General features: G+C 45.0%; 8 protein-coding genes, 2 long non-coding RNA genes and 2 pseudogenes across 20 annotated transcripts in view; all 12 read left to right on the top strand.

Annotated features, from left to right (window-relative positions):
- The window catches only part of LOC123186846 (uncharacterized acetyltransferase At3g50280-like), a 15181-nt gene extending 5529 nt beyond the window's left edge, over window positions 1–9652 (top strand). Inside the window, exons 2-3 of the mRNA XM_044598528.1 lie at window positions 8820–9508; window positions 9606–9652. Of these exons, the coding sequence (XP_044454463.1) occupies window positions 8820–9508; window positions 9606–9652 (736 nt within the window). The remainder of the gene's footprint in view (window positions 1–8819; window positions 9509–9605) is intronic.
- A 5811-nt stretch (window positions 9653–15463) lies between these two features.
- LOC123186845 (dolabradiene monooxygenase-like) lies at window positions 15464–17109 on the top strand. Its single transcript, XM_044598527.1, has 2 exons — window positions 15464–16354; window positions 16441–17109. Exons 1-2 carry the CDS (start codon window positions 15464–15466, stop codon window positions 17107–17109), a joined length of 1560 nt encoding a protein of 519 aa, XP_044454462.1.
- A 13613-nt stretch (window positions 17110–30722) lies between these two features.
- On the top strand, window positions 30723–32397 carry LOC123184147 (noroxomaritidine synthase 1). The gene has a single exon (XM_044596319.1). It carries the CDS (start codon window positions 30889–30891, stop codon window positions 32290–32292), a length of 1404 nt encoding a protein of 467 aa, XP_044452254.1. The 5' UTR covers window positions 30723–30888; the 3' UTR covers window positions 32293–32397.
- A 2989-nt stretch (window positions 32398–35386) lies between these two features.
- Window positions 35387–39994, top strand: LOC123186844 (disease resistance protein RGA2-like). The gene has a single exon (XM_044598526.1). The coding sequence runs from the start codon at window positions 35597–35599 to the stop codon at window positions 39992–39994; it is 4398 nt and encodes a 1465-aa protein (XP_044454461.1). The 5' UTR covers window positions 35387–35596.
- Window positions 39995–40159: 165 nt separating this feature from the next.
- Window positions 40160–41936, top strand: LOC123184146 (uncharacterized). The gene is made up of 5 exons (XR_006492928.1): window positions 40160–40211; window positions 40351–40902; window positions 41005–41142; window positions 41214–41396; window positions 41509–41936. It is a non-coding gene; the product is annotated as an uncharacterized lncRNA (long non-coding RNA).
- Window positions 41937–49925: 7989 nt separating this feature from the next.
- LOC123186843 (protein ENHANCED PSEUDOMONAS SUSCEPTIBILITY 1-like) lies at window positions 49926–51238 on the top strand (annotated as a pseudogene).
- Window positions 51239–55561: 4323 nt separating this feature from the next.
- Window positions 55562–59471, top strand: LOC123186914 (uncharacterized). The gene is made up of 2 exons (XM_044598648.1): window positions 55562–56915; window positions 57001–59471. The coding sequence occupies exon 2, from the start codon at window positions 57008–57010 to the stop codon at window positions 58727–58729; it is 1722 nt and encodes a 573-aa protein (XP_044454583.1). The 5' UTR covers window positions 55562–56915; window positions 57001–57007; the 3' UTR covers window positions 58730–59471.
- Window positions 59472–69313: 9842 nt separating this feature from the next.
- Window positions 69314–75448, top strand: LOC123186909 (disease resistance protein RGA2). The gene is made up of 5 exons (XM_044598636.1): window positions 69314–69546; window positions 69866–74320; window positions 74415–74541; window positions 74712–74794; window positions 75064–75448. The coding sequence occupies exon 2, from the start codon at window positions 69881–69883 to the stop codon at window positions 74312–74314; it is 4434 nt and encodes a 1477-aa protein (XP_044454571.1). The 5' UTR covers window positions 69314–69546; window positions 69866–69880; the 3' UTR covers window positions 74315–74320; window positions 74415–74541; window positions 74712–74794; window positions 75064–75448.
- Window positions 75449–88548: 13100 nt separating this feature from the next.
- On the top strand, window positions 88549–91077 carry LOC123186913 (uncharacterized). The gene is made up of 4 exons (XR_006493737.1): window positions 88549–89531; window positions 89751–90179; window positions 90505–90671; window positions 90778–91077. It is a non-coding gene; the product is annotated as an uncharacterized lncRNA (long non-coding RNA).
- Window positions 91078–92442: 1365 nt separating this feature from the next.
- On the top strand, window positions 92443–95048 carry LOC123186842 (receptor-like kinase TMK4). Its single transcript, XM_044598524.1, has 2 exons — window positions 92443–93016; window positions 94933–95048. The coding sequence occupies exons 1-2, from the start codon at window positions 92443–92445 to the stop codon at window positions 95046–95048; spliced, it is 690 nt and encodes a 229-aa protein (XP_044454459.1).
- Window positions 95049–113192: 18144 nt separating this feature from the next.
- On the top strand, window positions 113193–120175 carry LOC123186912 (putative disease resistance protein RGA4; annotated as a pseudogene).
- Window positions 120176–138302: 18127 nt separating this feature from the next.
- LOC123186910 (putative disease resistance protein RGA3) overlaps window positions 138303–144179 on the top strand; it is a 7983-nt gene continuing 2106 nt past the window's right edge. For 6 of the 11 annotated variants that reach the window (XM_044598640.1, XM_044598643.1, XM_044598642.1 and 3 more), the window contains exons 1-6: window positions 138306–138490; window positions 138778–139003; window positions 139096–143349; window positions 143443–143528; window positions 143889–144027; window positions 144112–144179. The exon at window positions 144112–144179 is cut by the window's right edge. In XM_044598640.1, the coding sequence (XP_044454575.1) occupies window positions 139001–139003; window positions 139096–143349; window positions 143443–143493 (4308 nt within the window). In that variant the 5' untranslated portion in view covers window positions 138306–138490; window positions 138778–139000 and the 3' untranslated portion in view covers window positions 143494–143528; window positions 143889–144027; window positions 144112–144179. Of the gene's footprint in view, window positions 138491–138777; window positions 139004–139095; window positions 143350–143442; window positions 143529–143888; window positions 144028–144111 lie in introns of all 11 variants that reach the window. The other 5 variants (XM_044598644.1, XM_044598638.1, XM_044598647.1 and 2 more) reach the window with 4 other exon arrangements.

Below are 144179 nucleotides of genomic sequence, written 5' to 3'. Positions count from 1 at the left end.
GGACGGGCATTCTTGGTCTCAAGCACACTACACAGTTCTACAGAACTCTACCTTGGTGACCCCGTATGTCGATGAACACAAGAACAGTCTGCGCTCCAAACACCCAGAGCAGTGCAACGACTGGATTACATGTGAACACATTAGGACTTTCAGCAGTTGGTTGGAAGCACGTCTCAGAGGTGACAACACTGTTGTGATGAGTTGTACTTGTTGTCTAGGGGACCATCTATGACTGTATTGATTTACAAAGGATACGAGATAATGGGAATACATTTTACACGATTGACCAAGATCAAAAGAGCACCAACGAAAACAGCGGTGTCCGCTTTGATGCAACAACCGAGAAGGGAAATGACACATATTATGGTTACATAGTGGACATATGGGAACTTGACTACGGACAAGATTTTAAGGTCCCTTTGTTTAAGTACAAATGGGTCAATCTGTCAAGAGGCGGGGTACATGTAGACCCACAGTACGGAATGACAACAGTCGATCTGAAAAATCTTGGGTACACTAACGAACCGTTCGTCCTAACCAATGATGTGGCACAGGTTATCTATGTGAAGGACGTGTCTACCAGACCGAGAAAAAGAAAAGATAAGGAAACGAATACATCATACGATGAGCCAAAGCGCCACATAGTTCTTTCAGGAAAAAGGGACATCCTGGGAGTGGAGGGCAAGACAGACATGTTTGAAAATTATGAAAAGTTTCATGAAATTCCTCCCTTCAATGTCAAGGCTGACCCAGGCATCCTGATAAACAATGAAGATTATCCATGGTTACGACGCAATAAGCAAATGACACAAACGAAGAAAAAGTGAAGACTTTCTCCCACAACTATTATGATGATACCATGCCAAATTTGTAACACACGAGTATGCTATGCCCACTTTTTCAGAGTTCATTTGAAAACTATGAATTTAGGTCGAATTTTCTCTATAGGTGCATCTATGTTCATTTTTTTAGTAAAGTTAATCACAAACTTGTGATTCACACAAATTTGAAAGAATTCAAATTTTAACTATTCAAATTTGAAAACTAATGGCACTAACAGAAAGTTTATAATTTTTCTACAACTAATGGCACTAACAGAAAGTTTATAATTTTGCTGACCTAAAAGCAAAAAGAATTAAAAAATAAAGCAAGAAACAAAAGAAAATAAATAATATAGAAAACAAAACAAAAAAACTGGAAAAAAAAATAAAAATAGCAACAATAAGTATTTTGTTGTAAGTAGAAACAAAATAAAATAAATAAAGCAACAAAGAAAACAAAAAAACTAAAAATGTGTTTTCAAATTTGAAAACTAATGGCACTAACAGAAAGTTTATAATTTTTCTAAAACTAAAAGCAAAAAGAATTAAAAAATAAAGAAAAAAACAAAAGGAAATAAATAATGCAGAAAACAAAACAAAAAAACTGGAAAAAAATAGGGCTCGCCCCTGGCCCATGACCATTAGTCCCGGTTTGTGCCACAAACCGGGACTAAAGGGTTGGCCCTCGTTGCACCCGGAGTTTAGTCCCACCTCGCCAACCGAAGGGCGCCCACACCTGTTTATAAGCCCGTCCCTCTCTGCGTTGTTGAGCTCCTCTCAAAGTGAAAATAGATGCCCCTATACAGGAAATTGGACCTAAATTCATAATGAATTTCTCTGAAATTCATGGAAATTGATTATGAATTTAGGTTTAATTTTCTCTATAGTTGCATCTATGTTCACTAACAGAAAAGTTTATAATTTTTGTGACCTAAAAGAAAAAAGAAATCACTAAAAAACTATAAGTATTTAGTTCTAAGTAGAAATGAAAAAATAAATAGCAAAAAAGAAAAAAAATGCCTATAATATTTGTTATGACTAACTAAAATTACCAAATTGAGAATAATGATAAAACACAGTAATATTAAATAGCAGGAAAAAGATTGACTCAAAAATAAATTTTTATAGTAAAGTTATTCATAAACTAGTGATTCACACAAATTTTAAAAAATTCAAATTTAAACTATGTAAATTTTAAAACTAATGCCACTAACAGAAAGTTTATAATTTTTGTGACCTAAAATAAAAAATAAATCACTACAAAACTATAAGTATTTAGTTCTAAGTAGAAATGAAAAAATAAATAGCAAAAAAGAAAAAAATGCCACCTACTGGTCCACCACGGCCTGAATACAACTAGAAACCCAACCATGGGCCAGGATTCAGGCCCCCAGCAGGCCCAGTAGGCCCACAGGCATTGCAGTGACATATTAGGTCCGAAAGCCTGCAGTTGAGAGGAGCTCGAGAGGGTGGGCGCAGCAGCGCTTATAAACCACTTTCGAGCCCTCTCAACTAGCGAGGTGGGACTAAACTTTTGGGTGCGGGGCAGCACAAGGCCATTGGTCCCGGTTGGTGGGACGAACCGGGACCAAAGGGCGGCATTGGTCCTAGTTTGTGCCACGAACCGGGACCAATGCCCCCCTTTAGTCCCGGTTGGTGCCACCAACCGGGACCAAAGGACGCCGTGCCACCAACCGGGACCAAAGGACGCCGATTTCCGCCCTTTGGGCTGCTGAAAAGAGGCCTTTGGTCCCGGTTGGTGGCACCAACCGGGACTAAAGGGCGGCATTGGTCCCGGTTTGTGCCACGAACCGGGACCAAAGGCCTGGGTATATAAGTAGCACTTAGGAAAATTTGACGAACTCATCGCCAGTTGCCTCCCGGTCCGCCCGATGACGCCGAGCTCATCGACGCCGCCAGGCTGCCCAAATCGACGCCGTCCGCTGCCCCAACGCCGCCCGCCGCCCAGGCGCCGTCCGCACGCCGCCCCGACACCGTCCGCGCGCCCCCGTCGTCGCCCGCACCGCCCCCGCCGACGCCGTCATCGTCGCCCGCGCCCGTCGTCGCCATCGCCGTCGCCCGTGCTCGTCGTCGCCGTCGCTGCGGGGAAGCACCACGCCGGCTCCCGCGACTCATCCCCGAGGCCGTTCATCCTCCGCCGCACCGATTCCGGCCGGCGACCTCGACCGCTCCCCGCGCTGTGAGCCCCTGCCTCCTCCCATTTCCTTCTCATTGTTGTCCCCGCACGTCATCCGTAAGCGCGCGCCACCGCCAACCATCGTCGCCGTCGCCGTATGATGCTCTGTATATGCTCACTGTATGTATGTATGTATGTATGTTCAGTGTATAATGCTCTGTATATGCTGTATAATTCTCGTTTTTGCATTTTTTTTGTTACCAAGAAAAAGGTCTATTTTTGGTGATATGTATGTTCATATGCTCATTAATATTTAAAAAATGTTCATATGCAAAGAATTATTTTTGGATGAAATGAGATGAGATGAGACGATGTGTTTTGTGTTGGAGAAGAAAAGAGGAAGAAGGAAGAAGGAAGAAGAAGGAAAAGAGGGTCAAGGGGGGGGGGGTCGATATACCCCCTCCCCGATAACATTTTTTCCATGTATATATGCAAAAGTTACATTTTTAGAAAAGTTTTATATATCTACCTAGGAAAGGAAGAAGAAGAAAAAGAATGAGAGGAAAAAGGAAATAAGAAGAGGAAGAAAGGAGAAGAAGAGGAGAGGAAGAAGAGGAGAAATAAATAAGAAGAAGAAAAAAGAAGAAAAAGAAGAGGAGAAGAACAAAGGGATAGAGGAGAAGAAGAGAAAATAGAATATATTCTATTTTTTCTTCTTCTCCTCTATTCCTTTCTTCTTCTCCTCTCTTTTTCTTCTTTTTTTTCTTCGATCTTCTCCTCTATTCCTTTCTTCTTCTCCTCTATTCCCTCTCCCGATAACTTCAACACGAGCGGGGGTCGATATACCCCTCGGATAACTTCGACATGAGGGGCGGTCGATATATATACCCCCTCTCGACTGTGATAACTTATACCGCGGGAGCACCCCCTGACCCTCTCGGTCGACCAAAACTCTCGAGGACACCAAAACCCTAGAAAAAAACGATGTCGGTCTCCTACCCCCTCCCGTCGCGCCCCTACCCGACAAACTCTTTCGAGGCCACCCCAAACCCTTGAAGCGTTGATGAGGCCACCCCAAACCCTAGAGAAGCAGCGTCGAGGCCACTAATTAATATATATGATTCCTTACTATGATTAGCTAGCTAGTTCTACGTTTGCCACTAATATATCCATCTGACATGTTTGAATAATAATTGCCATGTTGTAAATATTTGTAGAAACTATGGACACCGCCCGAGACGAAGCAAAAGAAGCGTTGTTGAGGGACATAACCGCAGAAGGAAGTGATGCCGTCTCGTTGTTTCTCAACGACACCGATGGTCTGGAAGGAGAGGGTGAAGAAGCTGGCTCCGGTGACCTAATGCCGGTGCAAGAAGGAGACCGTGATGACGGCTCCGGTGACCGAACCGAGTCCGGCCAGGTATATATATTAGTTAAGCCTATGCTGACTAGCTAATTGATGCATTCATTGTTTTGGTATGTACACATATTAATTAAGTCTTTATTCTTTTTTTATAGCCCTCCGGATCAAGCACAACTGAGGTAAAGGGACGAGGCCCGAAGAAAAAGTTGAGCTCGGATGAAAGGTTTGAGATCATAGCAATCGCGCCCGACGGCCAACCGATTGAACCCATCCGAACAAAGAACGCATTTGTTGCTCAGTGCGGGGTTCTGGTTAGGGACAAGATCCCGATCAGCATCCAGCAATGGTTAAAGCCGGCTACAGAAGACCCTGAGGTGTCTTACGTCAATGATATGCAGAAAAATGATCTCTGGACTGAGCTGAAGTCAAATTTCACCCTACCACCAGAGGACGATCCGGAGAAGCCAGTTAAAGAGCAATTAATCAAGTCTTTTGCTCTTAAGAGGATGGCAGACCTATTCAGGAGGTGGAAGAAAGAGCTGAATGGGTTTGTCAATAAAAAAGAGACACCGGAATTCAAGGGCAGATATGAGAAGATCAGAGATCACTGGCCCGCATTTGTGGCCAACAAGACATCGGAAAAGAGTAAGAAGATGTCGGCGACAAACAAGAAAAATGCTGCGAAGAAGAAGCATCACCATCGCACGGGGTCAGGTGGCTACCTCGTAGCCCGGCCTAAGTGGGCCAAGGCTGAGAATGATCTGGTTGAAAAAGGGATCGAACCAGAGACAATGAACTGGCCAGACTGTTGCCGGACTTGGTTCTTCGGGGCTGGCGGAACCTTGGACCCTGTAACAGGGAAGTGCATTTGGACGGACGAGCAACTTGACATACCCTTGAAGAAGCTTCGGTACTATATCGCTGCAGCGCAGAAAGGGACGTTCCTTCCAGACAGAGAGAACGACGAGCTCACAAAGGCCCTCGGAAATCCTGAGCATCCTGGACGGACATGAGGCACGCCAAGCTCCATTCCGTGGAAGGCTGGGTTTCCGGACGCAGGCGGTTACAAAAGCCACGAGAGGAGGAAAAAAGTGCAGCAGACCGAACTGCATGCGCTGCACGCAAGGGTACAAGCGATAGAGGAACGAGAAGCAAATCGTAGCAAACGACTTGCCGAAGCTTCCCCTGAAGCTAGCCCGCCATCTCAGCAGAGAAGCAGTGTGGCTTCCACCGAGCTGCTTCAGCCGGAGCTTGTCTTGACGGCTCCTGCCAGCTATCCCGTGGATGCTATCACGGAGGCTCAAAATTGCCACCTTATGACGCAATGGATTAATATGAAGGTCAAGGCGGCTGTTGGCTCTGTTTTTCCTAATGAACCCGGCGCAACTTTTCACTGCTGGCCGATTCCAAAAGGATATGCTAAGGTGATGGTGGATGAAATAACGGAGGGATTTGAGGACCTCCCGCTTGACCACCGTACCGGAGAAGGGGAGACTCGGCTGGGTTCTTCTCTGAAGACTCCATGCCTATGGCGGAAGGAGCTCATCAACCTTCCGAACTGGACGCCTCCGCCTCCTCCTCCTCCTCCGGCGAGTCAGGGCACTTCGCCTCCTCCACCGCCTCCTCCTTCGGCGAGTGACGATTAGGACCCTCGGTCGGCTCCTTCTCCGGCGCGTGGCGGCACTCTGCCTCCTTCTCCGCCTGCGCTGGCGCGCCCGAGTAGCCAGCCTCCTCCTTCTCCGCCTCGTCAGCAAGGGCGGAAGAGACCCGCCGTCGCTCCGGCAGCTGCTCCGGCGCGTCGTAGTCCTTCTCCTCCGCCTCATAAGCAAGTAAAGAAGACAGCCGCTCCGTCTGTTCGGCCGGCGTCTAGCAGTACAGCTAGAGGTGGGAGGACATACAGATTCGGTCCTTCTCTGAAGAGTCCACAGAAGTTACCATACGAGAGGACCCCGTAGGAGAACGCGAAGATCGCGCGAACCAAAGTGGATGACTGGTTTCAAGGGTTGAAAGCAAAGAGACATCCACCTCCGGAGGAGAAGGTAGATCCGGTGAAAGTGAAGCGCACTCTGGCTGCCCTGGCAAAACCAACCAAGTCTCCGCCGAAAGGCAACTATGAGCACATTATTGCAAAGACATGGGCCGAAGCGGAGCGGTCGGGAAGTACAGTCAGTGATCAAAGGATGAAAGAACGACGACCAGCTGGGAAATAAATTGCCCAGCTCGGTGAACAAGCGAAGCAATCGTGCCCCCGCTCAAGGTGCCTAGCGACATCGTCGATCCGAGGATGGTGCCCGGTTATAGCAATCTTGACGATTACCTGCCCGACGATGTACATTATGATCCCATGGAGGTGCAGATACACAGATACGAGTATGGGAAGCCTCTCGTCAAAGATGAAAAATCTCTAATAACGATGATGCGAAGATTGCATGATTGGTACTTGAAAATCTGTAGAGAGTCTGGGGGAGGAGTACTTTGTATGCGAGAGTTAAACCGGAGCATGACCTCGTTGGAATTGAATTGTTGCCTATTCCATTTGAGGAGTTCTATCAGTTTTTCAATCAATTGGCCCTCGATAAAGCAACGGTCACCTGCTACTGTCTGTAAGTACTACTACTTCTGTCATTAAGTCTATCTATATAGTTCAGCTCTTTCATTGCATGTATTTATAATTATCCTCACTATATTATGCAGATTGAAGATCGCTGAATTGAAGAAAAGACAAATCGGTGATATTGGGTTCGTTAACACATATCTCACAGATGCAACTGAGGTTGAACATCGTCCCGAAGATACCGAGGCCAACTTGCTACGATCATTCAAAATAAATGAAAACAAAGATATAATACTCTTTCCTTACAACTTCAAGTGAGTGTTACTGTCTTGTGCATATTCGGTTTCCCTTATATATTAGTCCAGGTTATAGCAATGTAATTGATGAGTTATGCATGCGTGTGCAGGTACCACTATATTCTCCTAGAGATTAGGCTTGAGCAGGGAGTAGTAACTGTCTTGGACTCTAAACGAAAAGATCCCAAGGAGTATGCGGACATGACTGAAATCCTCAAGAAGTAAGTTAAATCGATCATTATACACCATATCAGCAACTTTGTTCATTTCCTGATATCAAGTAATTGTTTTCTTTGTCCGGCAGGGTTTGGAGAAAATTCACCAGAAAAGCTCCGGGACTGCCGAAGGAGCTGGAATTTAGACACCCGAAAGTAAGTACTATAGTAGCATGTTCCGTGCAGCTCCTAGAGTGATTCAAGCGCTAGTTTCATCAAAACCATTTGGCATTCTTGCTTATTAGTTTGATTGACCTCTATTTTCTTGTAAAGTGGTTGTGGCAGGAATAAGGGAATGATTTATGTGGATACTACGTCTGCGAGTCCATCCGCCACACGACCTGTGACCGGGGGGGGGGGGCTACTCTGCCGAACAATATGAACTGCGTAAATAACAATATTCACAATTTTATTTTATTACCATCATTTGTGTTGAGTTTCATTCATTCATATATATATATGTATTGACCCCCTTGTTTAAATTAGATGTTCCGGATGCGGGATGAACTCCTAGCACCAGATCGCATGTGAGCAATTCAAGAGGAATTGACGACATTATTTCTTGACCACGTGATCGCTGAAGACGGAGAATACTATGTGGACCATGCGTCCGTAATTTAGGAGATTATATTTGTAAGAGATAATTATTGTATATATGTAGCCGGTAGTGTCGGATAGATATACGAGAACTTGTTGTTTGACCAATCTCTCGGAGAAGGAGAGGTGGTCAATATCACTTCTCTCTGTATGCATATATGTTCATGACGATCTTCTCCTTCCTTCGTTTGCTTACTAGCTAGCTAGCATGTCTAGTCCTCTCTATATGTATGTAGTACGTAGTGTCGACCAAGCACGGACATAAGAGAGGACACTTCTCTCTATTAATTAGCTATCTAACACAATATATACCTAAATTAACCCCCCAAAACCCCCAACCCCCCCCCCCCCTTCAAAAAAAAAACAAAAACCCCAGCCACAGAAATGCTGACGCGTGGAGGCCTATTGGTCCCGGTTGGTGCCACCAACCGGGACCAAAGGCCCTCCTGCCTGGGCTCAGCGCGCAGGCCACGTGGAGGCCCATCTGTCCCGGTTCTGGTTAGAACCGGGACTAAAGGGTCAGGGCATTAGTAACGACCCTTTAGTCTCGGTTCTGGAAGCGGGACAAAAGGCCCTTATGAACCGGGACAATAGGCCTGTTTTCTACTAGTGTATTAATAGTCAATGTAACGGTCAAAATAAACGGAGTTGACTTTGCTGCCACATCAGCTCTGACGAGTGGGTCCTGCATGTCATAAACGTGTTTAAATCGTCTAAACTGACCATTTTACAAAAGTGATAGTTTTTAGTCACAAAATTAAAAAAATTGGTAGTTATCAGTAATTTTTTTGAAAATGGTAGTTCTAATGTGGTAGTTTTTTTGTCAAATACTTGGAATGCTCCATCCATTTCTCCCCGGAGAGCATAAAGAAGCTCAAGGCCAAAGCGAATGCCGAGATGGCCGGCACGGCCACGGCCACCATATCGTCCTTGCAGGCCCTGCTAGCGGTGTGTCGAGCCCGGGGGCTAGCGCCGGACCGGGAGACGAGGTTCCTCCTCCCCGTCGGATGCAGGACACGGGTGAAGGGCATTCCACAAGGTTACGTGGGCAACGCGATTGCAGGAGCAGCTGCTAGGCACCCAGTCGGCGAGATCCTGGGGAACGGCCGGCTGGGCTGGACGGCCTGGCTACTCAACCGTACCGTGGCTTCGGTCGACGAGGCGATGGTGAGAGACGAGCTCGTGTCTTGGTCGAAAAACCCCAGCTTAAGATACTCGCCTGACTTACGTGGAGATCCTGCCATTGTGATATTGAGCGGCTCGCCGCGGTTTGATGTGTATGGCAATGACTTTGGCTGGGGCAGGCCGCTGGGCGTCCGGACTGGCCCGGGAAACAAGCTGGACGGGTTGATCACGGTTTTTGAGGACGGCAGAGGGGCCGGGGGCATGGAACTGGAGGTCTGCCTCGCTCCTCATGTCCTCGCCAGGCTCGTCGCCAACCAAGAGCTGTTGAACCCATCGGTGTCAATGTCGTCACCGGAGAACTGGGGACTTCGTATTTTTGCTGGTGTTGTGCACCGGTGGGGTTTGTGCGTGTTAGAACTAATCTTGTTATTAGTGCATACGATTAGATATGTTTATATTATGCTTGTAGTTGAGCTGTGGTTATGTGTGCACGTCAGGTTGTGTTCACGTGCACAAGGCAATGCTAATTATGCATGGTAGTTAGATGCATGCGTTAAAGCTCCGCGAGTCTGACGGCCGAGTTGCGTGCAGATGGAGCAAGAATCGGACGCATAAGTTGTGGCATGCGCCAATTCAGCTAGAGGCCTGCAAAAACTTGGAAGCAACTCAAGCAGGGACGTGTGTGTGCTGTTAGTCAGTTGAGTAATAACCGGACCAAGCCAATGTGTGTGGCTGGCCATTGTGTGTGCATGCAGGACGAGACTTGCCTGCTCCCCCAACGTGCTCCCATCCGTGCTCCCGCATAGGTGGCATGATTTAATTGGAACAAGATAAGGCCCGACCCCACCCCCTTAAAATCAGGGGGGAAGATGATTAGATTAGAAAGAAAAAGGAGAAAAAGACAGCCGTAGGATGGAGTGGGAGCACGGATGGGAGCATGGCGAGGGAGCAGGCAAGCCGGATCCGTGCATGCATGGCAGAAGTGGTGCGTGTGTGTGCATGCAGCTAGGTAGTTAGTTAGTGGGTCAAAGTAGTGGCGTGAGTTTAGATGGCATGGGTGCTTGCCGTGTGTATAAATAGTCATTTCAGTCAATGAGTAAAGAGGCCGGGAGGCTGAGAAAAGATGTAGCACTTGTGATTGCCAAGGAAGTGCCTCACGGCAAAGCTGGCTGGTTTTCTTCCTTGGTACATGTGTGGGTGTGGGTGTTCCTGTGTGTTTGAGAGAAACAAAGAGTGAGTTTAGAGGTAGAAGAAGAAGCTGCGCCGCGAGAGGCGGTGCCAACAGTGCATCCATGCGTTGTAGGCTAAGCGGCGGCAATGACCACGCCGGTGACCTTTTATCTTCCAATCTCAGTTCCGTTGTGCTAGCATATACTCCAGTGCCGCGGCGAGGTTTGGGAAGTTTGTTTAGGAGTGGGTCGACATCTGCTGCTTCTTCGGTTTGTGCTGCCAGCGGCTTTTGTCGAGGAATGGTTCAACCGGATCCAGGTTTGAGGATGACGTCCGGCATCCCTGTGTTTCTTGTTCGACTACATCGGTTGAGGACGAAGGTGCCGGGGTCCGAGGGGCATGGAGAAGACCTCCGGCCGACGAGCCACAAGGTACTCGATCTTGCCACCACCGGCGAGTTGCATAATCGGCTCACAAAGCACTTGCTACAATGGTGCTCCCTCGGTCTTGGGTGCACTGGCGGCTTCAGTTTACAGAGGAAAACGATGGTGTTGCAGTTTGCTGGGATCTTCAAGGACTAATTTGTATTATTTCTTTCTCGAGGGTCCTTTTTGCAATGTTTCCGTGCGGTTCTGTAACTGTTTACCTATATAATGGATGCCTGACTACTGTCTCAAAAAAAAAGCACCGTCTTAGTTGTCACCTAAATAAATTTCTTTGCCTCACTCATACTAACAAATCAAACAACGACATATTTTGTTCTCAAAATTTCCACACATAATTTTTGACAGATACCAATCAAAAGGATGAAGACTAAAATGGTTTATCATTTGAATTCTTTCAAAATAAAAATCAAACAAAGATTACTATTTTTTCTCAGAATTTAGTCTCATTTGTACCCTCTATTTCTATAAGGAAATAAAATAATATAAATATTACAGCTTTCTGCTCTAAAAGTCTTAACCCCTTCAGGTCAAGGCCCACACCCATGGCATGGCCATTGACGAGGCCCGGCACCTCTCCCGCGCAGCACCAAGTGCCGAGAGGGCGGGCACTGCCGCAACAGACTTCCCACGTCCAGTCGCCCTCTTCACCGATGCCGGTACCTTTCCTCTACCACCACTCTCCTTTGTGTACCACTTCCCCGGAAATTAGGGTGGCAGCATCCCTAGTCTTCTATGGAGCGTGAAGAAAATTGGCGTCCTATACGTATTTATCTATCTTGACTTTAAAAGTTCTATTGATACGGACAGGCTACCTGTTCAATGTTGGTTTATATACAAAAACAATCCAACTTGCCCCAACAATAGATAGCTAACCTAACGCACCAAGGCGCTCGCTTAAAACCATATGTTAAATATTTATTTTGTTAGTTTTTTAGACAAAATTTATTAGTTTGGTGACGGCAAATCAAATGATGGCCGGCAGCAGTACGGGCCAAATTTAGTCTGTTAGCCCACTAATTTCCCCCACCTAGGTAGGTAGCTACAGACAACTTAAGTTAGTTCCCTCAAAATAAAATAGATGAATATAAAGCGTTCACTATGTTATTGTTGTGGCGGCTAACAAGCTACTAACAACTTTTCCTTGTTAACATGAACCAACCAATGTATAGATGAGACTGCAAGAAATAGCTAGACTACATGTATCATACTACCAACTCTTGGTACTGTTGTCTTAATTTATATTTTGTTGTGTTTGCTATAACTTAATATGATGCGCATTTGGTTAGAGGAAACCATATGTTAAATAAATGATGTCATTAGGTGATGGCATCTTGTGGAGTAGCATCCTAGTTGGATGCATTCGCAGCAAACCAAATGATGACCTGTGGAGTGAATATACCAGAGCATCCTAGTTGTTTTTCTTCCATAGCAGTCGCAAATTCTTCTCCCCTTTGGACAATGGTGGGAGGCCAGATAGTTCGACAGAGTAGGTCACTGCGAGTCACTGGACACCGGGTAGAATTTCCTCTTGCCTTATATACAGGTCACGTATTTGGCTTGGACACCGGTCAGCCGGCCAAAATCCAGCGACGCAAGAACGCAGCAATAGCATATCTCGCGTGTAGTGGCCCATCTGGATAGCGACGCACATAAAACGCACGCGCGCGTGCACGTAGAGGGAGGAACTCAAACCTGATCGTCGATTGATTGATCGATCGATATCCCCGTACCTTTGTACGTGTTGTGTGCATCATCTTTGCCCGGCTGCTCGCCAGCCTCCATCTCCCATCGAATGGCCGGCTCGCCGACTGGCAGATCATTGAAATATTACAATAAAATGGTCCTCTACATATCTCAATTTTATCTATTTTTTCAAAATTGTATAACTAGGAAATTCAAAATTAAGTGTATTACAACTGGGAATCGAATTGATGGTATTTGCCAATTTATTGTGATGATTCATGTATATTTGGATTTTTTTCTCGACCGGACACAATGACAAGACACAATGTCCAGTAAGTTTAACTTCACAAACATATCGTACAATTCTGTTAATATGCTTAGTTTGATTGGTTGCGGGGAGAAGCCATGCCTAGTTTATACTTTCTTTCAATCTTCATAAAGGCGTTTAACGATAAAAGTACTTCTCAAATGCAGGTTATCTACATATGTACCGGGACTCTTCGTTTATGATCCTCTCTACAACCCGTGGAGAATCGGGACCTATTTACGGGGGTGTGTACACGATTAGAGGAGACGGAGAGGGATACTTTTATCAAACATGGGTGGCAACATGATCTTAGGATTGGCCCGCCTCCACTTTAGGCGTTATACGGACTCTATCTTTGTATTCCGCCTTTTTATTTTTCGTTTGTGCGAGAGGACTTTGTTTGGCTGTGTGCATCTTAGTTATACACAGTCTGGGTGTAATGCTTAAACCTTTTAAGTAATGAAGCGCCCCTTTTCAAAAAAATAAAGGCCTTTAAACTTTCTTCTTGTAGCAAAATCATCAACTGCATATGTATAGATATTATTTTCATAACAAAGCTCTTAGTGAAAATTCTATAACAAGTTAATTCCGTCTTTCTTATAGCAAGTGCTTCGTCAATGATGATGAAGCGATTTTGCCAAGCACAAAGGGTCCTCGACTGGTTCTATACCCTCAGCCATGGAGGACCACCGTCGGTCCCCTTCCGATGAGGACGAGGATACACAAGATTTCCCTGACCACGAGGATGGGTTCGGTACCGAGGAGGATGATGAGGCATGGGAGACGGGGCATGGGGACGACTTGGCATATGGCACCTCAACGAGAGCGGAGAGGAAACACTCTGTCTGTGGACCGTCGGAGGCACCGAAGGAACCCACGCCCGCCGACCGCCGGCCTCTCCTCGAACCTAGTGGAGACAAGTAAAAGAAGATTTTACAAGTTATTTAGCATATTAATATTTGGACACTCACATATGTTTTTCCTTTTCATTGTGCACGCGTCTTACCGACGGTGGGCACAAGCGCCAGCTGAACCACCACATTGGATCTCTTTTGAAGAACACTTCCCTGGTTCAGTCTAGCTGAGCAAAGACAAGCCGGCGATGCCAGGCTTCAGCTGGGAGCACTACAAAGCCGCTTGGGGTGAGAATAATGTCAGCAAGGCCGACCACATCTAGGTTGATTTTTGGGAATGTACCTCTGTCACTGCATTGATCATTATCCCGATGCTCGGTAATTATTTAACTGCTCTATGCATTGTTGTAGAAGCACTTTAGGTTTGTATCGCGATCGCCACGTCCTCACATCCCAAGCTAAGTCAGATGCGGGCGCAAGGCACAAGCTCAAGTCCCTCCATAAGGAGTCACCCGACGACTCAATCATGTGAGATTGCATGGCTCTAGGTTTGTAGCTTTCATATATGCCATTGTCTTTACATTCTTGAGTCGCAACCTATTTGTGAAGGAACTCGCCATATTACATGCCGCGTTGGAGGCAACCGAGGCCGCACGGGCACAAGCCATGGACGAATAGGATGAACAGCTGCAGGCCAAAGTGGCGGCTAGAGAGAAGCTCGTGGACGCACAGAACAAAAAGAAGAAGGCCGAAGTGGTGGCCAGAGAGAAGCTCGAGGCCGGGTTCCAGGTTATTATTTTTCCCATATAGACAACAGTCCATATTAACCGATTGACCAACTCGGAGAAATGCTGATGTGTCAACCCTCGTCCTCCTCCTGTAGGCGTTTCGGGAAAGTGTTGCGAATATGCCACGTGGCCCTCCTCCTCCTCTAGGATTGTCGTGATGGAGTCGTATCTTCCGTTTTCGTGTGTTTGGGTGGACTATGTTGTATGCACTAGAGGTCGTGCGTTAAACACTCTTATGTATGTTGCAATTGTGAACTTTTGTTGCTATGAGTTTGCGTTTGTATGTGATGTGACTATGAGCTCAATGTCAAACTATATATATGTGCTGTGCTGTCAAATATATATGTGTGGTATGTGCTAGCTGTCAATATATATATATATATATATATATATATATATATATATATATATATATATATATATATATATATATATATATATATATATATATATATAGGAAAATGGGTTAGTATATAGGAAAATGATTGCCGAGTACCCTTCCAAAGGTTCTCGGCAAACCCGCGCCCGACATCATGGAGCCATGAATCACAAACGGCGGGCACCCTTTTACCGGGTACTACCTCTGTCTTGGTTTATTAGTCCCCATAGTATTTTATGCCAAATTTTGATCATAGATTTAACTAAGAAATAATAATGCATGTCATCAAAAATTATATCATTGGATTCGTATTTGAACATAGTTTTTAATGATATTACTTTCTGTTACATGCATCGGCATTTTACTAGTTAAATCTAAGATCAAAATTTAGCACAAAATACAAAAGAGACCACTAATTCAGGACGGAGGTGGTATCTAGCTAGGTTTTGGCTCTCGGTAGCCATCTGGTAAGCCGAGTTTTTCATGTTTACCGAGTCCCTTTGGCCTGACTCTCGATTACGCCCTGCCTCTGCCGTGTCCTAGTGATTACTGAGAGCCGTGCTCGGCTTACCTTGAACACGGCAAACGGACAGGAACTCGTCAGAAGGTCAGTCGTTCCTACTGGACTAGTTGAGTCAACAAGGGAGGGTGCAGATTCTTAATTTGACTGGCACCTTCTTTGGAGGCAATAAATATGCCACCATGCCCACACCACACTGCAGGCAACAATGGAGGAGTACTCATACCTGTACCTTGGCTTGGCTCTGGTGTCGCTGCTCGTCGTCGTGCTCGCCGGCCGCAGGCGCACGGCGAAACATGGCGTCCAAGGACTGCGGCCACCACCATCTCCGTGGGCGCTCCCAGTGATCGGCCACCTGCACCACCTCGTGGGCGCTCTACCGCACCATGCCATGCGCGGCCTGTCCCGGCGACACGGCTCGGTCATGCTGCTCCGGCTCGGCGAGGTGCCAACGCTAGTGATCACCTCCCGCGAGGCGGCAAGCGAGGTGATGAAGACCCACGATACGGTGTTCGCCTCTCGCCGGTTGAGACCCACCACAAGCGTGCTAACCAACGGCGGGCGGGAAATCATTTTTGCGCCGTACGGGGAGTACTGGCGGCAGCTCCGCAAAATCGCCGTCACGGAGCTCCTCACTGCGCGGCGCATACGATCTTTCCGGTGGATCCGTGAGGAGGAGGTCGCTGCCACTCTACACGATGTCGCCGAGGCGGCGGTGAAGGCGCGCCCGATGGAGATGCGCGCGCGGCTGTCCACGCTGGTGGCCGAGACCATGGTGCGTGCGGTGATGGGTGTCCGGTGCAAGGACATAGACGTGTTCCTCACTAGTCTGGAGCGCGCCGTGGAGCTGGCGGGGGGGTTCAACTTGGCCGACCTGTGGCCTTCGTCGCGTCTCGCCTGCGCGCTCACCAGCGCCGGGAAAGAGGCCAAGGAATGCAGAGACGCCGTCTTCGGGATCCTAGACGGCATCATCCAAAAGCACCTGGAGAGGACGGGTGACGGCCATACCGAGGATCTGCTGGATGTGCTGCTGAAAATTCAGAAGGAGGGGGATCTCAAGTTCCCGCTGGACATGGATGATATCAAATCCTTCGTCTTCGTAAGCACCTCTTAATCTTAACTAAGTAGGTAAATAATTTTTGCTTTGATCCTCTCAACCATGCAAGAGAAACTGGCCGCGTGCAGGGGCTCTTCGCCGCCGGCAGCGAGTCGGTTTTCACCACGCTGGAGTGGGTGTTCGCGGAGCTGACCAAGAACCCAAGGGTGATGCAGCGGACGACGGCTGAGGTGCGGCAAGCCTTCGAGGCCAGCGGAACGGCGGTCGAGGGAAGGCTCGGCGAGCTCCCGTACATGCACCTCGTCATCCGGGAGACGCTGCGGCTGCACCCAGCGGTGCCGCTGCTGATTCCACGAGAGAGCCGGGAGATGTGCCAGGTGCTAGGGTACGACGTGCCACAGGGCACACAGGTTCTGGTCAACGTCTGGGCGATGGGCCGCGACGAGCGATATTGGGACGCGCCCGAGGAGTTCCGGCCGGAGAGGTTCGAGTGCGAGGCGGCGAGGGACTTCAAGGGCCTCGACTTCGAGCTCCTGCCTTTTGGCGCCGGGCGGAGGATGTGCCCTGGCATGAACTTCGGCGTCGCCGTCCTGGAGCTCGCCCTAGCCAGTCTGCTGCTCCACTTCGACTGGGAGTGGGAGGAGCCCGGACTGTCCGATCCCACGCAGTTGGACATGACCGAGACGTTCGGGCTCACTGCCCGGCGGAAGGCCAACCTCCTGCTACGCCCAGTCCTCCGCGTGCCCGTGCCGGTTCCCGTTCCCGGCATGCCTTGTCCAGGGGCCGAGCTGCCTTAATTAATTAGAGGCATTGGGTGCAGCAGCTATCTACTCCCTCCGTTTCTAAATAACTCTTTATTTTTCTAGAGAGTAGTATGTTGTTTGACAAGCTAGGGACTACATGCATGCATGCATGGTCAAATAAATCCTGGTGTGTATCTTGCTAAATTTTCCTTTTCAGTGTACGTACGTACGTAGGTGTTCATTGCTCCCAGCTGTGAAATGAGAAGCTTAACAAGCTGACAATCCGTGAGAAATACAAGGGCAACGATCAGGTTCATGTTGCCAATGGACTAGGTACCAAGATTAGTCATGTTGGTCATGCACTTGTTCATAACCCTGTTAAAAGTTTACATCTAAACAAATGTTCTTCATGTTCCTAGCGCCTGCAAGAATCTTTTTTTCTTCTGTTTATCGCCTTGCCATTGACAATAATACTTTTCTTTAAATTTCATCCTCATTTTTTCTTGAGCAGGGATCAGGTCATGAAGAGGGTAATTCATAGATGCAAGTGCGTTGGGGGTCTTTACCCTCTCATATCTTCATTATCTTTGCCAATCAGGAAACTAGCTTTTGTCACCACCAAGCCCTTGCAAGCAGAATGGCATAGTCGCCTAGGTCATTCATTCTCTTCTATTTTCATGAATTAATTTATCCCATATCTACTAGTGTGTCAACAGTTCCCCTTCAACTAGTCTTTTCTTAGAGCAAGTATAATAGAGTTGAGTCAGCGGGCTATAAAAAATAAACTAGTATATTTTTGCTTAGTCGGAGAAAAGAGAAGAAGAGAGAGAAGGTAAGCGGGCTCTCGTAAAGAGTCAGCTCTAGCACGTGCTCCTAGGCACTTTGTGAGAATGAAAGGTGGGGCACATAATAAAAAAAAGTAGTACACTCTTTTGATCTACTATTATACATGTTGGCTATAAGATGGGCTATAGAAGACATGGCACTGGCTTATAGCCAGCAGCTGGCTATACTATTAACCATGCTCTTATGTTTGCGGACCAACTCTCACCTTTGTTGGGCAGCGTTCTTTCTATGCAAGCTTCACTGGTGACTATAGCAACTATACATGGATATATTTTTGGAAGAAACAATGTGATGTTTTTTAAGTCTATGAACTTTCAGAAACTTATTGAGCGCAAACTTGATAGAAAATCATCTCTGCGCGGACCGATTGGGGAGGGGCATATGAGAAATTAAATTCTCTCATCCAAACACACGGTATCTCTCACCATCTGTCCTGTCCTCTATCATGAGATAGGGCAATAACCACAAAGGTGTACGCTCTTGATCTGCTATGCACATCTTGCTGTCAGGTTGCTCTAAAGTCTAAACTAATAAGTTAATGCTACATTATTCTCAACTAAACCATGCCAACTTCTGAACACCAGGCTAGAGAGGTGTAGGTTGCTTACTACTAAATGAATCTGATGAGATCAAGAAAGATTAATTATACCATTAATTGATTATGAACATGCATGTAGCACAACTTCCAGTTACATGCATCAAATTAAGGTTATTTAGCTTATACCCAAAATTGTACCGCATAGCGGAATGTATCTCAGCTAATGATAGTGGGTGGAAAGTCTATAAGACCAAGATACACCTGCTAAGCTTGCATGAATGATATGGAGTTGAAAGCTCTGTAAGATATAAATCAGTTCATGCAAATTGAAGTTATATGTTTTGTGCCTCCTTATTTGTGTAGAAATTCCTGTTTTCTATCATCAAACTTGACGGGTGTGGCAACGCACGCCATCATCTAGTCTATATATTATAAGGTAGGTGCTATCTTATATGAAAACAGACATGATGTCTTCTTAAATTTAGGTACATATCGCATAGGTTTCCATATGCACATAGCCATTAGACAACCAACGGTCAACGGCCAAACTAAGATAGAGAAAACCAAAAACAAACCACCGCATTAACAACTTCACCTACATGTTGTCACCACTGACAAAAATGTCCACGAAAGGTGCCTTATCGTTGCCAGACCAAGGGGAAGACATTTAAAATAATCAGTTAGAAACGAGAGCACGCACAATTCTGAACTAAACAAAACAAAATACCATTTGTAACGTTGTTTGGTTGGTTTGACACCGGCGTGACAGTAAAGATTACCTCCGAAAAGGAGCAAAATTTGTGAGCATGTGTTTGGAAACAAAACACAATACCCTAAAAAAAGGTTTCCTTCAAAAAGGACGTCCTCTAACTCGTTCATGAATATATGAACTCGAGTCGGATTTGCTTTCGCACAGAAAACAGATCCGAAAATTGATGCACTAATCGGACGTTTCCTGGAGTTTGAACGGTCGGATCGAGCTGAAATTTTGAGGGGTGCTAGGAATTCCGCAGCCGGTGAACGGTTGGATCTTCCAAAGGATGTCCGAGCGGGACGCTGAACTCCTCGCCCTAAACTCGTCCAGATTCCCGTCCAGATTCAACAGGTCTCCGGTATATCGGAGATCACCGGAGATTCCTCCATCGGAATGCGACGAAATTTTACAGGGTTGTTCTAGACTCAATTCCTCACAATTCCATCAAAGCAATCGTCAAGGCGACGCTCGAGGAGGCGGGGATGGCGAAGATGAATCCGCTATTCAGAAAAAACTACACAGTCGCCCGAGGGTAAGGTTGACGTTGAGCCCCCAAGTTCCCTGGATGATTCCTTCATGACCTCGATTGAGATCGGAGTTTGATGATGAAGGCATTCGTATGATCTTGATGATCCGATGCAGAGCGTAATCCTCAGTCCAGCCGAGGTGACCAGTCGAGCCGGCAACGAAGATGTCGTCGTTGACGATGAGGTTTGGTCCCGACGTGTAGATCGCGTCAGGCAATCTGAATTCCCATCGAATCGCGGCAATCACACATCGGAGCTCTCAATGAAAGGGGCCAATGTTGGTGTCAAAACTGGAAGACCTCGGGGTAGGGGGTCCCGAGTTGTGGATCTTGGATCGAGGATAACAGGAACGAAGGAGACGATGTTTACTCAGGTTCGGACCCTCTTAATGGAGGTAAAAACCCTATGTCCTGCTCTTATTTATACTGATGAAGATGTATCGAGTACTGAGTTAATCTACCTTGAGATCATAATGTGTGGTCTAACTCTAGGACTAGTCAAATGATTTTGTGTTGATGTCATAATCATCTATCGACTAGCCTAGCCTTGGCTTATATAATGTATACAGGAGGCCTAGGATAACAAGAGTCCTAGTCAGCTACGTCGGTAAAGAGGAGTCCTTGTCTTGATCACCAAGTCTTGTGGAATCTTCCTCATATATGTCATGGGTTGCTCGAAGAAGCCCATTAGTGAACCTCCATGGGGGTCCTCGCCCCGATCCACCTGATCGGGAGACGACGTGGTGAGTACCCCTAGTCTAGGACACTGTCACTTGGTGTATTACACTGTCACTCTATCCTTATGGGCACCTCCGAGAGACTGAGCCGTCACATCATTTCGAGATTGACGAAGTCACCACAGACACCTTCGTAGTTGACGGGAGCGCCTCCTCTCGGTGAACGCACATCACTGGATGGCCTGAAATAAATCCGGGAAAATGCCACCAATGCCAAGTCTAGGATTTGAACCTTGGTGTGTTGGTTCCACACCATCTGAGCTCTCTCAGTTCACCCTGACCTGGTATCTTCACTCTGCACTGAACATTAGTATTTAAGCTAACTTGGTAGATCAAGGCCCAGTTCTTTTGAGCAGATTATGGAGAATCTTGGTCCTGAAAATCCCGAGCGAAAAGAACTCGATTGAACTTTCAAAATCTCAACCGGATTCTCTAGAATCCTAGTGCAATCTCAAAATCCCAAAATACCTGGCTTCTCCCACAATCTTAGGATTCTGGCAAGTCCCACCAAAGAAAACATTTCGAAGTATAGCTGTACCCCTATTGTATCACGTATTTACGGTCAAAATGCCACCCCGCAGTCCAGCCCCGGACCCCGAAAACAAGCGGACGCACCCGACCGCTCGCTCGTCTCCCAGTTCCTGCACCGCATCGGGGCAGCGGAACTTCAAGCCGCCCCCGCCCCCGTCGGCCAGCCCGCCCCGCCCCCGCCCCCGCCCCCGCTGGCCAGCCTCCCTTCCCGGTCCGCCACGCCCTCCTCGTCCGGCAGTTCGCCCCGCCCCGTCAGCTTCGCGGCAGTGGCTAGGGTTGCCGCGCCGCCGCCGGCCAGGCCAAGCCGTCTCCGCCCCCGCCGGCCAGCTTCCCTCCTCAGCTCCTCCTCGCCCCCCAGTCCGCCCCGTCCTCAAAGTTCGATGCCGACGCTCACGGTGAGCCCTCTTGTTTGCATCTCTCTGTTTCTTCATGCTTGAATTGATGCTAGCTGTTGTTGATAGATAAAATAGGTAGATGGATTGATGCTCGAATTTGTTAGATGGATGGATGGATTGATGCTTAATTTTTTTGATGCTTGCTGATGTCAATGCTAATGTGATAGTGTTGAATTATAATGTTAGATGGAGAAAGTAAAGGAACCCAAAGCAAATTGGGATAGTGCTGCTCAAACAAATTCTGTCTAAGGGTAGTACAGACATTTCAACACACAACAGTTTCTAAAATCTCAAACTACAATCTCTGAAAAGAACTCGACGACAGATTCTGGGAGAAGCAGATTATGGGAGAATTTTCCAGAATCCTGATTCTGTAGAATCTTGCCTGAAAAGAACTGGGCCCAAATAAACTTGGTAGCCAAATTATACTTGCAATAGTTTTCACCCTGCAGTGCACATTTCGATGCGAGCATGAATAGTCGGCCGCACTCTCCCTTTCTGCCCCCCCCCCCCCCCCCCCCCAGTCAAACTCTTAAGTAAGGCTGTTGTATTTTCGTTATGTTAAGTACTCCCTTCGTAAACTAATATAAGAGCGTTTAGATCACTACAGAGTAATAAAAAGGGATAGCCTGATTTAATATAAAAAACTCATTGTGTCACGCAATTTAGCTCGGAACGACATCTAGAACAACGGTTGTTTAGTGTCGTCGGCTGTAAAGTCTGTTATCTTGGCGAAAACTGCAACTCAGTCTTGGGAATCATTTGCATTCAAGCAGTGAACTCAATCTGAGTTATCATGTTATTGCTTAGTAAGCTAATGAACTAGACAAACTTCAAAGCAATCTATTATTGTACAGACTCCTTATTTTCCAGTTTTGAGCTATGAAAACATTTCTTATTTTTAATGTTTTAGCCGTAACAGTTTTCAGTGCTCAATCTTTCTGATCTCGTATTTTAAATAAACACGTAATGTCAGATGCTCACCTCAATTACCAATTTTCTCTTGTCAGTTTAGTAAACACTCTCAGATTGTGTTTTTGCTCGTCAACAATAGGCAATGCATCTTTACAATTCAGAAGGTCTCTAATTATTGATCACTACGTCGTTCTATCTTTATTCTGAGTTCTTAGATTACTTTATTTATTAATGTTCCCATCACTGTCAATTGCAAAGTAAGGCGATTAAAAGTTCTGATAAAGTCAACAGTCAATCAGGATGTCGATTAATGCTGGGAATTTACTTTGTGCCCCTAACTGTTTACATGCAAAACCTGTCTAACCAGTGATGGGAAAGTGCCCCGCTCTGATTGGTCTTTTACCTATCTCAGTCAGACATGCATGTAGCGTCGGTAGCTAATCTCAGTCATGATGTTGCTTCGTTTTGCAGATCAATCTCCTTGGAAGCAACCGATTGAGTTGGGGAAAGGTGTGGTTGACTGAGGCGGTCTTCTGCCGCTGCAATGGTGGCACGAGAATGGTCAAAATATTCCTTGTGACATCCTTGATACCAAATCCATTCCTCCCTGATGCCCATCATTCAATTTTTTTTAACTGATGCAGTGTAACAAATCCATCTTAAGCGCGCGCCGGTCGCTCAGGAATTGTTGCAATTTACCAAGGCACAAATCAAGTTGTTGATCCAGGAAATATTTCGAAGGTGGCATGTGCCTGCAGCATTGTGCAAGAGAAATACCAATGTCAGGTCTAAACATTCAGACCTGCTTCATTTTAATTTCATGGAGGGATGATGCTCTTTGTACTAACTAACAAGCAACTCATCTGTGCAGGTCATAACGGCAAACAAGTAAGATGCAGCCGACAACCTTTTATTACTAAAAACAAGTAAGATTATGCATGCCTGTCTACTCTGAGTAGAGGGACATTATGTATACCCGCTAATAGAATCGCTGGTCGAATTTCATAGGTGTGGCTCACTAAGAAGGTTTAGACGGCGCTGAACAATTTGGGGGCACCGAAAGGAAGACTGTACTCACGCTTCCCACACAAGGACTGCTACACACCTACTCGACGACTCCAGGAATCGGTGTACATAAAACAGTGTAGAACGTTAGTTCATGTGATGTGAGGTAACTAGTGTCGGAAATATGCTCTAGAGGCAATAACAAATTAGTTATTATTATATTTCCTTATTCATGACAATTGTTTATTATCCATGCTATAATTGTATTGATAGGAAACTCAGATACATGTGTGGATGCATAAACAACACCATGTCCCTAGTAAGCCTCTAGTTGACTAGCTCATTGATCAATAGATGGTTACAGTTTTCTGACCATGGACATTGGATATTGTTGATAACGGGATCACATCATTAGGAGAATGATGTGATGGACAAGACCCAATCCTAAGCCTAGCACAAAGATCGTGTAGTTCGTATGCTAAAGCTTTTCTAATGTCAAGTATCATTTCCTTAGACCATGAAATTGTGCAACTCCCGGATACCGTAGGAATGCTTTGGGTGTGCCAGACGTCACAACCTAACTGGGTGGCTATAAAGGTACACTATGGGTATCTCCGAAAGTGTCTGTTGGGTTGGCACGAATCGAGACTGGGATTTGTCACTCCGTGTGACGGAGAGGTATCTCTGGGCCCACTCGGTAGGACATCATCATATGCGCAATGTGACCAAGGAGTTGATCACGGGATGATGTGTTACGGAACGAGTACAGAGACTTGCCGGTAACGAGATTGAACAAGATATCGAGATACCGACGATCGAATCTCTGGCAAGTGCAATACCGCTAGACAAAGGAAATTGAATACGGGATTGATTGAATCCTCGACATCGTGGTTCATCCGATGAGATCATCGTGGAACATGTGGGAGCCAACATAGGTATCCAGATCCCGTTGTTCGTTATTGGCCGGAGAGGTGTCTTGGTCATGTCTACATGGTTCCCGAACCCGTAGGGTCTACACACTTAAGGTTCGGTGACGCTAGGGTTATAGGGAATAGATGTACGTGGTTACCGAAGGTTGTTCGGAGTCCCGGATGAGGTCCCGGACATGACGAGGAGCTCCGGAATGGTCCGGGGGTGAAGATCGGTATATTGGACGAAGGGTATTGGAGTCCGGAATTGTTCCGGGGGTACCAAGTGATGACCAGCATGTCCGAAAGGGGTTTCGGAGGCCCCGGCAAGCGTTGGGGTCCTTATGGGCCAAGGGGAGAGGGCACATCAGCCCATTAAGGGGCTGAGCGCCCCTCCCACCCCATCTCACGTAACCAGGAGAGGTGGGGGCGCCACCCCTAGGGCAGCCGCCCCTCCCGGCTTGGGGGGCAAGTTTCCTAGGGGGTGGGGGCGCCCAAACCCATCTAGGGTTTCCCCTGTGGCCGCCGCCCCTCCCCTAGGGAACCCTAGGGCGCCTCCCCCTCCTCCCTTCCCCCTATATATAGTGAGGGAGAGAGAGGGCAGCCACACCCAAGTTCTGGCGCAGCCCTCCCCCTCTCCCAAGTCCTCCTCCTCTCCCGCGGTGCTTGGCGAAGCCCTGCAGGATTGTCACGCTCCTCCTTCACCACCACGCCGTCGTGCTGCTGCTGGACGGAGTCTTCCCCAACCTCTCCTTCTCCCCTTGCTGGATCAAGGCGTGGGAGACGTCACCGAGCTGCATGTGTGTTGGACACGGAGGTGCCATCCGTTCGACACTAGGATCATCGGTGATTTGGATCACGGCGAGTACGACTCCATCAACCCCGTTCACTTGAACGCTTCCGCTTAGCGATCTATAAGGGTGTGTAGATGCACTCTCCTTCCCTCGTTGCTAGATTACTCCATAGATTGATCGTGGTGTTGCGTAGAAAATTTTGAATTTCTGCTACGATCCCCAACAACTAGGCCCCAGTGAAGTGCAACTCTGCAAGCTAGCTCCTTGTTCTTATCGACTTGAAACCATTATTTCAGAACTGGCTGCCAAGAAGGGTAATGAATTGAACTGTAACCAGTCCACAGAGGAACCGGAGCCCTGCTAAGAAAGAAGAAGCAAAAACACTGCCTAGTCCATAAGAAGCGTAGCTTGCAGCTTGGTGGTATATCTGAAGCCTGTCAGCCTTGTGATGTCACTTAGAAATTGCTACGATGAGCACATCATTCACATTCATACCATGTGTGTCGATGGTTAGTATTTCCGCCATTCAGTATTTGCTTAGTGCAAAATATTCTGACCTTGAGGAACCATGCCAATTACTTACACATCTCCCTCCTTGTCAGGAACGAGACTGCATCATCTTCTGAAGAAATCGACACTTGTCATGCTGTTAGCTGAAGAAATCGACACCCAGCGGTCGGTTGGCGCCAAACCGGGCGGGCTCATCGTCGAGAGCCCTGGAGGTCATCTTCCTGTACTTGGAGTAAACCCTAGCCGCCATGTCTTGGCTGTCCTTAATTCGCTATATTTCGCCGGCAATCGTCTTGTGAATTCACCTACTTGGTACCTGCCTGCTGGTGAAATAAATGGGCAGCTTGTGTTCTTGTCAGCACAAGAATGCTAGCAGCTCATCTCATCTGGCTTGCTTGAGGTCCTGGCCTTCAGTTGTGCAAACTGAAGTTTCTGTTTTGAATTATACAATCAAGGAGAAAAGACATTCTATATGTATATTATCATTGTCATCATGCATCATCCTTTATTTACGCCTCGACCTATAACGGAGCACCTTTCCTTCTAGTTAGACTGAACGTACTCTGTTATTTACACCTCGAGTTGTGCCACGAGATCCTTAACCAATTGCTCAACATCACAACCGAACCAATGTGTGTTGTGAACGTGTACCATTGCTCACTGTCGAGGAAAACAACATGTAGTCAGTGTGCATGTTCATGTTCATGTGGGTGTCAGTGTGGTTCATCATGAGCCGTGAAGGTCAATGTTGGCTTTCAGAGCGGCAAGCCGTGAAGCTCTGTCAGTGCACAGATGTGGAGGAGGCAAGGGCTTAGTGTCTTGGGTCTGAATTTGATGATTCAGTTGTCTGACGTATATGAGAGATTAACAAGCTTTGTCTACTTTATTGATTATATAAATGTGACAAGAAACTGAACAACCTGAATTTGTGACTTAGACAAAAAAAAACATATACCTACAACCAGAAATGATTGGCAGCCATACAAACTCAAATCCATGGAATAGACCTTCAAAAAAAAAATCCATGGAATGCGATGTGGATCTAAAGTCATACTCCATGAAAAAAAAAACACGTACCTATAGCGCTCAATACAGATGGAAAGCATCTTGCCAGAAAGAGCTGGCAGTCGTTGCCCTTGGGGAGAGAAACAGAGAAGATGGCGATGGGCCAAACATATACACCTTTTTTTTAGATAACCAAACTAAAACATGTGTATCTGGACCGTATATGAGGGAGTAGGCATGCCGCATGCCACAGGCCTGCCAGTCACCCGACGGTTTCCAGATCCCAAAGCATGTGAAGATGTGGGTTTCCTGACGTGCAAAAACCAGGCCCGACGAAGGCATTTTATCACAATTTCCTTATTAACAACCCACATACCCATTTAGTGATCCTGCCTTTTTCCTGGCGAAATTTGCCCTGGTTTTTATTTCGGAGAAATGTTATAGTATATAATAAAAAGTATTGAAATATTATTTGGAAATTAAAAAATTCATAAATTTTAAAATAACATTCACAAATTTACAAAAATGTATAAACTAACTAAAACATGTTCCATAAATAGAAGTATTTGCGGATTAAAAACATGTTCAAGAATTTTAAAACAAATCACAAACTTTAGAAAATGTTAGTGAAATTAAAAAATATTGCGAATTTGAAAAAGAGAAACTCAAGGCTCTTTGTCTGTATGGGCTTGGGCATCGACTTAGTTAGATCTCTTTTTTTCCCCGAATACGCAAAAGATTTGCACGCATTGATACAAGGAGGGTTTTAGGAAACTAGTAAGCATGCACGTGCATTACACACGTCTCTGCAGTGGCAATTTCAGGGAGATGACCCTAGAAGCAGTACCGGCTGAGTGCGCAAGGCATGTTGGAGCAGTGGACGTTTTGGAGGCGGCCCCAAGAGCTTTGCAACTTCGACGACATGGAACTCGTGTCATGTGGGTTACAACTATTGCAGGCATGTGGAATGCTGGTCTCTTCATCGCCGCGGGAGAGTGCCTCATGACTTCTTTCCGGCCGTGATGGAAGAGCCGCTTGTTCGGTGGAGCGAGTCCCCTGGCTAGTGTGTGTTTGTGTGGTTTGTGTGTATCGTGGCATTCGGCACACTGTCAAGAGTGAGCTTGGCCCTGTGTGTTTACGGTGTTTTGAAGTGGGCTTGGCCCTTTTGTTTTGGTTTTCACCTGATTTTTGCATGTAATACGTAGTATGTGGATTCTGCAAAGAGGAAATTCATCTCATTCATACTTCGTTAGTTTTGCAGACATGTAATTCATCTCATTCATATTTGGTTAGCTTTGCAGACATGTAACCAATTCATGCACAAATTCCGATGACAAGGAACACATGAAATTAATAAAATAAAGGCAAATCACCATATCACATATCATTTGAAAATTAGATTACCTAACTGAACTACAAGAACTGACCATAGTGGGACTTTTGTCAAAATGACACATCAGAGTCATCTGTAGGCACTAAAAACTGACGTAATTAAAGGGAAATTTTGGCATGGCCTTGGATAAACAAAAGGCGTATGACACTGATGAGGTTAGCAATAATATAGCTAAAATAGCCAAGCGAAAACTGAAACAGTGAGGCTAGGTGATCCTCCCGCATTCTACAACAAGATATACAATGGTGTCGGTACAAAATATAACTAGCATAGCCTTAAAAAACTGCCAATAACATATGCATGCTAAATCCAAGTTTATCAAGCTACACCACATAGCAAAATTCTTCCCTATTCAGCTAATTTGGTGTGGAAGTCGATTGTAATGAACATGGCATATTTTTTCTAGGCAAAAATGAGCATGCCATGTTAATTCAATTAATGCTATTTTCCTCTAAAATTTCAAGATAACTATTAAAATTTCTTTCTTTACAAAGGGGTTACAAATTCAAGCCAACATCTTCATGGAGAGCTCCTTTTTCTTTGAGTGGTTCATAGAGAGGTCCTAATTGGCGCTCTTTGCGCCAGTTAACGAGCTGGCGCTCACACGGTCGCTTGCATGGGCCGGCCCACCAGCACGCTCGCTCGCTCAAAAGTAAAAAACAAACGATTTCTACTGCCGAACATTGTTCGCTCGCTCAAAACAAAAAAATGATCGGTACTGCTTTTTATATGCATGAACGATTGCTGATTTACCCATAACTGGTGAACCGTTGATTTTCAGGAAAAAGCCAAAAAAATCCTGAAAAAATTGCAAGAAATACAAAAAAGTTCACGAATTCTAAAATGTTCATGCATTTGAAAAAACTCAAAAAAGTTCACGATTTCTAAAAAGTTCATGATTTAAAAAAAGGTTTCATGGATTTGAGAAAAAATCATCAGTCTTGAAAAGACAGTCTGGTGAAGTGGCAGGTCGGAAATGGTAATCCTGTGTTGTTTTGGAAAGACCAATGGATCAACGGAGTGAATTACCGAGATTGCACCGATCGTTTTTGCTATGGTTAGGACACAAGTGTTAACAAGACGTCTGTCAAGGATGGTTCAAATCTGAACGCTTGGGCGCTGGATATCGTGGGAGAGCTGTCTACTGATGGGCTGGTCCAATCCATTCACCTAACGCTGAAGACGAGTCAGTTTGGCAGTGGAATAGCAATGGGCAGTATTCGGCCGCCTCAGCTTATAAGATTCTTTATGAAGGAGCCGTCCGGTTCCATTGTTCTTCGGTGATCTGGCGATGTTGGGCACCTCTCACTTACAAGATCTTCATGTGGCTTGCATTACAATATCGGCTATGGAAGTTTGATCGGAGACTTAGACATGGCCCTCAAGATCAACGCTCGCTATGTTTCTTCTGTGACCATGAGGAAGACACGGTTCGCCACATATTGCTGCAGTGTGTCTTTTCTCGCCAAGTGTGGTTCCTCTACTTCAGGAAAGTGGGGATTGATATATCGATTTTGCCATCGGCGGACCGTTGGATGGAGGCGTGGTGGTCGGCTACTAACAAGTGCATCCCCAAAATAAATCACAAAGGGTTCGACTCCTTCACCATATTGATCTGTTGGAACCTTAGAAAGCAGCGAAACAGGATGTTGTTTTGATGTTTTCTAGATCATATATCCTAAATGAATGGGGCACTACTGATAAAATTCTACAAGTGGGCTATTGCAGGAGGGAGAGGAGCTCAGCACCTCGACGAGTAGTCTCCCGTGTTCAGTGTGGAGTGGAGTGGTGGATGTGCTAAGAAGCGCTATGTGGTACTAGCCATCGTTTGTAATTCTTGTAACTAACCTCTTCCTTATGTAAAGCTATGGTGCGCTCTTTGTGTACTCTCAAAAAAAGGAAACATTGTTCCATTGTATGGACTTGTAATATTGTCCCACTTGTAGAGAAATGAAATCAAACTGGCATGTGAATCGATCAGTTACAACACATGTAAATGGTGATTTAGGCATGCCAGCATATGTTACATATACTAAATGGGTGTGAACATGAAGGACCTCACACTTATTTAAGAGGTCGCAGTAGCTCTCCTATTTGAGTACGGTGTTGTGGAGGAGTCTATCTTATTTTGGAGGGTCTGCATCAGGATGCTTGCACACGTCTCCCATTACCAATATCAGAATCATGTCATCAGATCAGAATGGTAAGGCCAAAACGATAGAGGACCAATGAACCTTTTTTTTCTTCGATAAAACCAAGGAGCTAGTATATAAGAGAAACTTATCAAGTACTGCACTTAACATACTTATTGACGCCAAATCTGCCAACTGCCACCTGCTTTGTGCACAAACCATAGGCTTTGGACCAACTAGGCACCTATACATGTGGCCAACCCAATTAATGAAGTTGAGTTTTGTTGACACTAACATAGCATAGTAGTACTAGCTAGTAGTACAGAACCAATGGAGGAAAAGCTTACATGTGCACATCTCGTCGTTGCTAGTGTATTTATACAGTACCAATCAGTGGCGGAGCCAGAAATTTTTTATTAGGGGGGGCAAGGGATGTTGAGGCAGGTTAGAGAGAGGCCAAATCATATAAAGACATGCTTTTAGCAGCAAATAACCATGAATTCTGCACTGTTCATCAGTAAATTAACTACAAATCCTCGATGTTAGAGGGGGCCAGGGCCCTTGCTGGTCCCCCCCTGTCTCCGCCACTGGTACCAATTGAATGACATAGTATTACGGACGGAACTTGGCTATATATGAAGCCATAGGCATGCATGCCCATGGAAAGATACATCTAAGTAGTAGCATATCCCATACCTGTGATCACAACGTCAATCATGTTCTCGCAAGAGCTGCTCATCTCCACAACACTCGTTCTGCTTCTTCCCATATACTACTTGTGCCTGAGGGCTGGCTGTAGATCAAATAACCCAGCGGTGATCCCAACAACTGGCCAATACTGCACATGTTCCCTTCCTTCGTGGCCAACCTCCACAACTTGCAGGATTATTTCACCCTTGTCCTCGCTGGATCAGGTCACAACTTCAGGGCGCACGGCCCTCCTGGAACCGGAATGCAGTTCTTCGTCACATGCGACCCTGCCAACATCCGGCACATCTTCACGACCAACTACACCAACTTTCCCAAGGGTGCGGAGTTCGCCGCGATCTTCGACATCATGGGTGGCAGCATCTTCACCATCGACGGTGAGCCAGCCCGTCGACAGCGTGCGAAAATCAAGGGCGTACTCAGCAGCCAGCGGTTGCTTGCAAGGATGGAGGCTTGCTGCCGCGACAAGGTAGAGAACATCCTCCTCCCGTTGTTTGCGCACATGGCGAGCACCGACACTCCATTCAACATGCAAGAACTCATGTCAAGGTTTATGTTTGACATGGCTGCTACTCCTCTCTTCGATGTGGACCCTGGTCTCCTATCTTGGGACATGCCGCCCATGGACGCTGCCGTTGCCATGGACACGGTCATGGAGGTGGCCTTATTCCGAGTCATGATGCCAGCTTCTTGTTGGAGGTTGATCAGGTGGCTAAACATGGACCCTGAGAGGAAGCTCAAGGCAGCACACACGGTGCTATGTGCCTTCGTCATGGAGATGATGGATAGGAGGAAGGTCAACACATGTCGTGTTGGCAATGACGAGGAACAAGAAGGTATAGATATTTTTTCTTCCTTCCTCAACGACCCCGATTATGACGATGATGACTTGCTCCGTGCGATGATCATTAGCTACATGCTCGCTGCCAGGGACACAGTTGGAGCAACATTGACATGGATTTTCTACAACCTTGCCCAACACCCTAAAATTGTGTCAATCATCCGCAAAGAACTCTCACCCATTGCATCACGTAAAGTAGCGGCCGGTGTGGATTCCATGGTGATCTTCGAGCCGAATGAGACCAAATCTCTGGTCTATCTAAGAGCCGTCTTGTACGAGACTCTCAGGTTGTACCCAGCGGCGCCTCTTGAGCGCAAGGTAGTCGCCGCTGATGATATCATGCCGAGTGGCCATGAGGTGCACACCGGCGACACCATCTTTATTTCTCTCCATTCCATGGGGAGAATGCAGGGCATATGGGGTAAAGATTGCCTGAACTACAATCCAGATAGGTGGTTCTCGGAGGATGGCAACAAGCTAAGGTACATACCATCTCACAAGTTCTTGGCCTTCAACTCGGGCCCGAGGATGTGCCTCGGGAAGGACATCGCGGTTATGCAGATGAAGACAGTCATCGCCTCAACATTGTGGAACTTCGATGTGGAGGTGATGGAAGGGCAAAGCATCCAGCCTAAGCCGTCTTGTATACTGGAGATGAAAAATGGGCTTATGGTTAAGCTGAAAAAGCGAGAAATGTAACATTAGACTCTCATGTTATGTAAACGTACTTAGTGGCCACTACGAATGTTTTGTACTGCCCACAACCACATTATTGTCAATAATAAAGGCATCCATGAATCAAAATGTATCTTTCTTTTAGGAAAGACGACCAACGTGCTAGCAATGATTACTCCGTTGTGTGAAACATGGTGTAAAGGCATCATAATATTTTCCTCCACCGTAGCAGACTAGGTACATGTCCCATACATTTCTATGGAATATAAACATGGATTGTATAGTTGCTTTATTCTGTTAACATATGTGCCGAGAAAGATGTGCTGCAGTTTAGGACCGCTTCGATAGCATCCAATAGATGGTGTCCTCATGAGCGTGTATGTAATTAGCAAGCGTTTTTTTAGAAAAGGAGGATGACCCCGGCCTCTGCATTTGGGCGATGCATACAGCCATTTTATTAATTATTCTCACAAGACCTTACAAAGTAATACAATAGTAAGACTATACGATATATTTACGATATATATCTTTTTGCGGGCGTGCTGCAAAGTTAAGAAGGAGATGATGCGTGTCTGCTGTGAGTATAATCAGCTAATGGAATGGATGGTCAAAAGTTAGCAGGTGCGAGTAGCTGGAGAAGGTTTAGATGGTAAGTATTTTGCATTGATATTATTGCAAAGTATTTGCATATCTCGTTTGCTGTTGTTTTATTTGCCTGTCGACGTATCATGGAACAGATGGTATCTTGCCTGCTGTCGAAATAAATGGTCAGCGTGTTCTTACCTTGACGACGCCGTGCCCACTGCGCCGAAGATATCATTAAGGGAAGCTGCTTGACAAATGGCGCTCTGCTCATCTCCCCTGCTTTCCAACCATACATACCCTATGGATGCTTGCTTACTCGGAGCCGTATTATCTGCTGGAAGGTTGTCTGTCACTGTCTGTGTTGATTTATTTGATTACCAAAGGTCAGTGCTGTTTTCTGCGATTTCCCCAACTGTTTTTCTTCATATTATTTTTAGCATTCCTTCCAAGTGTTGTCGTTGCATCATAAAACAGAGCTTAATTTCGATGATGCAAAAAAGGCTGTCTGCAGATTCCACATTCTTTCTTTGCATTCAGAGAGATTTGTTACTATTTCATCTTATATGAGACGCATGAAAGTTATAGCTGCTCATATTTCTTTCTTTCTTTCTTTCCATTCAAACACCACATCCCCAATGTGCCACAACACTCCTAACACATGCAAAACACACACACATACACGCACAACGGCACAATGAACCCATGAACTGATCATGGGCCGGCTGTGCTCAAGGGTTGGTTGCTTTGCTGCCATTGATCCCAAGCTAAGCCCAGTACTAGCTGAGCCTCGTCTCCCTAATAACCAGGAGAGCAGCCAAAATGGTATTTCCAATTCAACGTACGCTCCTTAAAAATGTGGGTCACTCGCACACATCATGCTAATAACGAGTGAGCTAAATGGGCACGGGAATCCGGTTTTTGGGAACCTTCTAGAAGGCTCTGGTCGGTTTTTCTTCGTTTTTCATTTTGTTTCCTTTACCAGGTTTTTTTTTTATTTTCAGTCTTTATATGGAATTTAAGAAAAGAAAATTCAGAATATGTTTGAAACTTTAGGAAAAAATCCCACAATTTAAAAATTGTTCACATTTTTTCAAATAAGTATTTTTCTGTTAATCACAATGAAAACAAATTAAAAACCCCTAGGAACTACAACCAGAAAATGTCGCACCACAGTATTTCATATGAGTCGCTACCGTACCAAGTACTGCTGAATCCCACAACAATTCAAACGGGCCGTGTTTTGAATTTCCACAACATTTTGTCCTTTTTGGAATCATGTTCACTCTAAAGCACTCAGATTTTTTTTATAGAAAATCTAAATCACTCAGATGCTAGTGTTTTTTTTGGCGGTAAGTGCTGCATCTGGTGGACCCAGAGGCGAAGAAAACAGGAGACGGTTTCATTGGGCGTTCAGTTGTTTGGTGGGCTTAGTGAGCCTAGATAAAGAAAAGTAAATCTCAAAAAAAAAAAAGGAGAACACCGAACATGACCTCCTCTCGTCCTCCTCCTCGAGAGAGAGAGATCCCCACCCAAATCGCAGAGAATCGGCAAGTCGCCGCCGTCTTTCCACACGCTGGCGGCGCGGGCAGCAGGGAAGGGCTCGGCGAGGCGCCGGCACTAGCTGGACTGTTTATAAGTCCCGTACCGCTAATTTTCGTTTCAGTGATTTCAGCTGCTCCGTACTGCTCGCCTGCATTCACATGAGCTGATCGATCTTGTGCAGGCAGCAGGCTTTGGAAGCGTACTTGACACTTCTAGCTAGCCTTCTATCAATGTTTGGCAAAAGAAGGTAAACTCAACTTTTTAATCTGTATACCTTACCTTGTGCTACCTTGCATCTTTGCTGCTTTGAAATGATTCAGACAATCTTTGCTCCCATCATTGTACCTTGTTCAACTCTTTTCAGGGAGCAAGCACGGACATACCTAGTGCTTGGTATGAGGTGCCATCCCAAGCAAATTCTCTACTGCTCCTCCCAAAGACATCTCTTGGTCTGAATCACAAGCTGGTCGAGCCTGTTTCAGGGAGAAGATTCAACACATTTGATCAATTCACCTGGGGGGGTACATATACAGAGGGAACAGAGGGCACTAGGGCCACGATAGAAATCGTGGGCGGCCGTGTTCGAGAGGTGGAGGGACGTGTGTGCTGGAGGGAAAATTGCACACACGTACACTATACTAGCCTACTGACGAGACTTCGTACAATGCTCACACACACAAATACATGTAGGTTAACAGAGCCCACTGTTGCAGTTTCCAGAATCACAAGCTGACCGAGCTGCGGTTCTGAATGTTTTATACAAGTGCATTGACTGAATTGTATATGCTTTTCAGAGAACAAACGAGTTTCTGTCGGAACATTTCACTTTCAATTCCTTTTTGGCTTGCAAGAGAGGAGACTCAGACTCCATGTTTACCCAGCTTACAGGTTAGAGAGATTGTATATCAATATCAGTTCTCTCTCAACGGCTTTACCCACCGTTTTGCAACTAGCTAGGCCTCCACGGCAGGCAGGGGACGTCCATCACCGGCAGAGCAGCAACTCGTGCGCGCGTGAACGTCGTCAGTACCTACTAGGCTACTCCTCCTTTAATTTGCAGCTAGCCTATACAATCAGTACTACTATCATCCTCCTCCAGGATTGGTGACGGCAAACTAATGCATGCATATATCCACGGTTGATGGATCCCCTTTTGTTCCTGGATCGATGTAGGTTGTCCATCCCCTGCATCTGAGGGAGGATGTACGCGGCCCTCAGTGCGGCGCAATGGGTAGTCGGCAAGGCGCTAGCCCCCGTTGCGGACGGGGTGCTGGAGGCATGGGCGGCCACCAGGAACTTTGGTTTCAACATCGAGGCCCTCAGCATGGAACTGATGCTGGTGAAGGCCACGCTCGAACAAGCTGGACGCAAGGAGCTCGGCGGGCCGGCCATGGAGATGTTGCTGCAGAAGCTGCGTGACTCGGCGCAAAATGCTGAAGACTTGCTAGATGAGCTCGACTACTTCCGCATCCACGATGAGCTCCATGGCACCGATGATGCTGCCGGCGAGCACAACAAGGGTTGCTTCCACAACCTTGCCTTTAATGCTTGCCACACCGCCAAAGCTTTTGGCAAACTGGTCAACTGTGCTAAGCATCGGCAGAGGTCACACAGCGACTCCTCGGCCCCAGACGCCAACCAGGAGCTTAGCGGATGCATGCCCAAGCTTGGTAAACTCCTCCCTTGCTCATCTTCCCTGCATCCACATGTTCGTGATGGTGATCGTGGCAGTGATGACGACTGTGATAGTGATGATGATTGTGGCAATTTGCAAGAAACACCAAAGCTTGAGTTTAATAGGGTTTATTTCTCTCAAAGGATGAAGGACATTGTAGAGAAATTGCAACTTATGCGCAATGAGGTTAGCAAGATTCTGATACATTGTGGCCCTAGAACTGTCCCAGACATTGCCCTGAGTCGTCCTATCACCAAAAGTCGAATTGATGAGCCAAAACTGTATGGGAGGGACCATGTCATGAATAGCATCATACATGATATCACCAAGGGTCAATACTATGACAAGGGTCTAACTGTGTTGCCGGTAGTGGGTACAGGGGGAATGGGGAAGACAACTCTTATACAACACATATATCGCAGCCAGCAAGTGCAGAATCATTTTCCAGTCATGATTTGGATATGTGTATCGCTCAATTTCAATCTAGATAAGGTGCTAGAACAAATTAAAACATGTACACCTCGAGTTGAAATGGAAAAAGAGGCTATTACAACAGAAGATGTGATCGAACAAAGATTAAAATATAAAAGGTTCTTGCTTGTATTGGATGATATATGGCGGATTAGTAATGGTGATGATTGGAAAAAATTATTGTCGACGCTCAATCAATCAGAAGAAAGGGGGTGCATGATTCTAGTCACAACTCAGTTCCAGGCAATAGCACAAAAGGTTAAAACAACTGGCCAATCAATAGAACTGAATGGTTTAGAATCTGAAGAGTTTAGGAAGTTATTTCTTGCATTTGTCTTTGGTGATGAACAATGTGCAAGGGATAAACATTTCTTACTTGAGACAGGAGATAAGATAATGGAAAAGCTGAAGGGCTCCCCTCTTGCAGCAAAAACTGTTGGTAGATTACTGAGTAAAGAACTTAGCTTGCGGCATTGGAAAAGGGTCCTAAAAAGTAAGGAATGGGAGAAGCAAACCGATGACAATGAAATTATGCCTGCCTTGAAGATTAGCTTTGACTTTCTCCCTTTTTATTTGAAACAATGTTTCTCCTATTCTGCATTGTTTCCTGAAGATTATCATTTCAGAAGCCACGAGCTCATCAACCTGTGGACCGGACTAGACATTTTGGTACCTGGTGGCCAAAACCAAGTTGTTCAAGATATAGGTTTGAGTAATTTAAATGAGCTAGTTATCCATGGATTTTTCAGAGAAGAGGAAACTAATGATGGTCTGCATTATGTTATGCATGACCTATTGCATGATTTGGCATTGAAGGTTGCATCACATGATTGTCTTAGTTTACATCTCTCTGATGTTGGGTCAGTAGATATTCAGCCATCCACCCATCACTTGTATGTACGCACAGAGAACTTGGGTGAATATAATGCAGTGTCTTCTCAAAACATTAAGAGTGAATTGGAAAAGTTGAAGACATCATTGAAGGTTGAACATTTGCAAACATTGATGTTATTTGGAAAAATGGATAAAGGTTTTGCCAAGATATTTGGTGATTTTTTTGGGGAAGCAAATGCTCTTCGTGTTCTTTATTTTCCTGACATGACGTATCCCGTGGAATCCATGTTACATAACTTTTCAGGACTTGTCCACCTACGATTCCTATGTCTAGGGACAAAGGAGTGGCAGATGCATTTACCACTTAGCATCCTTAAATTTTATCACTTAAGGGTTCTAGATCTTAAGTCGTGGCATGGCAGTTGTGATTTTCCTGAAGACATGAGCAACCTTGCAAAATTGTGCCATTATTATACCCCAAGAGATGAGGAGCTTCATTCTCATATTTATAATGTGGGAAAACTTAAACTCTTGGAAGAGTTAAAGGTATTTCAGGTCAATAAAAAGAGTGAAGGATTTGAACTAAAGCAACTAGAGCATTTGACCAAGCTAAGGGAACTTGGCATCTACAACCTCGAGAAAGTGCATACAAAAGACGAAGCAGCTCAAGCAAAACTGATAGAGAAAAACTACTTGAGGAGGTTAACAATGGATTGGGATAGTGATCGATCTACTGTTGAGCCTGGTGTGGAAGCAATGGTTCTTGAGAACCTTCGACCGCATGGAGATCTTCAAATGTTGTGCATTAGAGGGAACAGAGGCCCTTCTTGCCCAGCATGGCTAGGTGATGAGCTCGCTGTTGATGCTCTACAATCTCTTAGTCTTTATTGTGTTTCTTGGGGAGTTTTCCCTTCTTTAGGGAAGGCATGGGATCTTCGTGAACTAAGATTGGAGCATGTTGACAAGCCGAAGGAGTTTACTATAGAGAAAAGCTTTTGCATGCTAATAAAGCTTGAACTAATTGGCCTAGGAAGTTTTGAAAATTGGGTTTACCCAGCTGAACAAGAGTCTTCCGTTAGTGGAGACTTGTTGCCACCGGATGCTCATATGTTCCCTCTTTTGCAAGTTCTGATTATTAGGGAGTGCCCGAAACTATTGGGGTTGCCTTTCTTGGACCACATTGTTTCCCCAGATTGGTTCCCCAAGCTACAAGAGCTTGAGGTATGCGACTGTCCCGAATTCTTGCCAGTGATTCCCATCTCCTGGATGGAAAGTCTTTGTTTTGTCAAGATGAAATGTATAAAGATGCTAAAGGAGTTTGCGTACTCAAAATCATCCAATGGAGCAGAATTGGAGATTATCGGAGAGGGTGATCTACATAGCATCGACCAAGTGTTAGTTTTTGATAAAGAAACTAGTCTTGGGAAGCTGACACTCGAGAGGTGCCCACCTCTGGAGTTGAAGCACCTCTTAATGCTAACCTCGGTGAAGACATTGATTGTAAGAAAATCAGATGGTCTAGTTGGACCACTAGGAGGTCAGGGTGATGTGGAATGGCAGCTCCCTGTTGAGTTTATCACGATCTGGGACTTAAATGGTAATAGTGGGAAGGAATTGACAGATCTCATCCCTCACCTCCCAAATCTCTCTAAATTGGACATAAGGTTTTGTAAAAACATAAAACGTTTGGTAGTAGGGGTGGATTTGCGACATACAACATCGGCAGCACCAGAGATGGATGAAGATGAAATAAGAGCAGCAGAAGAGGAAGAGGATGAAGGGGTGCTGCTCTTCCCAGCTCATCTCTTTGACTCACTTCAGGAGTTGGTCATCTGCGAGTCCCAAGAGCTGGTACTGGTGGACCCACCAACTCTTGTTCCAGGAGGAGGATGGCTTGAAACCTTCCGATCCCTCCAGAGACTAAGAATAGAGGGCACCCCAAGATTTCTATCCGCCTTCTCATTTTCCCATCACATTTTTCCTTCCTCCCTGAGGTTCCTGAAGCTTTCAGCTGTGAAAGGCATGGAGACACTGGAGCCCCTCTCAAATCTCTTCTCTCTTACCAGATTACAATTGTGGTATTGCGGAGAGGATCTGAAATGTCACGGCTTGGAGTTTCTCCTTGCCTGTGGCCAACTCAAGGAATTACAAGTCATTGGAAGCCATAGGTTCTTTGCTGGTTGGGTTCCCAATCCCTGGCGGGAGCCTGTTTCATCCACACTGCGGGAGCTCTGCACGGATGATGCCAGGGGACTTCTTAGTGCACCTATCTGCAGCTTCCTCTCTTCCTCCCTCACCAAGCTTGAACTTGGTGGGATAGGGTCTGAAGGGATGAAGCGCTTCAGCAAGAAGCAAGAGGCCGCCCTTCAGCTCCTCTCCTCCCTCCAGCAACTTAAGTTTTTGTGTTTCCACAGTCTTCAGCAACTCCCTGCAGGGCTGCACAAGCTTAACAGTCTCAACACATTATTGCTCCGCTTCTGCCCAGCTGTCTCGTCGTTGCCCAACGATGGCCTCCTGGATTACCTGCTAGAGCTGGATGTCTCTAAGTGCTGTAACGCGGAGCTGAAAGAGCAGTGCAGGGGGTTACTGGGAACCATACTTTCCGTCAAAATAGACTGACCCAAGGTAGGACAAACATACTTTCTTGTGTTTTTTCACTTTGCCCTTTTCCTGCAATCCTTCTTAATAACACTTCGATTTGTTCCCATCCACTGTGCAGGACAATGCCTTGGAATTTCTAGCCTTGTATTGCTCTGCTCTTTCCATACATCTGGTGAGTACGTGTGTGGTACATGCATGACTTGTGGCAGCCATTTTCCTTCCTGTTCAAAATCTTGTGAGTACATCTAAAATGGAACATAAGTTGAGAAACCAACACAATTATCACCAAATGCCTTCTACAGGCCTCTTTTTATTTATTAGATGTAATTACCAACGCAATCTGTGATCACCATTTGGTTTGGTTCTCTGTGCAGGTGTTTGTTTGATCTGATAGTCTTCTTCATATTTTGCATTTAAATTTGGGTTATTGTCATTCATCAAGACTCTGGCATGATGATAGAATAAATGAGCTTTGGGGTTGAGATACTGATATCCAGGTCATCAGTTTTTTCTAACATTGCTACATTGCTATCAGTACCAAGTGTTCTTACATTCCTAATTTCTGTTATCTTGCTGTTCAGGTGTTCTTGTATTTTTTTTGGTAGGCTTGTAGCCACCCGTGTTTACATTTTGTCCAAAGCCCATGAAGATTTGATGGTGTATAAGATCTTCACAAGAATAGTATGCAACACGTTACAGCACAGGTAATGCATATTCGTGCTGGAACTGTGAATTTGTGCAACATGTTGGTTTTATCTATATTATCTGAACTTTCACTTGTTAGGTTTCATTCTCTTTCACCATACTCAGTTGTCAGTTCTGGACAAGCTACTCTCTTTTCATGCCATTTTAAGACTGCATTATATAATTCCATGGACAAGTCACCAGGCATGCTGTATCAAAATTCACTCGGAGGCCTGAATCAGGTGTTTTTCTTGAGCGGTTCAAACTCCATACTTGTCTTTATCACCAGTTGGCATGATCATGATTTAGTTTCTGTTGGTCAAACTGCATGTGTTTAACTGCAGGACAGGTGTGAGTAACTGCAGAAGGTCTACAATGCCGGTGAACAGTTCAGGGCACCGGAAGGTAGTGGTAGACACACCTACTCGACGACTCCTGCGATGGGTGTACCTAAAACACAGCAGAAAATTCGTTCATGCGAGGTAACAAGGCTGTGAACTTCAGGATGTACACCAGCTCGATTATCAGGTTAACTGACTTCAAACCGTTTCAGAATCGTCTGCCGAGGTGGGTGATGGATTGGCTTGCAACAAGTCGACAGAGTAATTGTCGTGCAGTTACAGATGCGATATGCTCGCTGGAGCCATGCCAACAGAGGGGTCCATGCGGAGGTGGTATATCTGAAACCTGCAGTCGCCTCGTGACGTCGCTCAGACTGACTTACATATCTGCGATGGTTAGCATTTCCTTCATTCAGTATTACAGTAGTAATAATGCAAAGTACTCTATCCCTGGGCGGCAGAGCCGTGCCAAGTGCTGACACATTTCGTTTACTTCTGCTTTGCCAGGCCTCGTGCCCGTGGTGCCCAAGATATATGGCTGGCAGGACTGAAACCATCCATTCTTCCTTCACTCATCACAGAGTCGTAATAATCCTGGAATGTCTGCACGCCATTGTTGTTGGCTTTACGAGGTGATGAGAAGATCACTGAGGGCGTTGTTTGATAAATGGTGCTTCTTTTGGATCATACCCGTCTGGTGGAAGATGTGCCTGCCTCCCTTCATTGCTGGCGTGCTCCTCTAGTGTAGTGCTCATTCATGTCCGTGTTTCTTGTTACGGTGACAGTGTGTGTGCACCATGTGTGCAAGAATTAATGGGTCTGGGGGCTCGTTAATTCAAATTTCCCCGAGTGTTGTTGCTCGGTCGCAAAAAACTGAGCTTGATTAATCTCAACGATGCAAAGGTTGGCTGGAGATTTATTCCTTCCTTTGCATCCAGAAGAAAATTGTAACTATATGTACATGTGGAGTTCTATTAGACAGAGAGTTTGGATTTTACCTGATGATGAAATATGAGTCGCAGCGCACCGGGTGTGGTGTATAACAATGCCAAGACAAAGGTTGGCTCGATGGTTAGTATATATTGTGCTCATTCAGTATCAGTGTATCGCAAAGTACTTTTACCCTGCCCGCAGATCCAGATGCAGAGGCCGGGGGTACATCCTCCTTTACTTAAAAAAAAAACCCTGCCCGCAGAACCATGCCAGGCACTTACACGTTTCTTTTGGCGCTGCTTTGCCAGCAGATGTTGCATGGAATGGAAGATAGCTGCCTGAGAAAAATGGTCTTCTCAGCAAGAAAATGCTTGAAGTGTTGACCTTCAGTTCTTCGGGCGTGCCTATTGATTGTCAGCAAAGGCAGTGAAGTCCCAAGATATCATCACCAGAGACAGAGAGGGGCACCATTTACTGCAGTCGAGAATCCAGCAGCTCAAGGTGCTCTTCAAATGAGCCTCTTCTTCACAATGAGCTGATCCTAGCATCAGAGCAGGAGATGCTCATTTGTGTCCTTTTTACATCCCCTCCTTGTGCGTACATTGGATCATAATGCCCACCTTTGTACAAAAAAACATCTGAATTAAATTGGCTGGTCGAATTTTGCAGGTGTGACCGTGTGTGTAATTGGAATGCCCTCTGGACCATGTTCAGCTGTTATCCAATCCACTCAGGTTTATCAAGGACTGCTACACACCTGCTCGATGCATCCAGAATTTAATGGGTGTACCTAAAACACCGGAGAGCTTTCATTAATTCGAGGTAAATAGGCCATGCTAAGGAAGAAGAGAAATACTGAAGTGTAGACTGCAGCTAGGTGGTATATCTGAAGCCTGTCAGCCTTGTGATGTCGCTCAGAAATTCCTGAGATGAGTAGATCATTCACATTCATACCGCGCATGCGATGGTTAGTATTTCGGTGATTCAGCATTTTGTGTAGGACAAACTATTCTGACCGTGACTAGCCGAACCATGCCAATTACTTACGCATCTCCCTCCTTGTCAGGAACAGCCAGACTGCATCTTCTTGTGAAGAAACCGACACTTGTCATGTTGTTAACTGAAGAGAGCGACACCCAGTGGTTATCTTCAATGTAATGGCAACTTACGGCTTCGCCCGGAGTCATGAGTTATGACACACCACCACCTTGATCGCGCATCCAAGAAAATGGCTCTGGAGAACGGAGCTGTCGCTGTTTGAATTATTAACTGTACTGTCTCCTTGTTCACCTGCTTTACTTTAGCGTAAAAGTTAATATTACCTGGGTATAAAACCAACCCCGGATCTATCTGAGAGCCCTGGAGCTCATCTTCCCGTACTTGGTTTGATTTGTGAGTAATTTAGTCTTCTGAACCAGTTGGGCCATCCTCTGAAAATATTCACTAGTAATTTGTGAGTAATTTAGTAATTCGTGTCGCTCCCTTGCTGCTGCTTTGCCACGCAGATGTGAACATGGAACACGGAGGCCCATTCCCGCGCTGCTGATCTATACATGCCTGCTTCTGCACGCAGTTGAACTTGCTATTTACTGAGCAGTGATTTTACGTCCTGTCTAGTGCCAGTGCCAACGTTAATGGTACTATACATAAAAAAGACAATGGATTATTGCAGGGTAGCTGAACCAGATCATCGCAGGCTTATATATGGACTGTAATAATTTACCAAAGGACCTGAGGCGACTTGGCGGGTCGGTATGTTGGTTGCGTATCTCTGAAAAAAATTGATGTACTCTGACACAGCCCACAGGAAACCTTGCTAGTAGAAGACGGCCTTCATTACAGTGTGTGTACATCTGTGTGTTTTCTACTTTTAATGTCCCCACTGGTGTTGCTCGGTGGCAAAACAGAGTCAAATTTTAACGATGCAAAGGTTGGCTGGAGATCTCTTTCTTTCTTTCTTTCTTTCTTTGCGTCCGGAGAAGTTGACATCTACTATGTATGTGATGCATCTCAGATTCAGAGTTTGGATTTTACCTGATGATGAAATATGAGTTACAATGCACTTCGATAGTTTGTAGTATCAGACAGACCCTTCTGTTGCCCTGTTTCTCCACCTACTGAGGCGTTGGTGGCATCTCAGAAATGGAAGCATTGTCGACGGGAAGGGGGACAGCCTGACTGCGCTGTCGGGCGACTTGTTACAGATGCCTTTGCTCCAAGTCAAGTTCAGAAAGGCGATGATGAGCCGTCAAGTTCAATGTTGATGCTGTGCGCTTTCAGAGCGGTGAGTGCGGGTGGCCGTGATGCGTGATGGGTCACCAGCTGACCATCATGGTGATGGTGTATACCATTGCCAAGGGGCAGAAGCTACGGAGTCGAGAGCTTTGGTGTCGTGGGTCTGACTGAATTTGGTGGTTCGCTTCTCTCAATTGTCAAGACTCAAGACTACTTTTATCTTTGATGAGACCCATTCGGCGACTGTACCAGACGATGAAGCTTTGATATATATAGCAGCCTGTGTGTTAGAGTTGTGTCGAATATTGTGTACAAGGTAGGTTACAGTTGAACTTGTAGTTGTATTGTGTTTACATAGGATATGTAGTCGTGTCCTAGTAGGACACTTGTATCCTAGGCCTCTCATATATAGCGCGGGTAGACACACGATGTAACCTATGCCAGCATAATAGCACAGGCGCGCAAGGGGGAGCCGGCGGCGTGTGCTGGAGCCCGGGCGGCCGGTGTCACGGGGAGGAGCGCCCATAGTCAGACCCCGGGGATGTAGCCATATCGGTGAATCTCGTTAACAAATCTCGGTGTCGTGCTCGTGTGATTGCTTGGTCTTCGGATGATCAACGGTATGCCTCGGATTTATTTTAACAAGTGGTATCAGAGCTAGGTTGTTTGAGGCTACGGTGAAGTTGATCTGGAGGAGGTTTTGAAGAGTTCGTGACTGTGAAAGCTAGTCGATGGCTTTGTCGACGGGATTTTATTTCGGCGATCGCGTGGGACATGACAGGAGAGCAACAAAACGATCTGGTCCAAAACAAGAAGTAATCGGAAACTGATGGAGATCTTGGCGAGATCGGAAAGGTTGCAACAGGCGTCGGATCAGCGGACGGTCTGCCTGCGTCGCGGCAGAAGCGCGTGGCAGCGTATGCGTATCGATTGCAAGGTGCGACTGCGATCCGGAGGCACGCGTGGCAGGCCATGCAACGAGACTCAGCCAGGAGCTAGCACGCAAAGAAAGAATACAGAGATTTGTTTGTGACAAAATAAAATCGACACATGGCAGACCCAATCGGCGGAGAAGGCATCCATTGATACAGATCCATGGTGCAAGGGTATGACAAGGCAAATAGCTAGCATCGGGAGGTTGAGCTAAGACAGGGAGCCAAATTTCACGTGAAGACCAACTAGTTCGAATTATTAGTAGTACGCGGTGTTCGTGTACTTGGGACATCATGTGGAAAGCTCAGATTATTTTTTTTATAAGGTCAGTCATACAAAGAACCATGTCGTCAACGGGTACCAGGTTTAAGGTGGAGAAGTTGACTGGACTGGAAACCTTGGGTTATGGCAGACAAAGGTGAAAGATTTGTTGGCGCAATAGAGATGCTTGAAAGCGTTGCAGGAAGTCATGTCAGCTAAGATGGAATTATCAGGTGATGGATGGAGATTCGTGGAAAACGATTTGGGAGCCTTGAGTGTGTCGTACAGTCAAACGAGTTCGGCTCGGTCAGACTAGGCAGTCTGACGGATCGACGCAAGTCGGTTGATACAGAAGACGGTGGTGAGATCGGCGACGACGACATAGGAGCGTGATGCTGATGGTGACCGACTTCTGGGCGTGGAAACACGTGGTGCACATGCCCGAGGCTTGTGCAGCTTCGACAAGACTATGGCGCGGGGTTGATTCAAGGTGATGTACAGACGGAGCTTGAAGTCGACGGGGCGTGAGGGTGGATTGATCATCTACCATGGAGTCATGTTGAAGGTGGAGCTGGATTGAGGGGCTACGGTGTAAGGATCCAGAGAATCGAAGCCTATTCAGCGGAAGAAAAGCGAGGGACACGTAATTCGGACTGGAGCCCGATGGTCTGGTGGAAGCGTAAAACTCGTCATCGGTCGGTGATGATCGGTGGTACTATGCAGTGGGGGTTGAGTGGTGTGGGTCCGCGACCCTTGAGACTCGACCGGGACAGCAGAGGCTCGGTGCGGTAATAGTGGCGAGGCGTGCGGTACGCACGGGACATGGAGACGGGCCAGGGCTCTGGTGGTCATACATGTGGTGAGACAACTGCGAATTTGACTCGGGATGACTACAAGCAATGGTTAAATTTCTTCAAGTTTCAGACAGGCGGTCAAGAAAGGAGCGGTGATGTTGAGTTCAGGTAACTCTTATGTGTGACACCCAATATGTGAGTTGTTCACTTTCACGCAGGTCAGTGATCGGTGTGTGATGGCATTGACGGATACTCTGGAAGTTGGGAGCACGGACTAGAGTAATAAGGAACTTAATTTTGCTCGTGTGTTGACTGTGGTCAAGAAAAGAAGGGACTACAAGTTGCAAGTGGAGTCACATGGAGTCTTTGGAGTAGCAGCGGTTTTCATGGGATAAGCTCAAGTCCAATGTACATGGAAGTTTGACGCATTGACGAATTCAAGGTGGTGGAGAATATTCGCCAAGGTGGAGTTTGTTAGAGTTGTGTCGAATATTGTGTACAAGGTAGGTTACAGTTAGACTTGTAGTTGTATTGTGTTTACATAGGATATGTAGGCGTGTCCTAGTAGGACACTTGTATTCTAGGCCTCTCATATATAGCGCGGGTAGACACACGATATAACCTATGCCAGCATAATAGCACAGGCGCGCAAGGGGAGCCGGCGGCGTGTGCCGGCGCCCGGGCGGCCGGTGTGCGGTATTGTGACGGTGTCACGGGGAGGAGCGCCCATAGTCAGGCCCCGGGGATGTAGCCATATCGGTGAACCTCGTTAACAAATCTCGGTGTCGTGCTCGTGTGATTGCTTGGTCCTCGGATGATCAACGGTACGCCCCGGATTTATTCTAACACTGTGTGAAAGTTGATTGCAATGAACATGTCATGTTAATTGAATGAATGATGGTTTCCCCTTTACTACTCAAAGAGCATAATTTTATCAGTAGATAGAAAAGATTAAAACCAGGGAGATTTTGAGACATAACTAACACCTAAACTAAACTTTTGAATTCCACAATTCATCCTAGTTACTAATAAAATACTATCCCTTCCTCCCTTTGTTTGAATCTTGCAGCCTTTCTCTAATTTCTTGAATGGGAGCAATGGTAGGCTGGGGCCGGAGCCACAAATTTACCCCGTCAGCGCCCGATCCGTGGCGCAACCACTCGAGGAGTTTTGCCTCGCGGTTGATGAAGTTGTACCTAAACACGCATGCCTCAAGGACGAAGTAGGCACACCCACCGTCCATGCCTAGCTCTGTGGCGTCCACGGAGAAGCTAGCCGGGGAACCAAGGAATAGAACACGGTCGCTCAAGCTCCGTCCTTCTCTCTCGACCCACCGCATCTTGTCGTCCCCATTCGCTTCTTCCAGCGCCTCCAATTCCACCAAGAGTGTGCCTGACGAGAGATCATCATTGACCTGCCAACCTTGCTCGTGTAGAACGAATGCCGATATAAGCTCGCCACGGGATTCCAAAAGGTACGTGCCACCACAGATGTAGTCTCTTTCATTGATTGCATTCAACTTTGGCACTAACTTGTCGCATGCGCGCACATAGATCTTGCTATTGTGATACGCTACGTTCAAAAGCCTACTTCTTGGCACATCTAGCTCCTTCAGCGTGATGCTCCATGCTGCATCACCAGGAGGCATGGTGGCCGCCGTTAGGATCATCGTGTGCTCTTGTCGAATACAGGTGTATAGGAAAACGGTGCCATCACCATAGACGATACCACGAGGATTACCACGGGGATCCTTCCAAAGCTGTTTCGTCTTATCATCAGCATTCTCTGGAAGCTGAGACATCAGGGTGATGTCCCCTGTGAGAAGATTTACGAGTTTTGGCTGGGTACTCCATGTGAAGATCCATGCGGCCGTGCCATCTCTGCTACCCACCCACTTTCTATCATCAGCTGATGATGCACCAGGCGGCTCCGCGAGGACCATGTCATCACAGTCACGGCGTAGGCCCGAGGTCGACACGCCCTCAAAGTTGACGGCAGAGTGTACAATAATGCCGTCACATGGCATGAGGAGCCACGGCCGGAACATGGGCCGCGTTCGTGGAGAGTGCAGTAGTCCTGCACCACGCCACGACGTGCAGACGGTATGGAAGCGAACGAAGTCGGCGAGTTCATGTAGGCGGCCGGAGATGTCGAGAAGCAGTTCCGGCGGCAGGTCCGCCCATGGTGGCCTCAAGGCGGACATGCGGCGCAGGACGATGATCCAATCCAAAGAGATCACGATCGTAGAGCCACCGGAGTCCTTTTAATCTTTTTTTTTATTTTGAGGGGAGGAGTCCTTTTAATCAATCGTTGTCTCTTTCTTATCGTTTCTCTCGCAGCCCATATTAATACTTCTGGCCCAATCGTTTTCAATCACATTCACTCCTAAGGGAAAACGCACGGGGGCCTATACATGAGGCCGGCCCAATCGATTTCATGAGGCCGTGGCTTGCTGTTTGGTTTTGAACCACATATATGAAGCTTTGCCAATAATTCTGGTCGTAGGATCCGATACGGGTAAGAATTTTTTTTTTTTGAAAAACTTTCAATCTATTCATCTTCAATCATGGCAAAACAACGAACACCAGAAATAAAAATTACATCCAGATCCGTAGACCATCTAGCGACGACTACAAGCACTGAAGCGAGCCGAAGGCGTGCCGCCGTCATGACCCCTCCAATGCCACAGTCGGGCACAACTTTTTGTAGTAGACAGTCGGGAAGTCGTTGTGCTAAGGCCCCATAGGACCAGCGCACCAGAACAGCAACCGCCGCCGATGAAGAATAACCTAGGTTGGAAGGATTCAACCCGAAGACACACGAACGTAGATGAACAACGACGAGATCCGAGCAAATCCATCAAAGATAGATCCGCCAGAGACACACCTCCACACGCCCACCAACGATGCTAGATGCACCACCGAAACGGGGGCTAGGCGGGGAGACCTTTATTCCATCTTCAGGGAGCCGCCGCCGTCTCGCCTTTCTGAGCATGACACAAACCCTAACAAGACAGGAAAAAACGACTGAAAACGGAGCCCTCCTGCCGGCCCTTAGCAAGATCCACCGCGCCCCCATGGCCCTTAGGGCCACTGGAGACGAGGCGGACCTGCGGCGGTGCCGGCGAGAGGCAGAAACCCTAGCTTTCTTTCTTGAAGGAGGAGGAGCGACTTGGCTGCTAATAAGAAGCTAAACCCTCATACAGTCCCGATACGGGTAAATTAAGGGGATGCACATTTCGAAGGTGGCTGCAGCATTTGTGCAATAAAAATATCAAGATTAGATGTAAATATTCAGATTTGGTTCATTGTAATCAGATGGAGAGATGATGCCTTTTTGCACTGACTAACAAGCAACTCCTCCGCGCAGGTCATAAGCCCCAAATAACAAAAGATGTAGCGGACAGCCTGTTGTCAACGAAAACTGGTGCTGCGGAGGTAATAAGCCATGGTTTAGTCTTTAGTGGGACTGCACTCCGGCAATCCGAAAGTCAGGGATATCGTAACGAACAAACATCCAAGTAGTGTACTACCAAAGAAACAAATCTTGCACTTTTAAGTAACAGTTTTGCTAATGCACAGCTGGATATGCCATAAGTATTGCACACTTGATTGTGTCATCTAGATGTGCAATAACTATAGCACATCTAGATGTGTTCTAGACAAATCCTTCTATATTTTTTTGAGGTGCACACACATGGGCTCACATGGCCTCCTATGATATATACTCCAGTATATCCCCAACCCTAACGCACAGAAGGCGATCAAAATGGAAGGCGGCGGTGTCCACATCATCTCCAGCCGCATGGTCAAGCCAGAGTATCAAAACAGCTCAGTGCCGCCCGAGCTTCAGACCGTCCACCTGACGCCATGGGACCTGCGGCGGATCACCGTGGGCTACATCCAGGAAGGAGTCCTCCTGCCCAAGCCTCCCGCCAGCGCCGTCCAACACCTCGCGTCCTCCTTCGCACGCGCCTTGGGCCGCTTCTACCCCCTTGCCGGCCGCTTCGCCGTCGCGCCCGCTGCCAGTGCCGGCGCTCTAACGATCTCTCTCCGCTGCGGGGACGAAGGCGCCGAGTTCATCCACGCCGTGGCGCCCGGGGTCGACGTATCCGACATCTCCGGCCCGCTCCGGGTCATCCCGCGCGTCGTCTCCTCTTTCTTCCCTCTCAACGGGATGCTCAGCACCAACGCGGCCGTTGACCCCAGCCGGCCGCTCCTGGCCGTCCAGGTCACCGAGCTCGCCGACGGCGTCTTCGTCGCCACGTCGCTCAGCCACGCGGCCGCGGACGGCACAACGTTGTGGGACTTTTTCAACACATGGTCAGAGATCAGCCGAAGAGGTGACGGCAACATATTCACAGCGGCGCCATTGCCTCCATTTGAGAGATGGTTCCACGACGGCTGCCCCGTGCCGATCCCTCTGCCCTTTGCCGAGGTGCAGGACATGGCGAGGCGGTTTGAGTGCCCGCCGGTGCAGGAATGCCGGATCCATTTCTCCCCGGAGAGCATACAGAAGCTCAAGGCTAAAGCGAACGCCGAGATGGCCGGCACGGCCACGGCCACCATCTCCTCGTTGCAGGCCCTGCTCGCGCACCTGTGGCGAGCGGTGTGTCGAGCCCGGGGGCTGGCGCCGGACCGGGAGACGAGGCTCGTCCTCCCCGTCGGATGCAGGACACGGGTGAAGGGTATTCCACAGGGTTACGTGGGCAAGATCCTAGGGGACAGCCGGCTGGGCTGGACGGCTTGGCTACTCAACCGTGTTGTGGCTTCGGTCGACGAGGCGACGGTGACAGAGGAGCTCGTGTCTTGGTCTAAAAACCCCAGCTTAAGATACGCGCCTGACTTAGGTGGGGATCCTGCCATTGTGGTAGTGAGCGGCTCGCCGCGGTTTGATGTGTATGGCAATGACTTTGGCTGGGGCAGGCCGCTGGGCGTCCGGACCGGCCCGGGGAACAAGCTGGACGGGTTGATCACGGTTTTTGAGGACGGCGGAGGGGCCGGGGCATGGAACTGGAGGTGTGTCTTGCTCCTCATGTTCTCGCCAAGCTCGTCGCCGACCAAGAGTTGAAGAACCTCTAGAAGGGCAGAGATGGTCCTCTCCTGAATCCTGATGCCCTCACCGACGGAGAGTCTGGTTCCGGTGCTTCATTTTCTTCCTTCAAATGCCGTGTCTGTGATGTACTTCCTCCATCTGAAAATACTTGTGATCAAAATGGATAAAAAGATATGTATCTAGAACTAAAATACGTCTAGATACATCTTTTTTTATTCATTTTGATTACAAGTATTTCCGGACGTAATAATTCTGATGCCCAGCGTAAGGTTGCACTTTTTTCTTCTTCTTTGGTGGCAGTTTCTGTTGCTAGCTTGTCAGGTCGCACTTTGAGTGTGTCACCTAAACAAATTTCTTTGCCTCAGTCATACTAACAAATCAAACAACAGACATATTTTGTTCTCTTCCACACATAATTTTCGATAGTTATACCAATCAAAAGGATGAAGACTAAAATGGCTTATCATTTGAATACTTTCAAAATATAAATCAAACAAAGATTTACTTTTTTTCTCAGAATTAAATCCCATTTGTACCCTCTATTTCTTTAAGAAAATAAAATACTACAAAATTTACAACCACGAGGCCCGGCACCCCTCCCAGGCAGCACCAAGTGCCGAGAGGGTGGGCGCCGCCGCCACTGACTTCCGCCGTCCCGTCGCTCTCTTCACCGGTGCTGGTACCTTTCCTCTGCCGCCACAGCCTTCGTGTACCATTTCCATAGAATTTAGGTTGGGCAACATTGTTATCTGTTCATTTTGATGGTGCGTGAAGAAAATTAGCGTCCCCTATACGTGTTTAGCTATCTTGACTTGAAAGATTCTGCTGATAGTGACGTGCCACCTGCTCAACGCTGGTTTATATAAAAAACAATCCAACTTGCCCCAACAATAGCTAGCTAAACTAATGAACCAAGGCGCTGACTTAAAATGAGTAGCAATTTGAACAGATAGAAATGTCACTGTTGCAGCTAGCAACAAGCTAGCAACACCTTCATATTTATATGGACCAACCAATGTGTAGAGGTGGCTGCGAAAAACAGGAATGCTACTGTATCATACCAAGTCTTGGTACCATCGTCTTAATTTATATTTTCTTATTATCTTCTGTTGTGTCTGATGCCAACTTGGAGTGTACCCGCAAAAAAAAACTTGATTAAGAGTGAAAACACATGTTAAATGGTAATTTTATTAGGTTTTTTAGACAAATTTTATTAGTTCTTTAGTAAAGACCAATTTTATTAGTTAGGTGACGGCAAATCAAATGATGGCCGGCAGCAATACGGGCCAAATTTAGTCCCTTTGCCCACTCATTTCTCCCCACCTAGTAGTTAGCTAGAGACAACTTAAGTTAGTTCCCGCAGAATAAAATAGATGAATATAAAGCCTTCTCTATGTTATTGTTGTGGCAGCTAACAAGCTACTAACAACTTTCTCTTATTAACATGAACAAACCAATGCATAGAGGAGACTTCAAGAAATAGCTAGACTACATGTATCGTACTACCAAGTCTTGGTACCCTTGTCTTAATCTATCTTTTGTTATGTATGTTATATATGATGCACATCTAGTTAGAGTGAAACCAGTGTTAAATAAATGATGGCATCATGTGGAGTAGGTGTACATGCATGCATTGAGCAGCAAACCAAATGAGGGCCTGAGGAGTGTATGCACCATCATGGGAGCATCCCAGTTCTTTTTCTTCCACAGCAGTTTGCAGCTTCTTCTCCCCTTTGGACAATGGTGGGAGGCCAGATACTTGGACAAAGTAGGTCACTGCGAGTCAGGGGCAGACATATATAGAACGTAAAAATAAAAGAATGTGCGGTTGGGTAGTGTTTCCATTAACATAGAACTAAACTGCAGTACAACTTAATCACAATCAACAACTAAAGTAGATGTACCTTTTTTTCTGCAGTTCAACAACCTAAGAGCCGCGGTGCCGTGTCCTACTATTGTTTGTTCAAACTCCCTGTCCGCGCCCGATCCGTGGTGCAACCACTCCAGGAGTTTTGCCTCGCTGTTGATGAAGTTGTACCTAAACATGTAGGTCCCAAACATGAAGTAGGCACACCCGCCGTCCATGCCTAGCTCTGTGGCGTCCACGGAGAAGCTGGCCGGGGAACCAAGGAAGAGAACACGGTCTCTCAAGCTCCATCCTTGTCTCTGCACCCACCTCAACTTGCCGTCCCCGTTCGTTTCTTCCGGCGCTTCCAATTCCACCAAGAGTGCGCCCCATGGCGTGCCATCACTGACCTGCCAACCGTGCTCGTGTAGGACGGAGGCTGATATAAGCTCACCACTGGATTCCAAAAGGTACGTGCCATCACAGATGTAGTCTCTTCCATTGATTGCATTCAACTTTGGCACTAACTTGTCGCATGCGCGCACATAGATCTTGCTATTGTGACACGCTACGTCCAAAAACCTACCTCTTCTCACATCTAGATTCCATGAGGATTACCACAGGGATCTTTCCAAAGTTGTTTCGTCTTATCATCAACATTGTCTAGAAGCTTAGACATCAGGGTGATGTCTCCCGTGAGAAGATTTACAAGTTTTGGCTCGGTACTCCACGTGAAGAACCATGCAGCCGTGCCATCTATGCTAGCCACCCACTTTCTATCGTCGGCCGACGATGCACCAGGCGGCTCTGCGAGGACCATGTCGTCGCAGTCACGGCGTAGGCCCGAGGTCGACATGCCCCCGAAGTTGACGACGGAGTGTACAATGATGCCGTCACATGGCATGAGGAGCCACGGCCGGAACATGGGCCGCGTCCGTGGAGAGTGCAGTAGTCCTGCACCACGCGACGACATGCAGACGGTATGTAAGGGGACGAAGTCGGCAGGTTCATGTAGGCAGCCGGAGATGTCGAGAAGCAGTTCCGGCGGCAGGTCCGCCCACGGTGGCCTCAAGGCAGACATGCCGCGCCGGACGATGATCGAATCCAAAGAGATCACGATCTCGTATTCACATAGAGCCACCGGAGTCCTTTTAATCTCTTTTTTTTTTAGTTGAGGGGAGGAGTCCTTTTAATCAATCGTTGTCTGTTCTTATCGTTTCTCTGGCAACCCATATTAATACTTCTGGCCCAATCGATTTCACGTGGCCGTGGCTTGCTGTTTGGTTCTGAATCACATATACAAATTCTGGTGGTAGGATCCGATACGGGTAAAAGGGGATGCACATTTCGAAGGTGGCTGCAGCATTTAATTTGTGCAATAAAAATATCAAGGTCAGATGTAAATATTCAGATCTGGTTCATTTTAATCAGATGGAGAGATGATGCCTTTTTGCACCCTCTAACAAGCAACTCCTCTGCGCCCCATATAAGAGAAGATGTAGCGGACAGCCTTTTTGTCAACGAAAACTGGTGGTGCAGAGGTAATAAGGCATTTTGTTCATGGTTTAGTGGGACTGCACTCCGGCGATCCGAAAGTTAGGGATTACATTACAGTTCCTATGTAATAAAGAATCTAAACGAACAGCTTCTTCCGCACGCACATCTGTGACGGCGAACCACCATATTTGCATCTCTTGTTGCGCACTCAAGCTTGATTGAACCCCTGGACGGACGGACGTACGTTTGAGGATACCTACCTAGGTGGACCTGGTGAAAATGGTGAGTTTGTTCTTGTCAGCAAAGCAATGCTGCTCTCATGCATCTCATTCGGCTTGCTTCAAGTCCTGTCCTTCACTTGTATCCCCTTGAGGGGTGAGCTTGAACTAATAAGATTGAATATCTTGATATATGTAAGCCTCGCATGAATAGATGATTACTTAGTCGAGCCAAGCGAGTACTATTTAAAAAAAAATCAGAGAGGAAGGGGCAGATGGCGAACACGGCGGTGAGCGGAGACTTCGGCGCGCGTGACGAGCGGCCGTCGAGGAAGGGGGGCGATGCGGGCGATCCCGATGACACGAGATGGGAGGTCTCGTTTGCGCCTGATTTCCGATCGCGACGCTCGATCTTGTTCCAGCCAGGGATTCTGCTTCTCCGACACGAGGCGCTCCGACTGGTGCTGCTCGACGCCGGCGGGCAGACGGTTGACGCGCGGGCGCTTCGGGAAGGAGAAGGTGAGCTAGAGCACCCAAATGCCCTCCCCTCGCCGGCCAGCAAAAAACAGAGCACTGTGGAGTGCTCTGCTATGGCGATGGGGTATATATACGCAACTCATTTGTCTCGGTTCGTGGCTGGAACCGGGACTAAAGCTCCCCCTTCTGTCCCGGTTCGAGCCACGAACCGGGGCCAATGGCTGTGGGCCAGGAGCGAGGCCCATTGATCGCGGTTCGTGCCTAGAACCGGGACAAATTGGTCCAGACGAACCGGGACCATGCCCACGAGGCCCCGGCCGGCCCCCTAGGCTCACGAACCGGGACTAATGGGATGGCCAGGCCCGAACTGAAGCCCTGTTTTCTACTAGTGTTAGTGCTCTTTACGCAGCTGTAATTATGTACAAATAACTTCATGCAGTACAGTTCAACTTTGGAACCTTCTCTACGCTCCAAGATGTAACAAATAACTTTGAATCCACCCTTCATTTTCTTTCTGCTGAGACCTGCACCGTCCGCGCAGACGGCGAGGAGCACGGCAACGGCGACAAGGGCCATTGCTTTCTGCTGAGACCAAAGCAAAGTGGATCTCTGCTCTGCATGCGCGTCCATCGTCTGCTTTGTTTTAGTAGCACTACTTTTTTTATGATTGGTGTCGTAGGACAGGCACGTTCTTGCTGGCTTGAGGATCACAACCAAGTCTTGTTTTACGGAAAGATACAAAGGAGAAATTAAAGCATGACGCCACTGATTGCAAGCTTCAATCTACGAATAAAGCAGAGACCACCTGGTTGATTCTCACGTACTACGTGCATGGGCCCTCGGGCCGGGTAGTAGATTTTATTTTTCAAGGAGGAGGATCACCCCATAGCTTTTCTTTTTTCTCTTCTATTGCTTTCCTCTTGCCATCCTTTTTTTTTTTGTGAAATCTCTTGCCATCCTTCTCGCCATGAACCGGAGCAAAAACCAACCAAATATTTATTCTTTTGTTCTTCACGGGTTTTTTCGCCTCTACTAGCTAGAACTAGAACCAATGAATTATTTTTTCGCTGCTCCCATGGAATGTCACTCATTAGAATTTTCCCCGCCGATATGATAGATTATCACGCTCCATATCTTCATGTGCGTCTCCGGCCAGGACTACAATCCACTGGTATTAGTAATAGGCTAAGAAACACTTTGTTGGAGAGCTCGTTACTTTGCGTAAGTTTATTTATAATTACTTTCTCTATCCCCTTCTTAGTAACAAGCCAGGAAATAGCTTGTCATATATAGATGTTCTAACTGAGCTAATGACAGATATAGAGAGTAGATATGTTTTAGCAGGTCCTTGTCCTGCGCGCCAGCTACGTTCGGAAATAAAGGAGGCGGCACAAGTGTGCAGCACGCAGGAATGAGGAAAGGGCAAAGCACCAGCAGTCCAGCACAAAAGCAACAAGGAACGAATCCATTCCACTGTCATCATTCCCGATAGACTCAAAGCAGGCAAAATTGAAAAGGAGAGGCCCTTAATTAGGTCCTTAATTATCCTCCGAACGCAGAGCGCAATCAGGAGAAAAAATCCAAGTCCATTGAGGTGCACATCTTATTTTCTCTGCGGGGAAGGAGGTGCACATCTTATTTTGTGCGCTCCATCGCCACCTTGAGGTAAATCTTGTTGGTGCCTTTTTCCAGTGGAGCATGTCTTGTGCATCTCTTAACAACTTGTACTGATGTTCAAACTGACAATCAGGTCGATCATGAACTGCTCCGTTGATCAAGATGCACTTGCGGCCTTCACTAAGCACGTGGATGGGCAGTTGCTGCGAGTCAACGCTCTTCTGGTAGTGCACACTGTCTTGATGGGAGTCATGGTCGGCATAGGCGCCTACGGCCATCGCTATCGCCACCATCCATTGACCCGCTACCTCTTCCTTGGTGTGACCATGTTGTTTCTACCCACCGTCTCCTATATTGTCTCCACCACTAGTAATCAGCGTGCCATCGCCGTTCCATTTGGGAGGAATTTGGAAACCATTTCTATGGTTTGCTACCCAATCATCCTGGGTGTCTTAGTATGGTCTGGTCTTGTTCAGATTGTCGGTATCAATACTGCTGTAATAGTTGCTGGAGATGCTAGAGAAGCTCGAGACATTGCACCCCCTGCGGTATTTCTTGTTGAAGCAATATGGATTTCTTACCTTATGGCCATCGCAGTTCCACAATATCATCTGGATTCTCCTTGGTTTATTTTTGCACCATGGGCTCTTATCTTTGCCAAATTACTTTTGAAGTATTATTCATGGTACAAGGCCAGACAATCATTAACACTTGCACACAATCCTCGTCTTATTGTTGGATACATGGAGCAGTTACAAGATAGAAGCCACCACGTAGATCTAGCAAGACCTCCCCCACTTATAGTCACGGGAGAGGATGCTGAATCAGTACAGAAACAGCCTCATGGTTATACCTTCAAATGGATATCCAATAGAGGTCATAGGACAAGTATAAACAATGGCATACTCACCATGGACAAAGTTTGGCAGATCTGCGTCATGCTTCCGACCTCGACAGCACATCTGCTTAAAGATGTATGCTTTTCGTTCGCATTGTTCAAGTTGCTACGGTGTCGATTTGCAAGGTACACAATTGCTGATGCTGGCTTCATGAAGGCCCGTAACTTTTTACGGCTTGTATTGCTCGAGGAGAGAGATGAGGAAAGGGTACTTGGGGTGATTGCACATGAGCTTACTTTTCTTCATGATTATTATTATTCTTCACTCCCAGTTTCATACTCAAAGAGTTGGCTGCCCATTTTGAACATATTTATTTCACTCTTAAGCATCAGTTACTGCATATTTTCCATAGTTTTTCTCACAGTGGTCAAATATGGTACTTTTGGTGAACCACAGTTAGCTTGTTACAAGCACTGCAACGGCACTGATGAGTATAGGCACTTCAGAAGTGTATTGTTTGAACGCATGTCACTGTGTTCACTTGCTGCACTAGTTTTGCTTGCTGAGATGAGAGAGATTGCTTCGTACATCTGCTCTAACTGGACAAAAATAGCCCTTATCCGCTGCTATATAAACAATGCTTCTTGGCAACAATCTCCTACCACGAAGAAATGGGTTGGCAATCTATTGCAGTGTAGATGCAAGATGTTGAAACATTGGGAGGACAAAATGTACTTGTGCTCAGTCATAGTGCTCCACCCAAGGAAAACTCCAGTGGCTCTTCTTCGTCGTCTCATTAATCTTCCTGACCAAAAGAAGAAGGTACCAACAGCGGTGAAGGTTGCTATCATCCATGCATTGAGAAGGCATGTGCGAGCCGGAAACAATGGCGTGCCATCTCTGCCCAAGATCCTGCAGCAGCTACAAGTCGGCGACAGCCTACTTTGGACGTTCAATGGCGCCAAAGGTACAGCTGACATCATGCTTGTGTGTCACATCGCCACGACCCACGAGCATCCTTGAAGTAAGATCAGACCCACAGCTTCCTCCCTCTGACCACAAGATTGTTGCTACTCACCTGTCACGGTATTGCGCCTACCTTGTGGCCCACTGTCCTCAGCTACTCCCTGACTTCGACCTCTGGTGTAAGGGCGTGTTTAAAGACGTTAAGAAGGAAGCAGAGCACATCCTCATCGGTGTTATCAGGCCTGAAGCAACGGCCCAGGTGAAGTACCAGAAGCTATCCGAGCAGCTGAGCACAAGATCAGAGCATGAGGTGCTCAAGAATGGTGTGGAGTTTGGGAGGCGACTGGTGGAGCTGCCTGCAGGAGAAGAGAAGGCGTGGGAGGTTCTTGTCGGCTTCTGGTCGGAGATGATCCTGTATGTCGGTCCGTCGGACAACCTTGATGGGCACGCCGAGGCCATCGCACGGGGCGGCGAGCTGATAACGCTCCTCTGGGCGTTGCTCGGTCACCTAGGGTATGTCAGCAGGCCCGACGATGCAACCGCAGACGCTGCCACTGCATGCTAGTGCTCCTCCTGGTACTGATGTTCTATTCATGCTTTTTTTTACTATTTTTTTGTACCTCTCTCGTTGTTTCTTCATTATTTCATCTTGAATGGTCGTGGTTTGCTGTCGTCTTGGATGTTTCATGTGATGGACGGATTTATATGTACTACCAGTACCAGTGTTTATCTTGAGTTTTGTGAGTGGCACTCCGAATCTAGTGTCTGGATGAGTCTTTAGTATGGTACTGAATTGTACTGGCTTCCTTTTTTTAGTCTTTTTTTTATTTTTAGACAAGCTTCCTTTTGTACTACTACCTCTGTTCCATAATGTAGTGCCTATAGATTTTTGCAAAAGTCAAACATTACAAACTTTGATCATATATATAGAGAAAAGTAGATACATCTAGAATACCAAACGCACATCATTGGATACATCATAAGTTATATTTTCAGAATATACATGTTTGGTATTGTAGATGTAGACAATTTTCTCTATACACTTGATCAAAGTTGGCAAAATTTGACTTTCACAAAAAATTATAGGCACTATATTGTGGAATGGAGGGGGTATGTTATTATAGCCTTTTTTTTGGAATAACTCCAAGCAGAGGCAGGCATAGGTCAGACTCTATGCATTACTCTGTTTGTAATGGCAAGATATCCTTTTGCTTTCAGACAAAATATTAGGATGCCTCATCATGACCTGTTCGGGAAGAACTCCGACCATTGGTCTATGGTCAGCGACGGTCGGGACGCTGGTTACGTTGCCTGTCCTCCCCTGGCTCGAGTGGTTCTCACTGGTCAGAGCACTTTCTCCCTTGACGAAGTCCGCCTTCGTGTCTTTACTGCTGGCCTTGTTGCTACCTCCTCCATCCACAGGGAACTTCTTGCCGCCGGCGCCAGCATCTGCTGGCCTTGCCGTGTCCTTAAGGCTGCAGGTATGACGCGAGAAATCATCGGGCTCGGAGTCGGAGTCGGAGACGGTGTTTGAGTTGGAGTTGGAGTCGGAGAACTCATCGTGGTTGAATGGCTCCTCCATTTGTTGGGCCTGTGGCTCTATGACCTCGGCTATAATACTTGGAAGCTCTGGTTTCGACACCCTTAGCGGCGGGTACCCTGCAGCACACTGTGGCGTCGGGTCCATCTTCTTTGCATCTCTGCTGCCCTTCTGGCCTTTGAGGTCATCATCTAAACTTGTGTGCTCTGTAGGCCCCTTGTGTGCACTTAACTGCATTATGTTCTATTCCCTTTTGTTCTTTTCACAATCTTGGTTGTCCACACAAGACACTGATGGAGGAAGCTCCTTCAAGGCAGATCCGCTTAGGGCATCTCTAGCCGTTGGCCCCTCAGGGGGCGTCTAAAAGCGCCGCCTGGGGGTGAGCCGGCGAAAAAAACGGCACTGGGGGCGAGTCGGTCCCCAGCCATCGGCCCCCAGGGCCGTCTCCAGGCGCGTATCTTAAAGAAAAAACAGAACTGTTCGGTGAAGTTATGATAAAAACTAGTTAAATTTCGGTCAAACATTACAAATTTTGGCGAAATTCGGCCAAACATTACATTAACCTAATATAAAAAAAGAAATGGGCTGAAGTCGTCGCCGTCGTCGCCGCCGTCGTCGTCGTCGGTCTTCTCCTCCTTGACGCGGGTGCCCCTGCTGGACCCCTGCCCGGCGTCGCCATGGCGAACAGGCGGCGGCGCGTAGTCGTCGTCGTCGCTGTCGCACAAAACGACGACCCCGCCTTCCTCGCGGCCGCGTCGGCGCTCCTCGAAGCGGCGTAGGGCGGCGCGCTGGCGCTCCTTCTCCTTCTCGCGGCGCGCCTTCTCCATCGCAATGGAGTCCTGGCGCGCCCATTCGAGGGCCGCGTCGTCGTCGTCGCCGAACTCCGCCTTCACCGGCGCCAGCCCCGGCTCCGTCTTTGGCTTGACGAAGCGCGGAGGAGCCGACGAGGGGGCGCTCCGGCCGCCCTCGTTGATGACGATGCCGGCGCTGCGAGTGCGCCGGCCGAGCGGCGTCTCCGCCGCGGGCTCGGCCTTGACGCCGAACAGCGCCGGAGAGCCGGAGGAGTGAGAAGAAGAACGGGAAGATGAGGAAGAAGAGGAGGTGATGAACCTCCTTGGAGCCCATGGCCCGGCGCGTCGGTGCTGCGCCGGGGCGGCCACCCTCGCCGGGGGGTACGCCAACGGCGGGTCGTTGCCGCCCTCGAGGTACGTGAGCACTCCCTCGAGTGTGCGGCCGGGGATGCCCCACCAGAGGTGGCGCCCCTCGCTGTTCTGCCGGCCATTGACCACCGGCGCGCCGTTGGTGGACGCCAAGCGCTGCTGTTGGCGGTGCTCGAAATACGCCGCCCAGGCCGCGTGGTTGTCGGCGGCGTACTGGGGGAGGGAGAGCTCGGCGACGGGGAGGGACGCGCGCACGATGTCGACCTCCTCGGCGAAGTACCTCGGCTTCGCCACGGTGTTGGGCAACGGGGGAATGGGCACTCCCCCGGCGCTGAGCCTCCACCCCGTCGGCCCGGCGCGCATGTCCGGCGGCGCCGGGATGTTCGCCTGGAACAGGAGCCAGGACCCCTGTTCGCGGAGCGAACGGCAGCCGAAGCCGTTGGCCGCCGCCGTATCTCCGGGGAAGCGTTCTGCCATGGCGAAGGCGGGGCTGGGCGGGCTCGGGAGAGGTAGAGGGAGGGGCTGGGCGGCGGCGCTCGGGAGAGGTAGGGGGAGGAGGGGCTGGACGGGCGGCGAGGGGCGGGGCTGGTGTGGGCGCTGGTGAGTGGAGGCCGCCGGCTTTTATAGCCGAGCCACACCCGTGTGTACGCGTGCGAGGGAGGGGAGGCGCCGGCGCGCCGTCCCGTGACGCGCCGCCCGTGAGAGGAATCAATGGCAAGGCTGACCGGCGGCAGCCTTGCCATTGATTCCCCGCGGGAACCGAGGCCGTTGGGGGAAGACGAGGCGCCGAGTCGCTGACGCGGCTGGCCCGCGTCTTTTTCGCGCCAAAACAGCTCGCCCCGGCGCTCCCAAGTGCCCCCCAGCGCGCCGGGTTCGGCATGGGTCCGCCGGCGCTGTTTTCGGCCCAAGCCGGCGAAAATCGGGCTCCTGGGGGCGCGACTGGGCCGTTTTTTCGGCGCCGGCGCGGAAAAAACGCCTGGGGAGGCCTTCCTGGGGCGCGACTGGAGATGCCCTTACCTGCAACAAAGAAGAAAGTGGTGGATTTAAAAGGAATCATTTTTTTAAAACAAGTAGTAAAAGGAAACATTTGCACAAACTTAAATTAGCACTTCTCTGCTCACAGTAAAAAGTACATCACCGTTTACCATATGATTCAGCTTTTCCACTCGACTTTATTGCAGGATCATACCTGGTGTATGGAAGACCCTGGATCGTCTCTTGATTCTTCAACACTGTCCATCTCAGTCAGCTTATGAATTATCCCGTCGATAGAAGGTCTGTTGTGTTGGTTAGCATCCACACAGGTTAGAGCTATCTCAATGCAGCACTGCACTTGAGGATTGTTTGCGTCTATTGATTGATGCCACTGCAAAGTTTAGACATATAGTAAGGGATGACATATATATTTCTATCACATCGCAGGATGCCTCTGCATCATGCGAGGCACACATCGATATCTAGGATGACAATAGGGTGGCTATTCTATGTAATTCTTGAGTTTGTGGTGTATTGTAGCTTGTTGTCCTTATTTTTTCTTCGTTTTGCCTTCAATCTGAACTTTTGATAAACGATGGATGTGTGCATCATCGGATGCAAAAGGCAAGAGGGAAGCTTTTTATTTCATTATCTATGAAAACACGTAAGCTAGGATGCCTTTTTGTTTCACTACCTAAAGAAATAAGCTAGGATGATACTATACCCATCAAGATTCTACCTTGACAATTGAGTTTGTTTCATAAGACATTGCTCGCCCCATTGTAAAATAACTTTTATGGTTACTCTTTAGACAAATATATCAGTAGAAAATATAGTTGTATGTATTAAACCACACATTGCATGAAATATCTAATGAATGAAACTCGACACCTCACAAATCATTTTTTTAAATTATCTGTCAATGCTAGAGAAATTCAACTACCTGCTCTTAAATTTCATATACTTTTGAATGGATAATTCATAAAATAAATTTGTATATAATATCTAAGTTTTTCTTGAAATATAAATGTTTGCTAAGTTATACATAGTCTAAAATTCCTAGAAGGGAAGAATATTGCTTCTGAGAATTTGAATACTACTCCCTCTGTAAAGAAATATAAGAGTGTTTAGAGCAGTTCTCTGCTAAAAATCGTTAATCACATCAAGTGTATCTTAGGCATCCTACCACTAGGTGCACACAAATTAAAATCAAAGGGAGATGAGAGATCAAGTAATGGTATTCCTTCATATGGTCAGCGGTTATAACTATACCACAATATATATGAAGGCAGTAGTAGTTCACTAGTGCAGAACCGGGCAATAGCACCGGTTCGTAAGGCCCTTTAGTGCCGGTTCCACTAAAGCCCCCCCCCCCCCTTTAGTACCGGTTCAGCACGAACCGGTGCTAAAGGGCAACCACGTGGCATGAGCCAGCTCCGGGGGCCGGGAGCCCTTTAGTACCGGTTGGTAACACCAACCGGTACTAAAATGTTTGGTTTTTTTTGGTTTTATGATTTCTTTTTCATTTAATTTTGTGTTTTTCATTTTAATTCTTTTTCGTTTGCTGGTATTTTACGGTACTACACATTGTACACGTTATGCATATATATATAAATAGAATTTCTAGTAGAACCAATCATATATATATCATCAATGTCTCACAAACCACCATATTAATTTACACATACACACATGTATAGCTATATACAATTTCTCCTACATATGCATGTTGCCTTCAGAGCCAGTGGCATTAGCCTAATTGGTGCCTTCGGAGCATGATGACAATTGGAAGTGGTTCATGACCTGGTCGATGGGGGCGGTAGCGGGTAATAGTATTCTCCCTTCGGATTTATGACCTGGTCGAGCAAAAATCCCGCTATTTCCTCTTGAAGTGCTTCTACGCGCTCCGTTTCTAGGAGCTTGTTCCGCACCTCTGTGAACTGTTAAGAAGGAGATCAATATGCATGTGTATTAGTTGTGTGACTAGATATCGATAATGGTGTAAAAATTGTGAATAGTGTTCTGACAAGCGTACCCATTCCTGTCTTTGAGATCTGCTCCTTTCAGACGCCATCATGCGAATGTTCTCGCAAACGCAGAATGCACACAGATCAGTCCCCTGCGCCTGCTTCAGGGCCTTTACGAGAATGGAATTTAATTTGATCAGATAATAATTAATCAAGCATGATAATTAAAGAGATGGCAGCTGCTAGCTAGCTAGCTAGTACTACTTAATTACTTACCTTGGGTCGAAACCATTGCAGCTGTCGTTTCCATTCGCCTTCCGTGACGCTGATGAACCTTGCCCAAGCCCTGCCCGCCGACAAAGAAAATGAATAAAGGGGTTATTAAATAGTTCATATCATGAAATGACGAACTAAATATGCCGAGATGTATAGTTAATAATGATTGAAATTACCTGTTGACTATCCCAAACAAGATGTTATAGTCACTATTTGCTTTGAGTAGTGAGTCCAGTATTTCAACTGTTCCGGCGTCACTTTAATGATACACAAGATCCAGTGAAATCTGCATGCACACACGTTTGCATGTCTTAATTAAGCGGGCATATGTAAGCAAAAACATGTAGCTAGCTAGTAGGCAAAAACAGAGAATTTGTAGTACAAGAAAGTGTGACTCACTGGAAGTTGTAAGGAAGTAGTATATCTTCGTTGTATTTGAGGCGCTTCAAGAAATCTAGCATGCTGTCCTCTACCTGCTTTTCATGATGCTTGTTTATTTTCCATGTGTATTCATTAACGGTGTTTGGGTCAATGAACCCAATGTCATAGCGTCCACCTTTTCTCATTCCATACATCTTCATCCTGCATAATACCACAGAAAAGAATATAGTGAGGATAATTACAGGTAATGATTGATCAAAAGGATCACTACAGCTAGTTTGAGACTTAAATTACAGAAAGAAATCACTTACAGACAATAGCAACTGACGATAGATTTGTCGAGTGTGTCTTGATTTGTCGAGTGCGTGCATGCGCGGTATCCCTTGTTTGTCTGTCCTGAAAGGTTACTGAGAGCAGGCCAATCATTGATGGTCACGAACAGCAACGCCTTTAGGTCAAATTCTTCCCCCATGTGCTCATCTCACGCACGTACACCTGTTCCATTCCACAATTGTAAGAGTTCTTCAACTAATGGCCTTAGGTACACATCAATGTCGTTGCCGGGTTGCTTAGGGCCTTGAATGAGCACTGGCATCATAATGAACTTCCGCTTCACGCACAACCAAGGAGGAAGGTTATACTAACATAGAGTCATAGGCCAGGTGCTATGGTTGCTGCTCTGCTCCCCAAAAGGATTAATGCCATCTGCGCTTAGACCAAACCATATGCTCCTTGCGTCATCTGCAAACTCCTTCCCGTACTTTTCGATTTTTCTCCACTGCGACCCGTCAGCGGGTACTCTCAACTTTTCGTCTTTCTTACGGTCTTCTCTGTGCCATCGCATCGCCTTGGCATGCTCTTTGTTTTGGAACAAACGTTTCAACCGTGGTATTATAGGAGCATACCACATCACCTTGACAGGAATCTTCTTCCTGGGGCGCTCGCCCCCGACATCACCAGGGTCATCGCGGCTGATCTTATAGCGCAATGCACCACATACCGGGCAAGCGTTCAAATCCTCGTACTCACCGCGGTAGAGGATGCAATCATTAGGGCATGCATGTATCTTCTGCACCTCTAACCCTAGAGGGCAGACAGCCTTCTTTGCTTCGTACATACTCTCGGGCAATTCGTTGTCCTTTGGAAGCATATCCTTTATCATTACCAGCAACTTTCCAAATCCCTTGTCAGATACAGCATTCTCTACCTTCCATTGCAGCAATTCCAGTGTGGTGCCCAGCTTTTTTTGTCACCTACGCAATTCGGGTACAACAATTTTTTGTGATCCTCTAACATGCGCTGCAACTTCTTCTTCTCCAAATCACTTGCGCAGTTTCTCTTTGCATCGGCAATGGCCCGACCTAGATCATCAACGGGCTCATCTGATGCCTCTTCTTCAGCTTCTTCCCACATTGCCGGCTCAGCTTCTTCCCGCATTACCGGCTCAGCTTCTTCCCCCATTGTTGTATCATCGTATTCAGGGAACCCATGGCCAGGATAGCTGTCGTCGTCCTCTTTTTCTTCATTGTCTTCCATCATAACCCCTCTTTCTCCGTGCTTGGTCCAAACATTATAGTGGAGCATGAAACCGGACTTAAACAGGTGGACATGAATGGTTCTTGACGTAGAGTAATTGTGACCATTCTTACAGCCAACACATGGACAAGGCATAAAACCATCCGCCCGCTTGTTTCCCTCAGCCGCAAGCAGAAAAGTATGCACGCCCTCAACAAACTGGGGAGAGCATCGGTCATCGTACATCCATTGCCGACTCATCTTCATTACACAACACCGAATAGACCAAATTAATACAAGTTCATACATAAAGTTCATACAACACTTAAATGCAACAAACAAATAACTCTTTAGCTAAAGCATTTAAATGCAACAACAAATGCGATCAAGATCGCAACTAAGGTAACAATGGATCCAACAGCATAATGATACCAAGCCTCACTATCGATGGCATATTTTCTAATCTTCAAGCGCATTTTCTCCATCTTGATCTTGTGATCATCGACGACATCGGCAACATGCAACTCCAATTCCATCTTCTCCCCCTCAATTCTTTTCAATTTTTCTTTCAAGTACTCGTTTTCTCTTTCAACTAAATTTAACCTCTCGACAATAGGGTCGGTTGGAATTTCCGGTTCACATACCTCCTAGAAAAAATTTATATGTCAACTTGATGGGCATAATTTGTCATAAACACGAAATGCAACTAGTTTTAAAAGAGAATATATATAACACATCCGAATTATAACAAGGACGAGGCCCGACGGGGACGGATATCAAAACCATGGCACTATATGTATAACAAACAACGTACGGGTAAGATAATTATACAAGTAATTATATATCCAAATCACACAAACATCAATTTTTATATAAAATTTCATGAACAAAGAGGCTCACCACAAGGTGGTGCCGGCGACGGGACGGTGCGGGCGATCGACGGTGTTTACGACGGAGATTTAGAAGGCACTAAGTAAACCACACCTACATATGCAAACTAAGTGTTATTTTTGACCTCAAATTGCATATAAATCAAATACTAGCACATATATATATATATATATATATATATATATATATATATATATATATATATATATATATATATATATTTCCTCCCAAATTACTAAACTCACAAATTAATCACTATATAAAGCATTGCAAGAGCTAATCTAGCAATGAGAGATGAAAGGACAAAGTTGCTAACCTTTGTGATCATTTGAATGGATGGGGGCTTTCAAATCTTGACAAATTTTGGGCAAAATGTGTGATGAGCTCGAGAGGAAGAGGGTAAGAACAGAGAGGAGAGGGGAAAGGGGAAGAACAGAGCGAGCTCGGGTGGACGAAGAGTTTATGTAGAACGACCTTTAGTACCGGTTCGTGTCAAGAACCGGTACTAAAGGGGCTGGAGGGGCCCCAGTCCGACAACATCCTGCCACCACTCTCATTAGTACCGGTTCGTGGCACGAACCGGTGCTAAAGGTTCGCCACGAACCGGTACTAATAAAAGTGGCCCGGCTAGCCGTTGGAACCGGCACTAATGTATACATTAGTGCCGGCTCAAATACAAACCGGCACTAATGTGCTTCACGTTTGACCCTTTTTCTACTAGTGGTTGTTATTGTAGTATAGCACATTTATGTGGGTTCTATTAGCAATAATGAAGCAACAATGAATGCGAGCAGTTTCTCTTTAATTATTTGCAACTCTTTGTAAAGTGCAATTGAATAAGAATTATAGTATGATATTTCTTTTTCAGGAAAGCAATGCCATTTGCTGCTTGCACTGAATTGGATTGAATATGCGAGTCCGTGTGAGTATTTTCTAGGTAGGCTAACATAACTCAATAAAACCGACCTAAGTTGTCAAAATATATTGTTCTTACATTGTCAAAATCATAGTCGTCACTCCCAGTTAATAATTTAATGATTATAATGCCCAAACTGAATATATCTGACTTGAATGATATTTCTCCCTTGTCTATGAGTTCTGGTGCAATATATCCCCTGCATGGCAACAGGATAAAACATAATTATGGCATAAAATCAAATTAACAAATTTGATATCATCATGGAAAAGATGGAAGTTTTAACAGGCTCAGCTTACCTTGTGCCAGGAGTGTTTCCGGTGAAAATTCTCGATTGCCCTTCATCAAAACATCTTGATAAGCCAAGGTCTGTAATTTTTGGCTGCATGTGAACATCTAGCAGAACATTTTCGGGTTTTAAGTCCAGATGACTTATTCATTCTTTGTGAAGATACTGCAAACCACGACAGATTCCCTTGATCATTTGATATCGCCTTCTCCAATCAATTATCTTTTCTGTAAAAGCAAACGGGCAAGCATTCAAATCTGGCAGTGTATTTGTCATTTTTTTCTATCTCCAAGAGTTCCGCAGGACTAGTTTTTCTTGACTTATCAGTTACCTTTATGAAAGAGAGGGTTGAGTATTTCAGATGAAATGTGAAGTTGGATCACTCTTTTTGAATTAACAAGATTTATTTTGAAAAATTAAAATCTAGTACTCCCTCCGTTTCATTTTAGTCCGCATGTAAGATTTGGTCAAAGTCAAACTTTGTTAACTTTGACTAAATTTATAGAAAAAAATATCAAGATTCACAATATAAAATCAATATTGTTAGATGCGCTATGAAATAAATTTCCATACCATATAGCTTTAGTATCATAGATGTTAATATTTTTTTCTACAAAGTTGGTCAAATAGTGTAGTAGTAGTAGTACACTCCAGATCCAGATCCAGATCATTGCTACTACCAAACCCTAATCATTGCTACTACCAAACAGACAGACAGAGAACAACAGTGTGCGTCCGATCCAGATCCAGGGGTGGTAAATAGTGTAGTAGTAGTACACTCCTTTGCTCACTCGCTCTCAATCTCAAGCTGCCTGGCTGTCTTCTCCACTCCCCGGCCAACCCCTGCTGCTGCCCTTCACCTCCGCCTTGCCGTCTCCCCGGCCGGCGACGCAGCTCGCCGTCTCACCACGCCCACGGCGGCTGCCGGATCTGAACCGAACCAGCCGCATCCGTGCAGCAGCAGGTCAGCTCTCTCTCCCATTGATAGGGCCGACTGTCGGATTCGTGAGATTTGAATACGCTACGCTAGGAAGGAAGGATCAATTAGGGCCTTGATAACTTTGGTTGGCCTCGCTGAAATACACAAGATTTTTCTTTATTTATTTATTAAGCATTTTTATTACTGTATCTGTATGTGCTTCGCCCGCATATATAGTATAGTTGGTGTAAATGAAATTAAAGAAAACGATTATGCTCTGCTCTGTCTCTGTTTCTCCCTCTCTCACTCTCTTGTGATTCAACATTACATTTCCCTTGTGACTGAAAATTCTCTCTTGATGCAGGTGTCCGGCCAGGGGATGGCCGAGGCCGCCCTCGGTGCGGCGCAATGGGTGGTGGGCAAGGCGCTAGGCCCCGTCGCGGATGGCGTGCTGGAGGCTTGGGCTGCCAGCACCAACTTTGCTCCCAACATCCAGGAGCTCAGCAAGGAACTGCTGTTCGTCAAGGCCATGCTCGAACGAGCTGCCACCAGGGAGCTCGTCGGGCCAGCTACGGTGGAGCTGCTGCACAAGCTGCAGGACTCGGCGCACAATGCCGAGGACTTGCTGGACGAGCTAGACTACTTCCGCATCCACGACGAGCTCCACGGCACGTACGAGGCTGCTGACCAGCATGATGAGGGTTGCGTCTGCGACCTGGCCCTCAATGCTCGCCACACCGCCAAAACTATTGGCAAACAGCTGGCATCTTTGACCACGTGCTGCTTCGGTGCCAACACTGGCCATCCCCGACAAGAAGATGCAAGACAACATGTCAGCTGTTGCGCCTGGAAGTGTGGTAGGCAGAGATCACCCGGTGATTCCTCCTCTGTGCCAAACGCCAATCAGCCAGGTCAGGAGGTCAGCGGATGCATGTGCAAACTTGGTAAACTCTTCTCTGGCTCATCTTCCTCACATCCACATGTTCCTGGTGATGAAGATCATGGCAATGTGCAAGAAACACCAATGCCTGAATTTAACAGGGTTGTTTTCTCTCAAAGGATGAAGAATGCTATAGAGCAATTAAAGCTTATGAGTGAGGATGTTAACAAGATTCTGACACATTGTGGCCCTAGAACTACCACAGACACTGCCCAGCATCGTTCCCCCACCACACCGCAGAGTGCAGAGCCAAAACTATATGGGAGGGACCATGTCATGAATAGCATCATACATGATATCACTGCGGGACAATACTGTGACAAGGGTCTAACTGTTCTTCCAGTTATTGGTCCGGGGGGCATGGGGAAGACAACTTTGATACAACACATATATAACAATCAACAAGTGCAGAATCATTTTCCAGTCAGGATTTGGATATGTGTGTCATTCAGTTTCAACCTGGACAAGGTGCTAGAACAGATTAAAAGATATTCCCCTGAAGTTGAAGGTGAAAAAGAGTGTAGCACTACACAAGAGCTGATTGAACACAGATTAAAATGCAAAAGGTTCTTACTTGTATTGGATGATATATGGCAGTTTACTGATGTGGATGACTGGAAAAAACTGTTATTGATACTCGGCAAGTCACAAGAAAAGGGCTCCATGGTTCTAGTCACAACTCGGCAGAAAGAGATAGCAGATCAAGTTAAGAAAACTGTAGAACCAAAAGAATTGAATGGTTTAGAACCTGGAGAGTTTAAGAAGTTATTCCTTGTATATGTCTTTGATGCTGAGCAATATCCAAGGGATAAACTTCATTTGCTTAACACTGGAGATGAGATAATGGGAAAACTTAAGTGCTCCCCTCTTGCAGCAAAGACTGTTGGTAGATTACTGAGCAAAGACCTTAGTTTGCCGTATTGGAAAAGGGTCCTAAAATGTAAAGAATGGGCGAAGCAGACCGATGACAATGGAATTATGCCTGCCTTGAAGCTTAGCTATGACTTTCTCCCTTTCCATTTGCAACAGTGTTTTTTCTATTCTGCATTGTTTCCTGAAGATTACTTTTTCAGAAGCGAAGAGCTTATCGGCCTGTGGGATGGTCTAGATATTTCAATACCTGCTGGTCAAAATCAAACACTTGAAGACATAGGTTTGAGAAATTTAAAGGAGTTAGTCATTCATGGATTTTTTAGAGAAGGGGGAACTGATGGTGATCTGTGGTATGTTATGCATGACCTGCTGCATGATTTGGCATTGCAGGTTGCATCCCATTATTGTCTCAGTTTACGTCTCTCTAATGTTAGATCAATGGAAATTCAGCCATCCATCCGTCACTTGTCTATAAGCACAGATGACTTGGGTGAATATGATGCAATGTCTGGTGCAAAATTGAAGAGTGAATTGGAAGAACTGAAGAAAAGATTTAAGGTTGAAGATTTGCAAACATTGATGTTATTCGGAAAAATGGATGAAAGTTTTGTCAAGATATTTGGTGACTTTTTGGGGGAAGTGAACGATCTTCGTGTTCTTCATTTGCCCAATATGCTCTGTCCGGTGGAGTCCATGTTACATAAGTTTTTAGGACTTGTCCACCTACGATATCTATGTCTAGGGACAAATGAGAGCGAGATGCATTTGCCACTTGGCATCTCTAAATTTTATCATCTAAGGTTTCTAAATCTTAAATGGTGGAATGGCAGCCGTGATTTGCCTGACATGAGCAACCTTGGGAAATTGTGCCATTTTTATGTCCCAACTGATGGTCAGCTTCATTCTGATATTTATAATGTGGGGAGACTTGAACTCTTAGAAGAGTTGAAGGTATTTCAAATCAATAAAAGAAGTGAAGGGTTTGAACCAAAGCAGCTAGAGCACTTGACAAAGCTAAGGGAGCTTGGGATCTACAACCTTGAGAAGATAGATACAACAGAAGAAGCAGCTCAAGCAAAACTGATGGAGAAAAATTACTTGAGGAGGTTAACATTGGACTGGGATAGTAAGCGATCTAGTGTTGAGCATGGTGTGGAAGCAGCGGTTCTTGAGAGCCTTCAGCCACATGGAGATCTTCAGGTGTTGTGCATTAGAGGGCATGGAGGTCCTTCTTGTCCAACATGGCTAGGTGATGAGTTCGCTGTTGAAGGTCTACAATCTCTTTATCTGGATGGTGTTTCTTGGGAAGTTTTCCCTTCTTTAGGGAAGGCGTGGGATCTTCGTGAATTAAGGTTACAGAATATTGCCAGACCGAAGGATTTTATCATAGAGAAAAGCTTTTGCATGCTAACACACCTTATACTCATTGGCCTAGGAAGTTTTGAAAAATGGGTTTACACAGGTGGACAAGAGTCTTCCATTGGTGGAGACTTGTTGCCACCGACTGCTCATCTGTTCCCTATTTTGCAAGTTCTGATTATTAGAGAGTGCCCGAGGCTGTTGGGGTTGCCTTTCCCAAACCACATTGTTTCCCCAGATTGGTTCTCCAAGCTACAAGAGCTTGAGGTAAGCGACTGCCCCGAATTCTTGCCAGTGATTCCCATCTCCTGGATCGAAAGGGTGCGTTCTGTCACGATGAAATGTGTAAAGATGCTAAAGGATTTTGCATACTTGAAATCATCTGGTGGAGCAAAATTGAGAATTACCGGAGAGAGTGATCTGCTTAGCTTAGACCAAGTGCTGGTTTTTAATAAAGAAACAGGTCTAGAGAAGCTGACACTGGACAAGTGCCCACCTCTGGAGTTGAAGCACCTTCTGATGCTAACCTCGCTGAGGACATTGATTGTAGAAAATTCAGTTGGTGTAGTTGGACCACTAGGAGGAGGTCAGAGTGATGTGGAATGGCAGCTCCCTGTTGAGTATATCAAGATCTACAAGTTAAATGGTAATACTGGCAAGGAACTGACAGAGCTCCTCCACCACCTCCCAAAGCTCTCCAAATTGGAAGTATGGAGGTGTAAAAACATAAAACAGCTTGTAGTGGGGGTGGATGTGCAACAAACAACACAAGGAGCATTAGAGATGCTGCTCTTCCCACCTCATTTATGTGACTCACTACGGGAATTGGAGTTGAGTCACTGCCCAGAGCTGGTCCTGGTGGACCCTCCAACTCTTGTTCCTGGTGGAGGATGGCTCCAAGCCTTGCAATCCCTCCAGAGATTAACAATATGGTTGTCCCCAAAGTTTCTATCCACCTTCTCCTTTTCCCATCACCTTTTTCCTTCCTCCCTGCAATTCCTGAATCTTAGGAGTGTGAAAGGCATGGTGACACTGGAGCCCCTCTCAAACCTATCCTCTCTTGTCAGATTAGAATTGTGGAATTGCGGAGAGGATTTGAAATATCAGGGCTTTTGGCCTCTCCTTACCAAATTAGAGGTCAGGGGTAGCCCTAGATTCTTTGCTGATTGGGATCCCAATACCAGACGGGTTTTGGAGGATGCTGAGGGAGGTGAAGAGCAGCAGACACAGCTTGTTTCATCCACACTGCGTGAGCTCGGGACAGATGTCATAGCAGGACTTCTTGCTGCACCCGTCTGTAGATTCCTCTTTTCCTCCCTCAACAAGCTGAAACTTTGGGGGGATTGGTGTGAAGGGATGGAGCGCTTCAGCAAGGAGCAAGAGGACGCCCTTCAACTCCTCTCCTCCCTCCAGAAACTAGAGTTTTGGAGTTTCAAGGACCTTCAACAACTCCCTGCAGGGCTGCGTAAACTTACCAGCCTCAAGATATTATTAGTCAACTGCTGTCCAGCCATCTCGTCGTTGCCCAACGATGCCCTCCCGGATTCACTGGAAATGCTAGATGTCTACAACTGCAGCGAAGAGCTAAAACAGCAGTGCAGGGGGTTGGAGGGAACCATCCCAAGAGTCAGAATACTCTGATCCAAGGTAACACAAACATCATTTCTTGCGTTTTTCCACTTTGCCCTTTTCCTGCAATCCTGCTTAATAACACTAGAATTTGTTCCCATTCACTGTGCAGGACAATGCCTTGGAGTTCCCTTGTACATTCTTCTAGCCTTGTAGAGCTCTTCCCTTCCCATTCAAACACATGCATGACATAAGGGCCTGACTTGTGGCTGTGGTGTTCCTTCCTGTACTTAAATCTGGTAAGTACATCAAAACCGGAACTTTACTCCTGCTGTACTAGATCTTTCACCACACACTAATAACAACAATATTTGGGGATTTTTGGTGGACAAGTCTACATTCTACTAATACCAGGTATTCTTGCATCTGTCATAACTGTTGTTGTTTAACGAAATTTAATGGTGTATAGGATCTTCAGAAGAATAATCGGCATAGCATATCAGTGCACGTGTGGAGCCAGTTCAGATCATAAGCAGTAGTAGCAGTCTCAAGGTAATGCATTGCAGGGCATGTGCGATTTTGAAATTGTAAAATTCCACTATGGCACTAAGGTGCATAATCACAGCCTATTTATAAATAACACTAGTCTGTTCCATCTCGGTATAACGTTAATATGTAAATTACCTTTATTAACAGTGAATCAGGATGTTGATTAATGCCAGGAATTTACTTGGTGCCCCAAACTATTTACATGTGAAACCTGCCTATCTAGTGATGGGACTGTAAGTACCTTGCCCTGATATATTTGCTCCATTTTGTAGATGAATCTGCTTGGAAGCAACAGATTGAGTTGGGGGAAAGGTGTGGTTGACTGAGGCGGTCTCCTTGACCAATTGCTCAACATCACAACCAGCGTGTGTTTCTGGACGTGTACCATCGCTCACTGTCGGGGAAAAGAACATGTAGTAGTAGTGCAGCTGATGAAAATTCAGGGGGAGATGTGGGTTCCTGCGTGCTTCTCTGCTGCTCATTCATTTTGGTGCGTTTCTTCTTGTTACGGCGTCAGTGCGCGCTCTATGAGTGTAAAAAAACCAAAAACGGATTTGGGGGCAGTTTTCTTCAAATTTCCCCGAGCTTTGTTGTCCGATCGCAACAACGAAGCTTAATTAATTTCAACAATGCAAAGGTTGGCTGTGGGTTTCTTTCTTTCTTTGCATCCAGATGCAGAGCTTTTTGACTGAACTAGCAGGAGCTGAGTTTGTTGACTGAACTTGCATTTCAATTAAGCAGAGGGAAAACTGTGCATTCACCGGGCCTGAGTTTGGAATTAACCCTGACGATGAAATATGAGTGGCTAATACTATGTTGAACATGTAGTAGTATGTTGCTATCCACGACCGCAATGGGGTTGTGTGCAAGTTGACCGCAATGAACACAGCATGCTAACTGAATGAATGCTATTTTCCCCCATAATTCTCATCTTGTAACTATTCACATCTCTTTCTTTGCAACGCCGTTACGACTTCAAACTCACATCTCACAAATCCCCGCAGAGAAAAAAAAATACATCCCAACCACATGCCTTGGATTTTCCTTTCATTCTTCCTCTATGTTGCTTATGAAATCTGTTTTTTTATGGCACCATTTTCACCACTTCTTAGAAGATTTTCACTTTTTAAATTTTATTTTTCGGTGTTTCTTTTCAGGTTTATCCATGATAGTTTTTTATTTCTCTTCTCATCTTTTTTATCTTTTAAACCAATGAGCATTTGAAACTTTTTGCACATTTTTAAATTCTTTAATAAATTTTCATACACATGAATATTTATTTAAAATAGTGTACATTTTAAAAAGTTCATTAATATTTTTCAAGTTGCGAATATCAACCCATGAACATTGTTTATAAATTCATTAGTATTTTTAAAATTAGCAAACATCTTTTTAAAATATCTGATTGTTTTATGATTTTGTAAAAATTTCCAAAATTACCAAAAGAAATAGAGAGCTGGTTTTTTAAGCTAGCCATGAGAAAAAGCACAGCAATGCAAGGTAGCTTTTTGTTTGTTTGAGGCAAGCGATGCATAATTTTTTTTGATTTAAAAAAGAGATTGCATGATTCTCAAAAAACTACGCACGTCTTTTAAAATATTCATGTGTTATGTATAAAAAATCACACACTTTTCATAAATATTGTGCATGCAATTAATTAAAGTGTTCACATTTTTTGAAAGACGGTTTTACGCTAAAAACAGAAAGGCCTACTAAAAGCAAAGTAAACCGTTTGGTACATAAATACTCCCTCCGTTCCTAAATATTTGTCTTTTTAAAGATTTCAAATGGACTACCACATACGGATGTATATAGACATATTTTAAAGTGTAGATTCACTCATTTTACTTCATATGTAGTCACTTGTTGAAATCTCTAAAAAGACAAATATTTAAAAACGGAGGGAGTAAAATGCAAATGCCTAACTGTCTTGACGGTCCTATAACACAAAGGCAGAATGTGGATACCTCTCTTATATGAGAAGCATGGGAGCGCCAATGTAACGCTCTCTGCATCAATTTGCTGCTGTTTCACATAGGCGAGCCCTCGATTGTGCCGGCCCATTGCAACGCAATGTAGCGAGATGACACATGGGAACCGGCACCACAGCGACTTAGTTCAAAACAACTTTGTACCGTCTAGGGTTACTATAGTGGCAAAACAAATCTAGTTTTTTTATTCATTTTTTTGACAAACGCACAAACAAATATATTTAAAAAATTAACAATTTTGAGGAAAGTAAACATTTTGAAAGCCCAAACCTTTTTTGAAATTTCGAATGTGTTTAGGAAAAAGTGAACATTTCCTGAAAATGTCAAACAATTTTTCAAAATAGAGCTCGTGGCCTCCGCCACTTCCCCGACGTGTGCGCCGTCTTGACTGGCCTCAACGTTGCGATGGTGGGGGAGCAATCAACACCAGCCCCTATGTCGGTGTTTCGGCAGGCGCAGGAGAGTAGTGTTACAACCTCTTCCTCCTCGAGCAGCACCTGTTAGTGGAGAGCCAAATCTATGACAAGCACGCGAGCGAGGATGCCGTGGTGGCCATGGCCAAGGCGAATCCCAACTTCGTCGTCGAGCAGCGGGTGCTCTACGAGGCAGCCAACACTCATGCCACCGCTCGTAACGCAGGGGTGGCGCAGCCGGACGCGGAGGCGGCGCTGACGGCGCAGGTGATCGCGGATGAGAACATCGTGAGTTACGCGTCCGATGACGTGCCCCCAACAAACTTTCGAGCATGCCAGTGGCACGAGGATTGTGCCGCCCTGTCCACGTCCATCGTGGACCTCACGTCCACTAGTGACAGATAGGTCGCGGGCTCCGACGAGAAGGAAGGAGTAGTGCATCGGAGGTGTGATAGAGGCGAGGGTCCCGATCTTTCGATGAGATGATAACTATCGATTTGGTGGAGACGACTTTGACGATCCGACTACAAACGTGCACCACGTCGCGCCTTAGCAATCGCTAAACCAATCTCCTGAGGTTACTGACGATGCTGGAAGCACGGTCAGCCTGACCACGAAGGTCTATTCCTGCAAGCAATCGAAGAACGAGCAAGAATATGATAAAGCAATCTGAATATTGCAAATATATATGAAGTATTGATAATGGTGGGGATCCGAAAGCGGCCTTGGTCTGATCGTTGGACACAAACGAAGTACACGAAGTTGCAATGGCTAACTTTTAACTAAACAAATCCCAAGAAAAAAGCTACTAGATGGATCTACTTATATAGGAGCAAGGGGTGGCGGCCAAGGAGGTGGGAGGACGTCCCAAGGCAGCCTAAAACTAACCCTAGGTCGTACAAGGCTCATGGGCCCAAGTGGAGGTGATGCAACACCTTTGGGCTTGTGGTTTGACTCGGATTCTGCTGCAACGTCAGATTGTTTCATCCGTAACTCAACGCTCCGGACGAATTTGAAGGTGAATCCAATTGGGTTGGAAAGAGCACGAAATCTAGTTTCCAACAAAAAAAGAATCACCCAATTCGGAGTTCGTATGAAAAAGTTGTTGACGTTTTGAGTCAGATATGTCTGTGCAGTCCGAATCTGAATCCAAAACGTGAGAGACTTGGACTCTATCTTCTCTTGGCACAAAAGTGACGTGAGAGGACTTTTTGAACACAACATAAACTTCTCCCTTTTTCCTTATCTTCATATGTGGATTGTACAAATGTCCCATACACCTGCAATTAGACAAAACACAAAAGTGTGTGAAGTAATTTTGTTCTGGATAATATAAATAGATTATTGAATAGTTTGCATTAGAAATCACCTGACAAATATGCATGTATGCAATATTTTTGGTCGTATCCAAGGTAGTCATGTCCTCATCAAGGTGGCAAGCGTAGTGTCCCAAGTGGGCCGGTCCATCTTCCATCTACTCTTCCTCTCGACGACTGCACCTTCACTTCACGGGTGTTATTCCCGCCACTCATGGAGATGGCGAGATCCGGCGATCGCTGGAAGGGAACAACAAGGGCGTGTAGGACAGGCGCCGCCGTAAGCTAGGTTTAGGTCCGGTCTTGTTTTTAATGGAAAATGTCAAAAATTTAATGAATGTGAAAATCATCCGATTTGCTGCGGCTATGGTTGTAAGGCTGGCTTCTGCATTTAGTGATTCCGCCGTTCCACAGACGGATACCATGTCTCAGATTGAGTCAGCGTTGCCCTAAAGAATCTTGTAGAGTAACAAACTATGTCGTACGTACTCTTTCAGATCGAATATTAAATCAAACCCTAGCAAGGTAGCTGCATACAGACATATATATATCTGTACGCACGTGATCCTTATCATATCCTTATATAAAGAAAAAAAAAAGTAAACGCGGGTGGACGATGGCCGACACCGAGCAGCGGCGGCAGAGCCCGAGGAGTGCAGCCGGTCGGCGATGATATTCCTCTTGGGCCGCACCGTCGTGGCGCTCTTCTCCACCGCCATCTTCCTCGTGATTTCGTGGCCCGCCATCGACGACCGCAGTGTTAACGACCTCAAGGTCCTTGCGCTGACGCTCCTCCTTGCCCCGGTCCTCTGCCTGACCGCCCCCATCATCAGCCTCGTCACTGGTATGCTCATTCAGCGGCACCATGGAAACCCGGAAGGAGAGGATCGTCGATGGGTTGCTTCTGCTCTGGTGATCCATCAAATCGTTTTGGCTGGAACATCATCATCAGACTAGGTCCATCCATCATCGTAATCTGAGATTCATGCTACATAGCTAGTACCTGCGGTTTATTATCAGGTTACGAGAGTTTATGCGTCATGCTTGAGCATACATAAATAATTAAGATGATTGGACGCCATTGGAGATGACTTCTATTGTCAATTTATTTGCAAGTAGGTATGGGGGCAACTTATATATTGTACGGTGATGTTAAAACTCCAACATCAGATTTTTAACCATGACAAATTGAATGTTTTTTGTGCAAATTATGATGCGGCAACGAGGGCAATTTTCTTTAGTAAGCATGGAAAATCCTGGCTAAAACTGAACATGACAAGGATTTGTCGTGCTTGCTAGAAGTTGCCGTCCCCGCGACAATATAGTTTATCATAAAAACGTTTCATTTGTCATGCTAAGAAATCTGATGCTTAATTTGTAGCGAAATCCATCTTGTATGGTTGTCTAAACAAACCGCAAAAGCACACACACGACAGACATACTCGAAAGATGGTTTGGATAAGGCGGATTTATTATAACATCGTGATGCACTAAACTATAAGACAATAGGTTCCATTGCTAGGCTCCATGCCCGACACACTTTTCTTATTTATCATTCATCTATCTTCACTGATCCATTTTTCACTATCAGAATGAACCTTTGCCGAGTGTCCGGATGTTTGCTGAGTTTATTTTATCCGGGCACTCGGAAAAGTAAATGAAACCGAGTGGAAGAAAAAAAACTCAGAAAGACGGGTGCACATGGCAAAGACAATACTCTTTACCGTGTTCGGCCTACATGGCCATGGCACTATTTTTTCCTTCTTTTCCTTTTTACATTTTTTTAAAAGGAGGGTCATCCGGACGACTGCACTAAAATGATGCATGCAGCCATATTATCAAGCAAAAGGTTCAAAAGGTCTGTGATTTGGTACAATCTCACTGGGGAGCCAAAGTAAATTGAAGATAAAAGTTGCCACAACCGGGGAAAAAAGGGTCAAGATGACTAAACATCTGGTCTATTATTGGAACACCATCCAAACCTATTGTAAGGATCCCGTGCTACTGTCTCCGAACGCTTGCGGCCATAGCCATAAGCTCCTTGACTACTGCATGACTAAGGGCATGTACAGTGGGGTTGACTCAGCTGTCTGTAAGTAAGCACACATAGGATATTTGACTGCGTGGTGGGAAAAGAAAGAGGAGAGAGAAACCAGTCGTCTGTACAATTACCGACCGTCTAGTAGCACAAAAATCGCTGCTTAGCGACGTCCAACCTCCCGTTGTACGAAGGGGTGTCTGCATCTAGCAGTTTTTTCTTCCAAGATCGATACAACCACCGCATGATTTTAGAGGCTATACGGACTACTAAATAGACAATGCGTTGTAAAAGGTGTCTGTAGTAAACAACTAAATAGACTATAGTCTGACATGGACAGAGGCTATAGACAGGATCTGTCTAGACTGTTGTACATGCCCTAAGTAATGATAACATATGGATCCAAACAGTAGCTCTATATATGACCTGCAAAAAAATTATAAGAGTTTGTATGTTAAAAATCATGTCATTTTTACAGTTCCATATAGCCCAAGTCCTGTAGTATTTGGCTCCACTTCATTTAGCCATATCTCAAATAACGTGTTAATACTATTTGAAGAGCAGACATTAAAGGCTACATGACTCGTACGCCCAGGGCCGGTCCTGAGAATTTCGGGGCCCGGGGCGAAACTAAAATTCGGGGCCCTTTAATATAACATCAATAGTTACTATTACCAATAAAAAAATAAACGCACTCAAAATCAATATTTATATCAGATAAGTTATACGAATTACCTTCAAAGTTTCTTCTAATTCTCGATGCAAAGTCTATTTTGAGGGGGCTGATGCTAATCTCAAACATTGAATTATTTCTGAATTATCAATATTACTCTTGAAAATTCTGTAAATAGCTTCTCTCCGTGATTCTATAACTTTTAGTGGCAAAGCCAGAAATAGAGCAGGACTAACTTAATGCATGCAAAATTGCAACAAAAAAATGTTATAGTAGGAATTATATATTTGGCACTAACATACTTTTTATATAGTGTACCCGAGAACCAAAAATAGACAAGGTTAAAGGTTATGAAGGCACATTCATAAATAAATAGCATAATCAGATCTAGTTAAGTTCCCTCAATGGTTTTAGGTAACTTGAATATGCAAGTATTGTAACCGTGAAAGCACGGCAAAATGATGTTCTCTTCATTCTTTGTAAAGATGACTTCCTACCGTCCTAATTACTTTCATTTTGCCAGGGGAATCTTTGCCATAAGTCCTAGATGACGATTCAATCATTAGAATGCTAGTCATCTTGGTACATATCCATTCATTCGAAGGAATGAAAATTAGAAAACAAATCTCTTAGTGTCAGGATCGGCGGAAGCATGTGCAGTGCAGGCTGCAAACGAGAGGAGCAGCTGATCTGATTGAGGAAACAGCAGTGGAACGCAGATTGAGGGAAGCCGGACGGGGGCGTGTACTCGTCTGTTTGCAGCGGATCGATGAACTTCAGTATGCCGTATGCGGGGTCTGGAAACCTCGTGTGGCGGCGTGCGATGGGAACCTTGGATTAGGGTTTTTGGAATAGGACTGAGGAGATTAGACGGCCTGCTTTTCCGCTACGTTCCTTTACATTCCCTACGTACAACTATGAAGGCAGTACGAAGCGATACGGATATGATCTCGGCCGTGCGCTCGTGCGTCTACCTGAGCACGATCGATCGATCGGCTGTTCCGTCTGTACACCAGTCTCGAGAAGTTCTGGGCTGGCCTACGTACTTGGTCGGGAGGGGGCCCCTGGATGTTGGGGGCCCGGGGCGGCCGCCCCCCTGCCCCCCCGTCAGGGCCGGCCCTGCGTACGCCATAAAAACATGGCGAGAGAACATTTGAGAAAGAGGCGTTGTATAGTTTCATCTTGATCAGAAAAGCAACATCGTTTATTACCCTCCCATCTCCGTCGGCAATGAGAGGTCGCCGATGATGATCACCTTGTTGAACAGTATAAGGTAGAACAATCATGGACCACCAGCAGAGTTGGATCCTAGGTAGACTCAGCAACTCTGTTGTGTGACATACTGCTTGGAGTTGTGTCGTGACGAATTTTTTGAAGACTGGAATGGTAAGGTTGATCTATCTATCTATCCGTCTGTTGTTTTTCTAGGCTTTATTGTACAATCAAGAATGTGGTCTTTTAATAGGCCACTCTGATAGACTTACAACAGCTCTATTTTGTGGCTCTATTGTTGCAAGGAAATTTACAAATTTTTGTGTCCCGATCGATGCCTCAGTTTCATATTATGCTTACTCTACTGTATATGGTTTACTATGCTTATTATGTTGACGTCTAGGATCCTTGTGGTGAAAATGTTTCTATTGGACAAAATTCACGTTGTGACGCATATATATCTCTCCCTAATCTATCCCTAATCCCTAATAATAAAGTACGGATTGACTCCGTGGGTTCACCGTCATAATACGCTTTCTTTTCGTGAATTTACGCTTTCGTTATTTTACTTTGCTATCCAAGGTGGTACTAATTTCAAACCCCCGTTAGTATAATTGGTGCCTCGCTGGGGCCTTTCCCTATTGCCTAGTGGGCTTCCACGATCCGCTTAATAAAAATAAAAATAAAGTTTAAAGTAGGTGCTCATGTGGGATTCGAAGACAGGACCTCCTGTTCCATCGAGAAGAACACAGCCAACAGAACTCCATTACGCTTGTGTTGAAAACTGATGTTCCTTCTCAAATAATTAGTCCCACCTCGCTTCTTTACACTAATTCTCACCAATTTAAATACGGGGGATATAATGTGAGAAGAGAACTTGAAAGGGCCCTGTGGAGGGAGAGAGAAGAAAAAGCATGTATGGGCATGTGTTGTATACTTCTGGAGTTACAAGAATGAGGGCAAGACCTGCACTAAGACAAAGAAACCTCTCCGAGGAAGATCAACAGTAGAGAGAAGAAGACAAAACAACTGATACCTCATCAGAGAGGGGAGACTATTAGGCGTGGTGCGTTCAAGAATGAACAGCGATTGAGAGGCAAGAAGATACTCTACCTATGGAGGCAGAGCGGTGGAACACCAGCGTGCGAGGCTGCTGGTTTCTTTCTTAGCAATCAGCCAACCTTAAACTAGGAAGTTTGGATCGTTCATGGACGGGAAAGTAATCATCGAGTAACCACACGGACGTGTTTAGCGTGCACGTATGTGTTTATTCATTCAATCTATATGCACGCGTTGCCGGATTTGATGCATGATAATTTTGTTTTTTAAATACCTCACAAACGCAAGCGCTCGTATATATGCGCGTACACTCACCCATATGAACATGCAGACACAGACCCTATCACTACGAGCACCTTTCAGAGACTGAGCCAATATATCATCTTAAAATTTACAAGTCATCATGATAATTTTGTTACAAAATTAGATTTAGCTCCGTTTGTCTCCCTCGTGAAACCATACTGACTGGCCATTAAGACGTAAAAACTAAAAAAAATTTATATATAAACACAGGTTAGGACACAAAGATATAACCTACCCTCTCTATTCCAAAATAAGTGTCTTAACTTTGTATCAACTTTAGTACAAAGTTGTACTAAGCTTGAGACACTTACAAAGTTGTACTAAGTTTGAGACACTTATTTTATAATGGAGAGAGTACATGCCAACGAAAATAAATTGTCTTTAGGCATTGCCGATGCCGGTTAAGACGAGTGCATAATAAACCACCGATATAAAATTGAGAGTGATAGCTTATCTTACGAAAAAGGCTTTCGCCCCGCTTTATAAATAAAGCAACCACCAAGCACAAAGTCAACAAGGTAACATCCGAACAACACACATACACAACGCCACCGTGGGCAAAGGTCCAACACGCACGCATAACTCACTCCACTGGTTCAGTTGTGGGCACAGCACAACAAGCCCAATACAAACACAAGGGACGCACAAACAAACAAGGCGGTGGCGACGATGACTAGGGAGCTAATCCGGCTCAGGTGGTGGTGGGGGAGGCGGTGGCGCCATCCGGAGAGCCATCGTGCGAAGCTGGGTGATGATGGAGGTGATGGCATCTCTCTCCGTGGGGCGGCTAAGCGGCCGCCAAAGCAGAGGGCTCTAGATGCCACCTGGTCCGATCATCTTCCACATTAAGCTCAGGCTCGTGCAACGCGATGCAGTCGAGCAAGTCATGCCAGACGGCATTCTCATCTGGGCCAAAAGGATGTCGGAAGGCGAGCTGCCCTAAGTCAATAAGGGCCACTGCGACAGAGATCTGCGGGTCAACCGCGATGGAGAACAGGTGACGAAAACGTGCTGCTAAGGGGCGTTGCCAGCCCTTGATGATGCAACAAAATGTGGTCATGATCATTGAAGATTATAATTTTTTTCTCCCGTTGCAACGCACGGGCCATTTTGCTAGTAATAATATATATATCTTTCACTAATAATAAAGCAAATTTACGCTTCTTTCCGCAAGTTTACGCTTTCAGTTTTTTTCAACACGTCTATATTTTTTTTCCAAAATCCAAGGTGGTACTAATCGTTCCCTAATGCGCTTTCGTCCTCCGCTACTGTCCGTTTAGGGCTTTAGGCTCACGTAGAGGAAAAGGACTCTACATTGAGCACATATAGTTTTTGTATTGGGCACGTTTTGTAGCTCCCACACCCTGATTCTCTATATAAATATAGGGTGAGATTGAGGAGACACCTGAGATCGAGGAGAGGCGAGATCGATCACGATAAAAACGATCCGCTGGTTGCGACTCGCGCAGCCAGGCCGGCGACGAGGTAGCTAGGCTCTCGACCCTTCTGAGTTGGCCAGGCGAGGAACCGGCGAACCGCCGGGTGAAGCCCGCGTAGGTAGGGCTATACGTGAGTGCACAACTAGAAGCTCTTGGAGGACGCCTTTGGCAAACGAGATCGATTCCACCGCGACGCATGTTCCGGCGACGGTGAGTATTGCCAGAACCAATTTAAGCCGAGGTAACCTGTCCAGCTCTAATTGTGTCTTGCGGGTTATCTCAAGCAGATCAGATCGATGTGGTCTTGGCAAAACTATAGTCCATCTTTTCCTTCGTCCATCGACCTGCAACCTGGTAATTCGAGTCCGACTGGTACACGCGGGACACCCGCCGGGCTGCTCGCCTGGCGTCAACAAACTGCCATGGTCTTCATGCTGATTAGTGACGGCAGGGCACGGTCGTCGGCAGCGCGGAAACCAAGAACGCCTACACAATTCCGGCAACATCCAGCATCACTATCATCCCGAGGGTGAGGCGGTCGTAGTAGTCCCGTCCGAGCGGACGGTGGCGGCTGGGAAAGCATGGAGACGACACCTGCGCAATCTGATGCCCACCTGCCTGGGTCGAGCTCGTGGTACAAGGCAGCCGCGGGACGTGGTAACGAGGACTCCCTGGTGTACTTCAGCCTCACCGACAGCCCCATGAGTGAGGCAGCCATCATTGGCCTGACTCTGCTATTGGGTGCAACCTCTGCGTGGACAGCGTTCCCAGGTGGATGTCGCCGGCGGAAGGCTAGATCAACTTAAACATCAACTGCTCCTTCTTCAACAGGGAACACATAAATGGTGCTGGTATGATTGCCTGGCGACTTGACGAATCGGTTGTGCTGGTTGCCTGCAACTCCATTCAAAACTGCTCTGAGGCGGAGGAAGTTGAGGCTGCTACGGTCGGCAATGCTCTCCGTTTAAAAAATCTGAACAAAACAAAGTGATGTGGAATCGACGAAGAATCAAAGACAGGTTTGCTCTGTCTAGAAGAGTGCTAAGTAGTACAGACTAAGAGAAAATGCAACAAGGCTGCCGATTTGCACGGGGAGTCTGGAACAAGTTTCCTGAGTTGATTAGAGAGCCTGTAATAGTTGATTGTAAAACTCATGTTACCCATTGATAAATAAAGCTCTTTTTGCCTTGAGAAAAAGGATCTCGTGCGCACCACGTGGTTATGGCCCTCTGGGTCGGGGCCCGGGGGTCAATGTTAGCGCCGGTCGAGCTGCTCCCTGTGAAAAAGAGGGGTCTGGTAGTTTTTTTTTTATGGATGCAGGAATTTTTTTTCATGAATTTTAGATTGGCAGAATTTTATTAATGGAGGCAGGATCTTTTTCTCATGGATTTTAGATCGATGGCTACTTTTGGGGCATGCAGATCATGTATCCAAGTTATTTGGAGGTTCAAAATTCAACATAAAATAGAGGAAATTCTCATAAGGGTTTCCTGGTTCAATGCAACACCATAATAATACATTCTGAAGTATTTCTAGCAATTTTTAGTATAACTTTTCTTCCAAAATTCAAAATCAAGTTTTGTATTTAGAAGGAGTTTAATTCAAAAATATGTGAGTTTTGCATTCCGAAGATTATGAAAAATGTATAGAACCTTATATTAGAAGATTTGAAATGCATACAATTCAAAGTAATTGCATTATATACCTATTATTATGAAAGGTTGTGTCATGCATAGGTGTCATCGGTATTATGAATGGATGATCGAATGGGCACCGTAGATCTGCATAATAGATTGGATTCTTTCTATATGTTGCTACCATTTTTCAAAGTAAGAACAGGATGGTGCAAATGAATCTCATTATGTAGACATAGGTAATCTTAGTTTTTTACTACGTAAACTATGATAGGAGTAGGCCCAGATAAATATGTATCCATTTTTTATTTCTATTGATCTATGACAAAGGGGATGTGCTGGACTGAGTGGCCGTTCTATTGAAACAAAGGGATGGAACTTGCAATATTTGAATCAATAGAGGTTATCTTTAATATGGATTTTATTATTAGATACTTGCAGTTGCAGATGTGTGTCACTTCCTTAGATCATGTTTGATTCTTTTTAGATGTTTCATATACAACCAGCAATTATATTTATGCAACTGGAAGTTCCTGTACATTCTTTTTTATCGGCTATAAAACATATTTCGGTTTATAATCATAATACATGTCAGTCTATAAGTAAGATTATGAGTTGATCCAGTGCCAAAAACAAATCAGTTCAACATGTTTGTTCTAGCAGTTTTAGGCAACAATTCACGTGTGTATGAAGTCTTAGTTGAGAAATGGTCGGGACATCTATTGTTGTTTGTATAGCCTTACATTGTAAAATAATTTGCGATAGCAAACATGTTAACTAGGGAGCAAGTTTTGTTTATACATAATTTCAGAGGTACTATTAATTTTTGGCTAATTTCTTGAACTAAATAATGGTTAAAGTTTTTTTAACCAATTATTTGTGAGCTACAGAGGAGAAAAAATATGATTCGCATTATATTGTAATTAAGAAAGAAGAGTGATTTAAAGGTAAAAAATTACATGATAAATATTCCATCACTACAATATCTAAGCCTGATTCTCGCACCTTACATTCCCCGGTTGCAACGCACGGGCATTTTTGCTAGTCTCTCCCTAATAATAATAAAGCACGGAACGAGTCTGTCGGGTTCACCGTCGCGTCCTTTTTACACAAAGGTCCCTGGTGTTTTAGGTATCCAACCCGCAGTCCTCTAATAAGTCAATCGAACCGGTACTGACGAGAGAAAAGAAAAAAACTGCACGACGACCTTGCCTTCCATCTCCACCTCCAGCGCATCTCCACGCTGTCGCGCGCCGCCGGCCCCCGCCATGCGCCGTCGCAGCCGGCCCCCGACACGCCGCCGCGCACCGCCAACGCCCCTCCGACGTGCGCCTTCCCCACCCCAGCGGCTTTCCACCACCAGCGACACTTGATGCCGGCGCGGCACCTTCCCCCAATCCCTCTCTCTCGCCACGACCCGACGCCGTCGTCCTCCACCACCAGCCCAGCCCCCGCGTGTTCCTTTTCCAGTGACGCTACTCACCTTCCCTCCTCTCTTGGCCGACGTCCAGTGCTCCAGTGACGGCAAAGACAGTTCTAAACCGTCTGCCTCGCCTCTAATCACAGGTGAGTCTCCGGGTTCACCGTCGCGGCTTTTTTGCGAAATAGTCCCTGTGCTTTTAGGTATTCAACCCGCACTCACGTCCCTAAGTGAAATAACGATTCGCAATAGAAAAAAAAGGTCCCGAACAGGTGCTGCATCACCCCCACCGCTTCGCCTCGATTGGCACTGGCGCAGGCCACCCCGCCGCTCGACCTCGCCTCGCACCGGAGGCGACCACCACCATCCTCCCCGCTCCCTCCCCTCCCCCAACCCGATATAGATGCCTAACCCGCGGGAATAGGCAGGCGGCCGGCGGGCGACGCGAGGCGCGGTGGCTGCGCGAGGAAGACGGGCAGATGCGGGCGCGGCGTCGACCGATCTGGCCGGTGGTGCGGCGGCTTGTTCCGGTGCCAGCGGCGTCCTGCTCATCCAGAGAAGGAGAGACAAGGGCCTGAGGGAGAGAGGAGACAGAGGAAGAAATGAGAAGGAGAAGGGGCGCACGCAGGGTGAGGGAGGCAGTCGCCGGCAATGGCGGCTCCGGTGACTGACCGACGGGCTTGCTAGGCACATGCTGCTTTAGTTGAACAGCCAGTTTGCTGTGTTTGACATGTCGTGCCTGAAATTTTGTTCTGGAACATGCTGCTTTAGTTGGTAAAATCATTCTTGGGTAGATTTATCCGATGTACTGATGGATCATCCTCTGGAGTGCATGAATTGAATGAATTTCTGAATTCTGAGCAGTATGATGTCATGGTATTTGATTAGGTTCTTCTATGAATCCGTACCAAAACCATCCTTGTAATTTGTTGTTCCCTCTCTCTTATCTGTGGTGCATCTAGCTTTGGCCCAGTCCTCTAAAAATATTGATCTCATTGTTGTGAATTTTGCACCACAGGGAAGAAGTTGTGGTGGCGGCGAATTATGCAGCCATTGTCTCTCACGACCGTCGGCCCCTGCTCGCGACGTCTCTACTGGAGCCGCCTCTGCCTACTCTTGTGTGTTGCAGCTCCTTACTCTAGCCACATGCCGCTTGCTCTCCCGCTAGCCTCTGCCTCCTCTGGTCTCGAAGTTGATGACACCCTGATGCAAAGCTCCCACAATCATCCGCTCCGTCTCAGCGTAAGAATCATGCTCGCACCTGTCAACTAGATTAGTTCATTGCGTATGTGTGTAGCCATACTTTAGTTTTAGTAATCGGTTGATATTACAGTTTGGTTACCCTTTTCTGCTTTGTTAGAAAAAACATGTCCAGCTGCAGAAAAGTAGTTTGTATCCAGCTTGACCTCCATAGCAGGAAGATTTTACTAATCGTTCTATCAATGTTCTATTAATGGACAGAGGAGGAGAGCAATGTTCTATTAATGGACAGAGGAGGAGAGCAATGGAAATAACACCCCGTCGCGGTCCTGGTGCTTCTCTCCATGGGTTCGCTTGCAAACCTCGGCGTTTGCGGCTTCTATAGGTACGTACTAGACGACTACCCATTGTTTTTGTTTTCTATTGACAGTTTGATCGCTTCATCAATCCTTCTAGAGGGTCTTGACAGGAAGGACTGAGCAGCCACTGTGCTGGAGTAGACTGTGTGACAGGTTTTTTCCTCTCTCTCCTACCCGTGATTGGTTTCTTTGGTGAAAAAAGCATCACTGTCTTTCAATACATCATGGATGCTCAACCTGTATGTCTACATGGTACAAGAATGAAGATTAACCGTTCAGTCTATTGATTCAGAGTGAGACAAGGGTGAAACAGAATAAGCTCATTTTTGTGGTGAGTTCCCTAGGGCCCAGACCTAGCATTTTAATTACAAAATTCCGTTTTTGATCACGTTATTTCAGTTTCATTATAGACCTCATAATATTTTTTATGCATTAATATAAGGTTTATAATATTTTGTGGAGCAATCAGTTCTGCATAGAAAAGAGCTCACCTAAATTAATGACATGTTCATCTTATCTTCGATTAAAAAAGTTTGCCCACTAATATTCAGTTCTACTAAGAGTTGCAGAAGGCAAAATTCAGCAAATTAACTCTTAAGTAGGTGTTTTTGGTATTTCCCAATGTAATTAAAAAATTGCTTCTCATAATACGACAGGTTCATTGTCGGAAAAGAATATTTAGCATGAATGTAGGTGCTTTCATATGAAGCTGGACATGTTTACAATGATCGACCGGATATCGTTACACGTGTCCTGAATATGAAGTTTAATGATTTCTGAGAAGATGTTAAAAGTGGACATTTGTTTGGTACAATTCAAGCATGTAAGTTATTTACATACTGATTTTCCCCTGCTTTGTTTTAATCTTTTCATTTATATAATTTAACTTTATCCATCTATTTCTCTTCCTTTATTTTTCGGTTATCCAGATTTATACATGGTGGAATTCCAGAATAGAGGCTTGCCTCATACTCATACTTCAATTCGGCTTATAGGGAACAATCATGAGCCTTCGGCCTCCTTCATAGATGGTTTGATTTCGGCTGAGATACTTGATCCTTTGGTTGAGCGCTGGTTATGCTCTTATGGATTAAAGTAAAGTGTGCATGTATGAAAGATGGATCGAGTTCCAAAAGATTTCCCAAAGATTTTAATGAGCAGACATCGGTTGATGATAGAGGCTTTCCTATATATCGTAGACGTGATTTGGGTTACTATGTGAGGAACAAGGGTACTGTTAAGTTTATTTTGATCCAAATCCAATAATAAAATTTGATCAATTCCTGTATAATCTATGGAAGTTGCATATATTTGTCAGGATTAATCAGCTTGATTGATAAGTTATATTTTTTATTTTGCAGGCTGTATCTGCTGAAACTTTATAGGCCAGTTACACATACATATAGAAACAGTGTCATTTTCCTTTAGAAAAAAAGATTAGCGTTGCATGTTGATAGTAGCATTGGCCAATAATTTCACACCGAATAGAATCTAAGATGAGATAGAAGCAGATGGACTGCAAGCTATAACTGAATAGTGCACAACGACAGATAAACTAACGAATACGAATTCTTATTTTTTTTGTAAGTGTTGCAACACACGGGCTTGTGATTCATGGTTCGGACAACTCCCGTAGCAGCTTGTGATTCATGGTTCGGACAACGCCCGTAACAACTCCGGAGTGGGCCACCAGTTCCTTCCTTCCTTCCTCCTCTGCGCTGCGCTGCTCTGCTCCCGATGACGAGTCCAACAGCAGACGGCGAGGAGACGCCGAACGGCGGGCAAGGACGAGGACGCGTCGTCTTCCGGCTGCTCTGCTCGCCGGCCGGCCTGGTCGCCATCCCAACCTCTGCTCTGTCGGCAAGGCAGCGCAGTGCCACCCACAGGCCACCCAAAGCACACCCACGTCTCACTGCCAGAGATAACAACAACCGGCAAGCTCCATACATTCTTCTTACTATTGAACGCAGCAGCTGCTACATGTAAATGTGAGCACCAGATTTCTTTTTATATGTCCATGGATCTATTCTTGCAAGCAAACTGGTGTAAAATGAAGCAAGGTCTGCAACACATTAATTTGAACAGTAGGACAATCACAGTCCTGCTGCTCTGGTGACCATGACAAATTAAAGCTTGTGTCGTCTGTGTGTAGCACGTAGTACATTGCTGTACGACTATCACACTAGCTCAACTCAAATTGATCATGCTCGATGATGCTTCAAGGTACTGCCTTCCCGGTGACTCTCGCTTGGGCTCCATCCACAATATCCTCTCATGCCAACTGGTGGCTCCTTTCAGACCAGGTCTCTCTCACTCTCCCAATTATTACCAGACGACATCATCAGTGCCATGGCAGTACCAAATTATCCGGTGAGAAAAAATTCCGACAACAAAAAGTCTCATCGTGGATCTTGCAATCGCGCAGAAGGCGGATCCTCCCTTCTCCCTCCCCGAGGCGCTCCCGGGATGAAAACCTAGCGCCGCCTCCATGCCCCCCTCACCGCCTATGCAAGAAAAAGGGGCCAAGTAAGCCGCAACCACAAACAAATGCCATAGCCGTCCACCCTCAGGACAGCCCCACCCGACAGAGTTTCATGTTGTCTCTGCAAGTTCTCCGTGTTGCCACAAATAATTTTTCTGAGGAAAATGTGCTTCGCCGCGGCGGATTCGGCATCGTTTACAAGGGGTTGCTGCACGATGGAACAATTATTGCTGTGAAGAGGATGCTGTCCACGGTGATCAGCAACGAGCCCATTGATCAGTTCCAAGCAGAAATCGCAATCCTGAAGGTGCAGCACCGCCACCTCGTGTCTATACTGGGGTACTCGGTCGAAGACAACGAGAGGCTGCTCGTCTACGAGCACATGCCCAATGGTTCTATGAGCGAGCATCTCTTCCGTTGGAAGCTGCTAGGCTTGCAACCCTGCCTCTCCTGGAAGAAGCGGCTCAGCATTGCACTGGATGTCGCTCGTGGTATCGAGTACCTCCACTCGCTGGCGCAGCACTGCTTTATCCACAGGGACCTAAAGCCGGCGAACATCCAGCTCGGGGACGACTTCCGCGCAAAGGTGGCAGACTTCGGGCTGCTTAGGCCGGCACCAGACAGGAATGCTTCGGTGAAGACAAACGTGGCAGTAACTTGGGGCTATTTAGCACCAGAATATGTTGGTATGTTAATTTCACCTCAATGAATGGATTTTTTGGCTCCAAAATCAAATACGCGTAGCAGACGATTTTTGTGGCTCTAAAGTAAAAATACGTGTAGCAGATGAATGGTCAAGGTTTATCCTTGTCACCATTTAGAGCCATACTCATCAGCATATTTTGAATCTCCCTCCACTGACCCTGTTCATACGTGTAGCATATTTTGAATCAGCATATTCTTTTTGAAAATGGGTCCTCCTATGCTGATGCGCTTGAACACCAAGTGAGTCTGAAGCCTGTTTCCAAGCAAACACTTTAACTTTAGGAGGTAAAAAATTATTTGTAGAACATAAAATCAACATGAACAGGGGGCAATAGCCCCCCCCCCCCCCACCCACCCACACCCCCTTGGTGCACTTCACAATGTTGTAATTATTCAGTTGTTATTTATAGCTGAGTACATGTATCTTAGAATCACTAGGGCATAAAAATTAACATCTCTGAGCGAAAGAATGAGGTGCTTTTTCGCCATCAACCATAGCTTCAATTCGTTACTGGATTTGATAGCGGCACTATCACTTATCAGTCGATCGCCTTGGAAGATGACCAAGGTGGTAGTGGTGCATGCAATGGGCGCAGAACCATCCAATTCTAATCCAGGTTTACCATCAGGCCTTGATGCAGTTGGTGAACCTGTGTGATGTTGTACAAAGTGAAATTTCTCTTTTGAAGTGCACATTCATTCATAAAAAAAAGGCATGTAGAAGATATTGGTGTTCACCACATGTTAGACATGGTATGTACTCCCTCCATTCCTAAATATAAGTCTTTTTTAAAGATTTTAATAACAACTACATACGGATGTTTATAGATATATTTTTGACTGAAACTTAACAGGAGCTCTTCTTTTTAATTAAGCAGAGGGAAAACTGTATGTTCACCGGGCCCGAGTTTGGAATATACCCTGTCGATGAAATGTGAGTGGGTGCAGTAGACGGGGCCTGACTGGCATCATCCCAGGAAGGAATGAAAGCATTGTGCACGGCTAGGTGTGCTAGCCATGATGTGCAAGGAAAGAAACCTGCTTTTGCAACAAGCCCGCTTCAGAAAAAGCTTGATGTCACGTGCTTTCAGAAGGGCAACTACGGCTGCGGGTGGCCTTGAGTCAATGGGCTATGGAATGAGTTCACAAGTAGTAGAACCATCCAATTCCAATCCAATTTGGCCATCACGCGTTCAATCCAATTGTTAAACCTGTGTTGTTGTGGAAACTGAACTTTCTCTTTTTTGAAGTGTACATTCAGCAAAAGGAGAAGATGGTTGATATTCACATCTTAGACATGCCATGTATGTTATCATTGTGATCATCTGATAAAACATTCCATCACATCCATATTTACGCCTCGAGTTACGAAATGTTTGACCAATCACTCAGCATCAGCAATGTGTTCTGAATTGTGCAGTACTGCTGACTGTCATACAGTACAGCTGATAAAATTCAGGTAGAGATGTGGCTCCCTTCATTGCTGGTGTGTTTCTCTGCTGCTCATCATGTTGGTCTTGTTACGGTGTCAGTGTGCGTGCCCCATGTGTGCAAAAAAAAACAAAAATGGATTTGGGGGCTGTTCTCTTTTATTTTCCTGAGCGTTTTTGCTCGATCATAAAAAAATGGAGCTTATTTAGTTTGAACGGTGCAAAGGTTGGCTGGAGATATCATCATCAGTTCTTGGCGTGTGCTTACTGATCGTCAGCAAAGGCAGCGAAGTCCCAAGATATCATCATCACCAGAGAGGGGCGCCATTTTTCTGCAGCTCAAGGTGCTCTTCCAATGAAATTCTTCATTTGAGTCCCTTTTTTGATCCACTCCTTATACCTGCATTGGATCATAATACCCACCAGAAGAACCATGCTAATTACTTACACATGTCCCTTCTTATCAGGAACCAGACTGCATCATCTTCTGAAGAAATTGACGCTCGTCATGCTGTTAACAACTGAAGAAATCGACACCCAGCGGCTGGTTGGCGCCAAACTGGGGTCATCGTCACCCGTCTGATCATCATCCAACTGCAACTTACCACTTCGCCCGGAGCTACGACACACCACCACCCTCATCACGCATACAAATAGCCCGGAATTGTCGCTATCTGAATTACCTTTACTGTCTCCTTGTTCACCTGTTTTACTTTATTATGTTGAACTGAAGATTGCATTTCACTGGTTGTAATGGGTATAAAACCAACCCTGAATCTATCTGAGAGCCCTGGAGCTCGACTTCCTGTACCTGGGGTATATTTGTTTTGCTAAACATGTATCCTTAATTCGCTATGTTGCTCTCGCGATCATCCTCTGAATTCACCTAAAACGCGTAAATGCCCAGCTTGTTCTTCTGAGCAGAAGAATGTCCATCGGTTGAATCGCCATGAGCGCGTAAATTTTGCTCATCCCATCGGCTTGCTTCAAGTGGCCTGACCTTGAGTTGTATTCCAGCAACAGGTGTATATAAAAACACTGCGAAATGTTCAGTGATTTATTATGTTATCTGACTTGACTTGAAATTCTGCAGCAAGTACACTAGCTAGCTAGCTAACATGTTGAGTGCTTTATTATTTTATTATCCGACTTGACTTGAAAACATTTAAAAAATCATCTGCCTGCGATGAATTGACCGTCGATGGTTGGTATCAGTATATGGCGAAGTATTCGGAACTGTCTCTTGTCGTTTGCTGATGCTTTGCTAGGGGTATAAAACCAACCCGGGATCGATCTGAGAGCCCTGGAGCCAGTTGGGCCTACTCCTTTGCTGCCTGTTGGTGAATCAAATGGCCACATCTAACTTGCTTGAGGTCCTGGCCTTCAGCTGTATGCTGGAAATCCTATTCCGCGCTTCTGCTTGCGGGAGCACACAGCATCGATCATGGCCAAATTAAGGCAGTGTAGTTCCAAGATGTCATCATCACAAGAGAGGAGATGAGCATCATTCACTGCATTCTGCGCCATCAAGCAGCTGAACATGCTCTTGAAATGATGAGCTTCTTCTTCGCCATCAACTACATGATCTTGTGCTCCAGATTGGGTAGCAGAAGTATCTGTAGATTGCTTCTGTGAAGCTCGTGTAGCTGAAGCAATTGGATTCCAATCCAATTGCATCAGGCCTTCATCATGCAGTTGTTGAATTTGTGATGTTGCACAAGCTGAAGTTTCCCTTTTGAAGTGTACATTCATTCATAAAAAGGCAGGGAGAAGATGATTGGTGGTCGGTCGCCACATGTTATTAGACATTCTATATGCATATTATCATTGTCATCACCATCCTCTATTTACATCTCGGGTTCTCACGGCACACATTTCCTTGTAGTTACACTGAACGTGCTGTGTTATTTACTCTCATTGTCAGCTCTAACTAGCTAACATAGGACTAGGGGCAGGAGTTGTGTCACGAGATCATCCTTCACCAATTGCTCAACAATCAACATCGTGTTGTGAACGTGTAGTACTGCTCACTGTCGGGGAAAAGAACATGTAGTAGTAGTGCAGCTGATGAAAATTCAGGCGGATAGGTGGCTCCCTTCATTGCCGGTGCGCTTCTCTGCTGCCTCCCTGTCGGTTTGTTTCCCCTTTTACTAAATAATTTTTCTTCTCTTTATTTTCCTTTTTCAAAATTCATGAATTTCTTTAAAATTTGTGGACATTTTTATCTTTTAATCAATTTTCAAATTCATGAATATTTTTAGAATTCATGACAATTTATCACATTCATGAACCTTTTTAAATTTTTTTGAAAATTTATAAATTTCACTACATTTTTTAAAGTGTTGTTTCTTAGCGGTGCTTTGTTTTAAAAAGATGTTCACAAATTTTAAATACTCACAAAAAATTTAAAAGTGTAACATTTGTTTTTCAAATATTCTCAAGCTAGCTAACTTTCAAAAAAACGAGATCTAATATTTAAATCCGTGAACATCTTTTTCAAATTTGTGAATATTTTTTAAAGTTGGCGCCACAGAAAAAGCGCACGAAGCAAACTAGCTAGCAACACGGGCGGAGTAGGCGAGCTGGGGGCTACTGGACCGAGACCCGCCGAGCTAGCGATGCGAGCGCTATAGCGGCATTTCGGTGTTAAAGGCACAAAATATGCGATCTCCCAGTTTAACGGTACTTGCAGAACTCCTACTCCCCGTGTTGCACGACGTCAAGCAATCACACGGCCCCCACATGATTGGGTTGACCTAGTGCGGGGTGCCTGCCTTTTATTTTTTCCTTTATTGCATTTTGTTTCCTTTTTAAATTTTCGTTTAAACAAAATTCAAAAAAACTTTGTGAATTTTTGAAAAATTTCAGGAATTCGAAAAATGGTCTAGAAGGAAAAAATGTTCAATAATTTAGTAAATATTCCTGATATTTGTAATATGTGCACAAATTTTAAAATGTTCCTGAATTTTTTTAAAACTCTTTAGTTAATAAATATCTGTAAATTATTTATGAATTGGAAATATGTTCCTGAATTCCAGGAAATAAAAATGATCACATTTCAAAAATGTTTCTGATTTTTTATTTTTTATTGAAAATATAAGTTGTTTTGGTGGTACACATACATATAAAAGACATGGGAGGCATCATGGGCTAGGTCCCAATAGGAGGAGAGGGACGACCTATTTCCTTTCTAGCAATTATTTCGAGTTTCCTGGTCGGGTGTTTTCCTTTCTTTCTGTTTTCACAGGTTTTCTTCTGTTTTTATATACACTTTTTCCTTTTTTTCCTTTTTTGGGTTTCTACTATTTTCTAAAATGTTCGTATAATTTTAAAAAGTGTCCAGGGTTCTAATAAAGTATTTTTTATTTTTATAAAATATTCACAGAATGTTTTTAATATTTTTCTCAAATTACGAAAAAATTTCTAATTAAAAAATGTTCTAGATTTTTTTAACCACACATTTTTCAAAATTATGTTCTTGTAGCTAAATAGGGTTCAAAGATCACGTACAAACAAAATAAACCTAGAAAACCAAAAGAAAAGAGAAAGGAAAGTTTATTTTTTCTATAATGGAAAGGAATTGCTACATACATATCGCAATACAGAAATAATCGCACATGGCTAACTACAATGACGGCCCATACCAGTGGCATATGCGACACCCATCCTATATGACGTGACGAGCTGTCATATAGGAGGTCCCAATGTGAAAATGACCTAGGTCATCGTATGGGCTTCCAGCGTACTTGATTTTGTTTATTTTAGGACAAATGTTGGCCACAATTTCTTTTTCCTCCTCATCGTCCTCCTTCCTTGAGAAGTATATACTGTCGTGCTTTGAAATCTCATAAGAAGAATGGACGACCAAACCAGTTCCAAGAAAAAAAAAGCAAAACTAAATTGATTCCACTATAATAAGAATAACTAATCCTAACCATCCACGTACTTGCATTCCCCACCGCTCCTACGATGAAGCCTTCTTCCTCGCCGTCGATGGGACATTGCCCCTCCGTTCGTATAGTATGGATAGCTCGCAGTATTTTCGTTGACTCCAGCTACGATGGAGAAACGAGAAGTTGACAATGAAACATTTTTTCATCTCACGGATCACGAGGGACACACTTGGTTGTTTTGTGGATTTTGTGATTGAGACGGCGATGCCAAGATTAGTATTTGTAGAACGGCTATAACTATCAATGAATGCACCTATTGATGTTGCAATGTCAATCGGTGGTAGTCCATCAAATTATTGGCTTCCATTGTTATAACATCATAATGACTTAAAGTATAAGACAATGGATTCCATTGTTATGCTCCATACCTGACGCGACCCCTCATATTTATAGTTCATCTGTCTTCTTGTTTTACGTTTTTCTTCACCGATCCCTTTTCACTATTGGAATCCGAACCTTTGCCAAGTGCTCGGGTGTTTGTCAAGTTGATTTTATCGGGGCAGTCGGCAAAGTAAATGAAACCGAGTGGGAGAAAAAAATCGGCAAAATGGTTGCACTCGGCAAAGACAATTACCATGTTCGGCCTACGTGGCCCTAGGCAAATACTTCTTTTTAGTTTCATTTTTTTTCTTTGTACATTATTTGTTTTCTCGTGTCATGTGCGATCATTATGTTCTGGAAACTAGAGATGATCTATTTTCCTGTGTGACTTTGCTGCCACTTGCTGGAGGTACATTTGTCCCACCTGGTCTCCCCTAGCAGCTGCCATCCAAGAGCAACTCTCCTACTGAGATCGATGATTGATCCACCTTTTGCTATGGATCCAAAAACAACACCTCCTCGTCTCTTTGGTCATATGAAGTAATAGAAATGAGTTCATTTTCAGAGTCCCCCCAAGTCTGTATGCTTGCAGGAGAAGATTTAAAGAATAGCTTCTTTGTCTGGTTCACAGAGCCACAAGGAATTCATATGTTGCCGTGCCTGATAGGGTCCAATACTTCAGATAATACAGACAACTCAGATAATTGGGACTTTCTGAACCCTTTTGTTGTTGTATTTATTAGCCCTAGCTCTAACTTTTGTTGTTGTTGTTGACGTTGTGCTACTTTATTATCCCCTTAGTATCATTTCTATTATGTCGAGACTTTAATGTTGTTGGCTCTAGACTGTTGGGTGTGAGGACTATGTGGTTCTCTTGGTAGCTAAGGCAGGTCTGTGGCTCAGTTGTGGTGATTCTTTTTGCTCCGTTGCTTTTCTCTTCCGTAATTGTAGTTTGTCCTAGGTTGTTTGAACTGGGTGGTTTTCATTAATGACAATCCAAGGGGGTGGCCCTTCTTATGATAAAAAGTACTCCCTCCGTCTAGGTGTGTAAGTCACCTTACGAAAACCAAATAATCTCAAAACACTTAGGCACCGTACATTAACTCCCTCCTCGTTTCTTGTTTTGTGACATATCAATCAATATGAGATGTGGGCCGTGCATGCTTTTAATGACTTGAGACTGTCAAACATGACATGCAATGGTTAGTTCATTGCATGCAATGCTATTAATTAGCAAAAATACATTAAGTTTTCTCGTTTTCCTCCCCGCCTTGGTCGCGGTGCACAACGTAAAATGACTTACACACCTAGACGGAGGGAGTAGCCCTAGCTCTAACTTAGTTTTTTTTGCTTTGTATAAATATTTAAAAGTTCTGTAAAAGTACACTATGGGAATCAATTTCCATAGTTTCTGGTTAAATAAAATTTATTTATTTTATTTTATTTTATGTTCTTGTCTTTTCTACACTAGTAAATGAGCACGTGCAAACCACACATTTTATAACTTGCATCAATTGCACACAAGGGGATCACATGTTCAATCACCAACTTATTGTGAATGTTCCAAAGCGTGCAGACGAGGGCACGCATAACCACCCAAAGGACATGACGCAGAGGGGAGGGGGAGCTGAGGACCTCTCGAAACATGTCCGGTAGGTTGGCGTGGTACCACCTGCCACCCACAGCCTCCCTAAGGCAACTCCAGAGGAAGTGCGTCGGCAAAGATAGGAAAACCCTAGGGAAAGTAGTGGCTGCAACCAGTTTCGGTGCACCCACGCAGTGAATAGTAAATTCAAAAAAAAATTCTAAAACTTTGTGAATGTGACTATGAGCAAATGTTTTAGGAGCTTGCAAAGTTTTGTAAACAAAAAATACCAAATGATGTCCATACAAAGCGAAATACAAATGATGCTCTGCACCCATGTTACCGTTCTCATTGCCGAGTTTTCTACCTCGCATTCAGATTTTTTTTCAAAACTATGATACATTTTATAGCATTTTCGAAAACTATAGCATGACTTTCATAAAAATCAAAAGTAGTAGCCCATTGGCCATCTCTTGGCTGAAGTAGTACTTTTCGGCCACAGTTAGGCCGAAGTAGGGTTTTCGGCCATCTCTTGGCCGAAGAGGTGGGGTACTGGCCGAAAAGGCACTTTTTGGTCAAGTCTAGGCCGAAATACACTTTTTGGTCAAGTCTAGGCCGAAAATTACTTTTTGGTCTCGTGTAGGCCGAAATTGCATGGCTCATACATTAGGCTGAAATGTATTTTCTCGCCACCCGTTTCCTGCCAACCCCTTCCCGCCATATGTTCCCGCCACCCGTTTCCCGCCAACCCCTTCCCGCCAATCCCTTCCCGCCTTATTTTCCCGCCAATCCCTTCCCGCCTTATTTTCCCGCCAACCCTTTCCCGCCATACCGCAGTTATTCTTTCCTGCTATTTTCTCCTCTGTATCTATAAAACCCCCTTCAGGCGGAGGTGGATAAGCATTCCAGTGTAGTGTAGTCGAGATGTCCCATTATCCATTCGATCATAGTTTTCACCCTGGGATGAGCACCACTCTTCTGAGTCTAGCTACCGATTTCAGGATGGACAATAGGATAGTTCCATGGGACGAACTCACCGGTAGTGACACCATAATGAATGAGTTGGCTCACCAATTACGTAGGTCTGGGTGGCCTGAAAGGACCTATGAGGAGGTACGTAAAGAACTTCTTAGGTTGCATGAAAGGTGGAAGAAGGTAGTGGAGCCGAAGAGTGAAACTTTCAGAAGGACTATAGCAAAGAATACATTTTTATGGACTGAGGAGAGCGAGGACGACGATGATATCTTCATGCCGCCGCTTCCGGGTTCTGCATCGTCGAAGGGCAAGAGTTCTACATCGTCCAAAGGCAAGAGTTCTGCATTCTCGAAGGGCAAGAGTTCTGCATCGACCAAGGGCAAGAGTTCTGCATCGACGGAGGGCAAGAGGACCGCATCGTCGAAGGGCAAGAGGGCTGCATCAACGGAGGATGATGATGATGACTTCATGTAGTATGTAAGATGTATTCCAGTTGTACCGTGTCATTCAGATGTATTTGCATTATTAGTTTGTATTGTATTATTGTAGGGCATTATGTTCTATCTGAATTTCATTTTGTAGTATGTAAGATGTATTGCACAAGTTCAGCCGCACCGTTTAATTCAGATGTACTTATATCTTAATTATCGGTTGTAGTCTATTTGGAAATGTAACTGGAATAAGAATGCGAATTAATAGTAATATGTCTCTCGCATACATAAAACAATATATGTCTCCTGATCAGATAGAAGCAAGTGCGATAGTAACACATACATGAAGCATGTCTCATACATAAATACTGACACACAGCTGCGAATAGTCTGAAACTAACATAGATAATGAGTCATACATAGATAGATAAGCATATCACTGCGGGGGACGACGACGAGTCTGGGTCTTCCTCGGGCGAGGACCGGAAGGCGATAAGCGCTGAGGCGGTGGACGAGGCTCGCGATAACCACGACCATAGTTAACCTCGTCTGTCACGGTCTGTGTCTCCTGTGTCGGTGGTGGTGGTGGAGTGTGAAACACTGTCTGCGAGAAGCCATAAATGTTTGTAGCTTGGTCATCATCCTCGCGGTCGCCCTCAAAGTACGAAGCACCACCACTAAGGATCGGTGACTGCTCTGAATGCATGAACGGTTGCGACTGGTTGCCGCCTGCGGTAAAGTAAAACATGTAAAATTGATACAAATGCATGAACGAAGCACCAGCAGTAAGCATCAGTGACTGCTGAGAATGCAAGAACAATTACTACACTGTTGAAAAGAATGTAGTGAGTAGTGTTACCTATTTCCATCTGCTGATGCCAGTAAGCGCTCCCTAGCTGTGAAGGAGGTGGCTGATGCCAGGAGGAGCTCCCTGGCTGTGAAGGAGGTGGCTCATGCCAGGAAGAGCTCCCTGGCTGTGAAGGAGGTGGTGATGAAGTCATGTACCTAGGGTAGGGTCAGGAACCTGTCTCTACTGCCCTACCCAAGGACATCCCTAGGAGAAACCATCCTTCAATCGACTTGGAGGTGTTCCACTCGACAGACTCGAAGACACTCGATTATGAAGCAGTCACTCAACCAAGATCCAACCACTTGACAACCAGAAGATCTAAAGCCACTCTGCACGCTAACGGCTAGTCATTGAGTAGCTTTTATGATCTTTATAGCACTTTATTAGAGGCGTTACTAGTAACGCCCAGCCTTAATGTACTTTAAACCCTGCATAATTGAGGGTCGGAGGGGTCTGGCGAACTCTATATAAGCCACCCCCCTCCTCAGTGTAAAGGGTTCGCACCCCTGTAATTCATATACACATAATCCAGTTGACCGCCTCCGGGCTCCGAGACGTAGGGCTGTTACTTCTTCCAAGAAGGGCCTGAACTCATAAAACCTCGTGTGCTTACAACTACTCCATAGCTAAGATCTTCCCTCTCCATACCTACCCCCCTACATTACTGTCAGAGTTAGAACCACGACAGTTGGCGCCCACCTTGGGGCAGGTGTCTTAGCGACTTGTTGGAGAAGTTACAATTTTTTCCGATTCGCTTCATCATGGTTTCCGGTGGAGTTTTGGTGGAGGGCCGCGAGATCCGTCTCGATGCACTCACGTTCGTCGCCGACGACTCCGCCTGGCTTTAGGAGGCTCCGCTCGACGTCGACGCGCTCCCCGTCCGCGGAGCAACGCACTTTCGCGCATGCGTCCGCGGCGTCCTCTTGCGGCAACCGTCGACCCAATACCGAACGGCTCCTGCGTCGTCCTCCCTCCCTGTCTCCCGTCGGCGCAAGCGCTCTGGTCGGTCGAGGCTTCAGCGGTGGGTGAGACATGCAGTGGCCCGCCAGTCGGCCACCCCTCAAGTCGCGGCGATCGAGCCCGACGAATCCCTCTACGGCCTGTTCGACTGGCTCCGTAGAGACCGCGTCTGAATGCGACAGTAGTGACCCAGCGGCGAAGGTTTTGGTGATTGATGGACCACGCAGTCCTCCCGGTTTCCCCCGCACCGACGGAGGCACGGGCGGAGGCGACCCGTCACATCCCCACGAGGAATATCGCCCCGAGCCTCTCACGTCGTTGCAGAGAGAAGAACTCCGCCGCCGGAACATGGATGTACTACACACTCCTATCGTTGGAGAAACCCCCGAGGCTCGTGCCTTGGAGGACGCGTGCCTGGCCAACTTGGCTGAGCGCACTCGACTGGAGAACCTCTAGCGAGCACTCGACGAGCGTGCGCGACAACGGGTTCCCGAATCCAGTCGACGTCAGCTTTTTCTGCCCCCGCAAGTATATCGAACTCCGATCCAGAATTTAGCAGCTGCAGCCTGTATAGCAGAGTCAATCCGCGTCCATGGGGGTGTGGTCTATGCAGATTCACGTCCCTTTCTTTGCAAGGGCGTTACAAATTCAAACCCACATCTCATCCATGCCCGCAGAACCACATCCCTTGGATTTTCATTTCAATCTTCCTCTATGTTGTTTGCAAAATCTTTGAGGATGGCTTCCTTTTCACCACTTTTTGGAAGCGTTTCGCTATTTCTTTTCCTTTTGTGTGTTTCTTTCTGGTTTTTTCCATGTTCTTTTTTTCATTTGTTCACTCTTCCTTTACTTTCTTTTCAAAAATTAATGAGCATTTTAAATTTCTTCAATAGTTTTCACATTCATAAATATTTTTTCAAATGCATGAATATCTGTAAAATTCACGAAACCTTTTTAGAATAGTGAACATTTTTCATAATTCATGAATATTTTTAAAATTGTGATTATTAACACATGAGCATTTTTTAAAATTGAATAATATCTTTTTAATTTTTTAATGTTTTCTGATTCTGTGAAATATTTTTTATCTTCCAAAAAACACAGAGATCTGGTTTTTTTTAAGCTAGCGCCATGAGAAAAAGTGTAGCGATGCATGCTAGCTAGGAGGCTAGGCTTGCTGCAGATTTACATGCGCATGTTTTTATTTGTCCGGAAATCCTTCCCATATAACTCCTTTTCCTAATACGCATTTTATCCAATTTTGTATGCTCCATGTTGGACTCGGCCTATACATGTCATATGTGTCCCTCCGGATAAACCTTCCCACCTTCCGGTAAGTTTCCTTTTCTAATTAATTTTCCTTGATCTAGTTTTGCACACACATGTTAGACTGTGTGACCTTTGGGATTTTACAGATTTACACGTGCATGTTTTTTATTTGTCTGAATATTTTTCCAATATAAGTCTTTTTCCTAATATATGTACGTCATCCAATTTTTTATGCATCCAAGTTGGACTGGGCCTGTACATGTGCTTGTTTTTTTCTTCCCAATAGACCTTCCTGTAGTACTTGATCTAGTTTTGCATGTACCCTTGTTAGACTCAACATACATGCGTGAATGATGGATTGTTTGTACACACTTTATATTTTACGTAACATTTGGGTCTTTTAATCTCAACCATTATACTTAGAATCAACGGAGTATAATTTTTTAACATATGTGGATTGACTTCTGTTTTAGTTATATAATAATAATAATAATAATGATAATAATAGATATTAGAGTATGATAAGTATGATTAAATATACATGTAATTTGGATGAATTGTTCCATGGTATCATTATCTTACAACTTGAAGCTGTTTCTGAGAGGGTGTTAACAAACCTGCTGGCCTGGCCCCGCGCCTCAGGTCTGGCCCCCCGCTGGCCTGCCCGACGTAGGCAGGTAAGGACGGACGGCGGCTGAGATTGGTTCTCGCCTTCTTCTTCTCTGGTTAAGAAAGATTGGTTCTTTGTGCGTTTTGCTGGGTGGGCGGCCTCGCCGAATTGGTTGCCTCTGTTTTTTCCATTAGTCATCGAATGTCCACCGACGGAGACCAGCACCCTCTGGATCGCCAAGCTCTGTTCAGACCAAAAGATAAGCGCAGGTAAGTACAATTCACCATAATCTACAAGTGTATATCATCAATCAGTATATGTTTGTGATCGCCAAGTAAGTAGATATACTGCTGCAGATTGCCGAATGGATAAAGCAATATCTCAAAGGTTTTTGCCGCTGCCGGTTGTTAGATTCATCAGACCTGCCTTTAGACTTGGCAAAGGATTTGGGATTATTGATGGCCTAGCCACTGAACAGTGAACGAAGGAGTCAGAGGTAGCTTGTGATATATAGACCTCGTGGATCGGGTAGGTCAGATCAATCCGGTAGTCCTACCTTCTCCTGGTGTTGTAGAGCTCGAGCCGGTGCCGGCCATGGTGACGTAGCGGCCGGTGATGGCAGAGAGATGGCGGCGGTGGTGTGCTTCCCGTGAGCACCGCGCTAACCCTAGATCGGTAGGGAGTGTCGGTGGGGATTGTGGCAGCGATTAACCTTGTAACTCGCGCCCCGGCCCCCACCTCTGTTTATATAGCGCGGGTCACAGGGGCCCACCAACCATGGTTTGGTTGGGCGCTCCTGATCAGGGCACGATGCAAGGGCCTGTTCGACCCATTGGGCTCGAACGGGAGAGAGATCAACCTAACGGTTTAAAGCGCAAATGCTTCACCGGCCTTGATAAAACTCATGCCTGCACATGGAGCAGTTTTGAATGGTTCACACAGATCATTTTTTTACTGCAGCTACTCACGAACATGGAGCTTTTTTTTTCATTTTCATCTTTTGAACCTGAAGAAGAATGCAAACTAATGAATTACCATAAGCATGAGACTCTTATTCCTATTGAGACAAGCTACAGACTTTTATGAACTGGTCAAGTCTGAATTTTTTTTGTTGGGTAGACATATATTTCGTGGTGGCCGGAGTGTACTAGCATGGTTACGTAGGTCCACTCATGAAGCAGTATCCCTATATCAAATTGCTCAACGCAATCCATGAGCATGCATTTAAGTATGAGAATTTGCATGCCAATTTTTTTCTCCATGGTTAGGAATTGGTATATATGTACCTCTATATCAGTATCTCCCTTTTTTCATAACAGTTTGTTAGATAAATGTCGTGCATCAAGGCTGCGTAGAGAGTCCAAAATAGGCCGTTGAAAACCGATTTTGCTGCCACAAGTATAGGAAAGTGCTGGACGTTCGTGGCGCTCCAGATTGCCATCTCACGGGGATGAGAAAAGTAGTATTATAGAACGGAACACACACAAGTTAGATAAATGGAATAAAAGGAAACTGAGGATGTACCATCTGCCGGACATAACCGGAGTACACAACGATCCTACTCACATCGCTAAGTATACCCACACTTGGAATAGTCTGAATACGACGGTTGTAGATCTCGAAACAAATGGTTGTTTAGATTCAGAGTACATCCAGTGGCAGGAATATTTGGGCATTTCCCACAATTATTTGGTTTACTTGTACTGTAATGGAAACCTTGGTCATACAAGGCCGGTCTGGAAAAATATTTCATTGAGACAAATTAAAATAATTTATACTAAGTTTTTATACGTTTTAAATGTATTTTACCATAATATGGTATTAATGGTTATATTTTATATTATTTAGCCGATGTAGTTGACCACATACCAATATGGTAATACTAACTATAATGTTTTCTTATACAACTATAATGTATTACTATTTTTTTTCTTTTGCCAAATTTAAATTTATGTGTTGCAACAGAAGTTCTTTTTTAGTTAGTCTAATATGATTGCATAAATTATATAGTCAATACATTTTTGTGTGTGTATGTGCATGTGTTCATTTATATTTTAATCATGGTTTATATGTTACATAAAATGTAACAGATATCTTTAAAGTGGTTTCTAGTATATTATTGTGTAAGCGGAATTATAAAATTTTCGAGAGTATAAATTGTATCACGATAAATGTGTGTTGCATGTTGGACTCAGTAATAAGTTGAAAACATGTGCATGATTTAGTATAAACTTTAACCTCCTCTTTTCTCCTTTTTTTTGTTTAAGATTTTCACCTGCCCTCATGGCTCAAGCTAATCAGATGACTCTTCAGCTCAGTGTGCTCACCGTCAGGCAAAATTGTGCAACGTTGAAGCTTCGACAGGTCTATCTTTTAATATTTCAAACTCGGTTTTATCCTTTTTAGATTCTATAATGTTGTCTAAAGCCTATAGTTTAGGCATTTGTCTCGGTCATGCTGATCATCAAATTGAATCTTTCATTAAGAAAAGCGTCCATGACACCTATGGAGAATGTTGATCCAAATAGAAACTCATTGCCAGATTTTTGTGAAGATCTTGCAACTAAGGAGCTTTCTCGGGATGGTGGAAATCTGGATAGTCAGGCGGACTATCCGGTAGTCCTTGTGACAAACCTAAGCGAAAGCGGATGAATTTTTCATGATGTATCTGTGGTAAGACACAATTTTCTTAAATGTTCCCAAAAATATGGATGATTAGTGAGAGGGGTTGTTTGGAATAGAAGTGGTCTAGCAGCCCTATATAAGCACGCGTTCTTTCTGAACTATCTCATTAGCAAAATTAAACTTTATAGCCTTGATGGAGGCTGGTCAGGATAGTCTTGAGTTTGCTTTGTATTGTCCCCGCCAGGGGTGGAGCCAGAAAATTTTGCCATTGAGTTCACCGAGTATCTCGTTATGAGAATTTGAAACATATTAATTGAGTGTAAAGTTTAGTTTTACACCATCTTAGAATGAAAATAAGGCGATGAGTGTTCCAAAGACATCTGGCAAGGCTTCTAATTATTAGTTTAGTTTGACACGTTCCTTCACTTGTATCCTGGCGCTAACTTACTCAAGCTCGCTGGATTTTCCAAAGGCATCTGGCAAGGCTTTCAATTATAAGGTGATGAGAAGATGTCGGAGGTGATCATTGTAGCAACTACATTTGGCAAGCGGTGCTACTTCTCAATCATACATACCCGAAGGCTTAATTACTTGGACTATTATGTCTGCCTGTGTTGATTGTTGTAGCCACCTATGCATCTAAACATTTGCCAAAGGTGGTGCTTATGTTCTCTTTGATTTGGCCTACTCTTTTTTTTCTTCTTGGTAACCCTTTTGACCGGCGTGCTGTTGCTCCATCACAAAACTGAGCTTAATTTCGACGACGCACCAGAAGGCTGGCTGGGCGTTTCTTTCCTTATTTCCATTCAGAGAAATTTCTGACTACTTCCTCCGTTTTAAAATATGTGTCATGATTTTAGTTCAAATTTAAACTGAAATCACGACACTTATTTTTTCAACGAAGGTAGTATATGGACCTTCTACTACACACATGAAATTTGTAGCTATTCAAATTTCTTTCTATGCATTAAAAACACCAAACCACATCTCAACTCGCCGCACACTTTCTACTTTTCTATTTCCTTTTTTCTGATGTTTTTCTTTTGTTTCGGATTTTTTATTGTTTACTTGTTTCAAAAAAATTGTTTCTAATTTAAAAAATTATTCACTTAAAAACGGGATTTCCATTTTTGATAATGGTAACAAATTTTAAAACGAGCTCAATAATTTAAAAAATCATAATTTTTAAAAAATTCAGGCTTGAAAATTGTTCGTTTTTTCAAAACAACTGAAATTCTGAAAATTGTTCATATTTTCGAAACGAATTCGTGATTTTTGAAACATATTCGCCCTTTTGATTTTTTGTGACGTAGCAAAAAATTTCCACATTACTCAATACATGTTCAATTTTTCAAAAAAGAAGTTCAAGATAATTTTGTGAAGTGGGGACGTGGGCTGCTGGGCTGGGCCATGCAGTGGTTGTGCGATGCATGGAGCATTGGATAGTTCTGTGACTTGCAGTCTGGGCTGGGCCTTTAAGGTTTTTCCTTTTCGTTTTTATTTTCTACTTTTCAGTTTGGAAAATGATTTTGGAAATTTACTTCAACCCAAGTTTGGAAATGTACCAGCAAGTTTCCAAAAACCAAATGAAATATTTAGAGTCTAGGAATAAGTTTGCAACGCTCAAAAAATACAAAATGCTCTTTTAAAAATAGTCTAGTGTTTATAGACTCCCCATAATGTTTTTCAACTCCAAATAAACCATCCAATAATATTTAAATCATTTTCAACTTTTTAAGCCTTATAATTTATTTTAAACAGGAAAATTTCTGTAAATATTTAAAAAGCACCAAAGAAAATCCAAATAAATATTAAAGCGTCAAAGAATTATTATTTGATTAAGGTCATGTTATCTTCTCTCATTTATATTTTGGGTTGGTTTGAATATGTGAAGACGCAACTAAAATTTAAATTGAATAGTTGGGGAGGTCCTTTTATTTTCTCTCTTTTATATATAATTTCATACTCCAAGAGTTTCAAATCCTAGAAAAACCAAACAATCAAGCAATTTTAAATAATTATCTTTATTTATTAACATTCCAAATTTTGGAATTCTTTTTTAGATGCTACACATGTCCTGTGTCGAACAAGATTGATGCCGTCCTATGTATGAGCTATGTATGCGATGGAATATATGTGTCCACTTGTCTGCCTGCCTGTGAGCTGGTTGTTTTTATGACAATATGGTTCTCCCTGTTAACTGACACCCACCGCCTGTTTATAGTGTCTGCTTATGAGATTTGTGGAAGCGTCTCAACCCCCAACATTTTTCTAAGTTTGTTTGGTAGAGGTCTGGTTTACAGTTTTTCCAGAGATTTTTTAGTTTTCATTTCCTTTTATAATGGTTTTACTTTCAAGTATTATTTTTAAATTTTTTTACGAATTTTGATAAATATTCTCAAGTTTTAAAAAAATTCACTATTTTTTTAGAAATTGCAAATTTGAAAAAATGTTCAAAACTTATTCAATATGTTCAATCAAAAAAGAGAGAAAACAAGAAAAATTCAATGAAAAGAAAGAAACCCACAGAGAAAATCAGGAACGCTCTGGTAACGAGCGCAGACACTCAACTAGCCTGGCCCACCTATGCAATTCGTCGACACTTTAACTTCTTCACGAAGCCAGCCAGACTCCACCTAAAAACGCAAGGCCTATGGACCTTTTGTGCTAAACGTAACTTTTATAATTCTAGAAAGTGTTAATCAAGTTTTAAAAAATGTATGCATTTTCTTAAAAATTACTACCCCCGTCCCATAATGTAAGACATTTTTTTACACAACACTAATGTAAAAAAAAATCCTATATTATGGGACGGAGGGAGTATCATATTTTTCTTTAATGTTCACAAAAGTTTTTCGAAATGCTCATATCTTGTCAAACTTTTTAACATTTTTCTAGAAAAATATTCGCACATTTTAAATTTGTTCATAATTGATAAGAAAATCACAGAAGTTTTACGTCATACATGTATTGACGCATCTAAATAACAGATACAACACAGGAGTGGCCCACCATCGATGAAATCCACCATTTTTTGTTAGGGATGTAAATGACAAATAAATGGTGCCTGAAAATCCCGTTCAGTTAGTTTTAGCTAGCTCGATAGTTTATTTTTCTAAAGAAAAATTTTATTAAACTTTTAGACAATAATAGAATCAACGACAAGCTGGCTCATGAGCTCGCAGCGACTTGAAGAAGAAGTGGCGACTTTTGTGTTGATTGAGCCCCTCTGAAACGAGACACTTTATTCGGCGACAGCTCGTGCAGCGGCAGCAACAACAGCAGCTTGGATGCGGCAGCAATAGTAGCTTGGACAGCAGCAGTTACTTGCGGCCGATATCCGACAGCCCGGACGACGGCGGCGCGCTGGTGTCGAATTGGTCGGAGGTCTCCTCCCCTTTTTGAACCAACATGGATAGCCGGAATTGAGACCGGACTGTGGCGGCGGCAGTGACAAGGAAGGAAGGCACAGGAGCTGAAAGTTTCCTCCCACCAACCATTTTGTTTTATAGGTTCCAACAAAAACTGCCACCAATCCTAGTTATGTATGGGACGAGATTCTTTTTTAGGGGAGCTGTATAATTTTTACAAGACGAGGACTTTTTGGAGTCATCTGATATGGACCTTTTTTTGGCCTTATACGATTATTATGAAGTTTGAGATTTTTTATAGAATCTGCTAGAGATGATCTAAGGACATCTCCAACGCTAACCAATAAACATACTAAACATACTACATATACAGAAAAAATAACATGGGGGGGGGGGGGGGGGCGCGGTCAGACAACGTCTGTACATCATCTGCCCTGCAACATAGTTACAACACCGGAGTGGCCCACCATTGTAGCAATCCACCATTTCTTGGCAGGGATGTAAATGACAAATAAACGACGTCTAGAAATCCCGTTCAGCTAGCTTTAGCTAGCTTCATAGTTTATTTTTCCAAAGAAAAACTTCATTAAACCGTTAGACAATAGCGAAATCAACAACAAGCTGGCCCATGAACTCGCAGCGACTGCAAGAAGAAGTGGCGACTTTGAGTTGATCGACGACGTCCCCTTTGAGACGAGACTTGTAATGCTAGTGGCGGCATCTCGTGCGGCGGTAGCAGCACTAGAAGTTTGGACGCGGCAGCAGTAGTAGCTTGGACACGGCAGCAGCTGCTTGTGATCGATGTCCGCCACTACGGACAGCGGTGGGGCACCGGGGTCAAATCTGCCGGAGGTCTCCTCCCCTTCCTAAATCGGTGGGGATGGCCGGAATCGAGATCGGACTGTGGCGGCAGCGGCGAGGTAGGAAGGCATGTGAGCTAAAAGTTCCCTTCCGCCGACCGTTTCTTTTTTTTGTTTTATAGGTCCTTGCGAAAATCTGCCTCCAATCGTGGTTATCTGCGGGACGAGATCCTTATTTTTAGGGAGCTGTATAATTTTTACAGGATGAGGATTTCTTACGTTCGTCCTAAATATAAGTCTTTTTAAAAATTTCAATATGAACTACATACAGATGTATATAAACATAATTTAGAGTGTAGATTCACTTATTTTGCTTTGTATGTAGTCCATATTAAAATATCTAAAAATACATATATTTAGGAACGGAGGGAGCACTATAAAACGACGGTTATTATACAGTTTGGGGTCTTTTACGAGTTTTGCTAGAGATGATGTAAGGACATCTCCAACACTGACCCATAAACCTAACACCGTATCTGTCTGCGCGGGGTGTTATATACACATAGTGAGTTTTTTACAACTTGGTATACTAGTTTTATGGCCACAACGCGCGACGCGAGGTGTTATTTAGACTAGCCACAGTGGATAGTAACATAAAGTAGTAACATGAGCAGTTACTACTCTATGTTACTACATCTATAGTGGCGAGTAAAATATGTGTGATAACGTCCAACACTTCATTTATTAGGCTATAGACTCATCTTATCTTGATATATGTGATGTTACTCATATTAGTAGTAACTAGTTATGTTACCACATGCCTCTCTTTCTTGATTTATTGCTTGCCACATCATCTATTCTATCTAGATATGTGTGATGTTACTATCTATGTTACTCCCACTGTGGATAGTCTTACTTCCTTGAACAGTGACAACACCGCCTTGGCCCACCTTGGACCAACCCACCCACCCACCACCATTTCCTCCTCCCCTGGTCCCGACCTCGGCGGCGACGGCGACGGCGAGGCGCCTCGTCTTCCAGTCAAGCTGCTCTGCTCCCCGCCCGGCATGGTCCCTCTCCTCCGTCCGCTGGAACTGGAAGCCAGCGCCACCCACAAGGTTAGATCTCACGTGCTCTGCCCGCGCCCTACAGGTGCTTGCGTTTATTCCCACCAGCTTCCTTCCACCGCGACCTACCTAATTAGCTCAAGTACCATGGTCACCAACCAACCACTCAGTTGCGGACCGGGTGCACGCATGCTTGTTTGCTTCAGTGGAATCGCAGCCGTCTCCGTGCGTCCTATTGTCTGTCTTTCTCTCTCGGCGCGTCCCCAGAAATTAAGTAGTAATGGCCACCGGGCCTTGTGGGAGCCAATTCAAGTATGATCAACCCGAGTCTAGGGCTCTAGGTTAGTGCCCGTCTTTTTAACACTCAGCTCTCGTTCAAATGGCATGTCCTTGTGCCGGCCTGCGCCTTGAAGACTGCAACGCCACCAGCGCCAGACCGGCGGCTTAATTAGCTTTGTCTTTAGTCTTTACTCTTGGATTTACTTCACGGGATGGGATGGGATGTGGTTAGTTGGGTTCATCAGATCCGATGAGAGCAATGTTTAGATGGATACTGGGTTACTGGTCGTTCCAGCCTGAGCTTGATCACTTTTTCAGGGGCACCACCTTCAGTTCGTTACCACTATGTTAGTAGAGACCTCCATACTGAAGGAATCCATTCCGTGTGACAAGTGCAGCTAGCCCAATTATTACTACTACGTTTGAGGAATCACTCACTTACTCCTTTTCTTCTTCTTTTTTATGCGAGATCAAATAATAATGTTGACATCAAACCCCACGTCCTCACTGTCTCTCGTCTCGGCAGCCCTGCTGCTCTTTGTTTAGTCTGAGCGCTACTTTGTGCAATCTTTGTTTCCGACTTCTGTGAGTACTTTTATTTATGTTCCCGTGGCTGTCCAATGCAAAGCACTGCATTTTGTTCTCATCAGTCAACACTCAACAGTGAATCAGGATCTCGATTAATGCTTGGGATTTATTTGCTGCCCTCAACTTTTTACATGCGAAACTAGCCTAGCAAGTGGTGGAACCGCAAGTGTCTCGCAATGATTGACCTTTTACATATTTCAGCTAGACTCAGTTAAAATTAAAGTTACAACTCTCTACTTCTCTTTCTCTCTCTTGAAATAAAATTATAACTCTATGCTGTCAACTGCCGCCCCCTTCCTGAAAGAACTGTGCAAGGTTTCAGGTCAAGCCCCACACTCGTGGCCATGGCCGGCGACGAGCTCCACCCTCTTACTCGCAACACTTGGCGCCGAGAGGGTAGGCGTCGCCGCTGATGGATGTCTGCCGCCATCTCCTCCCGCTTTCCCATGGCCCAGCTCGCTGCCGCCCGTGCCTTTCCTCCGCTCCCACTCTTGTTCGTGTGCAATTTCTTTGGAAATTAGGGAGCTGCGTTGTTAATCTCTCCATGTTTTGGCAGAGTGTGAATAAAAGTACTACCTTTTTCATTTTTGAGACGAACAAAAGTACTATCTCCCGTTCAATGCTGGTTTAGTTTAGCATCTTTATATTCACAAGTTGATGTGCCTCTGTATATATTACAAACAATCCAACTTGCCCCAACAATAGCTAGCTAACATTACACGCCAAGGCGCTGGTTTAAAATCAGCACAAATTTAAGAAGACAAAAATGTCAGTGTCATTGTTGCAGCTAGCAACACGCTAGTAACAACTTCACCTTATTTATATGGTCCAACCAATGTGTATGGGTGACTGCAAAAAATAGGAAGACTACATGTATCAGACCAAGTCTCTGTACCCTTGTCTTAATTTATCTTTTATTATACTTTATCTTCTCTTGTATATTATGCCAACTTGGTTAGACAGAAACCATATGTTAAACAAATGATGTCAGTGATTAGGTGATGGTATTGACCAGCAAATCAAATGAAGGCCAGCAGCAATTACATGGCGAATTCGGTCCATTAGCCCACTTATTTCCCCCCACCTAGGTAGGTAGCTACAGCCAACTTAAGTTAGTTCCATCAAAATAAAAACAGATGAATATAAAGCCTTCACTAACTTAGTGCTCTTTATCCTATTGTAATTTTGCACAAATAACTGCATGCAGTGCAGTTCAGCTTTAAAACCTTCTCTACGCTCGAAGATGTAACCAGGCAGCAAAAGCTATCTCTCTGTGTTTCAGTGAAGCGAAAAAATGAGCTGGTTAATCTATCCGTGTTTCCTCTTGCGTAGCTTCATAGGGACAGTGCACCCCTTCAACGCCGGTTTACCTGGCGTCAAATGTTTCCCCTCCTCCTGCACCGTAGAAGAACAGAAAATGGTGACGTGCGCGGGGGTCTGCTGGAGGCTGCTACGGTGGAGCATGGGAGCGGCGGAGGACGCGCGGTTGAGCTGAGCAGGGGAGCTGAGGAGTGCGGGTTGTATCAGATGTTTTGGGAGGTTTTTTTTTTGCAAAAAAAAAACATTGCGACAAACTTTTCGGGATGGAGGGACTATTATATATGATGCCGACCTGGTTTGAGTGAAACCATATGTTAGATAGATGATGTCATTAGTTAGGTGATGGTATCATGTGAAGTAGGGATACATTCATGCATCGACCTGCAAACCAAAAGAAGAACGACAGTTCAGTATGGAACATAATTAGCTAAATGCGTGGCAAATTTCTCCCCGCCGTGTTTAGCTACATCCAACTTGATTAAGAATTAGTTCCCCAAAAATAAAGTAGATGAAGATAAAGCCTTCACTAACTTAGTGCTCTTTACCCAATTGTAATTTTGTACAAATAACTTCATGCAGTACAATTCAACTCTATACCTTCTCTACGCTCGAAAATGTAACCTGGTAGCAAGATATCTCCCTGCCGTAAAATAAATTTTACAGCTCTCTGCTCTAAAAGTCCCGTCCCCTCCCTGAAACAACCGTGCAAGGTTTCAGGTCAATCCCCACGCCCATGACCATGGCTGGTGACGAGCTCCGGCACCCCCTCCTTCGCAGCACTCGGCGCCCAGAGGTCGGGCGCGCCACCGATGGGATCTCCTCCGCCGGCGTCTTCAATTCCCCGTCGCCCGCCTCGCCGCCGTGGGTACCTCTCCTCTGCCACAACTGTGCGGTTTTTGTGGAAATTAGGGGCAGAGTCGTCAAATCTCTCCGCTTTTTGGTGGCTGCTCTACGTAGCATCATTTGTATCCACAAGTTGATGTGCCTCTGTATATGCAAAAACAACCCAAATTGCCCAAACATTAGCTAGCTAACCTGGCATGCCAAGGCGCTGGTGTAAAATCAATAGAAAATTTGACAAGACAAAAATGTCATTGTTGCAGTTAGCAACACGCAAGTAACAACTTCATCTTTATTTGTATGGACCAACCAATGTGTAGAGGTGACTGCAGAATACACGAATGCATGTATCAGGCCAAGTCTTGGTACCCTTGTCGTAATTTATCTCTTGTTATTTTGATTTATCTTCTACTATTATATATGACGCCAACTTGGTTAGAGTGAAACGATATGTTAAGCAAATGATGCCCTTGATTAGGTGATGGTATCATGTGTAGTAGCTGTAGCTGCTGTACACTCATGCACTGACCAGACTGAAGGCCGGCAGTTCAGTATGAATTATAATTGGCTAAATGAAGGGCCAGTTGTAACTCTGTAAAAATAACCTCATGCAGTACAGTTCAACTTTGGAACCAAGTAGCAAAGCTATCTCCATGCCTCCATGGCGAAACTTCCTGTGGTATTCCCATTCACCACCATCGGGTTGTTTTCTTCTTTCCTGAGAGACAACTTCTGCCGCCCTCGCCAATAATGAGAAGGAAAAGGAGTAAAGTATGCAGGTGACGGAGGCTTGAAGAGAAAAATTCATTAGAAATTTGAGAAGACAAAAATGTCAGTGTCATTGTTGCTGCTAGCAACAAGCTAGTAACAACTTTCTCTTATTCATATGGGCCAACCAATGTGTAGAGGTGACTGCAAAAGATAGCAAGACTGGATGTATCAGACCAAGCTAGTCTTGGTACCCATGTCTTAATCTACATTTTGTTATTTTACTTCATCTTCCAATATATATGATGCCAACTTGGTTAGAGTGAAACCATAATAGGTGATGGTATCATGTGGAGTAGGTATACAGTCATGCATTGACCAGGAAACCAACAAAGGCCGGCAGTTCAGTATGGAATATAATTAGCTAAACAGGGTCCAAACCCTGTTTAGTTGATCAGATCTGGTGGGAGCATTACCTTCCAGCTTTTGGTATCTGGTGAGAGAGGGTGGGAGGGGAAAAAATAGAAAGACTTCGTTTATCATACCAGGGTCTCTGTATCGCCAAATGGCACTATCTGCTACTTTGTAGACAACACTGGGCATACCAAGTTTCTCTCTCTATGTACAACTCAACAGCCAACACAGCCCTTTTGCAGCTATAGCTAGGCAAGCGGCATCCATCACTGGCAGACAGGCAGGATCCTCCAGCACCTCGAGCGTGCGTCAAAGTACGTACTCCTCTCCTTTAATTTGCAGCTAGCAACATCTTGTACCAGTAATCTCAAGGATTAGCAGTAAATGCATGCTTATTTAATTACGAGTGAATTCCTTTTGATTCCTGGAAGCAGGGGCAGCACGTCGTCTATCCCTGCATCAGATCAGAGGATGGCCGACGTGGCCCTCGGAGTGGCGCAGTGGGTGGTGGCCAAGGCGCTAGCCCCTGTCGCAGATGGTGTGCTGGAGGCTTGGGCGGCCAGCAGGAACTTTGGTCCCAACATCGAGGCCCTCAGGATGGAACTGCTGGTCGTGCAAGCGACGCTCGAAAACGCTACTCGCAAGGAGCTCGGTGGCCCGGCCATGGAGATGTTGTTGGAGAAGCTGCGGAAATTGGCACACAATGCCGAAGACTTGTTGGACGAGCTGGACTACTTCCGCATCCACGATGAGCTCCATGGCACGTACGATACAGCCGACCAACATGGCGAGGGTGGCGTCCACGACCTCGCCCTCAATGCGCGCCACACTGCCAAAGCTGTTGGCAAACTGGTCAACTGTTTCCCTTGGCAGCGTGCTAAACGCCGGCAGAGGTCACCTGCCGATTCCTCCTCGGCGGCAAGCGCAAATCAGGAGGTCAGCGGATGCATGCCCAAGCTCGGTAAACTCCTTCCCTTCTCATCTTCCCCAGATTCACATGTTCGTGAGGAAGATTGTGGTAATGTGCAAGAAACACCAATTCTTGGGTTTAATAGGGTTGATTTCTCTCAAAAGATGAAGGACATAGTAGAGAATTTACAGCTTGTGCGTGAGGATGTTAATGGCCTTCTGCAGAGTTGTGGCCCTAGAAATGCCTCAAACATTGTCCAGTGCCGACCTATCACCAAAGGTGGAATTTATGAGCCAAAACTATACGGGAGGGATCTTGTCATGAATAGCATCATAGATGACATCACCAAGGGTCGACATTGTGATAAGGGTGTAACTGTGCTTCCAGTTGTTGGTTTGGGGGGAATGGGGAAGACAACTCTCATACAACACATATATCGCAATCAGCGAGTGTTGAGTCATTTTCCAGTCATGATTTGGATATGTGTGTCACTCAATTTCAATCTGGATAATGTGCTAGAACAGATCAAAACATATACCCCTCAAGTCGAAAGTGAAAAGGAGTAGTACAACAGAAGAGCTGATTGAACAAAGATTGAAATCTAAAAGGTTCTTACTTGTATTGGATGATATATGGCATATTAGTAATGGGGATGACTGGGGAAAATTATTGTCAACTCTTAGTAAATCAGAAGAAAAAGGATCCATGATTCTTGTCACAACTCGGTTTCAAGCAATAGCACGGAAGGTTAAAAAACTGGTCAGTCAATAAATCTGAATGGTTTAGAATCTGAAGAGTTTAGGAAGTTATTCCTTGCATTTGTCTTTGGTGATGAGCAATATCCAAGGGAGAAACAATTTTTTCTTGGGACTGGAGATAAGATAATAGAAAAACTAAAGGGATCTCCTCTTGCAGCAAAAACGGTTGGTAGATTACTGAGTAAAGACCTTAGCTTGCATCACTGGAAAAGGGTCCTAAAAAGTAAAGGATGGGAGAAGCAGACCGATGACAATGAAATAATGCCTGCCTTGAAGCTAAGCTATGACTTTCTTCCTCTCCATCTGCAACAATGTTTTGCCTATTCTGGATTGTTTCCTGAAGATTACAATTTCAAAAGCGACGAGCTGATCAGTCTATGGATTGGACTAGATATTTTGATGCCCAATGGCCAAAACCAAACATTTGAAGACATAGGTCTGAGCAATTTAAATGAGTTAGTCACCCATGGATTTTTCAGAGAAGAGGAAACTAAGTATGGTCTGTGTTATGTTATGCATGACCTACTGCATGATTTGGCATTGAAAGTTGCATCAAATGATTGTCTTAGTTTATGTCTCTCTGATGTTGGACCAATGGAAATTCAGCCATCCACCCGTCACTTGTCTATTAGCATAGATGACTTAGGTGAATATGATGGAGTGACTGGTGAAAAATTGAAGAGTAAATTGGAAGAACTGAAGACAAGATTTAAGGTTGAACATTTGCAAACATTGATGTTATTTGGAGAAATGGATGAAGGTTTTGTCAAGATATTTGGTGATTTTTTTGGAGAAGTTAATGCTCTCCGTGTTCTTCATTTGCCCATCATGCTTTGTCCTGTGGAGTCTATGTTACATAACTTTTCAGTACTTGTCCACCTACGATACCTATGTCTTTGGGACAAGTAAGAGCCAGATGCATTTACCACTAAACATCTCTAAATTTTATCATTTAAGGATTCTAGATCTTGAATTGTGGGACGACAGTCGTAATTTGCCCGAAGACATCAGCAACCTTGCCAAATTGTGCCATTTTTGTGTCCCAAATGATGACCAGCTTCATTCTGATATCTATAATGTGGGAGAACTTAAACTCTTAGAAGAGCTTAAGATATTTAAAGTCAATAAAAGAAGTGAAGGGTTTGAACCAAAGCAACTAGAGCACTTGACCAACCTAAGGGAGCTTAGCATCTACAACCTTGAGAAAATACATACAAAAGAAGAAGCAGCCCAAGCAAAATTGGTCCGAGATGTTTCTGACCATAATCCCCTCCTTATGTCCACAAACAGCTCGCAACCTCAATCTCCTAAGCCTAGAGAGTTCAGATTTGAGATGAGTTGGATGGCCAACGAGGAATTCCTCCCTTTGGTCAAACAAATCTGGCAGAAACCAGTTAAGTCCTCGGACCCTATAGATGTCCTAAATATCAAGTTGAAGCGGTTTAAAAAGTTTTTTAAAGGCTGGGGTTCTGATAAATTCGGGCACACCAATAAAAGAAAAAAAGTGATCAAGGACGAGCTTGCTTCCATAGAAGCTATGGAAGAACAAGGGCCTCTTGATCCTGATACACTTATGAAAAGAGCCTCTCTTAGTGGCGAACTCCAACAACTCATGGTGAATGAGGAATTATATTGGCTTCAACAATCACATGAAACTTGGTTGTTGAAGGGTGATCAAAACACTGCTTTCTACCATAGGATTGCCAATGGGAAGAAACGTAAAAACACCATTCACTCCTTCTCGTGTGGTGACACCACCATTGAGGGGACTGATAACTTGCTTAATCATGCTACACATTACTATAAAGAGCTTTTTGGTCCGGCCCCCGGGAATCTTTTCCACTTAGATCCTGACACTTGGGGTGATGATGAAAAACTCATGGATGAGGATAACGAGTTCCTGACTAGACCCTTTAGTACATCACATAAGCCTTGCAAGCATAAGAGATAACGAGGTATCTCTGGGCCCTCTCGGTAATGCACATCACATAAGCCTTGCAAGCATTGCAACTAATGTGTTAGTTGTGAGATGATGTATTACGGAACGAGTAAAGAGACTTGTCGGTAACGAGATTGAACTAGGTATTGGATACCGACGATCGAATCTCGGGCAAGTCACATACCGATGACAAAGGGAACAACGTATGTTGTTATGCGGTCTGACCGATAAAGATCTTCGTAGAATATGTAGGAGCCAATATGGGCATCCAGGTCCCGCTATTGATTATTGACCGGAGACGTGTCTCGGTCATGTCTACATTGTTCTCGAACCGTAGGGTCCGCACGCTTAAAGTTACGATGACAGTTATTATGAGTTTATACATTTTGATGTACCGAAGTTTGTTCGGAGTCCCGGATGTGATCACGGACATGACGAGGAGTCTCGAAATGGTCGAGAAATAAAGATTGATATATTGGACGGCTATATTCGGACACCGGAAGTGTTCCGGGTGATTTCGGATAAAACCGGAGTGCCGGAGGGGTTACCGGAACCCCTCGGGGAAGTAATGGGCCTTATTGGGCCTGAGGGGAGAGAGAGGGCAGCAGCCCAAGAGGTGGCGCCCCCCCCCCCTCATGGGGAGTCCGAATTGGACTAGGAGGGGGGGCGCGGCCCCCCTTTCCCTCTCCCTCTCCCTCTCTTTCCTTCCCCCTCAAGTCTCCTAGTTGGACTAGGAGAGGGGAGTCCTACTCCTACTAGGAGGAGGACTCCTCCTCCCCTTGGCGCGCCCCATAGGCCGGCCAGCCTCCCCCTTGCTCCTTTATATACGGGGGCAGGGGGCACCCTAAGACACACAAGTTGATCCTCATGATCGTTCCTTAGCCGTGTGCGGTGCCCCCTGCCACCATATTCCACCTCGGTCATATCGTTGTAGTGCTTAGGCGAAGCCCTGCGTCGGTAGAACATCATCATCGTCACCACGCCGTTGTGCTGACGGAACTCATCCCCGAAGCTTTGCTGGATCGGAGCCCGGGGAGCGTCATCGAGTTGTACGTGTGCTAAGAACTCGGAGGTGCCGGAGTAACGGTGCTTGGATCGGTCGGATCGGGAAGAAGACGTACGACTACTTCCTCTACGTTGTGTCAACGCTTCCGTTGCGATCTACAAGGGTACGTAGATCATACTCTCCCCTCTCGTTGCTGTGCATCACTATGGTCTTGCGTGTGCGTAGGAATTTTTTTGAAATTACTACGTTCCCCAACAGTGGCATCCGAGCCTAGGTTTTATGGTTTGATGTTATATGCACGAGTAGAACACAAGTGAGTTGTGGGCAATATAAGTCATACTGCCTACCAGCATGTCATACTTTGGTTCGGCGGTATTGTTGGACGAGACGACCCGGACCAACATTACGCGTACGCTTACGCGAGACCGGTTCTCCCGACGTGCTTTGCACATAGGTGGCTTGCGGGCGACAGTCTCTCCAACTTTAGTTGAACCGAGTGTGGATACGCCCGGTCCTTGCGAAGGTTAAAACGGCATCAACTTGACAAACTATCATTGTGGTTTTGATGCGTAGGTGAGATTGGTTCTTACTTAAACCCGTAGCAGCCACGTAAAACTTGCAACAACAAAGTAGAGGACATCTAACTTATTTTTGCAGGGCATGTTGTGATGTGATATGGCCAAGACATGATGCTAAATTTTATTGTATGAGATGATCATGTTTTGTAACCAAGTTATCGGCAACTGGCAGGAGCCATATGGTTGTCGCTTTATTGTATGCAATGCAATCGTGATGTAATGCTTTACTTTATCACTAAGCGGTAGCGATAGTCGTGGAAGCATAAGATTGACGAGACGACAACGATGCTACGATGGAGATCAAGGTGTCGCGCCGGTGACGATGGTGATCATGACGGTGCTTCGAAAATGGAGATCACAGGCACAAGATGATGATGGCCATATCATATCACTTATATTGATTGCATGTGATGTTTATCTTTTATGCATCTTATCTTGCTTTGATTGACGGTAGCATTATAAGATGATCTCTCACTAAATTATCAAAAAGTGTTCTCCCTGAGTATGCACCGTTGCCAAAGTTCGTCGTGCCCAGACACCACGTGATGATCGGGTGTGACAAGCTCTACGTCCATCTACAACGGGTGCAAGCCAGTTTTGTACACGCAAAATACTCGGGTTATACTTGACGAGCCTAGCATATGCAGATATGGCCTCGGAACATGGAGACCGAAAGGTCGAGTGTGAATCATAGAGTAGATATGATCAACATAATGATGTTCACCATTGAAGACTAATCCATTTCACGTGATGATTGGTTATGGTTTAGTTGATTTGGATCACATGATCACTTAGAAGATTAGAGGGATGTCTATCTAAGTGGGAGTTCTTAAGTAATATGATTAATCGAACTTAAATTTATCATGAACTTAGTCCCTGATAGTATCTTGCTTGTTTATGTTGACTGTAGATAGATGGCTCGTGCTGTTGTTCCGTTGAATTTTAATGCGTTCCTTGAGAAAGCAAAGTTGAAAGATGATGGTAGCAATTACACGGACTGGGTCCGTAACTTGAGGATTATCCTCATTGCTGCACAGAAGAATTACGTCCTGGAAGCACCGCTGGGTGCCAGGCCTGTTGCTGGAGCAACACCAGATGTTATGAATGTCTGGCAGAGCAAAGCTGATGACTACTCGATAGTTCAGTGTGCCATGCTTTACGGCTTAGAATCGGGACTTCAACGACGTTTTGAACATCATGGAGCATATGAGATGTTTCAGGAGTTGAAGTTAATATTTCAAGCAAATGCCCGGATTGAGAGATATGAAGTCTCCAATAAGTACTATAGCTGCAAGATGGAGGAGAACAGTTCTGTCAGTGAGCATATACTCAAAATGTCTGGGTATAATAATCACTTGATTCAATTGGGAGTTAATCTTCCAGATGATTGCGTCATTGACAGAATTCTCCACTGCCACCAAGCTACAAGAGCTTCGTGATGAACTATAATATGCAAGGGATGAACAAGACTATTTCAGAGCTCTTCGCAATGCTCAAAGCTGCGGAGGTAGAAATCAAGAAGGAGCATCAAGTGTTGATGGTCAACAAGACCACTAGTTTCAAAAGGGCAAAGGGAAGAAGAAGGGGAACTTCAAGAAGAACGGCAAACAAGTTGCTGCTCAAGAGAAGAAACCCAAGTCTGGACCTAAGCCTGAAACAGAGTGCTTCTACTGCAAGCAGACTGGTCACTGGAAGCGGAACTGCCCCAAGTATTTGGCGGATAAGAAGGATGGCAAGGTGAACAAAGGTATATGCGATATACATGTTATTGATGTGTACCTTACTAGAGCTCGCAGTAGCACCTGGGTATTTGATACTGGTTCTGTTGCTAATATTTGCAACTCAAAACAGGGACTACGGATTAAGCGAACACTGGCAAAGGACGAGGTGACGATGCGCGTGGGAAATGGTTCCAAAGTCGATGTGATCGCAGTCGGCACGCTACCTCTACATCTACCTTCGGGATTAGTATTAGACCTAAATAATTGTTATTTGGTGCCAGCGTTGAGCATGAACATTATATCTGGATCTTGTTTAATGCGAGACGGTTATTCATTTAAATCAGAGAATAATGGTTGTTCTATTTATATGAGTAATATCTTTTATGGTCATGCACCTTTGAAGAGTGGTCTATTTTTGATGAATCTCGATAGTAGTGATACACATATTCATAATGTTGAAGCCAAAAGATGCAGAGTTGATAATGATAGTGCAACTTATTTGTGGCACTGACGTTTAGGTCATATCGGTGTAAAGCACATAAAGAAACTCCATACTGATGGGCTTTTGGAACCACTTGATTATGAATCACTTGGTACTTGCGAACCGTGCCTCATGGGCAAGATGACTAAAACACCGTTCTCCGGTACTACGGAGAGAGCAACAGATTTGTTGGAAATCATACATACAAATGTATGTGGTCCGATGAATATTGAGGCTCGTGGCGGATATCGTTGTTTTCTCACCTTCACAGATGATTTAAGCAGATATGGGTATATCTACTTAATGAAACATAAGTCTGAAACATTTGAAAAGTTCAAAGAATTTCAGAGTGAAGTTGAAAATCATCGTAACAAGAAAATAAAGTTTCTACGATCTGATCGTGGAGGAGAATATTTGAGTTATGAGTTTGGTGTACATTTGAAAAATTATGGAATAGTTTCGCAACTCACGCCACCCGGAACACCACAGCGTAATGGTTTGTCCGAACGTCGTAATCGTACTTTATTAGATATGGTGCGATCTATGATGTCTCTTACAGATTTACCGCTATCGTTTTGGGGTTATGCTTTAGAGACGGCCGCATTCATGTTAAATAGGGCCCCTTAAAAATCCGTTGAGACGACGCCTTATGAACTATGGTTTGGCAAGAAACCAAAGTTGTCGTTTCTTAAAGTTTGGGGCTGCGATGCTTATGTGAAAAAGCTTCAACCTGATAAGCTCGAACCCAAATCGGAGAAATGTGTCTTCATAGGATACCCAAAGGAGACTGCTGGGTACACCTTCTATCACAGATCCGAAGGCAAGACATTCGTTGCTAAGAATGGATCCTTTCTAGAGAAGGAGTTTCTCTCGAAAGAAGTGAGTGGGAGAAAAGTAGAACTTGACGAGGTAACTGTACCTACTCACTTATTGGAAAGTAGTACATCACAGAAAATTGTTTCAGTGACACCTACACCAGCTAGTGAGGAAGCTAATGATGATGATCATGAAACTTTAGATCAAGATACTACTGAACCTCGTAGATCAACCAGAGTGAGATCCGCACCAGAGTGGTACGGTAATCCTGTTCTGGAAGTCATGCTACTAGATCATGATGAACCTACGAACTATGAAGAAGCGATGGTGAGCCCAGATTCCGCAAAATGGCTTGAAGCCATGAAATCTGAGATGGGATCCATGTATGAGAACAAAGTATGGACTTTGGTTGACTTGCCCGATGATCGGCAAGCAATAGAGAATAAATGGATCTTCAAGAAGAAGACTGATGCTGATGGTAATATTACTGTCTACAAAGCTCGACTTGTCGCAAAAGGTTTTCGACAAGTTCAAGGGGTTGACTACGATGAGTCCTTCTCACCCGTAGCGATGCTTAAGTCTGTCCGAATCATGTTAGCAATTGCCGCATTTTATGATTATGAAATTTGGCAGATGGATGTCAAAACTGCATTCCTGAATGGATTTTTGGAAGAAGAGTTGTATATGATGCAACCAGAAGGTTTTGTCGATCCAAAGGGAGCTAACAAAGTATGCAAGCTCTAGCGATCCATTTATGGACTGGTGCAAGCTTCTCGGAGTTGGAATAAATACTTTGATAGTGTGATCAAAGCATTTGGTTTTATACAGACTTTTGGAGAAGTCTGTATTTACAAGAAAGTGAGTGGGAGCTCTGTAGCATTCTGATATTATATGTAGATGACATATTACTGATTGAAAATGATATAGAATTTCTGGATAGCATAAAGGGATACTTGAATAAGAGTTTTTCAATGAAAGACCTCGGTGAAGCTGCTTACATATTAGGCATTAAGATCTATAGAGATAGATCAAGACGCTTAATCGGACTTTCACAAAGCACATACCTTGACAAAGTTTTGAAAAAGTTCAAAATGGATCAAGCAAAGAAAGGGTTCTTGCCTGTGTTACAAGGTGTGAAATTGAGTAAGACTCAAAGCCCGACCACTTCAGAAGATAGAGAGAAAATGAAAGATGTTCCCTATGCTTCAGCCATAGGCTCTATCATGTATGCAATGTTGTGTACCAGACCTGATGTGTGCCTTGCTATAAGTCTGGCAGGAAGGTACCAAAGTAATCCAGGAGTGGATCACTGGACAGCGGTCAAGAACACCCTGAAATACCTGAAAAGGACTAAGGATATGTTTCTCATATATGGAGGTGACAAAGAGCTCATCGTAAACAGTTACGTTGATGCAAGCTTTGACACTGATCCGGACGATTCTAAATCACAAACCGGATACGTGTTTACATTAAACGGTGGAGCTGTCAGTTGGTGCAGTTCGAAACAAAGCGTCGTAGCGGGATCTACATGTGAAGCGGAGTACATAGCTGCTTCGGAAGCAGCAAATGAAGGAGTCTGGATGAAGGAGTTCATATCCGATCTAGGTGTCATACCTAGTGCATCGGGTCCAATGAAAATCTTTTGTGACAATACTGGTGCAATTGCCTTGGCAAAGGAATCCAGATTTCACAAGAGAACCAAGCACATCAAGAGACGCTTCAATTCCATCCGGGATCTAGTCCAGATGGGAGACATAGAGATTTGCAAGATACATACGGATCTGAATGTTGCAGACCCGTTGACTAAGCCTCTTCCACGAGCAAAACATGATCAGCACCAAGGCTCCATGGGTGTTAGAATCATTACTGTGTAATCTAGATTATTGACTCTAGTGCAAGTGGGAGACTGAAGGAAATATGCCCTAGAGGCAATAATAAAGTTATTATTTATTTCCTTATATCATGATAAATGTTTATTATTCATGCTAGAATTGTATTAACCGAAAACATAATACATGTGTGAATACATAGACAAACAGAGTGTCACTAGTATGCCTCTACTTAACTAGCTCGTTAATCAAAGATGGTTATGTTTCCTAACCATAGACAAAGGAGTTGTTATTTGATTAACGAGATCACATCATTAGTTGAATGATCTGATTGACATGACCCATTCCATTAGCTTAGCACCCGATCGTTTAGTATGTTGCTATTGCTTTCTTCATGACTTATACATGTTCCTTTGACTATGAGATTATGCAACTCCCGCTTGCCGGAGGAACACTTTGGGTGCTACCAAACGTCACAACGTAACTGGGTGATTATAAAGGAGCATTACAGGTGTCTCCAAAGATAGATGTTGGGTTGGCGTATTTCGAGATTAGGATTTGTCACTCCGATTGTCGGAGAGGTATCTCTGGGCCCTCTCAGTAATGCACATCACATAAGTTAGTTGTGAGATGATGTATTACGGAACGAGTAAAGAGACTTGTCGGTAACGAGATTGAACTAGGTATTGGATACCAACGATCGAATCTCGGGCAAGTAACATACCGATGACAAAGGGAACAACGTATGTTGTTATGCGGTCTGACCGATAAAGATCTTCGTAGAATATGTAGGAGCCAATATGGGCATCCAGGTCCCGCTATTGGTTATTGACCGGAGACGTGTCTCGGTCATGTCTACATTGTTCTCGAACCGTAGGGTCCGCACGCTTAAAGTTACGATGACAGTTATTATGAGTTTATACATTTTGATGTACCGAAGTTTTTTCGGAGTCCCGGATGTGATCACGGACATGACGAGGAGTCTCAAAATGGTCGAGACATAAAGATTGATATATTGGACGGCTATATTCGGACACCGGAAGTGTTCCGGGTGATTTCGGATAAAACCGGAGTGCCGGAGGGGTTACCGGAACCCCCCGGGGAAGTAATGGGCCTTATTGGGCCTGAAGGGAGAGAGAGGGCAGCAGCCCAAGAGGTGGCGCGCCCCCCCTCATGGGGAGTCCGAATTGGACTAGGAGGGGGGGGGGGCGCGGCCCCCCTTTCCCTCTCCCTCTCCCTCTCTTTCCTTCCCCCTCAAGTCTCCTAGTTGGACTAGGAGAGGGGAGTCCTACTCCTACTAGGAGGAGGACTCCTCCTCCCCTTGGCGCGCCCTATAGGCCGGCCGGCCTCCCCCTTGCTCCTTTATATACGGGGGCAGGGGGGCACCCTAGGACACACAAGTTGATCCTCGTGATCGTTCCTTAGCCGTGTGCGGTGCCCCCTGCCACCATATTCCACCTCGGTCATATCGTTGTAGTGCTTAGGTGAAGCCCTGCGTCGGTAGAACATCATCATCGTCACCACGCCGTTGTGCTGACGGAACTCATCCCCGAAGCTTTGCTGGATCGGAGCCCGGGGAGCGTCATCGAGCTGTACGTGTGCTAAGAACTCGGAGGTGCCGGAGTAACAGTGCTTGGATCGGTCGGATCGGGAAGAAGACGTACGACTACTTCCTCTACGTTGTGTCAACGCTTCCGTTGCGATCTACAAGGGTATGTAGATCATACTCTCCCCTCTCGTTGCTGTGCATCACCATGATCTTGCGTGTGCGTAGGAATTTTTTTGAAATTACTACGTTCCCCAACAATTTTCCTATGGCAACTGTTCCAGGACGCTGTTCTCACTAGAGATGTGATGAAATGTCGAAACTGGGCTGGCAACCCTTGTTGCTCGTTCTGTAAATGTAGGGAGACTTACCTGCATCTATTCTTTCTGTGCCCCGTCGCTAGGGTCGCCTGGCGCACAGTTGGTGCAGTGGTGGGTACTGATTTGTGCCCCAACAACCTATGTCAGTTTTACTCTTGGTGTTATGCTTTTCTTCCCCATGGAGAGAAACACTTTACTGTGGGGCTTGCGGCCATCTGCTGGGCCATTTGGAACCGCAGGAATCAGGCTACATTTGAATTCAAGAAATTGTCATCTCCTTTTGAGATTGTTTTCAATGCTTGTGCACATCTTTCCTACTGGGCAGGTTTGTTGAAAGGCGAGGAACGAACGGAGCTGGAGCAAGGCGCAGCACTTCTGAGGATGAACGCTAAGAAGATGATGAGCCTTTGTGTGTCTGCATACACGGGGACCACCCAGGGATGACTCTTGACAGCGGACCCCTCCTTTTGAAGCTCATTTTCTTGAAGCTGGTCGCGATTGGTGTTAGGCTCTTCGTTTTGTTATCCTTGTCTTCTTAATACTGGTGTTTGTTTCTGCCTCTGCGTAGGCTGTGGTGTGGGTTGTGAGACCTTTGTTACCTTTGCGGTGAGTTGCTTGTGCTCCAGGATTTTCGCCCCGTGGTGGTCGTTTCGATTGCGAGCGACTACAGCGGGTTTCCCTGGAGTGCTTGAGCTTGCTTTTTCCCTTTCCCTGTTTGTCTTTCCTTGGAACTCGGTTGTATTTCCGTTATTTCGATAATGGAAAGGGGATTAGCCCGGCTCAAAAAAAAATACCGTGTTTGCTATGCGGTGGTAAGTATTTCATTCGTTCGTTCCGTATATTGCAAAGTATTCTGACCCTGTCCGGCAGAACTGTGCACTAGTAGTAGTTACATATTTGGTTTGCTGCTGCTGTTTTGCCAGGGCCAGGGGGTGTAACATGGATCGGGAGGTGCCTGCTTGCTGGAGAAACGGCGAGCTTCTTCTTCTCACCAAAGGTCCTGGCACGATGCGCGCTGCCTTGTTTGTAGGGGAAGATGCATGTCCCCGTCGTGCCGAAAATATAGACTGGCACGACTGAAATCACTCATTCTTCCTTCACCACTGAACAGAGTCATAATAATCCTGGAAGATTCGGAAGCTGTTTATGAGGCGATGGGAAGACGTGGGACGAGGTGATCATTGAGGTGGTCAGTTTGGCAAATGCTGCTCTGCTCACCTCCCCTGCTTCTCAATCACACAAACCCGATGGCGACGGATGCTTGCTTACTTGTGGTAGAAGGTTGTCTGTGTCGATTGTTGCTGCAAGTCTATGGATTTGAACATCTGCTGTTTTCTTCTTTTATTTGCCCGGTCCTTGTTTTTCTGCTGTTTCTCCTAGTGTTGTTGCTCCACCAGAAACTAAACCAGAGAGAGAGAGAGAGAGAGTCTGAGAGAGAGAGAGTCTGAGAGAGAGAGAGAGAGAGAAGAGAAGAAGAAAATGTGCCCAGGATAAGCCCAGCCAGAACGTCATTTTCAAATTCATTGACTTTATTCAAATCTATGAACTTTTTTTCCAAATATACAAAAGATTTTCTAGTCCGCAAACAAAATTCAAATTCAAAATATTTTTTTCAAACCACAAACATTTTGAAATTGACAAAAAAATGAGCTGTTTTTTTTTCTGGGACAAAGACCAGCAGCTACGGAAACCACAGCAGAAAAATAGGGATCAAGCAGAGAGACGGGAAAACGAGCGCGCGTGGAGGAAAGGCCTATTGGACTCATAACACGGTGTTTAAGAGCCCTCTCAAAATGCCGCACTCGCCGAGCTAATAGCAAGCGAGCTAAATGGCCATGGGAATCTGTTTTTTCGAGCCTTCTAAAATGTTTTGGTTCACTTTTTTCAGTGGTTTTATTTTCCAGGTTACATTTTTCCTGATTTTTAAGAAAATGTTTAACATCTTGCAAAAAACAAATAGTCATACATTTATTTAAAAGGTACTTTTAATAAAATATTCATATTTTTTTAGAAATTTGAGATTTTCAAAAAAATTCCAAAAAAATTAGAAAATGTTCACAAGGTTTAAAAAATCACATTTTTCAAAAATTTCTGATTTTTGGAAAAACCGAATTAAAGCAAAAACCCACCTGGATAGAACCAAAAAAATAGCATGCTACAGGACTTCATCTGAGCACACATGAATCATTACATTAATTTTCCAATTTATTATTATTACCTACTTTTTCTCCCACATAGCTCAACCTCTCAAACTCATTTTTCTCTAGAACTAGGACAATGTCTGTGCGTTGCGACGAGGTATAAATATTCTAGTATGTTAGCTTGTGATTTATCTGCCCATAATAATGTGATTGTGTAAATAAATGTTTATCAAATCCAATCCATGATTTACCTTATATTTTGATAGGAAATTCGTTAAGTAAATAAAGTGGAATTGGTTCATAATCTAAGTAACTAAGGTGATTGATTATCATACGGGGAAGGTTGGACGAAGGGGTGATGGGAAGAAAATTAAAACATGAAACCTTACGTTCTCTTTAAGTAGTTTAGAGGTAGATGTAGATAAATAGATGTAGCTCTAGAGAAGAGCGCTTCTTAGCAAATTTGAGCTAGCGCCCAACCTTCCTCTCGGTACCAACCCGCCTCTCGTTGCTACCACTCTTGTTGACCCCCCCCCCCCCCCCGCAACGGAAATCGTCTCCCTCCCGTGTACCTTCTCTTCACTCATCGGCACCAAAATCGGCATTTTCGCCATCGTCGAAGTCCGCTTTGATCAGGAAGCGAACAACCCAACCCTAAAAAATGGTGTAAGAGGCTCACGTGCGAGCCCTAGACGGTGACAGCCTCAGAACCAACCAATTGACAGCAGCTACTACCCCCATGGTTGCCCTACATCCCGGTCGGGTCCGTCGCCTCCTCGTCTAGGAATCACCTCTGCAGTGTGCTAGGCATCGTCACTGAGGTCCTCCGCCATTGTGTGGCCCGAGTAAGAGCTTGTGATTCCTCTACAATGGTGCCATGGTGGAGCCGAAACGTCACTCAACCATTCCTCCTAGCACACCGAAGGATAAAAAACCGAGAAACTCATGGCCAACTACAAAAAGATCTTGTCGAACACCATTGGCAACTCATATCAATTGATTCTTTTACTTTTATCATGTTTTATTTGGATTATTAGTTAATTTGGACCATTTGTTGTGTTTAAATTTGAAAGGTTAAGTTGGTAAACATTAAATTTTATATGTACTTAACATTTTATCAATATACAACAAATATTTTTCAAATATAAGCTGAGTAATTTTAATTAACCATAACAAATATTTTTCAAATATTTGGGTGATCACAACATCGTTTATGTTGCAATGGTTAACAGTAGTGTTGTCCATGTTGCAATGGTATTCAATGGCTCCAAACACGAGATCAAATGGCTGCCGACCGGCCGATCTTTACAAGATCAGCTGGTCGTCATGTTCCAAATAAAATAAGCAAGACAGTAGCTATAGTAGTTGTGATACACACTGGAAATTCCAATGGAGCCCGATCTCCTTGGAGGCCGTTTCAAAACACAATATTCCACAATGCAAAAATAAAAATAAAAATAAAAATTAAGCACATATATACATGTATGTGCAAAAATTCATAACATTTTATTTCCACGCGTGCATACTAAAAATATAAAATATGTATTTCCAAATGGGCTGATTTTTGTTGTTGCTCGGTCAGAATATATTGTTTTTGTACAAGTTACAAATAAGAATTTTTTTCAAACAAAATTTCATGGATACGTAGTGGCACATACAATGTTCCACGGAATTGTGTTTGAATTTTTTGGAAACTTTTAAATATGGTTTTTGATTATTAGTACATATTTTTTAAATAATGGCCTCCATGATGCCCGGGCATGTTTTTTTTTTTTTTGCGTCCAATGATGCTCGGGTATGTATAAAGCCCGCACTCATCGATGTAGAGAAAACGAAAAAGCATTGGGGTGGGCTGCTGAGGCCCAACATTATAGCACCGGAGAGGTCCACCACTGATCAGCCCATCATTCCTTTGCTCTGCTCTGCTCCCGACGAGTCCACCAGCAGCAGACGACCGACGGCGAGGAGACGAACGGCGGACAAGGACTAAGACGCGTTGTCGTCTTCCATTCCAGCTGATCGGCTCGTCGTCCGGCATGGTAGCACGGACTCTCCTCCGGCCGCTGGAACCTGGAAGCAAGCGCAGTGGCAGCAGCAGCAGGTCAGCTTTCTTTCACGCCCGCCAGATGCTGGCGCTTATTCCCGTAACGTAATTTCCACTGCGGCCTAGCTATGTAATCAGTAGTAGCAGTAGACACCTCAATGTAATCATGCTCTCTCTTGAGTCTTCATCCTACTCACTACTCTCTCGTATCATCACTACTCTCTTCTCAATGGAATAGCAGAATCTCCGTAGCTTTCAACATTTAGAGGTCCCATCTGTTCACATTCTATTTCCACCTGGTTAACCCTATTTACTAAGGTGTACCCTTAGCTGCAACTCTCAACTGTCCCGAGAGCTACGTCCTCGCCTATTCATCGTCTCCCAACAGCCAAAGCTCTAGTACTATTCTTCTTCGCGCCCTCTCCATTGCTGATCTCTTCTTCTCATCATGTTTCTTTATTCTGTTCACATACTATCTTATCCAGGATAGTTGGTTCATTAGGCTTCCCATGTTCTGGTAATCAGGCAGCATTAGCATCTGATGATATTTTGTCCCGGCCCCTTCTTCTATCAACCCTTACAGGTCGCCTTTGAGCATTGTGCACCTTTGAATATTGAGCACGAGTAAAAGAATTTTTGTATCAACGAGGATCGTGCATCACGGCAGCTTGTCTTTTTTCATCCCTGTTACAATTACAATAACTGAGTGGTAGCACTGCAATTTGGACGTATACCAACCTGTGTATTAGAACTGTAGTGCTACAGAGCCAGGCTCACTTCCTTTTCTCCCTGGACCTGGGAGCCAAAAATCAATGTCCACCTGCCCTTCTCCTTATTAAGTGCGCAACAACCAACACTCAACAATCATCACAACCAATGCCTATGTGCCAGCTCGGTGGGACTAATATAATATAATGTTGACAGTAGTACTCCTCATTTGATGCTAACCAACCGACACCTTCATGATATTTTGGTACCATGTGAGTCTGGCAGTGCCAAAAATCTGTGAAAAGGAAAACAATAGCGAAAAGTCTCCACCTGTGATTTGTCTCCCTCATTTTCTGTCATTTTTTGAATGAGTGAAAACTGCACAATATTATATGATCAAGCAAAAGGACAACATGTTCTCTATAAGAGACATCAACTACACGGGACAATGGCAGTCGCCTGTGTTCTCACAGTTAGATTTTAAAGTTAGTTTTTCTCTTTTCAGGGAACAACTAAGAGCAACTCTAGCAGACCCCGCATCCCACCGGCCCGCAAAACGCGTTTGCAGTTCGCACAAAATCGGTTTTGCGGGCTGGCTCGGGCTGGCACAGATGCAGACCCTCCAAACGGATCCGTAAAAAAAGTATATTCGCGGCCGGCCTTCAGTCCGGCTGCTGCCGCCCCTTCCTCCAGCCGGCCGCGCCCTGTCGCCCGCAGGCCATGCCCCGTCGGCCGTGCCCCGCCCCTGCTGGCTGCGCCCCATCACTGCGCCGGCCACGCCCCGTCGCCTCCTCGTCCGCGCACAGCTTGTCGGCCACGCCCCGTCGCCTCCGTCGTCCGCGCCTTGCTCTATTGCCAGTCGAGTCGTGCCCCTTTGCCTGCCGCGTCGGGAGGATTCCAGCGGCCAGGCTGAGGTCATGGGAGGCCACGACGATGTCGAGCTCGTCCAATTCGAACCGGCAGCGATCGATTGCGGCGTATAGCGGCCTTTTTCGATGTGCGGTGACGAATTCCAGAGAGTTTAGGGCGGATTCCGGCAAACTCCGCGGCGGCGTGTTTGCTCCGACGAGGTTTGACCGGTATACGGGGCCCCCTATATTCGGCCTTCCAACCTCCAAATATAAGGGCTTTGGCTGTGCATTTGCGGTGGCCCTTAAAAATTTTACGGGTTGGACTACTTTTACGGTTTCTGTTCTGGACACTTTTTTTGCCCGAAACTGTAAAACGCAAAATTTTTGCGGGTTTGACCACTTATGCGGGGTCTGCTAGAGATGCTCTAACATGAAGGTGTGAATGAACATCAATAATTCTGTCGTACGGATTAAGTACTGTAACACTTGCATGTCACTCTAAATTGGTGCGGTAGTGTGCTAAAGCCGCTAATTATAGCGTGATGCCCCTCCAGATGGTGTAGCACTGAGATTGTGTGTTATTTAAAACTTTGGGTATACATAATAATTTTTGAAATTAGTATGGATTATGTACATCCTAAATTCATTTTTGTTTGTATGCCGATGCAAAGAAAGTTCCAGAAATGGTAGCTTCGAATTCTCAGTTTCTTATAAGATACATAAGTTCGAGAAATTTATTATAATAAAGTAACCTGCAATCAATATGGTGGAATTCTCATTTTTATCCACTGGAGGTGGTCTGAAACGAATCGAGCTGCATGTGTGTGTCTATATAGCCAAGTCAGGTCAAGCATAATATCCACTCGTTACGCCACTGATCAAGGACGAGTAACCAGTGGTGGTTGGCACTCCCAAACTTGTGTGTGTCGTGTTCATGTCACAGTATTCTCCTCTATTGAGCATTAAAGGTCGCATATGTTCACATTCTATCTTCAACAGCCGCCCTATTAACTAAGCGGTGTACCTTTCTTAATTAGCTGCCAATTCACAACTGCCCCGAGAGCTACGTCCTCATCTTCTTCAACCCGACCACCTCTTCATTGCTGATCTCTACTTCTCATCTTGTTCATTTCTGTTCACGTTGTATTTTTCCAGCATAGTTGGTTCATTAGGATTTCCGTGTTCTAGTAATCAGGCAACATTACCGCTTGGTTATATTTTGAACCTTTTTTTTATCAAAGCATACATGATGTGTTTGAGCGCACGCACCTTTGAATATTGTGCATGAGTACAAACTATGAACTCACTTACTCCCAAATTTTGAAACAACGAAAACTAATAACAGCAAACTGAAGTCTGTACTGCAGTGTGCTTCATTCTGTTCTTGAAACACCCTCCAACCTCATCTTTGGATCAAGGGTGTGAGCTTCATTTCTGACATGTTGAATGCATACAAAATCCAAAACCCAAAATCATCTACATGTGGGAAAATTATCGACACAATTTGGATAATTATCATATATACAAAATGACGAGCAACCAGTAGGCTGTCTACATTATTTCAACAACAAAGTGAAAATGGGCAGTAAAATTATCATGTCTCTTTATTTGTCCGGCATTGCACCATGTCGTGATGTATTGACGAGGATCGAGCATTACGACAACATGTATTGATGACAGCTTGTAAAACACTCAACAATAACCACAACCAATGCATCTGCTCCAGCTCGGTGAGAGTAATGTCACCACCAACTAAAAAATATCATGAACCCATAGTACTCCTCATTTGATGCTAACCAACCGACAAGTTCATAATGTTTTGGTACCATGTCATTCTGGCAGTGCTAAAAATGTGAGAAAAAGAAAACAATGACGAAAATTATCTGAGTGTGAGTTGTCTCCCCCATTTTATATCCTTTAGTACGTACTGAGTGAAAACTGTACAATTATACTATCAAGCAAAAGGACAACGCTTTCTCTTTAAGGTCCATCAACTACACACATTTTACGTCCAAGTATGAAGATGTTTTTTCTGCGGGGAAGAACTACCACCAAGGTGTGAATGCTATAGTGGCTTATACCAACAATTATGTATGAATCAAGTGTCGTAGTACCATTTGGTTTATCTATCCGTCTGGTATACATCATAAATTTTTAACTAAGAGTTTGGATTATGTATATCCTAGATTCAGTTTTGTTTGTATGGGGATTTAAAAATATCAAGAAATAGCACTCGGTTATAGTAGTCCTTAGTTTTTTTATGAGCATACATAATTTCCTGAAATTTATTATAATATAATTACATGGAATTAATATCGTGGAATTCTCGGTTATCCGTTTAAATTTTGAATTTTTGAAACTCATAAAATAGCATGGAAACCATTGGGTATAGTTTTAAAGAAGCCTAGAAAAAGTATCATGAATTCTTAGTTTTCTTAGAAGAGGCATAATTTCTCTGAATTGGCATACTAAAATTTCATAGGATTAGTAGTTTCTAATTCCTAGTTATCCACTCAATATTGAATTCTAGAAAATCACATGTTGTTTCCCAAAAAATATCCCCAGAATTAATATCGTGGATTTTTTAGCTTTTTCAAAAGAAGAAAATATATATTTCTTGGTATTAGTACAATAAAATTATTTTGAATTTGTATTGTGGAATTATTGGTATTCCACTAAAGAAATTTGGAGAATCACGAAGTGTCATGAAAATAACTAATTGTTTTTTGTATAAAAAAGATCTTGGAATTAGTGTCATGAAATTCTAAGCTCACTTAGGACTTGCATAATTTTCCGGAATTGTAGTGGTCATCTTTGGTACGGGCAGCTTGTCTTGTCATTTGTAATTTAGATTATGTGCTCACTCGTTAGAGCCCAGTGTACTCCCTCCATTTCTAAAAGGAAGGCATCTAACATTTTCACCTTTTTTCTCCAAAAGTAAGGCCTATAATGATATAGACCAATCACAAACCAAGATGAGTGGGTGGACACTAGCATGATCGGTGGGCTTTGTTTTATGTTGGTATGTGTGTATCCTGAAATCTCGATGCTGATTTGACTCCAAGAGCCCCCCAAAAAATCTGTCGTCCTTACAAAATGTTGGCTAACAGACACTGAAAAATCACAACTAAGTGTATTCTAAAAAAAAAATCACAACTCGAGAGAGTAACATGCCAACAGCTCGAGAGTACCTTCTCATTTAATCATGATGTGTTGGTACCATGATGGCAGTGCCAAAAAATCATCATCTGCCCTGCCCTGATCTCCGCACCACCTGCTCTTCACCTCCGCCATCACCTACTCCCCAGCCCAGCTCCTTCCACCTCCTCCCTGGTGACTCAGCTCCCTCTCTCACCACGGCCACAGCGGCTCCCGGATCTAACCAGTCGCACCGCCGCCGCACAGCAACAGGTCAGACCTCTCTCTCTCTCTCTCTCTCTCTCTCTCTGTCATTGTTATGGGCTTAGGGCCGACTGTTGGATTCGTGAGATTTGAATGCTCCAGGATCAATGCTTGACATCTAAAACACACAAGTATTTTTAAGCTTTATTGTGTGCCCTGCTTCCCATAATTCCTGTGTAAAAATAAAGAAAAGAAAATTATTCTACTTTGTTTCCGTTTCTCCCTCTCATTTGTGAATTATGATTGGAAATCCTCTGGCCTGATGCCTTAATTTCATTTCTCTTGTGATCGAACAGTCCGAACAGGTACCATTCTCTGGCCAACTAATCATACTTTTAAATCGTGGGTGAAATTACCGCTATAGCGGCGCTATCGCGGTTCAGAATCTTCCCCGCGATTTGCTTCCTTCCCAAAATCGCGGGCGATCGCGCCAATTTCGGCGGAGATCGCGGCCTTCCTTCCTATAATTTCGCTGCCAATTTTCCTTCCGCTAAACTCCTTTGCCCGCGATTTAAAAGTATGGTACTAATACTATACACGCACACTCGTCTCCTTTCATTTGCAGCTTACAGCAGCCTACTTACGAACGGATTCCTTTTGATTCCTGGATGCAGGTGCCTCACGTCGTCCATCCCTGCATCCGACCAGGGGATCCGATGGCGGACGCCGCCCTCAGCGCGGCTCAATGGGTGGTGGGTAAGGCGCTAGCCCCCGTTGCAGATGGCGTGCTGGAGGCTTGGGCGGCCACCAGGAACTTTGGTCCCAGCATCGAGGCCCTCAGGATGGAACTGTTGCTCGTGCAGGCGACGCTCGAAAATGCTGCCGGCAAGGAGATCTGCGGTACGGCCATGGAGGAGCTGCTGCAGATGCTGCGGGACTCGGCACACAATGCCGAGGACTTGTTGGACGAGCTGGACTACTTCCGCATCCATGATGAGCTCCACGGCACGCACGATGCTGCTGACGAGCATGGCAGGAGTGGCATCCATGGCCTTGTCCTCAATGCTTGTCACGTCGCCAAAGCTGTTGGCAAACATCTGCCATCTTTGCCCGCGTACTGGTTTGGCGCCAATGCTGGTGATCCCCGACAACAAGATGCAACACAAAGTGCCAACTCTTTTGTTTGGCCACGTGGTAGGAAGAGGTTACGTGACGATTCCTCCTCGGAGCCAAATGCCAATCAGGCTGATGAGGAGGTCAGCAGACGCAAGAAGCACCAAATCTTGATGTTTAATAGGGTTGATTTCGCCCAAAGGATGAAGGACATTGTAGAGAAAATGCACCCTGTGCGTAAGGATGTTAATGAGATTCTGCTGGGTTGTGGCCCTAGAACTGTCCCAGACATTGCGCAACATCGTCCCACCACCACACCTCAGAGTGCAGAGCCAAAACTATATGGGAGGGACTGTGTCATGAATAGCATCATACATGATATCATTGAGGGTCAATACTGTGACAAGGGTCTAACTGTGCTTCCTGTTATTGGTCCGGGGGGAATGGGGAAGACAACTCTGATACAACACATATATAACAACCAACAAGTGCAGAATCATTTTCTGGTCAGGATTTGGATATGTGTGTCATTCAGTTTCAACCTGGACAAGGTGCTAGAACAGATTAAAAAGTATACTCCTAAAGTGGAAGGTGAAAAGGAGTGTATTAGACCAGAAGAATTGATTAAACACAGATTGAAACACAAAAGGTTCTTACTTGTATTGGATGATATATGGCAGTTTACTGATGTGGATGACTGGAAAAAACTATTATTGATACTCGGCAAGTCACAAGAAAATGGTTCCATGATTCTAGTCACAACTCGGCATAAAAAAATAGCAGATCAAGTTAAGAAAACTGAAGAACCAAAAGAACTGGACGGTTTAGAACCTGGAGAGTTTAGGAAGTTATTCCTAATATATGTCTTTGATGCTGAGCAATACCCAGAGGATAAACGTCATTTGCTTCACATTGGAGATAAGATAATGGAAAAACTGAAGGGCTCCCCTCTTGCAGCAAAGACCGTTGGCAGATTATTGAGGACAAACCTTAGTTTGGCTCATTGGAGAATGGTCCTAAAAAGTAAAAAATGGGCGAAGGAGACCGATGACAATGGAATTATGCCTGCCTTGGAGCTTAGCTATGACTTTCTCCCTTTCCATTTGCAAAGGTGTTTTTCCTATTCTGCATTATTTCCTGAAGATTACCATTTCAGAAGCCATGAGCTCATCAGCCTATGGACCGGACTAGATATTTTGACACCTTCTGATCAAAACCCAACCTTTGAAGGCACGGGTCTGAGCATTTTAAATGACTTAGTCATCCATGGATTTTTAAGAGAATATAAAACTAATGGTGATATGCGGTATGTTATGCATGACCTATTGCATGAGTTGGCATTGAAGGTTGCATCACATGATTGCCTTAATTTTCGCCTCCCTGATGTTGGATCGGTACAAGTTAAGCCATCCACCCGACACCTGTCGATAAGTATAGAGAACTTGGGTGAATATAATGGTCAAAAATTAAAGAGGGAATTGGAAAAACTGAAGACAAGTTTGAAGATTGAACATTTGCAAACACTGATGTTATTTGGAGCAACGGATGAAGGTTTTGCTAAGATATTTGGTGATTTTCTTGGGGAAGCAAATGCTCTCCGTGTTCTTTATTTACCCCACCTGAAGTATCCAGTGGAGTCTATGGTACATAACTTTTCAAGACTTGTCCACCTACGATTCCTATGTCTAGGGACATTGAAGAGTAAGGTGCCCATTATTTTACCACTTAACATCTCTAAATTTTACCATCTAAGGGTTCTAGATCTTAAGTCATGGTCTGGCAGTAGCAGGGGCGGAGCCAGCCCAGCGGGCCGCCCTGGGCCCTCTTCATATACTGTAGCAGATGTGGATAGTAAATCGCTACGGTACAGGAAGAAATTGGGCCTCACGCCCCGGGCCTGGGCCCTAGGGGCCAGGGGCCTGTATCCGCCACAGGGTAGTAGTGATTTTCCTGAAGACATGAGCAACCTTGCAAAATTGTGCCATTATTATACTCCAAGAGATGATGAGCTTCATTCTAACATTTGTAATGTGGGAAAACTTGAACTCTTGGAAAAGTTAAAGGTATTTCGAATCAATAAAAAAAGTGAAGGATTTGAACCAAAGCAACTAGAGCATTTGACCAAGCTGTGTGAGCTTGGCATCTACAACCTTGAGAAAATACATACGGAAGATGAGGCAGCTCAAGTAAAACTCAATGAGAAAAAGTGCTTGAGAAGGTTAACATTGGACTGGGATAGTGAGCAATCTAGTGTTGAGCCTGGTGTGGAAGCAGTGGTTCTTGAGTGCCTTCGACCACATGAAAATCTTGATGTGTTATGCATTAGAGGGCACAGAGGCCCCACTTGTCCAACATGGCTGGGTGATGAGCATGCTGTTGAAACTCTGCAATCTCTTTGTCTTTATGCTGTTTCTTGGAAGGTTTTCCCTTCTTTACGGAACATGGGGGATCTTTGTGAACTTGAGATACAAGGCTGTCCAGGATTCTCATCAGTGATTTCCATGTCCTGGATTGAAAATCTGCGCCGTGTCATGGTAAAACATGTAAAGTTACTAGAAAAGTTTGAGTACTCAAAATCATCAGATGGAGTAGAATTGAAAATTAAGGGAAAGCATGGTCTGCATGGCTTAGATCAAGTGTTAGTTTTCGATAAAGAAACAAGTCTTGAGAAGCTGACACTTAAGAGGTGCCCACCTCTGGAGTTGAAGCACCTTCCGATGCTAACCTCGTTGAAGACATTGATTGTAGAAAATTCAGAAAGTCTGGTTGGACCACTAGGAGGTCAGGGTAATGGGGAATGGCAGCTGCCTGTTGAGCACATCAAGATCAGCAACTTGAATGGTAATAGTGGGAAGGAATTGACAGAGCTCTTACCCCACCTCCCAAAGCTCTCCAATTTGGATATACAGCATTGTAAAAACATAGAACAGCTGGTGGTGGGGGTGAATGTGCAACAAACAACACCAGCAACATCAGAGCTGGTCTTCCCAGCTCATCTCTTTGACTCATTACGGGAATTGAAGTTCTATGCCTGCCAAGAGCTGGTCCTGGTGGACCCACCAACTCTTCTTCCTCGAGGAGTATGGCTCCAAGCCTTGCGATCACTTCAGAGATTAACAATACAGGAGTGCCCAAAGTTTCTATCCGCCTTCTCGTTTTCTGGTCACCTTTTTCCTTCCTCCCTGGAGTTCCTGAAGCTTACGGGTGTTAAAGGCATGGGGACAGTAGAGCCCCTCTCAAACCTCTCCTCCCTTACCAGATTAGAATTGTATCGGTGCGGAGAGGATCTAAAATGTCAAGGCTTGCAGTCTCTCCTTACCACCAGTGGCCAACTCAACAAATTAAGAGTCATAGGTAGCCCTGGTTTCTTTGCTAATTGGGTTCCCAATCCCGAGCGGGAGTTGGAGGATGTTCAAGGAGGAGAAGAGCAGCCTGTTTCATCGACACTGCAGGAGCTCTACACGTATGTTGACGAGGGACTCCTTTCTGCACCCGTCTGCAGCGTCCTCTCTTCCTCCCTCACCATGCTGAAACTTCAAGGGGGTGGGTGTGAAGGGATGGAGCGCTTCAGCAAGGAGCAGGAGGACGCCTTTCAGCTCCTCTCCTCCCTCCAGCAACTTCACTTTTCGTGTTTCCAGAAGCTTCAACAACTTCCTGCAGGACTGCGCAACCTTACCAGCCTCAAGGAATTAATGATCTACGACTGTCCAGCTATCTCGTCATTGCCCAAGGATGGCCTCCCCAAATCACTGCAAAAGTTATGGGTCAGCAACTGCGGCAACCAGGAGCTAATACAGCAGTGCAGGGGTTTGAAGGTAACACAAACATACATTCATGTGTTCTTCCACTTAACTCTTTTCCTGCAATCCTGCTTAATAACACTGCATTTGTTTCCATCCTATCTGCAGGACATCATGCATGACATTCTTATAAACACAATTGCCACATGCATGACATGAGGGCCATGTGGCTGCCGCTGTATCATATCAATTTGGTAAGTACATTTAAACTCGAACTTTGCTCCTGTTGTATCATATCAATTATATCACTTTCCACTTATACTCTCTGAAAAAAGTATATATACATATGCTCCTGCTATATTAGATTCCCATTTTGTTCTCAATAGTACTGGAAGTACTTAAGATTTGTTCCTCAATGGCCTTTGTCTTTCCACAAGTCTGACAAAGTTGCAGAGGCTAGGGCTTTCAACCTCCTTTTCAAAAAAAAAAGTCTGACAAAACCAGCGGAATTATAGGCCAATTTCTTCTGCAAGTATCACTTCTTTTCTTAATTATTATAAAGAGTAATTACCAACAAAACCTGTGATCACCATTTATTTCGGTTCTCTGTGCAGGCGTTCATTCCATCTTATAGGCTTCTTCAAATTTTGCATTTAAATTTGGGTTATTGTCATTGATCAAGAGGTGGTAGTCTACTTGCCCAATTTGGGTTTTACAATCAGAATTATGGGATAAACGAGATACTCATATAAGGTTATAAAATGTTTTCAGCCACTGCTACGTTGATGGCAATACCAGGTGTTGATGCATTCTAATTTCTGTTGGCTTGCTGTTCAGGTGTTCTCGTGCTTCTGATGTCTTGCACCTACTTGGCCGTCAGTACCGTTTGTGTTTATATTCGTCCA

Source organism: Triticum aestivum, chromosome 2A (assembly GCF_018294505.1).
Source record: "Triticum aestivum cultivar Chinese Spring chromosome 2A, IWGSC CS RefSeq v2.1, whole genome shotgun sequence".
In the NCBI taxonomy this organism is placed as follows: domain Eukaryota; kingdom Viridiplantae; phylum Streptophyta; class Magnoliopsida; order Poales; family Poaceae; genus Triticum; species Triticum aestivum.
This window is presented reverse-complemented; position numbering and strand designations above follow the sequence as displayed.

Bases quoted from the DNA above. Each gene is read 5' to 3' on its own strand.
- LOC123186842 (XM_044598524.1), top strand. From the start codon at position 92,443: ATGTTGTCTCTGCAAGTTCTCCGTGTTGCCACAAATAATTTTTCTGAG. The intron at 93,017-94,932 runs GTATGTTAATTT...CCTTCTTATCAG, and splicing joins TTTAGCACCAGAATATGTTG to GAACCAGACTGCATCATCTT.
- LOC123184147 (XM_044596319.1), top strand. From the start codon at position 30,889: ATGTTCCCTTCCTTCGTGGCCAACCTCCACAACTTGCAGGATTATTTC.
- LOC123186844 (XM_044598526.1), top strand. From the start codon at position 35,597: ATGTACGCGGCCCTCAGTGCGGCGCAATGGGTAGTCGGCAAGGCGCTA.
- LOC123186909 (XM_044598636.1), top strand. From the start codon at position 69,881: ATGGCCGAGGCCGCCCTCGGTGCGGCGCAATGGGTGGTGGGCAAGGCG.
- LOC123186914 (XM_044598648.1), top strand. From the start codon at position 57,008: ATGAACTGCTCCGTTGATCAAGATGCACTTGCGGCCTTCACTAAGCAC.
- LOC123186845 (XM_044598527.1), top strand. From the start codon at position 15,464: ATGGAGGAGTACTCATACCTGTACCTTGGCTTGGCTCTGGTGTCGCTG. The intron at 16,355-16,440 runs GTAAGCACCTCT...GGCCGCGTGCAG, and splicing joins ATATCAAATCCTTCGTCTTC to GGGCTCTTCGCCGCCGGCAG.